Source organism: Emys orbicularis, chromosome 5 (assembly GCF_028017835.1).
Source record: "Emys orbicularis isolate rEmyOrb1 chromosome 5, rEmyOrb1.hap1, whole genome shotgun sequence".
NCBI lineage: Eukaryota > Metazoa > Chordata > Testudines > Emydidae > Emys > Emys orbicularis.
This window is the reverse complement of record NC_088687.1, coordinates 36,743,630-36,887,808: the sequence shown is the minus strand read 5'-3', so window position 1 is coordinate 36,887,808 and position 144,179 is coordinate 36,743,630. Positions and strand designations below refer to the sequence as shown.

At 42.7% G+C, this 144,179-nt stretch overlaps 3 protein-coding genes and 1 non-coding gene across 4 annotated transcripts; 2 read left to right on the top strand and 2 right to left on the bottom strand.

Moving 5' to 3' along the window:
- Positions 1 to 39,432: 39,432 nt before the first annotated feature.
- On the top strand, positions 39,433 to 66,381 carry C5H4orf17 (chromosome 5 C4orf17 homolog). The gene is made up of 8 exons (XM_065404588.1): positions 39,433 to 39,586; positions 57,835 to 58,047; positions 58,155 to 58,222; positions 59,358 to 59,525; positions 60,759 to 60,840; positions 63,731 to 63,887; positions 65,134 to 65,177; positions 66,218 to 66,381. The coding sequence occupies exons 1-8, from the start codon at positions 39,433 to 39,435 to the stop codon at positions 66,379 to 66,381; spliced, it is 1,050 nt and encodes a 349-aa protein (XP_065260660.1).
- TRNAG-UCC (transfer RNA glycine (anticodon UCC)) lies at positions 57,093 to 57,164 on the bottom strand. The gene has a single exon. It is a non-coding gene; the product is annotated as a tRNA-Gly (tRNA).
- A 3,950-nt stretch (positions 66,382 to 70,331) lies between the features above and the next one.
- Positions 70,332 to 84,895, bottom strand: TRMT10A (tRNA methyltransferase 10A). The gene is made up of 8 exons (XM_065404995.1): positions 84,876 to 84,895; positions 83,104 to 83,384; positions 81,844 to 82,006; positions 79,408 to 79,479; positions 78,835 to 78,909; positions 77,206 to 77,355; positions 76,391 to 76,496; positions 70,332 to 72,038 (listed from the first exon to the last, which is right to left on the bottom strand). Exons 2-8 carry the CDS (start codon positions 83,301 to 83,303, stop codon positions 71,869 to 71,871), a joined length of 936 nt encoding a protein of 311 aa, XP_065261067.1. The 5' UTR covers positions 83,304 to 83,384; positions 84,876 to 84,895; the 3' UTR covers positions 70,332 to 71,868.
- Positions 84,896 to 94,573: 9,678 nt separating this feature from the next.
- Positions 94,574 to 131,943, top strand: MTTP (microsomal triglyceride transfer protein). Its single transcript, XM_065405423.1, has 18 exons — positions 94,574 to 94,634; positions 100,370 to 100,557; positions 101,523 to 101,666; positions 104,496 to 104,603; positions 105,684 to 105,800; positions 107,547 to 107,686; positions 109,268 to 109,418; positions 113,047 to 113,204; positions 113,926 to 114,094; positions 115,965 to 116,072; positions 117,086 to 117,298; positions 118,446 to 118,657; positions 119,786 to 119,883; positions 119,983 to 120,104; positions 120,586 to 120,813; positions 128,285 to 128,409; positions 130,547 to 130,717; positions 131,775 to 131,943. Exons 1-18 carry the CDS (start codon positions 94,574 to 94,576, stop codon positions 131,941 to 131,943), a joined length of 2,682 nt encoding a protein of 893 aa, XP_065261495.1.
- Positions 131,944 to 144,179: the final 12,236 nt, after the last annotated feature.

The window sequence follows — 144,179 nt, the reverse complement described above, 5'->3', positions numbered from 1 at the left end:
CACACGCCCACCCATGAAGAAGAGATGGACACAAACACTTGTCCCATGAGTTTGAACTCAGGGAGAAAGATATAAAAATCCCTGACCAGAAGGAACTGCATCACTATGGTGCTTGGCATTCAGAGAGGGCAATATTTCTAAACATAAGCAAGGGATCCTCAAGCTGCTTAGCTTGGATTAGCTCTCAAGAACATAGAATGCTTGCATATCACAGCAGCGTCTATTGCCTTTTGGAACCTAAGATGGTAACTCATTTGTTCACCTGCTTTAACTTTGTAAATAACATTTCTTTTTTTAGTTAATAAACCTTTAGTTAGCTTATTATAGGATTGGCTACAAGTATTGTCTTTTGGTGTGAGGTCTAAGGTGCAATTGACCTGAGGTAAGTGACTGGTCCTTTGGGACTGGGAGTAACCTGACTATTGCTTGTGATTTTTTTAGTGTAAGGGACCATCTATCACAAAGGCAAGTTTGCCCAAGTGGCAATACAGACTATCTGTAACTCCATGGTTAGGTTGCTATAGCGCTTGGAGTTCACACTTCTTGGTTGGTGAAATCTAAGTGTAGAACTCCCACCCAATTTGGGGTTTGAGCCCTGCTTCCTCACAGTCTGCCCTGAGGTGGTCACTCATGCTCGTCAGCTACTCCAGACAGCTTGACAAATGCAAAAGGATTTTATCATCAGAGCAGTGAGAAAATACCAATTTTTGCTTAACAAAAATACAAAATAAGAAACATTTCCAATTAGTAATAAATCCTATTATCTTAACAAAAAAAATTAAGTTCTACAAAATAATAGCCAAGTGCAACAAAATAGTCCAGCCCCGGCACACTGACTCAAGATGGGAATGACTGTAATCCTTTATAGAGACAGACCTAATAAAAGTGCTCCATGAGGTCTGCAAGGTCACATGTCAGACAGAAGGATGTCCAACATCAATTTACAGCTGAGGTCAAAGATCACATTTTAAATAGAAATACAGGGCACAAGTGGGGAAAAAAAAAAAAAAAAAGCTTGCAGACTTTGGTCTTACATATTATTCCATTTACCATGTGGTGATATGGATTTCACAACCTGCAAAGGGCAAAGTTCCTGCACAGTTTATGAATAGAAGTGTAGCCAAAACCTCCAAACTATGAATTACAAATTCCTAACACAAACAAATATATTTGAACCCAATTCTTTCTGTACAAGTACATAAGGCTCCCTCTGAAGAAGTCCCACTGAGGTCAGTGGGAGTCCTAGGCAGGGGCGGCTCCAGGCACCAAGCGCGTGCCTGGGGCGGCAAGCCGGCCTGCCGGTCGCCGTGAGGGCGGCAGTCAGGGAGCCTTCGGCAGCAAGCCTGTGGGAAGTCCACCGGTCCCGCGGCTTCGGCGGCAATTCAGCGGCGGGTACGCCGAAGCCGCGGGACCAGCGGACCTCCCACAGGCATGCCGCTGAATCCGCGTTACCAGCCGGACCTCCCACAGGCGTGCCGCCGAAAGCCGCCTGACTGCCGTGCTTGGGGTGGCAAAATACGTAGAGCCGCCCCTGGCCGTAGGCATGCATTCACCCATTGGATTATTGTAGCAACCATTAGTGTCTCACAGCACAAATTGGGGTCACACAGTCAGAGGGTTCAGAACATCTCTGACTTTCTACAAGTCTTGGGGCTAAATTTCTGTTGCAATGTAGTAACCCTTCTCTATACACAATCTGGCCGGACGTACAAGTAACAACAAAATATAGTTTCAACAGAACTTTCTTAATGAGTCTTTCAGTGATGTATACTCTTCCTTTAGGTGTTCCATCTGGCAGGGCTCATGTTCATCTATCAAAATCCACTATTCTTATATCAAGGGTTTTTAGTACCTTTTATTAAATGTAGGAAACCAAATCCATCAATGCCATCTACAACAGCATGGAAACTACAGAGCCTAGTAGAGGTGTAAACACTCATTTTTATTTATCTTTGGTGAAATTATAAGTTTTACAAATTTAATATTGAACAGGAAAATATTCAATAAATGATTTTGATCAGTAGATAATATTTACACATTAAGTTTCCCAAACGAACCATAATTTAGCCCTATTTGGTATATGGTATATATTGCAGTAGTTGTTGTTCATTGTTTATTTAAGATACATATTCAACATGGTTAAGTTACAAGTGCTGTGCGAACTTTGGTTCTAAATCGACATTTCTACCGTTACATTAGCAAACTTAAGACTATATAAACTTAATTAAATACAAAAAAATCAAGACTATTTTTAAAGGAAGATAAAATAGAAAAACACTATCCTTATGCCCACAGCTTAAAGCGCGTTCTGATCTTTCAGGACAAAGGTGTTAAACTGCATAAATGTATCATTTAATAAGGGCTTAATAAAAAATGAACCTGAAATGTATTCAGCTAAACAATCAGATATGAAAATAAATGCACAAACAACAGGGTTTCATTTTGATTTTGCTGCTATGTCTTGATAGGGTGTGTTTGAAAAGCAAAGTTCTGCATTTAAACTTTGTTACTCATTCTCAGCATAGTGCTTATTTTCTTGGGCAGCGAAGCAAACACTCCATACCATGTTTATGCCAACCATTATTTAAGAGTTCTCTGAATTATTAAAATATTAAGAGTCACAAATTTAAAATCAACAATTCTGTACCGGTTTCTTTATCATCTGCAATGAGGAGAACTTTCTTAAATGAATTGCTTGCTTACTTTGCCTGAAGTGCTCATGCTGTCTGTCTGTCTCTGTCTCTTTCACAGCTTGCTAACTCTGGTTTCTTGCTTGCTCTGATTTCTCTTGCTGATAGTCTGTCCTGCTGGATAAATAGATTCGAAGTTGTTCCTGCAATTTGCTGCTATGAATACGTGACTTGGGGCCTTTTAACCAAGCCTATTTGTTCCCTAACCCCACCCCTCAAACATCCAAAGCACTGAACAGAAAAACTAAACCACTCCTCTAATGAAACCCTACTCTCCGCTGAACTTTTGTAACATTAAACAATTAGAATTGGGCTGGCCTGGTAGTCTACTGTATTATTACAGTGCCACAAACATACATGGCATTATACAATAAATAGGGCATGCCAGATAAAGAACAGTGTGCTTCTCCTTATGAGTGGGAGGCAGATGTAAGCCCAGTGAAGTACAAGGCATACAGCTCCACAGGGGAAATCAGATCTCTAGCACCTCTCACCCCCTGGTCTAGCAAAGGATTTGATGGGTGCCAACGAGGCAACACACTCATCACTCATCTCCTTACAGAGATGCAGTGACCTGGGAAAAGGAAAGCAGGGATTGCTCTGAGGCAACCCAGTTTGACTCCCAGGGTGGTACTGACAAGTACCAAAGGGATCATCACCAGGCCTTCTCAGCCAGGAGGGGGGGACACCAGTATTGCAAGTGGCTAATAAAGGGGATCAATTTGGGGAAGGCTTAGAATTCCTCCTCAGCAGCCTCAGAGAGGCACGTATCCTCCAGGCCAGGAGGTTTGTTTGCTCATTTTGTTTTGACGTGAGCTATTTTATTGTCGGGGTTCGGAAGTCAGGACCTGAGTGAGAGAAGATGCCTAGATGGAATTTCCTCAGAAAAAGAGCTGTCTGCAGGTAGGAATATCTTGCTGATGCTTATTAGATGGTAATTCAGTTTTGAGGAATTCTTCCTGGAGACATCTGTGCTGGAGGCAGATCCTGCCCTGTCGAAATTTTGCCATTTAGTAAAATTGTGTTGAGTCAGTTTTCCCGCACCACTTGCCTTGGGCTAGTTTGACTTGACCTGCAGAAGTCAAGCCCTGTGGAGAAAAGGGATGTCTACAAAACTCTCGATAATGGCTAAAGCAGCAGTCGTGGCACTCCGGCTGCCATTACAAAATATCATCTGATTGTTTCACTGTTATCTTGTTCTCCCTCTTGCTGTCTCATGTCATATGCAAATCCCATAAGATCTTTGGGGCAGGAACTGTCTTTATCACGTGTGTATGCTTCTTAACACAACGGGGCTCTGATCCCTGATTGGGGCCTGTAGGTACCATTGTGACACCAACAATAATAATCCTTCACTAGTGGTGGACCCCCTACCAGAGTAGACCTTTTAAATATCAACCCTTGCAGTACAGCCACCTACTCCCTGCTTTGTAAACCATAGTCGCTGTCGCTGTCCAGCAGCAAAGAGTGGACTTCTTAAAGTCCAAACTGAAAGTTATCAAATTACCCAGGGTTTAAAGTGTTCCTACCCCTAAAGGCTCCTGGCCAACCCACTAAGATGTCAGTTAGTTGTGATATTTGTCATAGATTGCTGTCTACCGTCTATGAAGAGAGTGCTGTGTATAAAGGATATGGGGGCAGAGTTAAGGTTGTTTGGAGTTCCTTAATAAAGCTGTGTGAACAACAGATTTTTTTGGTTCACTGACAATTTTTCAGGTGGAACAAATTCTGTTTGAATCAAAACAAACTGTTTTGTTTCAGTTTTGACCATTTTTAAAATAAAAGGAAATTTCAAAACAAAAAGTTATTTCAAGCCAAAATATTGAAATGTTTACATATTTGGATGTTTGTTTGGGTTATTTCATGTGAACAATTTGGCATTAATTTGTGAAATGTTTCAGTGTCACTAAATCTGCATTTTTCCCGGAAAAAAAAATCCGCCAAAAAATTTCACTCAGCACTACTCCTTAACTTTGCATTTACTGTATCATACACACCAGTAGCTACATAATCAGTACCTCCTCACCTGTTTTTGTGGGTGTCCCCCTTGGCATGAGTATACCCGTGTCCCCAGCTGCCATCGTCTCTTTCTTGTCTTGTTGTTTACTTCCTGTGTATTTCTGTCTATTTCTCTTTTGATTCCCCCTCACCATATTTTTCTTCTTCTTCCTTCTCCTCCCGCATTCATGGCGGATCTGAACTTCACAGAAAAAAAACTTTGGCTTTGGGAATATATAATCTGAGCCCTGCAACTATGTCCTTGTAAACTTGCTCATGGGACTTACATTATGGGGCCCAACAGAAGCCAGGAGGAAAGAAGGTTTCAAGAGACTAGCTGCTGCTTCAATCCACAGCAGTAGAGGCATGCTCAGGATAGGAGCAGGGTGGACCTGGGTTCATGCAACTTTTCCTGTCCTGAATGTGCCTTTTTCCTGCCCCGTTGCTTCATTCAGCTCTTCTGATGCCTCTTTGGGGTCCTATGCCGTAAGTTAGGATAGACTGGCTTATGGGTTACTTAATGCATACCTATTGTCAGCCTACTAAAGTCAAACCATGCCCTCTGCGGTCTCTCTGACATTCATTAACTTATGGAATGGCCTCTGAGTAAATAGCAGCAAAGTTCATTATCATGATGATAAACATAAATCAATGATTTAGCCAAAGGTGCCTTGAACTGGTAGGACTTTCTAACTACCCAAAAGTAATTCATAACGCTCAATAACTCTGTTCAGTAATCCCATCGTTTCTATCTTCACATTTCAGGAACAACTTTGTGATACAAGTGAACAAGTGGACAAGTTGGTTCCCTAATTTAAAATAATAATAATAATAATAATAATAATAATAATAATCTAATCACACCCCAATGAGTTTGTGACAGAAGTGGAGCTGCTTTGTAATATCTAAGAAGAACGAGCTGCAACAATTTTATCAACAACGCAACCTGATCAATGAAGGAAAGTAACTGTCTAATTATGACAGGTTTCAGAGTGGTAGCTGTGTTAGTCTGTATCAGCAAAAACAATGAGACTAACACATTTATTAATTTGTCCACAAGGACGCCTCATTGTTTTTGTCTAATTATGGTGGTTTATTAGCATTTCCTATACGACTACATCAGTCTAACTTAATAGTGGGCTATGGAAAGAGCAAACAAGAAAGCAACATAATAGGCCTAGATAAGAAGCGGCAGGCACAGACTTGAAAGACAATGGGGCAAGAAGTTAGCTTCAAAGATCCCTGCTCCAACATGTTGCAAGCCTTGTTTAGCCAGTGTTGGGAATGGAGAGATCAAAAGAACAGTTAAAAAACACTCCTCAAGAGAAGAAGGGGAATGTCACTGATCAGAAACTGCCTAGGGAAACAGGCTGACAGAGAGACTCTGTGGAAGAAGCTAAAGAAGTTTGGCTTTCCCAGATCTAGGCAATGGATTAGAGAAAAATCTAGATATGTGTATAGTCTGTTTTTATTGTTTTAAGATAAGTTCTCTTTTAAATATGTTTGTTCTAAATAAATAATACTTTGCTTTAAGGAGGCTGCTTAGTCACTGTATTGACCATTGTCATTGCTCCTGAGGAGAGCAGAACTTCAGGCAGCAAAGATAAATCAGGCCTGAGGAGCTAATCATGGATATAACTTAGATAATTTTTTCACATCTTAGCTCACAGAGCTGAGAAGCGATGGAATGCAACCCAGGCCTGGTCTCAGTGAGAGAATCATGCGATTCCATCCCAAGAGATGTGACAGCCCAAAACCTGGGCCTGAAGGGAAGAGATTTTAAAAGACCAGGAAGGGTGTGAGGGGCAGCAGTTAACCCAGCAGTGCTGTTAGTACAGGGGTTCTCAGACTTTTGTACTGGTGACCCCTTTCACACAGCAAGCCTCTGGGTGTGACCACCCCTTATACATTAAAAACACTTTTTAATATATATTTAACACATTCTAAATGCTGGAGGCAAAGCGGAGTTTGGGGTGGAGGCTGATAGCTTGCGGCCCCCCATGTAATAACCTCACGACCCCCTGAGGGGTCTCGACCCCCAGTTTGAGAACCCCTGTGTTAGCACATTGTCAAGTACCTTTTATCATGATGCAGTTTGGATTCATGCTGGCTCAGCAAATCTACCCATGCTGAGTGCAAAAGAAGAACAGAGGTGTTATTGTGTTTAACAGATCCTGTATTTATTTATTTTTTAGTTCTACATTTTTTAAAAAAAAGCGATATGGTCCTTTGGGGGCACTGATGAGGTGGAGGGGGCTCACACAAGCCCCTTGGTAACAGCTGGCATTTGGACCATGTGAAAAAGAATCTGACTGTAGGGAGGTTATTTAAATTAATGTATTTAACACGATTCCTTGCACAGCACCTTGAAAATGTGAATTGATACAAACGGGTTCCTAAGGAGGACTATACAGCTGCGCTCCATGTCCACAGCAGGAGGCTGGGGCTACTGCACATATTTATGTAAAATAAGTCAGCTTAGTTTGTGGTGCACCCCAATGCATTGTGTCAGTAGCCCTTCCTAGAGTCCTTAGGCCCGGCTCAGGCAGAGACATGCGAGACTCAGAGACAGAAGTTGTTTACATTTGGGTGCAAGCAATAAAAAGAGGGTTTGTAACCTGCCCCCAAATTCTAAGCTGGCTTTGCTTGTTAAAATATTCAGCTCTCTCTGCAGGCATATGCTGCAAGAGGTGTCCCCACCAGCACAGCTAGGTGCCCATGGCAGACACTCCACATTGTCTCCTCAATATATGTTTCACTCTATATGCATCCGAAGAAGTGGGTTGTAGCCCACGAAAGCTTATGCTCTAATAAATTTGTTAGTCTCTAAGGTGCCACAAGTACTCCTGTTCTTTTTGCACATTGTCCCTATGACTCTCACCAGCTGCTCCAGCATCACACCAGGGAAAGACTGGAGGAAACTGCCACTGTCTCCAGCTGAGCCCTATCCATTATAACCAACTCTCCTCCAGCTGCCTTTTCTCCCAGACCCAGCATGGAGTCTGAAGACACGTCCTGGGAGGAAGGCTTACAGTCCATTCCCCACTGGGGTAGACCCAATCCCATGTCCTCCACACACCAGGTGAGGGGGAGCTCCAGCAGTCAATCAGGTGTAAACTTGGTTTTTAAAATGTTCCCAATTAATACTAAACTGTTAAAGCTAAGACTGCAATAAACCAAACTTAGTTTTCAAGTTCAAACCTCTAGATCAGTTACAGACAGACAATTTATTTTAGTAGATGTCCCTGGACGACACTTTGAATGACAGAATCAAACTTTATTCAGAAGAAAAATAATTAGTTAAGCAAACAGGCTGACAATTACTATTTACACAGGTACTACATTAGTATTAGCATTCAAAGATGGAATGGCGTAATCAACGGATAATTAGTCCACTGACAACAGAATAACCCAGTAACCAGGCTAATAGTATCCTTCTGGTGTTAATTGTAGCTCTCTGCATTTTAGCAAGGCTACTCCTTTTAAAAACTATTATAATACTAATTAACATTAAACCTATCCATTACCATATTCACATTTCTGCCACCTCTTCACTAGCTCTTTACATTACACATTATTTTAATAAACATCTGAACCAATGGCCTTCCCATGCGATCAATATAAATAGCATTTTAATAAAACATTCAAAATTCTCAAAAATACTCTTTAAAAACCATGCTAAAACCAAAACATAGCTGCAACATCCTTGCTAACGTATTTTTCCATCGGATTGTCTCCATCATCTCTAACTTTTACTCATGCTAACAAACAATTCCCTACACTTAGCCTAACAACCTAATTTCTACTTAGGCCTGGTCTACAGCGTGGGGGTAAGTCGACCTAAGTTATGCAACTCCAGTTTTGTGAATAACATAGCTGGAGTCAGCATAGCTTGTGTCAACAGGAGAAACTCTCCCGTCGACTTACCTTACGCTTCTCGTTCCAGTGGAATACCGGAGTCGACAGGAGAGCGATCTGCGGTCGATTTAGCAGGTCTTCACTAGACCTGCTAAAATTGACCCCCGGTCCATCAATTGCCGTATCATCGATCCCCGATAAGTCTAGACATACCCTTAGTTCTTAACCTAACACGTTTTTTGCTACACAGGTAAGAGTTGTCTACCTCAAAAACCAAAGGAGAACATCATTCTGCAACAGATGACCCAGCCCATCACCAGATGGGAAACTGCTCCCCATGTGACCAACCTTCCTACAGCCAGCAATCGAAGGACATCCTGCCTGCCAGTAGAATGAGGGATGCAGAGATAAAGGGCTGGAGTGGAAGAACTAGGGGTCTTCAAAAGAAATTAATAGGCAGCAGGTTTAAAACAAAAAAAGAAGCATTTCTTCACATAACGCACTGTCAACCTGTGGAACTCTTTGCCAGAGAATGTTGTGAAGGCCAAGACTATAACAGGGTTTAAAAAAGAACTAGTTAAATTAATGGAGAACAGGTCCATCAATGGCTATTGGCCAGGATGGTCAGCGGTGATGTCCCTAGCCTCTGTTTGCCAGAAGCTGGGAATGGGTGACCGGGGATGGATCACTTGATGATCACCTGTTCATTCCCTCTGAAGCACCTGGCATTGGCTACTGTCAGAAGACAGGATACTGGGCTAGACAGACCTTTGGTCTGACCCAGTACAGCCATTCTTATATTCTTAAGGATTGACAGATTTGGAAGGGAGCAGGGAAGGGAACTGGCGTGTTTTGAGGAAGTGAAGGCAAGCTCAAATGAGAGAGAGAACACTTAGAGGGCGCTCCTTGTTAAAATATTAGCAGCACATCACAGGATGCTATGGCACACATCTTTAAATAAAACAAAAGCCTTAATGACTAAGAACTCCCCTTTCTGCCAGAACACCCACACCAACACACAAATTATCTATCATCTCCAATCCACACAATGACAGAATTTACATCCCTCTGAAAGCCTGGGAAAAAATCTTCACTAACGATTGTGAGAAGTTGCTTTGAGTCCTTGTAAAGCTTTAGAAACCTGACCAGGCACCATATCTAGGGGCTTGCGGTTTCTGGCAAACCCTGCAATGAGATGGAGAGCTTCTTGCTCTACAACAGCCTCTTTAAGGATACTGTATCATTTCCTTTGATGTTTCAAGACATAAGCAAGAGATCCCCAGCAGCTTAGCCTGGGTTAGCCCTACAGGACAATAGAGCTCGCTAATTGTAGAAGCCTATTTTACCTGTTGAAACCTAAGACTAACTTATTCACATGTCTATGTTTGCTTGCTTAAATCTTGTAAACAACGCTCTAATTTCCTTTTCCTATTTAATAAATCTTCATAGAGCTTACTATAGTGTGAAACCTAAAGCACAATTGACCTGGGGTAAGTGATTGATCCTTTGGAATTAGGAATAACCTGAATATTGCTGTGATTCTTGATGCCAGGGGCCATCTATCACAGAGATATGTTCACCTAGGTGAGAAAAGAGATTGGAGTATTGTGACTCTGTGTTAAGGTTGTTAAAATACCTGAAGAGTTTGCCCTTGGTTGATAAAATCTAAGTTTCAACTTCACAACCCATTTGGGATTTGTGCCCTTGTTTTTAATGATTGCTGGGATTTCCTCCAAGAGCTCTTTCCACTCGGCTTCCCAAGAACTCAGTTTGACTCCAGCCTTCCCTGACTTCGGTATTTTTATTTGGCATGCTACAACAAAATAATTAAACAAACAGGGGGAAAGAATGCAGGGGACATCACAGCTCCAAAGTTACACAGAATCCCTCTCCCTTTATATACATCTCATTGCATTTACTATGCATTGCACCACACATTTTTGGCTTGGCTTGGTGACTTTGCAGGAACCAATCCCTGTGCCGCATGCACTGTCCATAGTTTGACTTCCTCTCTACCTCATCTCTACATTCCTAACTTATTTTGTATCTAGTTCAGTAGTTTTCAACTTGTTGTCCGCAGACTATGGCTAAGATTTCCAAGAGCCCCTGCACCTCCATTTGAAATGAAAAAGAGGTTGAAAACCACTGGTCTAGTTCATAGTAAATAGTTCCTTAGGTCTTCTCCCTCTTTGTTGACATTCTGTCCCTTTAGCCTACTGACCTTAGCACAAACTTTCTGTTTACCTCCCTAATTCTATCTTCCAAGAAATGAGGCCTCCCTCCACTTAATTTTTCATGTCAGGCCAGGCCACAGCTACAACAGCGTGCCTTGAGGTTGGTACTTGTGCTCCAGCATCACCATTGGGAGCATCAATTATATTTATTTTACTTTAAGGGCTCCTAGCAACTTTCAGTGTCAGCCACAACATCCACAAGGAAGAAGAAAAGTCTAACTTACATTCTTTGAGATGAGAAGATGATGGAAAGGGATAGAAGTATGAGCTGGTATTTTTATTATTTGTTTCCAGTAGTGCCCACAATGTGCTAGGTGCTGTACTTTCAGAAGTTTCATTTTGCTACTATCCAGCTTCTTAGCAGAGATATGAAGTTTATGGCTTGACCCTAGCAGGATTGTTTGGGGGGGAGGGAAGGAGGATAGATTTGCTTAAAGCTTATCTCTACATTCCAATAGCTGTATAATCCCCCACAAAAACACATGTACTTAACTCTAATTTGTCTAAAGATTCCCCTGTGGACATAAGCTGAGAGTTTCTAGTAGTACAAGCCAACATCAACAAACTGAACAATAGAATCACATGATTTGCAGATTGGAGCTACAGCAAATCCCCAAGCGAAAATCTTTAGTCACCAGGAATTCAACAAGAACTTATCACTTCAGCCAAAAAATAAAATTAAGAGGATGTTATAATTTTCTGAACACCCCCACAAATATTAAAACATTTGGAAATTCCAAGGTAAGGTTGCACGTAACAAAAATCCCCAAATATGTAAAAGCACCTTTAAAGGTCACCCATATCATCTTAACTCAGTCGCCTATGTAGCACAAACCTGAGCACCAGAACCTCGGAGACAACCTTATGTACCATCATTCAGGTTTCTCTCTCTCTCGATTAGAAAAAAATGAGAATATTACATTTTTAATCATGATGAATGTATGTGATAGCTACCAGAAACCTAACTCTTTGTGCATCCGGTCATGCACTCAACTAATGATGTGTATGATATACTTAATACATTTTACAATATGTGCATAATCATCCATCTAATGATATTTGTCTAATAACACCTTTAAGTAATTGCTACCTGATCTTCCTCAAAACCAGTGAAAGACATTTCTATTTGTTAAGCACTACAGGAGAGGTGACAGTCATAGGCTAAAGCGCTTTCAAAGAGGTGACAATGCCAATAAGTATTAGGAAAGTCTTTGAAAAAGTGAACAGGGACCTTTCTAAACCCAATGTCTGAGGTTTTGTAAAATTCTGCACACATTTTCCAGGAAAAAACCCTACCCTGGAAAGAGATGCTAGATGGCTAGGGAAATTTGAGGTTAGTTAGTGTTTAGAGAAGTTAAAAAGCAAGAGGTTGAAAAACAGACTTATAACACTGCTCTACAGCCAAAATGCTTCTGAAATAAATGTAGTCAAACTTTACTAATTCTGGGTCACTGAGAACGAAAATGATGCTTAAAATTGTTGATTGGCTCTAGTTTTCAAGATATGCTATTGGGTCAGTATATACGACCCTTGACTTGGGAATGGCGGAGGATAAGTGAGTTATAAAGGGAAGGGATCTCAATTTAAACCAGAAATGACTAAAATACATCTTTGACTGGATCTATGAATAAATCTATGACTGGGTTTGGACAGTACTTGCTTTTTAGGCAAAACAATGAATGATGCAATCTGAAGCTGGTATACATGATATGAATTGCATCATGTTATTCCTAGAAGTCATGGATGATGCAATCATAACGAAGCTTACATCACTCTGCTGAACAAATTGCCCTATATCAGCTCTAGAAATCATACAGTGTCGTGCTCTCTTATTTGTCAGTGTTTGATTTTGCAAAGGGACACGTTTCTGTTTAGCCAAAGTGAGCAGAGATGCCTCGTACTTGTGTGAACAGTGCAGATAACTTCTGCTATGTTTGTGGTGAAGTGACTTTTGGATCACAAAAGCGCAGTATAACCACTATGGTTAAGAAAGCCTATCACCTTTATTTTGGCTGCAAAATTGGAGATCTGGACAAGAGGTAGGCCCCACACATATGCTGCAACACTTGTGCAACAAATCTTCACCAGTGGTTGAACAGGAAAAGGAAATCTATGTCTTTTGCAGTGCCAATGATTTGGAGAGAGCCAACAGATCATACCAGCAATTGTTACTTCTGCATGGTGCCTCCAGTTGGGAAAGGTGTGTCAAAGAAGAAAAAGTGGACTGTGCATTATCCAAACATTCCATCAGCTATATGCCCAGTACCCCACGGAGAAGGGCTGCCGGTTCCTGATGCACCAGAATCATTCTCACTTGAGTCAGACGAGGAAGAGGAAGAGGATGAAACTTCTGGTCCTGAACCATCAATGTCACAGGACCCACATTTCTCCCATCCTCCTCCTCTGAACCACACCTCATAACACAAGGTGAACTCAATGACCTTGTCAGGGATTTGGAACTACCCAAGAGTAAGGCAGAGCTGTTGGGCTCCAGACTACAGCAGTGGAATCTCCTGGCAGGTGATGTTAGGGTTTCCATGTTCCGTGACCGTCAAAAGGATCTTGTCCCATTCTTCTTCATGGAAGGTGATCTTGTAGAGTGTAACAACATCGATGGTGTGATGGCAGCCCTCAACATCGTTCATGATCCAGATGAGTGGAGACTGTTCACTGATTCATCGAAGACGAGTCTTAAAGCTGTTTTACTGCATAATGGCAATGTTTTGCCATCAATTCCAGTTGGTCATGCAGTCCATATGAAGGAAACCTATGACAACATGAAACAACTTTTGAGGTGCATAAACTATGACCAACATCAGTGGCAGCTTTGTGGTGATTTGAAGGTTGTTGCTCTCTTGCTTGGTCTGCAGACTGGATACACAAAGTACTGCTGTTTTCTCTGCGAGTGGGATAGTCGTGCAAGACATTCCCACTACATCAGGAAAGATTGGCCACTCCGACAGTCATTGGAGCCTGGGAGGAAAAGTGTTCAGCATCCACCACTTGTTGAATCAAGGAAGATTTTGTTACCACCCTTACACATCAAGCTGGGTCTGATGAAGAACTTTGTCAAGGCCATTGACAAAACACAAGCAGCTTTCAAGTACCTCCGTGGAAAATTTCCAAGGTTAAGTGAAGCTAAGATAAAGGAAGGTGTCTTTGTTGGTCCTCAAATTCGTGAACTTCGAGATGATGCATTTGATCATGCACTGCGTGGCAAGGAAAAGACGGCATGGAAAGCCTTCCAGTTAGTGGCAATAAATTTTCTTGGGAACAACAAGGCAGACAACAACAGGTTGTTGGTGGAAAACCTCCTCAAGGTATACAAAAGCCTTGGTTGCAACATGTCACTAAAGATACATTTTTTGCACTCTCATCTAGATTTTTTTCCACCGAACTGCGGAGCAGTGAGCGACGAGCACAGCGAGCGATTTCACCAGGACATTGCAACAATGAAGAAACGCTATCAGGGCAAATGGAACCCATCAATACTTGCAGACTATTGCTGGACAGTGAAGGGAGATGCTCCATTTAATGAATACAAGAGACAAGCCAAGAAGCACCGAGTAGACACTGAATAGGACTAAACTATGTACATAATAGTTTTTTGCCTTTTGTTTCATAATAAATTGTATTTATATAACCCTTTTGCTGATTTTTAAAGTGTTACATAAACAGGACAGGTGAAATATTATCATGTAAAGCAACCATAAACACATGAAAAGACCTAGGTTTACAATTTATGATAAAAACTCTAGTATCTACACAATATACATAGACATAAAATGTAAAAACTTAAACATCTTAGAAACAGTAGCCAATCAGTTGTTTTAATTGTCATATTTGAATTCAGCACATCAAAATACATAATAAATAGCACATTTTATCTCTGAAGCAGACGACTTCTCAAAAATTGTAGACCAGTGTAACAGAGAAATAGATTCAGCCTCCCTGTGCCAATACTTCCACCACTAAATCACCCAAAACATCTGTTGGTCTTCTAGTCAATTGGAATGACATAGGATGAATAGGAGACAGCACCTCCCAGGTTCACACTCAAGTTTTTTCTTGTTTCTCAGATTATAAACTTCAGGGGAAAGTTTATGTCTTCTTTTTCCTGTACAGCACAGAGCACACTGTCAGCACTCAGCAAATACATACATGCATATATAAAGAGCCTATCCTGTTGTGCTATATATTTTATGCAGTTTCTTGAATATATAAAAATGAAATTTAAAGAACCTTCTAGAAACTGCGCTGAGAACCGCGGTCAGCTCATGTTGTTGATTAACCTTTTAAACTTGTAACTCAGGAGAGATTCTCCTGTTTTGGCCAAACCAACCCCGACGCTTGCAAGGGGGGTGGGGTGGGGTGGGAGAATTTGAGGCTCTATTCTGTTATCAGTATGAACGTAAATTCCTGGTAAATATTACTGTGAGCATGCAGAGACTACCAGACAAAACCCAAATATGTAATATCTCACAGAAAAAATTAATACAGTAAAAAATGTCAGAAGAGTGAGCAAACTTATAGCACTTACCCTAGATAGCTTTTGGAACAGGTTACAGTATTGTACAAGCTGATTTATATAACCTTGCTAAAAACTAAGTGGGCAAGATCTTCATCCCCACTCCAGCTCTTTACACAGAGTAAAAAGGCTGGAGTGTTGTACAGGAGCCCTAAAAACACATTTCCAGTCCTCCGAGATGTCTAAATTATGCCAGGAACCTCTCCAGCTCCTGGAGCAGACCAGGATCAGAAGGGCTCAAAGTTGGCTTAAAGGTGGCTTAAAGCTAGGGTGACCAGACAGCAAATGTGAAAAATCAGGACAGGGGGTGGAAGGTAATAGGATCCTATATAAGAAAAAGAGGACTGTCCCTATAAAATCGGGACATCTGGTCAACCCTACTTAAAGCCTCCACCTTTTAAGCTAAGTCCCAAAAAGTTCAACACATTCAAACAAGGAAGGGTTATAGATTTTTCCTCAAATGGCTTTTACCTGTCATCTCTATTTGCTTTGTCATTGTGCGTACAGTGTACATATTTGTCAATTCAGTTTACATAACCATTTACGTACACATAACATGCTTTAAATCAGCAAACCATGAAAGTGATCCAGAAACCAGATATTTCCTTGAACGTGTAAAAGTAGTACAACTTTTGCTCCTTGGACTAGAGCCAGATGTTCTCTCCAACTCTCCTTATGCATCTTTGTTCATGAACAGCCTCTCTCTCTGCCTGAGGGGTAGGGAGCAGGCTGTGCAGGGCACTCTGTACTGTCGACATGGCATGGAGCTCTGCTCACTGTGCCTCTCTCTACCGCACTATCGACATAGGTCGGGGGTTATGGGGATCTTATGGACTCATCCATTTGTAGATCCAAAGGCCAATAGCCCCTGCACTGCATTCATGCGAGGGTTCTATTTAGCCCTATGATAATTCCATTTTTGTCCCTTTTTACCATGCTAACTTGGAACTGAAACAGTTTGCCTCCACCTATCATATCAGGCAAGAAACCTTTGGTCCCAACAGGTGGATAAGCAATATATATTTTATTGGACCAATTTCTGGTGGTGAAAGAGACAAGCTTTCAAGCTAACACTGAGCTCTTCTTCAGGTCCAGGACAGGTACTCAGAGATTATGTCAACACTGCAATTAAAAACCTACGACTAGCCTGTGGCAGCCAACTCGGGCTCCTGGGGCTCGGGGTAAGAGGCTATTTAATTGTGGTGTAGATGCTTGGGCTCTGGCTGGACCTGGAATGTCTACACTGCAATTAAACATCCCCTTCTCCCATGAGCCTGAGTTAGCTGATGTGTGCAAGCCGTGGGTTTTTAAATGCAGCGTAAGATGTTACCCGGCATGAGTTAAGTTATCAAAATGTGGCCTCAGAGAAATTAAAACCTTGGAAGTCAGTACTTCTATCCTTGAACCATCTCCATCTATTCTTCCTTTCTCTGTTTACACACCCTGGCAACTATTAAAAATTCAACATATGACACAATAATACAAATTGTTTTATTGCAGAACTCAGAGCAGAAACAAAACTGTGCAATAAACTCAAATATTGTGCATACTATATAAGCTTTTAGTGGTGGCCACTATAACCCTTTTGTAGATTCAACTTGGCTATGCTTAGTTTGCTGTATAGCTGCTATAGTAAATCATAGGTTATCAAGTGAAAAAACTGAACTCTATTTTTGTCACAACCACATTAATGGCAACACCCCCTGCCCCCCCCCCCCAAAAAAACCCCACCACCACCAAATCAGAACAGTTTGAAGCCTTTGAGCATTATTCTGATTCAGATAGCCAAGAGCTGGAGCAAGACTGCAGTAAGGTATTTTGTTGCAATTGTTTCCTTGAAGATTATATAGTATGTTGAAGAAATTTAAACTGAATAGTAATAAGGAATCATGCCACCTATTTGCCCAGCCCATTGAACTATACTTTAATTCCTAGAATTTTCAGCTGCATGTTACCTTTTACTTGTAATGAAGATGTACATTCCTTGAGCCTGCTCATTTATGTTCTCTCTCTCTCTCTCTCACACACACACATACACACACTTACACTTTATTTAGGTGTAAACCTACATTCTCATGCCAATGCTGAAGCCTTTACCAAAAAAAGATCAATAAAGTATACATCCATAACAAGCAGTACAAAAGATCTGCCTTTGAATCTCCTGGTGTAGTGACGATCTTAAGTCTCTAAGGGCAAGTCTACACTACAGCGCTACATTGGCGCAGCTGCATTGTGCTACAGGACAGAGAGCGCTCTCCCATTGGCATCATTACTCCACTTCTGCGAGAGGCAGAAACTACTAAGTCAGTGGGAGAGCGTCTCCCGCTGACATAGCACTGGTGTGGACAGCACTTAAGTTGATGTAACATGCATCATCCCGGGGGGGGGGGGTGTGTCTTTTTCACACCCCTGAGCAACATAAGTTGGCATCAACTTAAACCACAATTCAGCATCAGCCCATACTTCACATTCCTCCTTCCCTCCTCACAGCAGTCTCTTGCCTCAGACGGCTTTTTCTGTGTAGAGAGGAACCCAGTGGAGATGCTTCCAATTCCCACTGATTTCTCTGTGACCACATCTGCTCTCACTCATGATGGTTCACTTTCACATAGCTCTTGTTCTGTGGCACTGGTCACATATTAGTTCAGCTCTCCTCCTTCACATTTCTGAGGGGAGTTACTCAGCACTGTTGCTTCACACCGGACAGTCTGTTCCATTTAGCCAACCTGCATCTATATATGATGGGTTCTTCCTGAAAGAAGTGCTGTGATAAATGAAGGGGGGGGTGGGAGAGGGAGGGTAGCTCCCTTTTATGGACACCCAGCCAGCAGTTCGCTATAAAATCCCTGTTAGTAACTGTTCTCTACTTGCTTTACCTGTAAAGAGTTAAAAAGTCCAATCGGTAAAAGGAAGGGAGTGGGCACCTGACTAAAAGAGCCAATGGGAAGGCTAGAACTTTTTAAAATTGGGGAAAAACTTGCCCTTTGTCTGTCTGTGTTGTTCTCCCAGACAGCAGAGACGGGGTTGGAACTATGCTGTAAAAAGCTTTGGGACAGGTATGAAAAATCATCAGATCAGACGTAGAAACTACTCATTTAAAACCCCAGAGATGTAAGTAGACCAGGAAATGTCTAGGAAGACACAATTAGGTTTATTTCTTTATGGCTTGTGGATTCCTCTGTGCTAACCCCAAATGCTTTTGTTTTGCTTGTAACCTTTAAGCTGGACCTCAAGAAAACCATTCTTGATACTTAATTATTGTAGTTGCTCTTCTTAAAAAAAAAATAAAAAAAATCTAGCAACAGCCTAAGTTTTCAGATGTATTTTCTTTTTTTGTTTTTAATAAAATTTACCTTAAGAACAGGATTGGATTTTTGTATCCGAAGAGGTTTGTGCACATGTTTAATTAGCTGGTGGCAACAGCTGAGTTCCTTTGTTTTCTTTCTCAGCTCAGAGAGGGGGTGAAAGGGCTTGAGGGTACCCCACGGGAAGGAATACCCAAGTGTGCCTTCCTGTGTTCCCAAAGGGGTTTTTCCACTTGGGTAGTGGCAGCATTTACCCGTCCAAGGTCAGAGAGAAGCTGTAACCTTGAGAGTTTAATACAAGCCTGGAGTGGCCAGTATTAATTTTTAGAATCCTTGCAGGCCCCCACCTTCTGCACTCAAACTGCCAGAATCAGCCTAGACAAGTACTGTGGCTTATAACGGCCTTATAGGAAAATAGTAACAACAGGCACTTTCGGGTGGCAGCAGGATATCCTTGAGCTCTCTTGGACAGCAATAGCACCAGCTCTAGTAAGTTCTACCCAGCCCCTTTTCTTAGAGCTCATATCTCACTGACTGACAAAATCACACAGTCAAAAACCAGCATGGCTCTTGGTTTCTCCAGGAACAAGTCTTTAAAACAAAAAAAATCATTACGTCTTCTTTCCTTCTACTTGCCTCATTTCCTTCTCGGTTCTGGCATCCTTTACTATGTGTGTCGTATATAGGGTAACCAGACAGCAAGTGTGAAAAATGAGGACGGGGGTGGGGGGGGGCAATAGGCGCCTAGAGAAGAAAAAGCCCCAAATATCAGGACTGTCCCTATAAAATAGGGACATCTGGTCACCCTAGTAGTCTATTTCCAGGGTGGTGAGAGTACTTATTATTGTGGAGAAAGTATTGCAGAAAGATGAATTTCACTGCATTCAAGAATGAAAGAACCCATGTTGTTTAATCTCCCCTGGAGTTCTGCAGCTGTAAGCCAACTGCTGACAATCTGCCCTCAGGAGCCTCACTCTGTTTGCAGGCAATTCCACAAATCTATGTTCCTGATGAGCATAATTGTCACGGTCATAAGAAAAGACAAGAAGATACAGAGAGAGAAAAGGGTCTGTACAGGAGTTTGCTGGGGCTCGACCCGTTCGGGGGCGGCGGGGAGCCACACCGACTCACTACCCGTTGGGGCTTGGGTGCTTTGTCCGGCTGCAGGGTCTTGCCCGGCAGCCCTTGCAATCCTGAAAGATACAGGAGGCCCACCCTGGCTCAGGGCGGGCACCAACGTTATGTCAGGGCTCAGACCCTTAGTCAGGGTCGAGCAACAGTAAATAAAGTATTTAAGCCCAGGCCCTAGGTCAGGGCGGGGCAACAAACGCTGAGGCAAAGCTCAGGCCCTCAGGCAGGGCTGAGCACCAGTAATAGGCCTAAGCCTCAACAGGCCTGGGAGAGGGGGAGACTGCCACCCACAGGTTGGGTGGCAGGGGGGACGCAGGCCCTCCCACTCCACTGCGTCCCAGCCCGGGGCCCTAGCAGCGGCAGAAGACCCGCTGCATAGTCAGTGGGGATCCTGGCCGCAACACACTGACATCGGCTCTGGCAGTGCTGCAGCCAGACTGGGGTCGGCTGCCCCCGGGCTACTTCCACACTCCCCCTCAGGGCCTACCTGGGTGCTGGCGTCGGCCTCGGGGGGATCCTGGACCATGGGTTCATCCGGCCAGGGATCGTTTGGCAAGTCTGGGAGCTCCTCTGGATAGGAGGCGCAGGGCAGGCCCAGCGGCTCCTCTGGGTAGCGGGCGCAGGGCAGGCCCGGCGGCTCCTGGTGGCCACTCCGGGCTGTGGAGGTTTCCCAGCCCCGAGCTAGGCTGGAGATGTCTGGTCTCTCCGGCGGCTGGGGCCAGACAGAGCTGTGAGGGCGAGCTTTTAGACTTCCGGGTCGCCGCCTGACCCTCTGAGGGGCGGGCTCAGAACTCCCTAGCTCCGTCCACTCCGGCCTCCGGATGGGCTCTTCCCCTTCCGGGGCGGCGGGGAGCCACACTGACTCACTACAGGGTCCTTGAGAGAGACTGGATCCTTCCTGCTGAAGGCCTTGAAAATCAGTATAAGACCACTGAATCCAATCTAGTATTGGCTAGGGAGCCAATGCATTGGGCTGGTGTGTTCCTATCAAACTGAGTTCCCTAGGATGTGCAATGAACAATGATGAACCAGTTGGAGCTCCTTTAAAGGCTGCTTTGATCATTCATAGGTACAATGCATCACAACAGTTGAGCCTGGAGATCTCAAATGTATGTCATTGTGGTCAGTTCTATATCCAACAGAAGAGACATCTCTTGGCTCACCGTAGACTAATAAAGGTATTTCTGGCAGCCATTGCTATCTAGAAGTCTAGCAGCAACAAGGAGTCAAACTTGGAGGTTGAGAGGACTATGAAAACCTCTGGAACCAAAGGCCCCTGAGACATCACCTTCTCACTGAAGTTTAAGGAGATTTGGAGTCATACATTAGGTATAGTAGTCAAGGAAACAGAAGACTTGTATATTTTTTTATCAGCAAAGTATCTCTGGAGACAGCCCAGGTAACAATCAATCAATCACCACCTCCTAATTATATCAATGCATTTTCTAGACACTTCTGTTTGGTTGTAATTACTATATTCCAGATGCCAATCCCATTACTATATTTAAATGCCTAACTGGTCAATGCCCGGAAACATTTTATACCTATCCATTAATTTCCCCTGGTGTTTCTGTGACATTTTTATGTCTAACAATTTAGATTCTACAAACATAAACTTGTTGAAATTAACTGTGTAGCTATGTCACTTGTGCTGTCACAACTGTCACGAGGGCATCTCTTTGATTTTGTTTTACATAAAATTCACTTTGCATGCACATCATGAAATCACAGGGCTTTGAAAATCTAGCCCAAAGATATTGCTATGCATCATAACACGCTATGTTTCCAGTCTCTAAAGAAATCAGCTATTTCTGATTCAGTAGTTGGGTATGTCATTTTTCCCCCAATGGAAAAGCTATAGCATAATGCTATATAATAGAAAAAGGACTTCTGAGGCACAGTAGCTTTTATCTCTGCTAATGGAAGGTACAGAATAACCACCTGGTGTATTCCTTACTTAGGGGACATTACAGCTGTGTGCAACTAGAAGATGATGTCATAAAAGATGTACAGAACACTAGAGAGAAAAGATTCTAGAACTCAGACTTTCAGCAGGTCACAGGACACTTTTCTGCCTGTTACTAAGATGTTCAGTGTACCATAACCACCAAGGAGCCAGGAAGGATAAAAGAGCAAAAGGAATAAATGAAGTTTGAGAGAGTCAACTCAGATAAAAGGAACTATTTAAAAAAGATTATACTGTCCGTTCAATTAAAATATTTAACCTAGAAAGGCAAAAATATCTAATACAACAGAGGAAAGCTTCACCTGCTGTAGAATAAATAAAGGCTCTACTGACCTGGCATTCTGCTGAAAAAGCCATCCTCTTGCAAGATTTTGCTTGTCAGGTATTTTGAATTTCTTTAATTAAACCATTTTAGAAAATTTCAGATGTAGATAAGTGTTTATTTAAAATCACCTCTTTTTAAAAAAATATATAAATGTCATTGACAAGGTACAGACATCAGAAACTTGTCCATGAAAACCTGTTATTCTAAGAGAGGCATCCAGACAAAAAATTACTGTTGGAGTAAATATTATACATATGTACCCACTGTCACACCCAGTTCTCTCTCTAGACAAAGCTAGCATTAAACATTGCAAAATATAAGAAGTAAAAGAGTTTGCAAACACTTATGTAGCATAATTAATGCTGAGAAGATTTAAAATAATTTAAGATGTGACTTTAGGCTTATTTTTTTTGGGGGGGGGGTGTCTTCTGTTTGCCTCATCAAAAGAAAATATATATTAAATGGTATCAAAAAACCTCTACATTACCCAGGGGCGGCCATAGACTAGCTGCCAGCAACTGGCGCCCTAGGCGAACCATGCAATCGGTGCCCCCACCCCCAAACTCCAAGGGCAGATCTAGGCTGAGGTTTTGGGTAAACTGGGAAACATTCTGCCCCTTTTTTCCTTTTAATGTTTTTAAGTGTTTTTTTTTTTAAAAACAGAGGCTTAATTATTCGGTTTGTCAGTCCGTCCGTCCAACCAAAGTTTCTGGGATCAGATAAAATAGAGACACAAAAATTTCAGAATAGATTTGTACATGACAGCTAGAGGATATTTCAGTCCGATTTCAAATAAAAATGCATTAAAAATGTTAATTATAATTTTTATTATTACAAATCCAAAATCATCCATTACGCTATCCTGCTTTAACTGCCATTACCACCACATCCAATATAGAACGAAATAAGAAAACTCTTCAATGAACTTTAACCTGCATTTACAAAACACTCCAAATAAAAAAAAACCACTGTGCTCTTAAAACATGACTTTTCTTGCTTTAAGTTTTGAAAATTCAATCACTAGTTCTTTTAGATCCAGTTTTCCAGCTATTTCATGCTCTATTGACATTGTGGCAAGTCCAACAAGTCTCTCTTGCACCATTGTTGAACGCAGATATGTTTTTATCAATTTTAACTTTGAGAAGCTACGTTCTCCACTAGCTATGGAAACTGGCAAAGTTAAAAGAATGCGTAGAGCTATAAAAATGTTTGGAAAACTGTCTGAGTTTATTTTCACAAAACAAACTTCAATATTTCTTCAGGAGTGGAATGTTTCTTTACTGACATAGGGCTAGAGAAGTTAACAAAAAGCAAGATCCAAAAGTCCACTAGCTGAGGCATCAAGCCACTTTTCTAACAAGTTAAATATCCTTACTATAGAATAGGGTCTAAGAATGGTGCAGTTTGCTATGAGAGCAAAGAACTATTGGGCACCTGCCTGGTGTCTCCTGAAATATTTCTGTACAGAAGCTTGTAAAATCTTCCAGGAGCACATCCTTTATGTTGGCAGAACTGTCACAAGGATATTTATTAGGATAACTCAACTATACATACTCAATTGCTGGAAAGAGTCCCATGTGCATAGCATAGTACAAACCCTTATTCTCAAACATTACTTAAGCACTCTAAATGCAGACCCAAGATGACTTGTCTGCTGCTCTAAATCTCTAGGACTGGCCAAGTATGCTTCAAAATCTTAGGGCCCTTTGTCTACTTCAGTGCCAGGGAATGTAACTAGAATGTGTAATCACAAATATTAAACATACTTGATCCCTGGCAATTAGCCATATTCCTGACATCCTGCAAGATCACAACTAGTCTTGCTTTAACACTTACTGAAGTCAGTCAGAGAACGACTTGGTATTGTGGCTCACCACACTAGCTTATGTTCTGGCTCTGGAACACAACTGCTGCTGTCTTGTTGCTTCTCCACTAAATGGAGTGGATAATGGCAACAGCCAAAGCAAGGCAAGAATATGCCCATGCACGCCTCTGTAGGACTGTACCTGTCACATGCTTGCTTAAATCACAGATGGGGAGAAGCATCTACAGAGGATGTGGGAAAAGCTCATGTACTCAATGCTTTTTTGCCTCTGCCTTCACAAACAAGGTCAGCTCCCAGACTACTGCACTGGGCAGCACAGGATGGGGAGGAGGTGACCAGCCCTCTGTGGAGAAAAGTGGTTCAGGACTATTTAGAAAAGCTGGACGAGCACAAGTCCATGGGGCCGGATGCACTGCATCCGAGGGTGCTAAAGGAGTTGGCGGATGTGATTGCAGACCCATTGGCCATTATCTTTGAAAACTCATGGCGATCGGGGGAGGTCCCGGATGACTGGAAAAAGGCTAATGTAGTGCCCATCTTTAAGAAAGGAAGGAGGAGGACCCGGGGAACTACAGGCCAGTCAGCCTCACCTCAGTCCCTGGAAAAATCATGGAGCAGGTCCTCAAGGAATCAATTCTGAAGCATTTAAAGGAGAGGAAAGTGATCAGGAACAGTCAGCATGGATTCACCAAGGGCAAGTCATGCCTGACTAACCTAATTGCCTTCTATGAAGAGATAACTGGCTCTGTGGATGAGGGGAAAGCAGTGGACGTGTTACTCCTTGACTTTAGCAAAGCTTTTGATATGGTCTCGCACAGTATTCTTGCCAGCAAGTTAAAGAAGTACAGACTGGATGAATGGACTATAAGGTGCATAGAAAGCTGGCTAGATCGTCGGGCTCAATGGGTAGTGATCAACGGCTCCATGTCTAGCTGGCAGCCTGTATCAAGCGGAGTGCTGCAGGGTCGGTCCTGGGGCCAGTTTTGTTCAATATCTTCATTAATGATCTGGAGGATGGTGTGGATTGCACCCTCAGCAAGTTTTCAGATGACACTAAACTGGGAGGAGTGGTAGATACTCTGGAGGGTAGGGACAGGATACAGAGGGACCTAGATAAATTAGAGGATTGGGCCAAAAGAAATCTGACGTTCAACAAGGACAAGTGCAGAGTCCTGCACTTAGGACGGAAGAATCTCATGCACTGCTACAGACTAGGGACCGAATGGCTAGGCAGCGGTTCTGCAGAAAAGGACCTAGGAGTTACAGTGGACGAGAAGCTGGATATGAGTCAACAGTGTTCCCTTGTTGCCAAGAAGGCTAATGGCATTTTGGACTGTATAAGTAGGAGCATTGCCAGCAGATCGAGGGACGTGATCATTTCCCTCTATTCAGCATTGGTGAGGCCTCATCTGGAGTACTGTGTCCAGCTTTGGGCCCCACACTACAAGAAAGATGTGGAAAAATTGGAAAGAGTCCAGCGGAGGCCAACAAAAATGATTAGGGGGCTGGAGCACATGACTTGTGAGGAGAGGCTGAGGGAACTGGGATTATTTAGTCTACAGAAGAGAAGAATGAGGGGGGGATATGATAGCTGCTTGACACCTCTACCTCGATATAACGCTATCCTCGGGAGCCAAAAAATCTTACCACATTATAGGTGAAACCGCGTTATATTGAACTTGCTTTGATCCACTGGAGTGCGCAGCCCCAGCCCTCCGGAGCACTGCTTTACCGCATTATATCCGAATTCATGTTATATCGGGTAGCATTATATCGAGGTAGAGGTGTACCTGAAAGGGGGTTCCAAAGAGGATGGATCTAGACTGTTCTCAGTAGTAGCAGATGACAGAACAAGGAGTAATGGTCTCAAGTTGCCGTGGGGGAGGTTTAGGTTGGATATTAGGAAAAACTTTTTCACTAGGAGGGTGGTGAAGCACTGGAATGGGTTACCTAGGGAAGTGGTGGAATCTACTTCCTTAGAGGTTTTTAAGGTCAAGCTTGACAAAGCCCTGGCTGGGATGATTTAGTAGGGGATTGGACTAGATGACCTCCTGAGGTCCCTTCCAACCCTGATATTCTATGATTCTTAAGTCGTCTTGAAAAAGCCTGAAGCTCACTACACAAATCTGTAGCATCAATGTCTTTTGAATTTTCATGAGTCAATGCCAACTCCAGCTTTATACAAAATTCTCTTATCTGTTTTGCTGTTTTCTTTTGCAAGCTGTTGATATCCTATAGAAAGCCAAATACTGACTCTAGCTGCTGCATCTGTTGAAATCTTTCGTCAACCAAGTGACTAGCAGTATCAAGGACTGCAAAGTAGAAATTCACTTTGAACCTTTGTTTTGGGTTCTGAATGGGTGTGTCTCGTCCTTCATATGAAAACTGCTGTTTCCTTTGCCAAATTCTGTCGGAAAGTCTATTTCTTCAGCAAGCTCGAGAGACTCTACCAGTGTTCTTTCAAACCCTTCATCCCTTCTGAATTCCTCCAAAATATTTTTAGTTTGCTGCAGTTTTTGAATAGCAGAATGTTCAAGTTCTTTTCCTGAAGCTGCTTACTAGTGAGGTTAATCTCGAAAAAGGATATTATACCAAAAAATTAGTGAAGTCACAAATTTGAACTTGGAAAGGCCATTTGCAAGAGTTTCTGCATCTGAATGCGCCGTATTGCCAGATGATCCAGTAAAGGTAGTATCATCAGAAATTTCAATTAGGGCATCATAAACATTTCCAAGTTCATAGCAAAGAGGCTTCAAAGCGACTCTCCCATCTTGTCTGACTAAGTGGTTTCACAGTTAGAGAATTCACATGGCGAGTCAGAATCTCTGAACCACGTGTTGAGCCTGAGAAAAAACACAAACACGTTGCACCAGGTCAAAGAAACTGCTTGCCTCCAAACAGCATCTAGCAACATCATTGACAACCAAATTCAGAGAATGCGCACTGCAAGGAACGAAAGAGGCCCTAGGATTGATTTCCATCATTCTCCTTTGCACATGTCTTTATCCTTCATATTACTCCCATTATCATAGCCTTGGCCACGTAAGTTTTCAACAGATAATGACATTGTTTCAAGCTCTTGTAGAATAGTTTCAGTCATAAATGCTCCAGTCGTCTCCTTCAGTGGTACGAAACCCAAAATATGTTCCTTTATGAGCACTTCAACATTATCTTCATCTGCAGACTTTTCCATATCCACAAAACAAATGATAGTCATTTGTTCAACATGACTCACATCTGGTGTACCGTCCGGTATTATTGAAAAGTATTTTGCACAATGGGCAGCTTCTACAATTTTCTTTTTAAATGGCATTTGCTAGGATTTGAATCAGTTCATTCTGCATATTTTCCCCTAAGTAATGAACCTGTGTTTCATGATCAGTTATTTTATGTAGATACTCTTTCATGACTGGATCAAAAAGATAGGTATTCAACAAATTTTTAAAAGTTTCCATTACCTGGAGTGTATAGTTTTTCCATTTCTACTGCAGCCGCGGAATGCTAAATTTTGCCCACCAAGAACTCTCACTAAAGCAATCAGACACTCTAATATTTGTTGCCAATATTCTTCTTTTTCCTTGATCACACGTACATTTTCCTTCATCGATCGTTTTTCCTTTTTTTAATCGTAATTCAAGTTCTTTCCAATTTTGAAAATATTCCAAATGTTCTGTACTTCTTTCATGTGAAGAGAGAATTGAAGATATGTTTTTCCAGTCCTTCGAACCATTTTAAGTAAGTGATATACCAATTGCTTGATTTCTAAACAACTTGCAGCAAAAGCAAAACAGAGTCCTTCGACACTGAATATTGTAAGCAGTTTCGATGAATTTCTTCCCCATTAATGAGTTTCCTCTTGTAATGCTGAGCAGAGAATTTTCTTTTATTTCCATCCTTAGGGAAGGGAAATTCATGAACTTGTCGGGTCCATGTTCCATGAGAATTTGCCGCACACTGTCATCACATCTGGGCCACGAAGTTGGGTCCCCATATGGTAACTTGTTTGTAACTTCCTCATCCTTTCTTCCTTCTACTTCATTTACTGCATGTGTCTCTGAAGGTGAATAAACTTTCTCCACTTCCATATCAGTCTGATGCTGTGAGCTGCCTTCATCTAGAAGTAAGTTTCCATCATCTTGATGTTCTAAACTGCTTCCATGCAGATGTGAGCTAACCTCCTCTCCAAGTAAAATTCCTTCATCCGGATGCTGTGAACTGCTTCCATCTTTATTTGGATTGAAGAGAAGATATTTCAGGAAGGATCCCTGCTGTTTTGCTTTGTCCTTTTCCTTCTCAGACTTTCATTTATGATACTCAGCTCCTGAGGGTTTTCTTTTTCCTTTTTCTGCCATGGGGCATTTGAATATTGTTATGTACTAACTGTGCTCCTGACTGCAAGCATTATAGCGTTAAGGATGGCTGACACACCACATGGTTGGAGATTTAAACCACATTGCAGCCATCCCAACATGTCTTTTCACTGCTTAAAGGTTCAATGATTAGTAACCTACATTCACTTACCTATTAAAACAGTTAGTTTCAGCGTTTACACAGAAACAAAATGTCCGTTTTCAATGTTATAACCCAACACCGGTTGTTTGGAAAGTAATCCCCTTCCTTGTCGTTACCTGCTTGGAGTGTGACGTTGTCACTTTCGCAGCCTATTAAGCGTTAACGCTGTTACTTTTCTTTTATGGACCTTATTTACTACATGTGAACCAGTTATAACAGAGAAAAGTTCATAATTATACAGCCCGATAATAACGCTAAGGTTTAATAATGCTTAAAGATACTCACATTTTGGATTTATAATGCTGAAAGATGTTATTCTTTATTCTTTGGCACCAAGAAACACAATTTTCCACAGTATTCGCTTGATTCTTAACCATCTACCTGTGACGTGTGTTAAAATGACCGTTTGACATGTATCAACTTGCGATATCTCCGCTCTACATGAATTTCCAGCTATGCGACCTTGTGTGTCACTAGCATTGCAGCACTTGCCGCTGGTGGATGTGTTTCATTGTGGCTGAGTTATTGCTGATCAAAATTGCAGAGTGGGTCATCTTGACCCTACGTCGCAAATTGAAAATAAATTCACTAAAATATTTATTTTTGCAGTAAATAAAAGATTTGACATATTAATAAATTCTCAGAAATGTAGAGAAATGAATTATAATTCCTATTACCTCTGTACATGCAAGGGAATTGAAATATTGACATCTTCGTTATTTTATTTGTATTTTTTTTCCATCTTTTTCATTTTTTTCCTCAAATTTGGCTCCCCATTTAACTTGGCACCCTAAGTGACCGCCTAGTTTGCCTATATGGACGGGCCGCCCCTGACATTACCTTATTATATAGTTAGACAACATCGTTTGATCTATTTCCCTGGTAAGAAATAGACAAAACATTACCAAAAAACCATGCAAGAGAGACTATTAAAATAGACTTGCAAAAAGCGGGTATGTTTCATACAATGATTTTATAGATAAGTTTTGTAAAAAGGATTTGAAGCTAAAGATATGACAGATTGTATAATGACAAACATTATGCCCCTTGGAAAGCAATGATCTTATAAAGCTTTCGGATTAAAAAAAGAAAAGAAAGTCTAACCAGAAGTTACTAATTAATAAAACAACAATTCATTGACTAAAACAAAAGTACTCAACGCGTTACAGAAATAAGACATTTGCATGATTTAAACCAGGGGTTCTCAACCTTTTTCTTTCTGAGGTCCCCCCCCAAACATGCTATAAAAACTCCACAGCCCACATGTGCCACAACAACTAGTTTTCTGCATAGAAATGACAGGGCCAGTATTAGGGGGTAGCAAGCAGGGCAGTTGTCTGGGACCCCACGCTGCAGGTGTCTCCGCAAAACTACATTGATCAGGCTTCAGCACCTTCCGGGTAGCGGGGCTCAGGACCTCAGGTTTCAGCCCCATGCGGTGGGGCTTTGGCTTTCTACCCTGGGCCCCAGCGAGTGTAACGTTGGCCTTGCTTGGCATCCCCTCGAAAACTGCTCGCGGCCCTCCATGGGACTCCAGACCCCTGCCTGAGAATCACTGATTTAAGCTATGCTTCCCCTAGACTACTAAGAATTCATGATCCAAAATGATCAATCCACTCTACAAATCAAATCTTCAGGATTTTGAATAGATTACTTTATAATAAGAGAGAAAAGTCTTTTACACTCGAGGAGCAGAGGAGGAGGACTGTTGTAAACCCTGTACCAGAGCCACTGGACAGCATTCTTTATCTATACCGGTATACCTAGGCACTTCTGAAGTTCTAATGACTACTTTCCAATCTGGTCATGGTATCTAATGGTCTCATTTTTAAAGATGTAGAACAATTGACTTTTCTGCTGCCCTACTGTGTTACTTGATTGCATTTAAAGTCAAAGGAGTTGAAAGCTAGGATGACATGCTATTATGATGTAGCTATGTGAAAAAGCTTATTGGTATTTACAGTAGCCTTGTTCCCTTCTTGACAAAAGTTATTGGATAACAATATGCTTGGACAGATTACATTCCAGTTGAAAATGTCTTGTGTGGATTAGTATGCACTTAAGATAGAAAAATGCTCCATAGGGCATGCATGTTTGTATTTCTTTGTTCTTTTTGTGATTTACTTGAGCAAAGAATTCAGTCACTAAGCCCTCATCCTATTATGGGAAAAGGGAAAACTGGACTTGCTAACCATTTCTAGCTCTGGAAAAAATACATAGATTATGAACATGTGTAATCTTGTATGTGCATTATAGGATTCAGAGTAAAAAAAATAAATCTTTCTTGGAATATATAAATTAGTAAACCACTAGGCTGCTTTGAATTGGGGCTAGATGTGCCATCACACAATTTTTCTGCAACTGGATTGTGGTTTTTTTTTTTTTTAAGTCTTCACATGGACATTAGCATAAAATCATACACTTAGGCAAATATAGTAAGCTATTCATCAGAGATTGCACTATGCATCACAGTGCAACACAGAAGGCTGCAGCTTCATATTTTAAATAGTAAATTTGAGGAAAAGCATTTCTTTAAAACTAGTGTGCAAATTTATAATTTTTGCAAGAATAAAAATCATAGGGTCTACTTACCTCATTTAGATCAGGAGTAAATTGGTGGAATTACACCCGTGTGAAACTGCTGTAAAGGGAGATGAAAATCAGGCCCACAAAAGCTACATTAAAAGATTTCAGTGTTAATCTCAACTGTTGGAGAAGATCACCATGAATCAGATGCCTGTACAATCAAATCTAAAAGAGCACATTTTCAGTAATGCAATAATGAAGTTGATTTTAGCCCTGTGGATATGTGATAATCTGGATATGCGATTGAATGTTAATTCACTGATAAAGACAATACAAGATTTTATTCCATTATCACTGTCCTTTTCCCCTCCCCTTTCTGCTTTTCTGTTAGATCTCTCCTTCACTTATTAGTTGTGGTCTCTACTGAGGTATTTTAGATAATTTTAGACATTTTACTTGAATAAAAATGCTAAAGAACCATTCCACAAGATGGTTTCTGCCCTGCATAATTTTAAAGATTGCATCTTTCCTAGTGCACCAACCTGGTAGTTCAGATCAGCTGGGACACTCAAGCTAACAATCCCTAGATTTGTCTGTCTGGGGATAGGATGATCACCATAGAAGGCCTTCAACTCTGGAATTCACTTTCCCTTGTTATCAGACAGAACCCTGAGTTTGTTGACCCTCTCGGCACGTTGCAAAATCTATTTATTCACTCATGCTTTCCCCAAGGGGATAGGTAGAGTAGGAGAGCAACATTTCAACTGGGGTCTTCCTCAAAAGTGTTTTGCTTTAGTTGATAATACATGTGAAATCTCCTGGGAAAGTATTCTCTCCACCCACCCACACCAAAAATCAATCAAGTACATGTATTTTCCCCTCCCCACATAAAAATGTCCCATTAGTTCCATACTCTCCCTGTTCCTAAACAATCCACCATCCAGGCAGTAGCTCTTGACCCATCATACTCATTCCAGAATAAGAGTGTGTCCACACAGGGAGATATACTGGTATAAATTATAGTGGGATCATTTCCTTGTACAGGCAAGCAAAGGAGAACAAGAGTCTACAGAGCAACTCAGAAGCTTCATAAAATCTAAACTTAGCGCTGTGTAACTACTTAACAGTGGATTTGTAACACTATTTTAATGTTATATACAATACGTTGTCAGTCATCTTATAGCTGTGCCTGCAGAATATTTGATTAAGGTAGATCGCAAAAAAGATAGAAGCTTTTGCTTTGATGCAGTACAACACATCATGGGTTTGGAGGCTTTTTCTTGCAATCAAATCACAGTAATCAAATTAACTATGGTGAAGTTTAACAGGGAGACCTATTGAAATGAAACTGGCTAAGTTGCCTGCTAAGCAGGCAACTTAGGGCCCCGTCTAACTCCCATTTAAGTCAATGAGAGTTGGCTCAGGCACCCATTAAGACATAAGTATTAAGCAATAAGTAACCTTCTGCCCAGAGCATTCCCTGTATAGTTTTTTTTTTTTTTTTTAACCACATTAAATTCCTTTAGATTTAATGAAAAGAACGAGGAGCACTTGTGGCACCTTAGAGACTAAAATTTATTTGAGCATGAGCTTTCGTGGGCTAAAGCTTTGTTAGTCTCTAAGGTGCCACAAGTACGCCTCGTTCTTTTTAGATTTAATGTTGCTATTTGCCATGCAACTTTCTCCCTATGGAAGTTCCGTTTTAATCAATGGATTGTCAAGACGGACAATGCATCCTAGGCCATTATGTAAGTGAGGCATGCGTCTGTCCTGTGCAATCTTTTGGCTAGATGAAAGAGGCATAGTCTTTAGACATTTAAAGCACAGTTTTAATCAATTAAATACTGAAAAACCCTTGCTCTTGTGAATGTATGCAAGAGGCCAGCATTGCCAACATCGTACAGGAAGCGTATGAAACTGGAATCTGACTCTTGGTCACAGAAAGTGCTATTTATACCCACAGGACACCGATCAGATCACTGTGCAAGTGAACTGAGGTGAAATTTATTCAATTTCATCTTCTGTAATAATTTCTCCAGAAAATGGATGGTGGGGTACATAGGCACTGACTTTGTCATTTGCCAGGGGTGCTCGACCTCCGCTCTGCCCCTACTCCACCCCTTCCCCCAAGGTCCCCCCGCCTCTTCCTCTCCCTCCCCCAAGAGTACCCCACCCTCACTCCTATCCCTGCCTCCTGTGCGCTGAACAGCTGATCGTGGCAGGCAGGAGGTGCTGGGGGGGAAAGGGGAAGAGCTGATCGGCGGGGCTGCTGCTGGGTGCTGAGCACCCACTATGTTTTCCCCCACCCTGTCTCTCTCCACTGGGATCTGGCATCCAAACCCCCTGCTTAGCGACTGCAGGTCGGCTGAGGGTGACCAGTGCTTAATTTGTAATGAAAGAGGTGCTGGGGTTCTAGCAACTTTTTACTTTCATAACTGATGTGGCAAGCCCAGAAGTCCCGGGGCTATGAACTGCTAAGCCTAGGTGTGCCGGGGCTCAGCCCTGACAAGCCCTGGCACAAAAAAAGCAGTGAGGGTGACCCCCTCAATCAGGACAGGCTAAGTACAGTTCTGATGCCCTTTACTCATACAATGAGGATGACATTTCATTACCTCCAAAATAAATTTTATTACAGTTAATGTTTAAAATTAAATAGACACAAGTTAAGAGGGAAGGTACTGTACATCTGGGGTCAGGCTTGAGTTATGAGGAATTACAGGTATCGGTTGCAAGGGTGAAGAGATACATACATATCACATAACCGGCATAGACCCATACTAAAGTGCTTTGTAACCCAACACCAGCCAAAATTGATCATTTGGGTAACACATAGGGTTGCTAACCCTTCAGGAGTGTCCTGGCGTCTCCAGGAATTAAAGATTAATCTTTAATTAAACACTATGTTATGTGATGAAACCTCCAGGAATACAGCCAATCAAAATTGGCAACCCTAGCAACACAGTTCTGTTTGCTGAGGCAGAGTAGATGTGTTTATGAAAATACAGTCTGGTCCTAAAGCCTTCCCCTGCCCTCCAATCCTCCCAGCTGTCGGGGGAGAGCTCATTCAGATCTTGCTTACAAAACGGAATTTGAAATTATTAGGTTGGCCAACATCACGAAAATGAATGCGCAAACATTGTCATAAAAAAAAATAACAGCTGTGTGAGGAAGCTAGTCTTTGCTCATACTTCTTAAACCTATTATGCTTTTTCAGGTACAAGTATTTGATCATACACTGTATATGCTTTTAAAGTGTGTATTAATGTTTCAATTTCAATTCAAATTTTCAACTGACTAAATTTGCAACAATGTTTAAAAACTAGTTTAGTTGACCACTGGGGTCGGGGGGGTAATGGGGAAATTCAGGAGGGGGGTGTAAGTAAATCCCTGGCCAATTTGTTTTTCCCTTGCCTACCTCCCCTTCTCTGTGCTTAGTTTGTGAGCATTTTGTGGTGAGGACTGTCCCTTCTCATACATCTGGAAAATACTTACCACACTGTGGGTGCTACTAGAAACAAATAATAAAATAAATAAATTAATGGAGATATCCTATCTCCTAGAACTGGAAGGGACCTTGAAAGGTCATCGAGTCCAGCCCCCTGCCTTCACTAGCAGGACCAAGTACTGATTTTGCCCCAGATCCCTCAGTGGCCCCCTCAAGGATTGAACTCACAACCCTGGGTTTAGCAGGCCAATGCTCAAACCATTAAGCTATCCCTCCCCCCCATTGTTGAAAGCAATGGGATTCCTGTGCTCAGAGGAGACCCAAAGGTAAATAACCCATGCATTAGTATGTTTAAGTAAAAATGTTAACCCTTCCTTGAGGCAGTTTAATTAAAATGTAATTATTGTAAGTATCTTTCAGGGAACCCATCAAAAACCACCTTTCTACTGTACTAATCTAGATTAGCTATAAACTAGCCAACAGTTCATAATCCATAGATGGCAGCAGTGCTTTTTGTTTTACTTACTCAGTTAGCTGCTGACTAATTGCCAGATCATGCCAAATTCTAATTAGGAAAGTATTTTTGTGCAACTTACCAGAGAACAGGTTTGACTGGCAAAGCCCACTGTAAACTGCTGCCTGGCCTCCACAGCCCAGGAAAGAACCAGTGACACCCCTGGGATCTGCAGGCACTTTCTTCAGGGCATCACTTATTGGTGGCACCAAGAATCTCCAGTAACACCCCTCCCCACAAACAAAACGATTCAACATACATCCAACAACTGAACAACAACTCTGACCCAGGAGCTTCCTTGCTAAACCCTCCCTGCCCCTGGCAGCTCTTACCCAATCCTCCATAAGCAGTCAGCCTGTTTCCTCCAGCTCCCCTCTTCAACTGTGCTCTGTCAGCCTTGGTGGAAATCAGGTGCTCATCAGGCAATCATACAACCTACCTCAGCTGGGTCTGAAAACCCCCTCTACCAAGCCCAAGGGCCTGTTCTTAAAGGGGCTCTGCCTCAAAACAGGCCAGGTTTGCTCTAGGCTCCCTGCTATACCCACAACTGGCAGCATGTAGTGTTTACAAACAAGGATTTTCTGATGATACCTTGATTTCATTTCCTGGAAAGAGATTGAATTTGGTTTACTAATGATTAGAGTCCTCTGAACTAGAGTTCTCTCTTAAATCAGAATTGAGGAGGTGGAAAGTTACAACCACCAGCACACCATATGTACTCATCTAGATATTGAAATACAGACATGATGTGACATGCAGAATACCCACAACGGGTGTATGGCTTATTGATTGTCCCCTGTTATATGATTAACCCTGTAACATAAATGCCAGTTGTCATAACTATAAAGGGAAGGGTAACAGCCCTCCCGTGTACCATACTATAATCCAGGTGTCAAGGCTGTATCCCCACTTTGAACTTTAGGGTACAAGTGTGGGGGCCTGCATGAGGACTTCTAAGCTTAACTACCAGCTTAGTTCTGGTCCGCTGCCACCATTCCCTTCCCTGGGAAGCTTTGAGAAACCTTTCACCAATTCCCTGGTGAATACAGATCCAAATCCCTTGGATCTTAAAACAAGGAGAAATTGACCCTTCCCCCCCCTCCTTCCTTTCACCAACTCCTGGTGAATACAGATCCAACTCCCTTGGATCTAAAAACAAGGAAAAATCAATCAGGAGGGATTTTATAGTACTGTACACAGGAGAGCTGTTACCCTTCCCTTTATAGTTATGACACCAGGGGTCAGCAACGTTCGCACGCGGCTCGCCAGGGTAAGCACCCTAGCGGGCTCGGCCAGTTTATTTACCCGCTGACGCGGCAGGTTCGGCCGATCGCGGCCCCCACTGGCCGCGGTTCGCCGTCCCGGGCCAATGGGGGCGGCGGGAAGCCGCGGCCAGCACATCCCTCGCCCGTGCCACTTCCTGCCGCCCCCATTGGCCCGGGACAGCGAACCGCGGCCAGTGGGGGCCGTGATCGGCCGAACCTGCCATGTCAGCGGGTAAATAAACTGGCCCAGCCCGCTAGGGTGCTTACCCTGGCGAGCCGCGTGTGAACGTTGCTGACCCCTGCTATAATCCCTCCTGGCCAGAAACACCAAAATCCTTTTACCTGTAAAGGGTTAAGAAGCTCAGGTAACTTGGCTGACACCTGACCCAAAGGACCAATAAGGGAACAAGATACTTTCAAATCTTGGGGGGGGGGGAAGGCTTTTGTGTGTGCTCTTTGTTTAAGGGGTTGTTCGCTCTTGGGACTGAGAGGGACCAGACATCAATCCATGCTCTCCAAATCTTTCTGAACAAGTCTCTCATATTTCAGACTTGTAAGTAAACGGCCAGGCAAGGCGTGTTAGTTTTATCTTTGTTTTCTCAACTTGTAAATGTACCTTTTGCTAGAGTGTTTATCTCTGTTTGCTGTAACTTTGAACCTAAGGCTAGAGGGGGTTCCTCTGGGCTCTTTAAGTTTGATTACCCTGTAAAGTTATTTTCCATCCTGATTTTACAGAGATGATGTTTACCTTTCTTTCTTTAATTAAAAGCCTTCTTTTTAAGAACCTGATTGATTTTTCCTTGTTCTAAGATCCAAGGGGATTGATCTGGACTCACTAGGAATTGGACGGGAATGATTAATTCCTCCTTGTTTTAAGATCCAAGGGGTTTTGGATCAGTGTTCACCAGGGAATTGGTGGAAGGGTCTCTCAAGGCTACCCAGGGAAGGGACTTAGCACATTGGGAGTGGTGGCAGCAAAAGCAGATCTAAGCTGGTAGAGAAGCTTAGAGGTTTTCATGCAGGTCCCTACATCTGTACCCTAAAGTTCAGAGTGGGGAAGGAACTTTGACACCAGTAATAAAGGAAAATAATTAAATAGTCATGTTGGTTCCAGAGAAACCCCAAATCTGAAATCAGGTGGTGAGACTGTTACATCTGACTTCTGAAAGGGTACAAAAGCTTTCATCTTTTCTTATGAATTTTCAATGTCATGCAAAACGACTTGGAAATCTATAAAAGAAAAATTAGTAAAGGTCAGCCAAGCAAGTCTGGCTGAACAGAAAAACTCCCATGTTTTATTTCTCTGGCAACACACACACGGGAAAAATAATTACTTTTGATACATATTGAAAGAGGTATAAGTGAGAAAGGTTTTTATGATGTAAATATAGAGATGGCATACAACAATTCAAATATTCTTAGGATGCTGCATTAGAGCTGGTGGCCTCAAATATATCCTATCCAACGTGATAAATTCAGGGCTGAGACAGACAGTGTGAGATTATTATTATAAGGGGGGGGGGAAGAAACAAGTTGAAAGTAGTGAGTCATAAAGATATCTAAAGCTAGGTAGTGAGTCGTAAATATATCTACTACACTATCTGAGTTTTAGGCAACAGCAAGCTGTAGAATGGTATTTTACCATCCAATCAGAATACCATCTAGTATTAATAAATATATCAAAATCCTAAAGTGGCATTTCTGCCCCACCTCTTCCTCACCCATTACTGCCTGCCCTCTTCTTCCCACACAACTCAACAACAAATCCAATCTCCCCTTTCTGTCATTTCCTCCTACAAAGAGGTGTCCCTGTTTCTGCTCAGTTGTGTGCAGCAATGGATAGTGGACATGTGGGCAGAGACTTTGCATGTGTAGAAGAGCAGTTCAGGGCTGGCTGGCAGTAACTGACTGTACAAGAGTTTGCCGGGGCTCGACCCTCTCTGGGGCAGCGGGGAGCCACACCGGCTCACTACACACCGGTGCGCTGGGGAAACTTGTCCAGCCGTGCGTCTCCCTTGGCAGCTCTTGCTGTAGCTAGAAGAACACGGTAAGCCTCGCCCTGCTCAGGGCGGGCAATAAGACTGTGTCAGGAGCTCAGGCCCTCAGTCAGGGCTGAGTAGCAAGCAAGAGTGTTTAGCCCAGGCCCTAGGGCAGGGCAGGGCAACAAACGCTGAGTCAGGAGCTCAAGACCTCAGTCAGGGTTGAGCGACAATAGTACAAAGTATTTAAGCCCAGGCCCTAGGTCAGGGTGGGGCAACAAACACTGAGTCAGGAGCTCAAGCCCTCAGTCAGGGTTGAGCGACAATAGTACAAAGTATTTAAGCCCAGGCCCTAGGTCAGGGCGGGGCAACAAACGCTGAGTCAGGAGCTCAAGCCCTCAGTCAGGGCTGAGTAACAATAGTAGGCCCAAGCCTCAAAAGGCCTGGGAGAGGGGGAGACTGCCACCCACGGCAGGGGCAGGGGGTCGCAGGCCCTCCCACTCCACTGCGTCCCAGCCCGGGGCCCTAGCAGCGTCAGAAGGCCCGCTGCTTAGTCAGTGGGGATCCTGGCCGCAACACACTGACATCGGCTCTGGCAGTGCTGCAGCCAGACTGGGGTCGGCTGCCCCGGGCTACTTCCACACTCCCCCTCGGGGCCTACCTGGGTCCTGGTGTTGCCCTCTGGGGGATCCAAGACCATGGGTTCGTCAGGGCAGGGATTGATCGGCTGGTCCGGCGGTTCCTCCGGATAGCGGGCGCAGGGCAGGTCCGGCAGCTCCTCTGGATAGCGGGCGCAGGGCAGACCCGGCCAGTCCTGGCGCCTGCCTTGGGCCGTGGGGTCTTCCCAGTCACGAGCTATGCTGGAGATGTCTGGTCTCTCCGGCGGCTGGGGCCTGACTGAGCTGTGAGGGCGAGCTTTTAGACTTCCGGGTCGCCGCCTGACCCTCTGAGGAGCGGGCTCAGAGCTCCCTAGCTCCGCCCACTCCGGCCTCCGGATGGGCTCTTCCCCCTCCGGGGCGGCAGGGAGCCACACTGCCTCACTACACTGACCAAAGTGGTCCCAAGCCTATGCCATCCCCTAGAAGTGGAGCCTTAGAAAGTCTCCTACTGAGCCTGTGCCTGCTTAAGGCTGCCCCAGAAGGAATATTGAAGAGACAGTAACAAAATGTAAAACAGTCACAAGAAAAACAAGTAGCAATTCAAGTGTTCTGCTCCCTTCATGTCCATGACTATTGTTATTCTGTACTTCCAGCATTTGGCCGCTGCTGATGAGACACTGTCAGGACCCACTACCCCAAGAGTTGCTGTGGGGAGAATAGCAAAGTTACATCATGAATATCAATTTCAAACAACAGCCTGAGCCTGAGTTCAACTACAAAGTAATAACACAGAGAAGTCTGAGTGATTCCCCTTTTGGAAGAGCAAGTGGAACTTATTTTCTCTCCAGACACATCCCACATTCCAGGACAGTCTGCCATATTCAAGGTAAAGCATCCTCCTAGGGACACATAACCAGGTTGCACATCCAGCCTGATTCTCCTGAAAGGAAGTGTGTGTTTTAGGTCTTTCTTTAAAAAAAAAAAATTACTCATCAGCACACACGAAAAACCCTTCACATGTTTGTTTCCAGTTTCACAAGAAAAAACGTATCCAAAGTGTAACTCTAGGTACCAGAATGAGAGGAAAGGAGATGGAGAGCTAAGGAGATACTGAAAGACTGAAAGTCAGATAATCTAAAAAAGTCTCAGACTGGGTTTGCGGGCCTGGCATTTAGAATTTGGCCTTGCAGTTGGAACTTAATTATCAAATCTGTGGATAATGATTCATGAACCATATTGGAACCTAACTCATTCTTCTATAGTACTCGAGAAACAATACAACAAACACGAGTTAGCTTTTCTTTTGTTTTTTAAAATCCCTACAATCAAGAGGATGGTGTGGTGCGACTCTGAATTTGAGCTGGTCAGAAAATTTCAGCACAAATGAAATTTTTTTTTAAATGTTGTAATGCTCCCCCACATGATTTTCTGACCAGCTCCATTTTTGAACACACACCGGGAGCAACTGGTTGAGTAAAAAGGTGTCATTTTTACATAATCCGCTCTTCAAAGTTAGCCTTGTTTAGAGTGAGAGTCTGTCATTAATTAACAGGGTACTAAACTGCTGAGCCACAACTGACTTTCTAGGCACCTGCTTCCCATTTAGAAAGTTACCCACTTTAACAAGTTGTAAATTAAAGGTTAACTTAAGGGAGAGATTTTCAAAGGCACAAACGACAATTAGATGCCTATCTCCCATTGTCCCGATAAACGAAATTGCTTCATTTTAATAGGGCAAAACCATCTAGGCCCCACTACCCCCTGCTGGAGAGGAATGTACCACTGCATGTTCATAGCACAGGTAGAAAGGCATTGAAGTCTCCTACTGTGAAGTAATGAAGACCTGAGCCTTTTTGGGGTGCAGAATGCAATCTACCCTATCTTGTCATGTTCAAGACATGTTCAAAATCCTGTGATTCCTTCCTCCAGAAACCCTAATACATGGAAATGGCTAAGTCTTCATTGTAGAGTTAACCCTGGCTCTTACCTGGGTTTTAGCCCAAACCCCTCTACTGTCCACACAGAAAAACTTTTTACCCAGACTCTTAGGTGCTGTAATCCAGGGTTAGTTTACCCAGCGAGGCGGGATACAGATTAGAGCCCAGGATCCACTTTAACTGATGGAACCCACCAGTTTTGCAGTGAAGATGCAGGATAAATCACTGGAGAACTGACAGTACTCCAGTGCCTTCTCCCCCTCCCTCCCCCCAATCCCCGCAAGACAGACAAGTTCTCTCGCAACTGACTGGGAAACAATACTAGAGCATCTCAGTACAAAGAACCATGGGATTTGCCCCAGAAGTCCTAGTGACACACACATTGTGAGGGTGTGGGGGTGCAGCACCAGTGAGGATGCAGTAATTCAAGTATGGCTTACCAGTGGGGATGCTCAAACCCAGGCTGGGCTAACTGGCGTGACAGTCAGGGTATGTCTACACTGCAATAACAAAAGAACACCCTCTCCCCCAAAACACAGCAGTGAGTCTCATAGCCTGGGTCATCTTACTCAGGCTTGCGCAATGGGGCTAAAAATAACGGTGCAGATATTCCCGTTAGGCTGGACCATGGACTCCGAGACCCTCCCTCCTCGCCAGGTTTCAGAGCGTGGGCTCCAGCCGGAGCAGAAATGACTGTGTTGTTTTCTATTCAAGTAATCCGCTAGCCTTACTAATAATTCATAGCTAGTAATTTAACAAGTCTTTATTAGATACATAGTTAATATTTACACAGAGCATCTTAGCTCAGGTCAGCCTAATGTCTAACCTAAAACCCACAGCCTCCTCCCACACCTGTCAGCTCCCACACCTTGGAAATTCTAGTCACTCTCTTAAAACCACAGTAACACCACATCTCACTTCTTGTAATGATTTTTTTTAGCACAAATGTATTTGCATATTTTGTATATATAACAGAATTTTCTAAATAGCTTTCTATAAATCTTTGAAAAGGTCTCCTTTGGCTTTATCGCAGTCAATGATAGGAGATCATATTGTAATGGCTATAAACGTTATCAGTGTAAGAAAGAGACTGTTAGACGAGCCAGATCTAAATCTGGAAAAAGCAGTGAGAATTTGCCAGACCGCCTCCTCCAGCTGACAGCTCCCACACCCTGAAGATTCTATTCATTCCCTTAAAGCCACAGTAGCACCACAACATCTATACTGCTATTTTGAGCCCCATAGCACAAGCCCTGAGAGCCCATCAGTTGACCCAGGCTCTGCTGCTGTGGCTTTTTTTTTTTTTTTTTTTGCTGCATAGACATACCCTCACTGTGCAGTGAAGACCTACTCTGACTTTGAACAGTCGATGCTACAGCTCCATTCAGAGAACAAAAATTAAAAGGCATCTCCTGGAAATAGACCCGCATATACAGACTAAGGGCCAATTTCTGCTCTCTGTTATACATGTCTAAATCTGGAGTTAATTCCATTGTGTTCTGTACAAGGCAAATTTACAACATTGAAATTGACAGCAGAGTTTGGACCTATTTCTCCTTCCTATTCTGTTTTACTATTCTCTCTGAAGAAGAAAACATTACAAACTACTTCATTTTTTAAAAACCAGTTACCAAGCACAATTCAAATGTAAATGAGCAGGCAACAATAAATGATAGCTGCGAGCATCCACTAGCAATAGTCTGGATGTAACATGATTACTGTGGAACAAGGTGAGACATAGGCTCTGAGAAATCACACTTAGGCTATGTCTACACTACTGTGGTAAGTCGACATAGCTTAGGTCGACTTACTGCAGGGTCCACTATGCAGGGTCGACGGGAGGCACTTTCCCGTCGACTTACCTTACTGTTCTCGTTCGGGGTATAGTACTGGGGTCGACTGGGGAGTGATCTGCAGTCGATTTGGTGGACCCGCTAAATCAACCCTGGATCGTCAATCCGTAGGGTAGTGTATACATAGCCTTAGGAAGCCCATCTTCTCCCACCTTGTATTTGGCACAGCCCTGCACAGCATATTGAGAAAAAATCCCCTTATACAACTACCAACATGTCATAGCTACCTGCCATCACTTATATAACTCTCACCCTTCCCCAATAGCAGCCATACATTTCAATATAGTTTGTAATGCCAGCTCAATGGTCTAGAGATAGTGTGCTACACACTGCCACATGAGCCCTGGGTGTGATTATCATTCCTACTCCTTTCTTTCCTGAATCAGCAGATACAAGGAGGGAAGCCCCCAAAGGCCCTGAGAAAGGAAGGGCTCCATGTCACTTAGCAAATTAACAAAATGGCCCTGTGCTGCAAAACTTGGGTCCAGATACAAAACTTCCTTAAAGTTCAGGGGCAGCTGTTTCTGGGGTTTTTGTTTACAGTCCTTACCATTTGCTGGGATTCAATCCCCCTCCACCAGAAATATAGTGGTGGTCAAGGTGCAGGGTCCTGGGAAAGGTTGACTGTGACTGATGGAGCTATCTGGATATTCAGTTTAGAATTCAGTATCAAACTTCCCACCTGTCTGTAATTTCTGTATAAATACACTGTGTTGGTGGTATTGAGGCGGGAAATGGTCACACATGGCCAGGTGCTTTTTGCCAAAGATATATTGTGAGTAAGGGGAACAAAAACAGTCTCTAATTGGTTATTAGAGAAGCATTAAGATTAGTGGATGTAGGAGTGGAGGGAGTAATTATGGAGCACTTGGCTTATGTACCTTTTGCAATGAGGAATGAAGGGTAAAGCAGCTCCAAACTGGTTTTGAAAGATACAAGCAATAGTGTTACCTATTATGTATCTGGAATGGAGGCTTTTGAAAGAATAAAAGATTGCCTTTGGCCTGGTCTACACTACGAAGTTAGGTTGACATAAGTCACCTTGTGTTGACCTATTTGTGCATGCGTCTGTCCAGCGGTCCTGGGAGTGGCTTAAGAGCATGAGTATCAACCACAGGGCAGACTGTTAGGGAACAGGGCACAAACCCCAAATTGGTTGTGAGTTCCTTACTCAGATTTCACCAACCAATTATCAAGTGTGAACTCCTCAGGCACTATAACAGCCTTAACATGGAGTCACAGACAGTCCCCAGGGGTATTCCAATCTATTTTGACACCCTGGTGAGCGTACTTTGGTGAAAGTTCACAGCAATATTTAGGTTACCCCCAGGTAATAGAAGCTACTATAATAGGCAAGCACTATATGTCCTTTAGTGCTAACACAGGCCCAGCACTGGGGATCTTTTGCTTATGCTTCATCATTGTTGTTCCTCAGGGTCCAAGCAGCATGAAAGATACAGTTTCTCCTTGTTAGCACCTTTTATTCCTTTCCCCCTTCTGCTTCAAGTTGCAAGTTCAGCAGTTGGGAGGAATTCAGTTGCACATTTCCTCTTCAAGGAGGTTTCAGGAAGAGAAGCAATCAACAAAGTCTTTGGTCCTCTAATGTTCCGCAGTGGTTTATCCGGTGTTGATGGGCCTTCTTTCATTAGGCAGGAGATAACTTCTTCTGTGTCAAACTAGTATTTCACACTTTGTAAATCACCAGTCAGGAGAGAAGCTTTACCGATACAGAGCAAACACAAACTTTACCTTATAACATGGGATACAGACAGTGATGAGCTGCCAGAATGTTAATAACTGGTTCCCTACCGGGTCTTCGGCGGGGGGTCCTTCACTCGCTCCAGGTTTTCGGCGGCGGGTCCTTCAATGCCACCGAAGACCCGGAGCGAGTGAACGACCCACTGCCGAAGTGCCGCCGCCAACCCGGTAGGGAACCAGTTATTAAGCGCCGCCCAGTGAGTACAAGCCCGAGACCCCCAACCCTAACCGCCCCTCAGGGCCCCACCCCGTACCCAACTCGCCCCACTCCCTGTCCCGACTGCCCCAACCATATCCACCACCACCCCGACAGACCCCCGGATCTCCCACGCCTACCCAACCCCCCCCCGAACCTCCGCCCCCGCCAACCGCTCCCTGCCCCTTATCCAACCCCTCTTCCCAGCCCCGGCCCCCTTACCATGCTGCTCAGGGCAGCATGTATGGATGCCACGCGGCCCACTGGAGCTCGCAGCCCCACCCCCTTACCATGCTGTTCAAAGCGGCAGGAGCTGCAGAGCTGCCCAGGAGCGGTCCAGAGCGCTGGTGCCGGGCTCTGTGAGAGGGGGGAAGGCGGAGGAGAGGCTGGGGGAGCCTCCCCAGCTGGGAGCTCAGGCGGGCCGGACAGGACGGTCCCGTGGGCTGGATGTGGCCCGCAGGCCGGAGTTTGCCCAGCCCTTTAACAACGGGTTCTAAACTGGCTTCAAAATTTAACAACAGGTTCGCGCGAACCGGTGCAAACCAGCTCCAGCTCACCACTGGATACTGATATTATAAGTGATATTAGTGCATGCAGCAACTTATAAGCATTCCATAAAGTCCAACACAACACATTTTATAACTTCAATACCTATTTTAACAATACTACCACACAGGTGAGCCAAATTGGCTTCAGCAATGTATTTGTCAGCGTTCAGTTGAGGCCTAGGGGCCTTAGCATGGGCTGGTCTGCCATCATCAGTGTCCCCACACAAAATTTGTCTTTGGCTGACCTAAGCGCACCATTACGGTAACAAATTAAAACCACCTCCCCAAACGGCATGGAACCATGGTCAATGCACTGAGGTTAACACAGTGCAAAGGTAGACCTGTGTCTACCTTAAAAGTCCTCCAACAGCTGTCTCACAATGCCCCATTCCCTGTGACAGTGACCGCTCTGGTCACAATTGTAAACTCCACTGCCCAGGCGACATGAAACCCAGCAACCATAACCCCCTTTTTAGCCCCCCCATGTATTTTTGAAATATCTTTACCTACCTTGGTGAGTGCAACTAGCAGCTCTCCCTTGTGTGCAGCTGCCCAATGACTATGCTGGCTGCAGGCACTAGACACGCTCCTGCCTGGAGTAGACAGGAGATATTGGATCTCCTGGGCCTGTGGGGAGAAGAGGCTGTGCAAGCACAGCTATGAACCAGCCATAGAGACATGGACAGCTATGAAAAAATTGCACTGGGGATTAGGAGAAAGGGGTGTGACAGGGTTAAGTAGCAGTGCCACGTGAAAGCCAAGGACCTGTGGCAGGCATACCACAACGCCAGGGAGGGCAACAATTGATTTGGTGCTGAGCCACAGACCTGCCACTTTTATGAGCAGCATGCCATACTTAGCGGAGACCCCACCTGCACCCTGCAGACCACTCTGGATACCTCTCAGGTGCTTGAGACAGACACACCTGCCATGAACGGGAAGGAAGAGGGAGATGCGGTGGGAGGTTCCAGCCATGACCTATTTGAGACTCCACCACAATCTAGTCAATCCCACCAGCTGAGTACAGACGAGCCCGCTGAAGGGGAAGGGACCTCGGGTAAGCATCTGCATGGTTTTTTCCTTTTAATGTTTAAATTTAAAGATGGCGCTCAGCCCATCCCCAAGTGCTCAAGACACAGATATCAACTTTTCATAGCTCCATAATTATTACAGGGCACTCTCACATTAGTCACAACAGCATTCTTAAAATTCACACCAGGAGGAGGATTTCCCCCCGTATATGATGCACACATACCGCAAATTGTATTTTAAATATATTCTGAGGTTTGTTTGTTTGTTTTAAATCAGTATTTCTGAGTCTATTTGTGGTGCCTGCCATGGTTCCTTTGCTTTTGCGCAGCACTGCTGCTGATCCCTGTCATACTCCTTTCCCCTGTGCAATTTTTTCATAGACGTCATTGCAAAGTGCAATGGTGTTGCCAGCAGCACAGGCATCCAGTTTCTAGAAAATGAAACCTGTCCTGTTCTTCTCTTGTGCATTGTCAGCACCTAAAGGATTGGGGCGAATGAATAGTGCATGCTCCAATTCCTCCTGCAATTCACTGTGATCACTTCAATAAGTTTGAGTTTAGTACAGCAACAGCCATTCTGTTCTCACTCAGGGGCAATGACAGGGTTAACCAGGAACCATCCAGTCTTCGGAAAGCAAAGTATGTATTCAGAAGAAAAGGATGACACAGAAAACATACCATAAAACAATAAACGGTTTACATGTCCACTAACAAGTAACACCTATCAACCACACAGAACCCTGGTAGGTTTCCAAATCCTTTAAACCCTTTGGCCGGGTTTGTCCTTTTAGGTCACAGTGTCCTATTAGTTCTTGCATCAAGTGAGAGCGAAACCTCCTTTATATCAGGCTGGTCATTTTATACAATTCTCAGTTCTTTGTTTGCTAGGCCTCTTAAACCTGGTCAAATCAGTAGATGCAATTCCCCTCAGGGTGTGTTACTTCTCCAGACATTTTTTATCTGTCTAGAGATTTGCAATAAATTAACCTCAGTGATTTTAATTCCTGATAGTTCATTCATGCTAGATGATTTCCCCACAGTCATTTGTCCAGTTTTGTCTTTGCTTGTCTGGTTTCAAGAGAAAAAACAATAAACCAATCCATTCACACCTGGGAGGTAACCATACAAAGGCGGAAGTGGGGGGAAGAGAAACAGTCACACATTTTTCATAAGAAAATAAATCAGAAGTTTCCAGTTCTCCACAAAATAAATCCATTGTTTTTGCTGTAACCTTGATAAAAAGTGTGCTTACTTTTTTAATTTATTTTTTACTATGAAAAAATATTTTTCATTCTTTGATTATTAAAAACCTAGCTGAAGGGACTTGTGCCTACATTTACCTGACAATCACCTTCTGTCAGGGAACAAACGGAAAATTTCAGCCCAAAAGACACATTTTGGAATGTTGTAAGTTTAACACATGGAGTTATAATGGAACTGCTCTGAAGCCCTAAATTTATAAGGCTCCGATCCTGCAAATAATTACAGACTTGTTCAACTTTAATCACACGCATAATCCCAGTGAAGTCAACTTTGAAGCATGCATGTAAGTGTTTAAAAGCTTGGGGGATCAGCTGCATTAGGGACACACAGGAGGACGACAATAAGACTAGGGTGGTCTTGATCTCCCAGTTACCTTATGCAGCGGTGACCCCACATTCCCAGTCCCGAATTTCCCCCAAACTGTCTGACCTGAGGGGTCCAGCCTTCTTTTGAAACACTCAGAGAAGTAATAAGGTTTGTTTACTCCTTTAAAGAGACAAAAGCATATTGCAGCTTATTGGGGAGGAGGAATAGCTCAGTGGTTTGAGCATTGGCCTGCTAAACCCAAGGTTGAGAGTTCAATCGTTGAGGGGGCCATTTAGGGATCTGGGGCAAAAATCTGTCTGGGGATTGGTCCTGCTTTGAGCAGGGGGTTGGACTAGATGATCTCCAACCCTGATATTCTATGATTAATTTTACTGGGATAAATACACACTCAAGCACAGCACTGAGTTGGTTTATTGGAAAGATAAGACACATTTATTAACAAAAGGGCACAGGGTTAAGTGATACCAAGTAGAAGGAATGAAGTTAGAAAGGGTTACAAAGAAAAGTAAAAATACACATTCTAATGGCTGAGACCTAACTTAAGCTACAATCTTTGTTCAAGGTCCTTACCACTCTTCCATTCCCGGAGACACCCCATGGTTGAAGGACTCTCTTTCTCAGCTTGCAAAAGCTCTGGCCCCTTGTGTCTGTCCAATAATAGATGCCAAGATGACTTCTCCTCTCTCCATATATCTTCCCAAACTTACTGTTTTGTTCCAAGGCTCAGGATGACCTCATGCTGTTCTTCTCTTCCTGTGGACTTCCCATCACTCTGCTGAGTTGTATAAAATGAGGCTTCCCCTGTTATTGATCACACCTTGCTTAATTTCATTGGAGACAGGTAGATAGGATTTCTCCCAGACAGGAAGGAAGGCAGCTGTTTCTCCCTGTGTTTGGTCGTTAAAGCATGAGATCACTGAGTATCCATATTTCCTCATAGTGTTAATATATACATTTCAGAATATTAATCACCAGTATGTCATTAGCTTTCATCAGAGGTCTTACCTGATACACTTCTATAATACAGTATATTATATACAATCGGTTAATTCAATTACTTATTTGAGGTTCAGACCCAGGCCTGGTCTACACTAGGAGCTTATATCGAATTTAGCGCCGTTACATCGAATTAACCCTGCACCCGTCCACACCAGGAAGCTACTTAGTTCGAAATAGAGCTCTTTTAAATTCGACTTCTGTAATCCTCGAAAACGAGAGGAGTAGCGCTAAATTCGAAATGGCAATATCGAATTAGGCTAGGTGTGGATGGAAATCGACGGTAATAGCTCCGGGAGCTATCCCACAGTGCACCACTCTGTTGACGCTCTGGACAGCAGTCTGAGCTCGGATGCTCTGACCAGCCACACAGGAAAAGCCCCGGGAAAATTTGAATTCCTTTTCCTGTCTGGCCAGTTTGAATCTCATTTTCTGTTTGGACAGCGTGGAGAGCTCAGCAGCACTGGCAACGATGCAGAGCTCTCCAGCAGAGTTGGCCGTGCAATCTAATAGAAAGAGGGCCCCAGCATGGACTGATCGGGAGGTCTTGGATCTCATCGCTGTGTGGGGCGATGAGTCCGTGCTTTCAGAGCTGCGCTCCAAAAGAAGGAATGCAAAGATCTATGAGAAGATCTCTAAAGCCATGGCAGAGAGAGGATACAGCCGGGATGCAACACAGTGCCGCGTGAAAATCAAGGAGCTGAGACAAGGCTACCAAAAAACCAAAGAGGCAAACCGACGCTCCGGATCCCAGCCCCACACATCACGTTTCTACGAGGCACTGCATTCCATCCTAGGTGCGGCCGCCACCACTACCCCACCAGTGACCGTGGACTCCGAGGATGGGATATTGTCCACGGCCGGTTCCTCCTCGGAAATGTTAGGTGACGGGGAAGATGAGGAAGGAGATGAGGAGGACGAGGCAGTCGACAGCGCTTGCACCGCTGATTTCAACGACAGCCAGGAGCTCTTCATCACCCTTACCGAGATCCCCTACCAACCGTCCACAGCCCTTACCCCGGACACCGAATCAGGGGAAGGATCAAGCAGTGAGTGCTTTAAACATCTAAACATTTCATTTTAACATAAGTGGAATATTTATATTGTTAAGAATGGGCTTTTCAGTCACTCAGTTAAACATAGAAACTTTTATTAATAACAAAACAGGAATAATAACTATATCAGTAATTTGTTGTTCATGATTTAGTTGGCTTAGTAAACTTTTTTCTACTAACTATGTATAGAAAATCAAGTACTGTCCGGATATTCATGATTAGTCCACAACACGGCCCCTCCACTCTGTAGTCCGTTATGCTCTACTTAAAGGAAAAGGCGGTCAATGTGCCCGGGAATGGACAGACAGTCCTCCTGTGATAGCTCCGCATAGCTCTCCTGGAGGTACCGCTCCAGCATGCACACGAGGTTCAACGGCAGGGCAATCTTGTTTGGTCCCCCGTGGTAGCACACGTTCCCACGCCATGAGTCCATGAGGTAGTCGGGGATCAGTGCGCGGCACAGCATGGCGGCATATGGCCCAGGCCTCTGCATGCATTCACGCAGCATCCTTCCCCTCTCGGTCTCCGAGATCCTCATGAGGGTTATGTCACACATGACGCCCTGCTTTAAATTAGGGAGGGGAATGTTAGTATTTGGACTGCTTTACAGCCACGCGGTGGAGGCGGCAGAGGGGCAGCATACAGGGATCTTTCCCGGGGACAGCCGCGAGGTGGTGGGACAGGGGCAGAGCTCATGCTTCCCTGATTGCTGCCAGCAGAGAGTGGCCTTGCATTCAGTGCGAAAGGAGCCCAGTGCTACTATTACATGTTTAAGCTGCCACAAGTCTACGGCTTACCATGTTTTCCCGCAGCAGAAGTAGAGGTGTCCTGCAACGCTTCTCTGATCGCAACTGCAGGACCCCAGACACATAAGGCGAGGGCCGAAAATTCGACCTTGTCCTGAGTGCGCATGTGAAAGGTGCTGTGCATGGTGTTGTTCACAGAGAAAGACTATGCTCTTTGTTAGCAACTTCATTTATCTGTCTCAGGAATTTACTCCCTTTTTCCCATTCCAACAGACACATCTGCGACTGTCTCCCAACCCAGCCTGGCATCACACTCCCAGAGGCTAGCGCAGATTAGAAGAAGGAAGAGAAAAACTCGTGAAGACATGTTTTATGAACTTATGGAGTGCTCACGAGAGCAGGCAGCCCAGACGACACAGTGGAGGGAGAACTTGTCACAAATGCACAGAGCAGTCATGGAACGGGAGGAGAGGTGGCGCCAGGAGGACCAGCAGGCTACTCAAACCCTGCTTGGACTAATGAGGGAGCAAACGGAGACGCTCCGGCGCCTAGTGGATGTTCTGCAAGACCGGAGGCAGGAGGACAGAGCACTGCTGCTGTCTATCTCTAACCGCCCTCCCCCGCCACCAAGTCCCACACCCCCCTCACCAAAAGTACAAAGAAGGAGGGGCGGCAAGGGCCGTTAAAACTGTCAGTCGGCCACTGCACACTGCTGCAGCAATGGAAGGCTCTCGTTCCAAAGTTTGAAAAGTCCTTTCCTACCCATCTCACACTAGCCCATGTCCAAGTTTCCTTCCCCCCCCCCCCTTCTCATGTGCGGTTCGTAATAAAACATCGGTTTCTGTTAAGTACTGTTTCCGAGAGTGTCTTTTGGAGGGGATTCTGTCTGAAGGGGGGGAAGGGGTTTGTTACTTGGACAGGACAGTCACCTGTAGCAGGCTACAGAGGCGGGGGCAGGTCCAGCATCAGGACACATACACAGCACAGTCACCAGTTACCCTGGTCAGTCCGGGAGGCGGTTTTCTTGTTCTGGGGTGCGAGGGGGTTGATCTGTGACTTTGTGTCGGGGGAGGGCAGTTAGAGATCCTATGCCGCGGTCCTTATCCTGGATCACAGAGCCACGCAGCAGGGGATCTGTTACCCTCCGCCCCCTGCCAGAAAGTCACTTGGCCGGCACATACATCCAGTCCCGCCCAGGACTGCTGGCAGGCTGCGTTGAAACAACCAATGCAGCACTGCGGAGCCTGTCATTCCCGGACTTTAGAAGCATCATTTGCATCAAAACAGTAAGCCCGCCCCCCGCCACAGTCTGCGTCCCCGGTTTAAAACATTCCCGCGAAAACAGTAAAAAAGAGAACCTTGTTCATTAACAGAACAGAACAGATTTTATTTGTTGGGAAGGTGGGGAAGGGGGTATGTAACTTGGAAGGATAGTCAACAGTAACTGGGTAAAGAAACGGGGGCAGGTTCAGCATCTGTGTCCACAAAGTAAAAAGTCACTGGAGACCCTGTTCAGTCAGGAACCTGGCTTTCAAAGCCTCCCTGATGCACAGTGCATCCCGCTGTGATCTTCTAATCGCCCTGCTGTCTGGCTGGACGTAATCAGAAGCCAGGCTATTTGCCTCAAGCTCCCACCCCGCCATAAAGGTCTCCCCCTTGCTCTCACACAAATTGTGGAGCACACAGCAAGCAGCTATCACAATCGGGATATTGGTCTCGCTGAGATCACAGCGAGTGAGTAGGCTTCTCCATCTGCCCTTGAGACGGCCAAAAGCACACTCCACCACCATTCTGCACTTGCTGAGCCGGTAGTTGAATAGTTCTTTCCCTGAGTCCAGTGCGCCAGTGTAGGGCTTCATGAGCCAGGGCATTAGCGGGTATGCAGGGTCCCCGAGGATGACTGTAGGCATCTCCACATCCCCAACAGTTACTTTGTGGTCCGGGAAGTAAATACCTTCCTGCAGCCGTCTACACAGACCAGAGTTCCTGAACACCCTAGCGTCATGAACCTTGCCAGGCCATCCAACGTAGATATTGGTAAAACGTCCCCGATGGTCCACCAGTGCTTGCAGCACCATGGAAAAGTATCCCTTTCTGTTTATGTACTGGCTGGCCTGGTGGTCCGGTCCCAGGATAGGGATGTGAGTCCCATCTATAGCCCCACCGCAGTTTGGGAATCCCATCTCGGCAAAGCCATCTCTGATGAGCTCAACGTTTCCCAGGGTCACTACCTTAGATAGCAGTAGCTTGACGATTGCCCTGGCTACTTGCATAACAGCAACCCCCACGGTAGACTTGCCCACGCCAAACTGGTTAGCGACGGACCGGTAGCTGTCTGGCGTTGCGAGCTTCCAGAGGGCTATGGCCACTCGCTTCTGGACAGTCAGGGCTGCCCGCATCCGGGTGTCCTTTCGCTTCAGGGCAGGGGACAGCAACTCACACAGTTCGAGGAAAGTCCCCTTCCGCATGCGAAAGTTGCGCAGCCACTGGGATTCATCCCAGACCTGCAGCACTATGCGGTCCCACCATTCCGTGCTGGTTTCACGGGCCCAGAATCGCCGTTCAACAGTATCAACAAGACCCAGTGACAGCGAGATGTCCTGGGCGCTGGGTCTCATGTTCTCAGAGAGGTCAGAGCTAGTGTCCGACTTCATGCCGTCACGGTAGTGCCGTAGCCTCCTCTCATGATTGATCTGCAGCTGCCTCTGGTACAGGTGGAGGAGAAGCTGCGAGGCGTTGAGAACTGCCACAACTGCAACGATGGTCGCAGCGGGATCCATGCTCGCAATGCTGTGGCGTCCGCGCTGTCAGTAATCAGAAAAGCGCGCGAACTGATTTCCCGCCGGCGCTTTCAGGGAGGGAGGGAGGGAGGGCTTGAGTGACGGACGGATGACGACAGGCGCCCAAAAGCACCCTCGACACATTTTTTTACCCAGAAGGCATTTGGGGCTCGACCCAGAATTCCAATGGGCAGGGGGGACTGCGGGAACTGTGGGATAGCTGCCCACAGTGCACCGCTTCCAATGTCGACGCTTGCCCCGTTAGTGTGGACTCACAAAGTCTCACAAAGTCGAATTACTGTCCTTAGTGTGGACATACACGTTCGACTTAGTAATATCGATTCCACATAGTCGAATTAACTAAAATCGAAGTACTCTCGTAGTGTAGACAAGGCCCCAGACTTTATTGCCAAGAGAAAATTTGTCTCTCTTGCTGGGGAGTAAATGCCATGATGTCTTCTCTCTCACTGGATAGCTTTGTTTACCTTATATATGTAGATGGACTGTCATTGTCTCTGCCTGATGCCCAGGCTGGACAGACAGACAAATACACATTCCTTTGTCTAGGCCAGACTGGACTTACGGATGGCTTGCCAAACACATTTTAAGAACATAATTCTAGCACATATTCATAACTCTTTGTACACACCCTGTGCAGACATCTTGCAAGAATAATAATGATCAGTGAGTTATTAGTTTTCCATTGGTATCTTACATGCTACCTTTTAGATACAGATAATGACAACAGTGTGCTAAGTGTAGTGAGTATGTCAGGCCTGAGAAGAGCTGCTAACACAGAGTAGTAAACCACAAATGGGTCTCTATGTCACACCCACCAACTGCATTTTGTCCTCTTTTGCAACACATCCAGGGTCCAAATTCATGGGGCGGGGGGAGGCCCGAAATGATAGGCCAGTATCCTCCTCCTCCTTCATGGCCACTTCTTCCTCCTACCTGTGCTGAGGGGGCACTGACCCCTGCATAGCTGCGCCCTCTGCCCTAGCACCACAACCCCCGTCCAATACAGAGGGGAGGGAGGCCCTGAACTCACCTCACAGCGGGGCCCCTCTCCTGCAGGGCCAGGCCCAGCTCTCCCCAGGACAGAAGGCAAGGCTGAAGGGTAACTGTGGGATGGGCTTGCTCTCCAATCATTCCCACCTCCCGAGCCCTCCCCTTCAAACTGGTCCTATCTAGAACCCAGTGAGACACACCAGTGTAGGCCCATTACTAGATGGAGATGGTAAAATTGTTGTTAATTATGCAGAAAAAGTGGAAGTATTCAATAAACATTTCTGTTGTTTTTGGAAAGAAGCAGGACGATGTACTCACATGATGCTGATGATGAAGTGCTTTCCAGTCTAATAGCAAATGAAAAGGATGTTAGACAACAGCTACTAAGGATAAACATTTGAAAATCAGAAGGGCTGAATAACTTGGCCAAAAACATCCCAGTTGGCTGAGGAGGTAACTGGCCCACTGATGTTAATTTTTAATAAATATTGGAATACTGGGGAAATTCCAGAAGACTGGAAGAGTACTAACGTTGTGCCAATATTCAAAAAGGGCAAATGGGATGGCCGAAGTAACTATAGGATGGCTAACCTGACATCAATCCTGGGCATAATAATAGAAAACATGATATGGGAGTCAACCGATAAAGAATATAATTAATGCAAACCAACATGGTTTTATGGAAAATAGGCCTTGTCAAGCAAACCTTATTTCATTTGATGAGGTTACAAGTTTGGTTGATAACGGTAACTGCATAGATGTAAGATACATTGACTTTTGTAAGATATTTGACTTTAATCAGAACATTCTGATTAAAAAATTAGCACTATACAATATCAATAAAGCACATGTTAAATTGATTAAGGTCTGGCTAACCAACAGATCTCAAAAAGTAGTTGTCAATAGGGAAATCATAATTGAATGCAGGTGTTTCTAGCAGGGTTCTGTACTAGGACTGATACTACTCATCATTTTCATCAACGATCTGAAAGTAAATATAAAATCACTCCTGATAATATTTGTGGATGACACAAAGATTGGGGGAACAGTCAACAACCATGAGGATAGAGCAGCCATACAGTGATCTAGGTTGGTTGGGAAGCTGAGACCATTCAAACAAAATATGTTTTAATACAGCCAGATGCAAAGTTATACACCTAAGAACAAGGAATGCAGACCAGCCCTTCGGAATGGGGGCCCGTATCCTGGAAAACAGTGACTCTGAAAAGGATTTAGTGGTCACAGTGAACATGTAACTCACAATGAGCTCCCAGGGCAATGCTGTGGCAAGAAAGGCTAATGCAGTCCTGGGTTGTATAAACAGGGTAGTAGGGAGGTTATTATGGCATTGGCGAGACTGATATGAAATAATGCATACAGTTACGGTAACCATCTTTTAAAAAGGATGTTGAAAAATTGGAGCGGGTGAAGAAAAGAGCCACAAAAATGATTTGAAGGCCAAAGAAAATGCTTAAAGGGGAAAGGCTTAAAGAGCTCCATCTGTTTAGTTCATCAAAAAACAGTCTGCAAGGTGATTAGATTACAGTGTACAAGTACCTTCATAGGGAGAAAATACCAGGCACTAAAGAGCTCTTTAATTTAGCTGAGAAAGACATAACAAGAACCAATGACCAGAAGTTGATGCCAGACAAATTCAAACAACAAATTAGGCACAATTTTTTTTTAAGAGTGACAGTTATTAACCATTGGAACACACCTCCAAGGAAAGTGGCACTGTCTCCATCTCTTGTTATCTTCAGATCAAGACTGGATACCTTTCTAGAAGATATGATTTAGCCAAACAGAAGTTACTGAGTTTAATGCAGGGATAACCGGGTGAAATGTAATGGCCTGTGATATACAGGAGGCCAGACTAGATGATCTAATGGCCCTTCTGGCCCTGAACTCTCTGAATCTGCACAGAGATAAGCAGGACACACAAGTTATTAAAATAAGTTTATAAAAGCAAAACACATGTGCCCGATGGCATCTGAAAGACAAAAATTAGAAAGCCTTACGCTGTAACTGTTGCATCCCTTATCCAAGGAGAGGAGGCCTGCAGGCAGGCCCATGGTTAATACTTAGAAAATGTTAATAGACAGCTATCTATTAACCCGTTAGGTAAATTTGAATTGCTCTATCGGACAGCTGTCCCCGGGGAGGGGGGGGTGGGGGGGGAAGGAAAGCAGTTAGGACATTGTCATCACTTGATTACCAGGTGACTATTACCATTTGCTGTAATAAATAGGCCAGCATCTATGTTCCTCTGCCCTCTACTGGAACAGATCATATCTATTATTCAAATGTTTAATAGTTAGTTCCCTCTGCCAGCTGTGCTAGCAGTGGCTCCTTTAGCTACATAAGCAGAGACTTGGTATTTGTACCGTCACAAGCAGAACAGTGGAAAACCTGTTGATTTAATTTTGTCTGTTTTGGGGGAACTATAACAGGTGGTTTCTGTTTACCCAGGCATGGCCTCAAAGGGCTACACTTGGGGTTTTGGTTTCATACCAACTTAAAAACGTAAGGGAATCTAGAGCAAATCTCAGTGGGTTGTAAGGCCTTGTCTACATGAAGGAAAAAGTCTGCAGTAGCTAGTGTGGAATACCCAGTGCACACTAGCTCCCTGCACTAGCTCACAGTGTGGAGACACATTTCTCACCTTCATAAATAAATAAATAAAATAAATAAATTAATGGAGATATCCCATCTCTGAGAACTGGAAGGGACCTTGAAAGGTCATTGAGTCCAGCCCCCTGCCTTCACTAGCAGGACCAAGTATTGATTTTGCCCCAGATCCCTAAGTGGCCCCCTGAAGGATTGAACTCACAACCCTGGGTTTAGCAGGCCAATGCTCAAACCACTGAGCTATCCCTCCCCCAAAACACAGATGCGTTGGCCGGGAATCGAACCCGGGTCAACTGCTTGGAAGGCAGCTATGCTAACCACTATACCACCAACGCTCGTGCACAGTAGTGTAACGCTTTAGGAGTACATTAAGCTAAGCCACCCAAGAGCACTCTTTTAGTGTGCTTTAAATTCACACCCTAGCTTACTGTGCACTAACTTTCCCATGCAGACAAGCCCCAAGAGTGGCCTGCTAAGAGAAGCCCAGAGCAACACACTGAACTATTTGAGATGCAGAGGAAACTTGCACAGAACCTGCCAATCCTGCCAGCATTATCAAGCAATATAAATAAAAATACCTCCTTTCTCCACCTAGAAAGAGCTGGATGCAGAACTTGTCAAAGCATCTCTCTTCAAGCGTTAGCTAAAAGGGTCATTTCTCAAAGGACATGAGGTGTCCACTCCCCACAAGGGCTGTGCACACACCTTCTTGGTCTCTGCCAAAGCAGGTTGCGAGGGGCCAAGCTGAGGACCCAGAGTCATGATTAAGGCCTATTGGATTAGCATAAGAGTCACGGAGACGCTGGCATTCTCCTTTCTGTGCAGCACATATTCTGGTACTGTATACATTCTCCTTTTCACAGGCACTAAATTCACTCCACACAAAAATCAATGAGCTTTGATAGCTGCAGCCTCCACCCATCCAACAGAGGCCCTATCCCTGAGATGGTCTGCAGAGGATTGTTTATGTGATAAAGTTTGCATCTGTGTTCTCCTCTCCTCCAGGGTTAAATAATGCACCTGTCTGTGTTGTGAGAGATGCAGGGAGTTTTTCAAGACCATACCAGGCTGCCAGCAAAATCCTAATCCCACAGCGAGAATATGATCAGCAACAAGGGCTAACTGGGCAAGGCATGGGCACGCCATCTCCTAGCAGCACTACACTAAGCCTCCAGGCTTATCCACAGGTTGGGAAAGGTCCATCGCGACCAAGTTCACGTGAGTAGCCACGATTTTGCATAACCCCACAGACTGTTAAAATTAAATTTTATTGACTTGATTTCAACATAAACTAACTGAAAACACATTTCTGTATTAATTTCCAGAGCCTGGAAGAGAAGAAATGGCTGAGTTCTCTAAAAGGTCAAGAGACTCCCTTGCTTTACTGAGAAAGGTAAAGAGAGATTTGCAGTTATTCATAGCAGCCTTATGCCTCAGCACCTAGGTACTGTACATCCACTCATAGCTCTCATACTGCCAGGGAGAGCAACTGTGCAACACAGACTGTGGCCTTTAAAACATTACAAGGACCTAAAATGAGTGATCATAAACATCAAGCAAGTAGAGGAGGGAGCTTTGAAATGATGTGGTTTCATCTCTAATATATAAACATTGTCTAACGTTTCATTCTTCAGCATTTTATGTCAATAATTTAAACTAATTAAGAGTCTGAGCATGTGCTGCATTATATACAAGAGGTCAGTTTTTCTTTTATAGCCATGCTCAGTAATCTGCTATAGTTAACAATTCAATTAGTTATACTTTGCACTTAGAGCACCTTTCTTCTAACATCCTCAAAGCATTTTACAAACACAGCATCCTGTTAAGTGCAATATTATACCCATTTTTTTCACTGATTGGTAAACTGAGTTACAGAGAAATTAAGTGACTCACCCAACACTATATAGTGTCAGAGCTGGGAACAGAACCTAGGAGTCCTGATCCCCTCTGTCACCAGTTTGCATAAAGTGTTTTTCCAACTCCCTGCTTTTCCTGGAGTTTATAACCCCCATAACGGGTTTGAAGGCAAACCTTTGCCTACAATGACTCACATCCACAGAGATTTTCTTTTTTAATATGAAAAATCCAGATTTAAGGATTATGACCCAGATCCACAAAGCTCTTTAGGTGTCTAAACCACAGTTTTAGGCACCTAAGTCCCAATTTTATGTACCTTTGTGATCCACAAAATCCCTGCTTGGCTGCCTCCTAACCCTGTAGGTGCCTAAACTAACTCAACAAAGTCCCTCTGTGGATCTGGGTCTATGGCACCAACATCTGGGCATATTGGGGCACTGCACCTATTGTGACCAGTGATTGGAGACTAAATTATTAAGTGTATTTCTCCTTTTTTGTGGCCCTGTTGCATGGAGTCTCTAACAGTTTTAGTGATGGTTTCTACTCCCATTGAAGCCAATGGTAAAATAATCATTGGCTTCTAGGGACGCAAGATTGGGTACGTCTTCATTTAGCCTTTAATTGTGTAACTGGTATCTGCTGAATCCTTTCATACCTTACTTTCTACTTAGGAAGATCCTTTGAAAAAACAACCAGCTCGTCCTCTGACTGCAGTTGGCCATGAGATCTATTCTTCTTCTCTTACCCGTCCCTCTTCTCCAGCCCGTTTTATGCATTACAAGCCAGAAGTCAGAGAGAATATAAACTATGTTCCAAACTATCTGGATCAGGAAATAAAAGTAAGTGGTAACCTTTTGTATTATGTTTCCATTTCCCAGAAGGGGGCGCATAGAGGTTTCAGTTCTTGCAGCCTGTATCTAGCTGACCTGTTAATTTGTATTCAGAAGTTATTTTGGGAGTTCCTAGGGAGCTGCCCCTGCCAAACTGGAAGCCTCATACAGTATTCCTATTGGAAATGTTAGAAATGGACGGAGCAGAGTAGTAGTTACCTGAGCTGCAATCAGTGCTCTCTGCAATGCCGTGTACATGGCATATTCCCCAAAGCTCCAGTTCCCCTGCAGTGCTGCATACATGGTGCTCTCCTCATTGCACGGTATGAATGGCTGTTGTCTAGGGTGAAACAAAACTGATTTTTTTTTTAAAGGCAATTTCATTCTGGGCAGTTTGTACAACTGTAAAATTTTGCACACTCAATTTCACAAAATTGGGGCTGAACTGAAACAGGCAAAGATTGTAACAGTTTAGTGCTATAAAGTAGGGCTGTCAACTACTTGCAGTTAACACTTAACACACAATTAACTAGATTAAAAATAATTGTGATTAATCACAGTGTTAATCACACTTTTAAACAACAGAATACCAATTTAAATGTATTATAAATATTCTTGGATGCTTTTCTACATTTTCAAATATATTGATTTCAATTACAACACAGAATACAAAGCGTACAGCGCTCACTTTATATTATTTTGATTATAAATATTTGCACTGTAAAAAAAGAAAAAATAGTATTTTTCAGTTCACCTCATACAAGTACTGTAGTGCCATCGCTTTATTGTGAAAGTGCAACTTACAAACGTAGAATTATTTTTTTTTAAACATAACTGCATTCAAAAACAAAACAATGTAAAACTTTAGACCCTAGAATTCAAAGCATGAAGGGGCATACGAATGTTTAGCATATCAGGCACGTAAATACCTTGCAATGCCGGCTACAACAGTGCCATATGAACGCCTGTTCTCACTTTCAGGTGATACTATAAAGAAAGAATGGGCGGTATTATCTCCCGTACATGTAAACTTGTTTGTCTTAGCGATTTGCTGAAAAAAGTAGGACTGAGTGGACTTGTAAATTGGTATTCTATTAACAACAGTGTGATTAAAACTGCAATTAATGTAGACTTTTTTAAATCTCACAATTATTTTTTTTAATCATTTGACTGCCCTACTATAAATCTATCTGGCATATCTGCATCCCCTTTTTAGTCATTATTGTACTGCCCTTCTTTCAGGTCTTGGAAAAACTCCGTGACATTCTACAGACAGACTCCCTTGCAGAGATCCAAGAGTGGCTGTCAAGGGCAAGTATAAGAGGTAAAATGTGCATGTTTGTTAAAATAATAGTAGACCTGTCACAGTTACCTATCTAGCTGCACTACTATCCTTTCTCACAGTCTCACCAAATGCAACCCCACAGGTGTCAGGTCTTTACAGCTTGTGGATGGAACTCCACAATCCACACGCTCTCAGACCAGGACTTGCTGTTACAGCTCCCTGGTTTCTAACTGTGACTAATTCAGCAAGTCCAATTGGGGTTACACTCTGCAAGGATTTCTCTTTGGGAGCATAAAACAGCACACATTTGCAATGAGACAGACACAGCTTCTTCAAAACAGAGCATCATTTCTTTTGCCTAAAAGGTACACAGTGCTTAGAGAAACAGATTTAAAATAACAAAGACCTACATCCATTTTCCCTTCCTTAAGCTTAGCCACTCTATCCATAGTGGAGGTGTGTCTGGCTTACTTCCCATCTTTTACATGGGAGAAACACCCTAACCTGCTTGTGGCCTTCTCCCTATGGCTCTGAGTGGGTCCTCCCAGCTCTCAGCTTTTCCACTGATACATCCCAGCCAGCATCCATCAGCTCACCTCCCCAAAAAAACTTTTCTGCCAGGGGAACTTTAACCAGTGAGGGTCTTTTGATCTGAGGCTTAGCCTTGGGAAGAGTAAAACATCCTAGCCTGAACTGAGCCAGCCAGGCAAATTTTCCACCAACTGGTAGTCCAGTCGTTATTTTCACTCCCTTGAAGCTGGGTATGTGAGAGACTGTCTTATTTGTGTCATTGTTTCACTTCTCCTGTTCAGTTCTGCAACAACCCCTTTACAGCCTCATTTGATTTAGCTCTATACATTCAATAAGTAAGCAATACAAAATTGAACAGGGAAACTGAGTCACGCATATACATTTCCCCAGTTAATCACAAGGCCATTTTCTGCATTCCCTTACACTCATGTAATACCTTTGGAGTGCCCACTGAATTGAATTTGTGAGACTGCAAAGATGAAAATGAGGGCAGAATCTGGTCAAGTGTGGTTGGACTAGGAGTAGTAGTTTTGATTACTAGGGTATTGTGATCCTTGTCGGCTGGCCCACCGAGTCGCTAGGGGGCAGTGGGGAGCTACAGCGTCATTGGCCAGCCTGGGTCACGCCTCTGTCACCGGGGAATTAGCGGCAGGGAGAGCGCCGGCCAGAGTCGGTAGCGCGCCCCTCAGGCAGGGAAGCGCCGGCAAAAGTCGGTAGCGCCCCTCAGGCAGGGGGGGCGCCGGCAAAAGTCGGTAGCGCCCCTCAGGCAGGGGGGGCGCCGGCAAAAGGCTGTGGAGCGCCCCTCAGGCGGGGGTGGGGGGGGCGCCGGCAAAAGGCTGTAGCGCTGTCTGGGTTTTGGTCCCGAGGCGGGTCGGCCGGGTAGTCAGCTGCTGGCAGCTCCAGCTCTCCCTCTGGCTCAGGCTCCTCCAGTTCCTCGGGGTACTCGGCTGCTGGCAGTCCTGGTAGCCCGTCCTTCCTGCAGGTCACGTTTCCCCTGGTCCTGGGCCTCCCCTGGCATGGCAGCAGGGTTGGAAGGGAGCAGCCTGCGGTCTGCGTCTGTCTCCCTCCCTGGTGCTGCCCTGACTGAGCTAAGGGCCCCGCCCTTTGTACTTCTGTCCCACCCCTCCCCTTCCAGGGGGTGGAGTGAGCTTGGCCTGGCCCCGCCCACTCAGGCTGAGAGAGCGGTGCTTTACCCTCAGGTTCGGAGGGAAGCCACCCTGGCTCCCTACAGGTATCATTGACAGTATGCCCTTCCTACAGCAGCCTTGGTTGAATTATTCTTTTTGAAAGGTACATCTTTCATAAGAAGGATCATATCTCAATGATGGCAGTAGAAGTTGATCCGTAAATTGGAAAGGCCCCTGAAACACACTGCTCAAAGAAAAAAGCAAAGAAAAAAATCACCACAGGAAAGTGTGTATATTACACTGCTACAGTACCAATTCACAAGTGCTCAAAGCACTCATTCTTTGGCTTTAGCCTCAGCACCTGCTTAATGCACACTGTTATGCCAGCACAATGACTACCAGTCATGTGTTATTACCTACTTATGGGTAGTTACACTGCCCCTGGATGATCATACCACCCAACTTCTTTATTTAGCCAACCCTGCTATAAATTGATTTAATTCTGCTTTTAGGGACTTCTTACCTGGAAGTGTCCACTCAGGGAACTTGGCTAGGGCTGCTAGCTAGACATAGGCCTAAACCAGAGGTGCAAACTTTTTGGTAGAAAATTTAATTAATGAGCCTCCTCGGGCATTAGTTTACATTTCCAGATATATCCTGAGAAAGTTAGATCTCCAAAAGGCATGCTACACTCAGCTCATCAGAGTCAGTGATCCCTAGTGATGTTCCAAATTCAAGTTGAAGGAGCTAGATGCCCAAAGGCTATTGGGAGAGAAAGTGTGTGTCTCTCCCCACACCCACTTTGGAATATCACAGCCTACCTCTCACAGAAAGGGGATGTCAGTAAGCTATGGGTTTAAAGAAACAAAATCACAAGTGGTATAGTTTTTCAACTGTACTAAACATTTCTGCTCACTTCATGTTTTTGTAGAAAAATTTTACCTAACCAATTTGGAGGCAGATATGACTAACACTGTAGGGAGAAGAGGATGGGCAAAGTTGGCTATACAATAGAAGCCTGTGGTTAATATTGTTAGAGCAACTACTGTTATTGTTTAACTGGAAATTCCTTTCCAGCTTTTTTAAACTGAAAAATCCAACAATTATAGTTTGTTAATAAAAACAGTCTAGCACTCATGAGCTATACAAAAATGAAGCTGTGCATATTTACATACAATTCAGATTTAATGTAGCATTTTCCATTTTCCTCAATTTCTTTTTAAAGCAACCTCGTTCAAAGAAATTTTTTTTGACGGTTTTTGGTGTTTCAGAGAAAGAGTTTGTATCAAATTTGATTCGCTCAGAAATGACTAGCAGGGACTTGCTGAATTATCGGCAAAATACGCCAAAAGAAAGTGCAGTCCATGATACAATGAAGCCTTCCCATGCCCCTTGGACAGAAACAAGGGAAGAAGTGAACAAGTTCAGGTAAAGTCTGCTTTAATATTGGTAGGATCAGGAATTTGTCAAAAGGTTAGGAGTTCATGTTCATTGTAGGAGAAGGATTCAAGTTTTGAACGATTTTCTGAAACTTACCTAAAGCGCCGATGTCTGCAAACTTAAGCTGCAAATCTTGAGAGAACAATTTATTTCTCTTCCTCCTGATTTCAGGTGCTTCTCTACTTCTAGTCCTGGCAGAAATATTGCCAAGAACAGAAGTATTGAAATATTACCACAGAGGCTGATTCTGTATTAGAAACAAAAGCCCAGGCCTGCAAACACTTACGCAGGTGCTTAAAATTTATGCATTTGTGGGTAGCTCCATTGAAGGCAGACTGCTCACAGATGAAGTTACTTTTGTGCCCATTTGTGTACCTTTGCAGGATTGGGGCCTAAAATAGTACACAAAAAGAACTCACAATTAGTCAGGCTTTTCACAACTGCCCCAAAACATTCAGTTTGAATTTAGCTCACTCCACACTAATTAAGATGGAGAAAACACGTTTTCATATTGAGCAGAGTTTTTTGTTTTGTTTTTTAAAAAAGCTTAATAGGTTTTGCAACTTTTTCATGCTTTGGCAAGGTACTATATGAAACTCTGCAAGAGATATTTGAAATTGTACATGTTCCTATTTCAAAACTCCCCCAAATCCAGATCATTTACCTGGGGCAAAGGATTATTCTGCTTCTAAATCCTGAAAGTTGTTTTTTCTCATCGGTGCCCACAGTCATCAGTAACACATAAATGACGTGTTGGGGAAGAGATACGCCTTTTACTACCAGAGGTGAGCCTGGGCTACAAATCTTCAGTGTGTAATATGTTCTGTACATCTGTTGCTGACTATGCCTGTAGACCTAGGAGCTGTTTTGTTTGTATTATTCAATTGTTCTTTAAAGAAATTAACTCACCAAGTCAGACTGGTTTTTGGAAGGAAACTTTTCATGCAGAAAAGTCCGAGAATTTAGAATAGAAATTAAGAATGGAATTAAGTTTAAAAATGTCAGTGGTGAAAATGTTGGTTTTGTGATTGAAGCTTGTCAGCTAGAGCTTGAATTGAAAATGTTGCTAGGTTGGAGAGATTCCATGCTTGGGTACAAAGTTACACAAGTGGAGCTGTGCCAAGGTTTACAGGCACCAAAGAACCCTTTAAGCCATTGCTGCATATAGCAGCTCACACAAAATGCCTGCTGTTTCTTTTTTTATGGCTTTATAAGCTCTCCCTGTTCTATTCAGGCCTTCAAGTAAAGCATCAGAAGCAAGTAAAGGAATGGAACAAGGTAGGCGATGGAAATTCTAAGACACTATACAGCTAGAAATGTATTCAATGCCACAGTGCAGACGTATTGCACTTTGAGGTTTTGCATGTAAGATCCTTGAACATTTAAAACAGTTTAGAGTCTATTTTTACACTGGGATGAAGAGAATTCAATGGCAGTATGAAAAATACAGCAGTATGTCAAGTTAATTGGGAGTTTCCCCAGTGACTGCACCTCATTAACAAAGCAGTGCAAAGTATACTTATTTACAGCTGCTGACAATCTTACTTCAACCACCACGAGGTTTGATCTTTCTGTAAATTCTCCTGATTTCTTCCTCCACACAATCAAAACCTCCTGCTATTCCTCAGACATGTGCCCAAACTCTTCCTGTCAACTAACTTTTGGATTCCACCTTGCCTTGCACCATCAACCAGCACATCTCCCTCGTCCTCTAAATAAAACATGCTTTCCTAGTCAGTCTCCCTCAGCTACCGAAGACACATTTACAGCCCCTACCCAGTTTCACCTCCCTCAGATCACCACCTTCCAGGTGTCATAAGTCTGGAGTGCAGTAAAGGTTAACAAAGCAGCACAAGCCAAAAAAATCCCAACAGTCTCAATAAGGAGACTACCCCTTCTACAAAAAAGTTGCAGTCTGAGTTGTTTACATGATCATGAGACTGTGCTAGCAGTAACCTGTATTAGCACACCAGGATACAGTGAGTTTGACCCCCCCACACACAAAAAGGGGGGAGGGTCACTCTATTTACACTGGTTCAAAAGTACTATCATTCTATAGTGAGTGAAAATACATAGTTTATAATACCTGTGGGTGGAGACTACATGGGAAGGATGAGAAGGGAAACCAGGGAAGGAATTTTGTAATTTCTCAGAGACCAACAATTTTCTCTTCTCAAAGAGTCATCCAGTTGAAGATCCTCCATGCTACTATTTTCATAATACTACCAGAAACACATGTTAAAAGCCAAACAAACATTGAAAAACAAAGCCTAAGCTTAGTGTGGTATACAGTTTTATTGTTCAAAAATCTTTTCCAGAAAGGGAGAGAGATGGTCATTTGTCCACAAGAGGGGAGAGACTTACAATCCCAATTTCTGAAAATTTACACAGAGGAAGGTCCTCCAGCTCCCAGGGAACGAGCCACAGTCCTTCCTTAGCGCTCCGACAAAAGCCCCACCTCCGCTACAGAGTTACCCACTGATCAGAGACATCTTACTGCCAGAGAATAACTTCCTCTTTAAAGCTTCTGAAACAGCACAACTGTTCCCTTCAAGTATTACCATATGTACTATTAGCAACAATAATTAAAAACATACCTAAAGCTGGCTTCCCCTTTAAAAACAAACTTGTGTTAATTTCATTTAGTCCCTAAGTGTTTCATCAAAAATCACTGAAGAGTACATACAGAATGACTTCTCCAGAAACTTTTGGATATACTCTTCATTCAAAATGCCTATACAAGTAAAGTTAAGAGAACTGTAAATAAAAGATGTTTAATCTACCCTGCAAGACTCTTAACACACGCATTTCATCTTTAAGGAAACCTACATTTGCTATTAACTTGGAACATCAAGTGAAGAGAGAGTATCCACTGCTGTTATGCTTTCTAGCCTCTCTGAAATGATGCACTGTACAGCAACTGGGCAGTACTATATTACACCTTGATTACAACTTTAGCTGTGGGTGGAGTTGTAACCACAGAACTAATCTTTTTCTCTGCATTCTAGAGTATAGCACATGACACTGTAAGAGAGGGTAGCAACTTGATCAAAAAGCTCAGGCAACAAATTTAAAAGCTTGGCAGCTGACTTGCCCCCTAACAAGTATGTGCATGTATACACATATTTGTGCACAGGAGTCAGGCCCACAAATGGATACATTGTGTGTGGATACACCAACTGCTCATGTAATTAAAGAGATACGTGGGCACATGTATGTTTTGCAAGGTGCAAGTCACGCACCAGTTTTTGAAAAGCTGACCCTAAATTTTCAATCCTAGCTCACTAGAAAAAGCATGACTACAGGCAGAATGACATGCTCTCTGCAAAAAGAGTAAGCAATTATCTAGATCAATTCCTCTCATAATAGCTGAGAAGTGTCATGTATTTAATACTGGGGTGGGGTAGGGGGAAGGGGAATGAGGGGAAAGAAAGGGTGGACAAAAAGTCCCAACAAAACCAACTAAATAAACCCAAGATCACAGTAATGGTGGCAAGCACAGCCTATTTAAAACTGGAACCATTTATTGAAACCCTACCTTAACCCACCCTTTTGGGCATGTTTGGATAAGAGAGGTCACACCTCTGTTTTTGGTTCACTAAAAGATGTAGGCCAGGAGGTTCTCAAGCTTTGATCTGCAGCTCCCTGGTTAACAAAACAACAGAGTGGTCACATGATGCTATCACTCCTTGTTTGCACCTAAGTCACATTGAAAAGAAAGGAAACAATTTAAAATATTTTAAATTAATACTAATTTTCCATGTAAGCAATTGCTATTGTTGCTCCAGCAGTAAAGGCCAACAGGGCAAGTTAAGGATGCAGGGAAAACAACTGAAATCTCTTGGTTGAGTTGATATCTTATTTCACTACTTACCTTTGTTCTTTAAAGTAAATAACACAAAGTCAGTTTGAAGAACAGTAGAACAAGCCCAATCTAACAGAGTATGAGAGAGTCATTACTGAACAATTGATGGCAACAATGCTAATGTGTTCTTTCAACAGCATGCTTAACTTTCCTCTGAAGCTGCTTATGGTCCTGGTAGGTTATTGAGCAAATATATTAGAGTGGGAAGTGTGTTGGTTTACAAAGACAACTACAATCAACAACATTTTCTAAGTTTTTTCCCCAATACCATCTGTACTTATTTGCATAAGTACACAAAGCTAGTCTCCCCCCCAATCTTTCTCACTGAAGATAAGTTGCAAGATATGTACACTCACACATGTGGCGTAAGTGCATCAATAAATATATTTAACAGGTCAAATAGTCCTTTAACATATTAGTGACAACCCATTGTACTTAATCTAATTTTTGACTGAGCCTAATAAAAATGCTTCATAATGAAATTTTCTTAAGCTAAAGAAAGTGTGCATGTCCTCCAATTCCCCCTTTCACTCCATGCCCTTGAGAACCTACTCTTTTAGTTACTTGGCTTCCCTTCAAAAAGACAGTACGTAGCAATGATGGACACTCCCATAAGACTATTCTTGTGAGGTAATCACGTTTCATCCTACTATAACAAAATCAGATGGCCTATCTTCAAACTATCACTGTTCCTGACACTAACAGCTGAATCTGCAGGATCCTATCTGCTGTGATTGAAAAGGCTCAATTTTAATATTTTATTAAAGCTAATGTTAAAGAAATTATATAATACATAGGGTAAGAAAAGAGTGTCCATACATCTGGGTATAGTGCTTAGATTACCCACAAATACAAAGTTTCTTTTAAAAAGTCATATGATACATAGAGTACATAATCAGCAATAACTCAGCTTTAGGTGAATAGATTTAACAATACAGTTTAGATATTAGAATCCAAATACTCGGGTACATCACTCATGAAAAGTTGTACAGAGATTTGGTTGTGGAAAGCAAAATATATCAATGAGTTGGAGATTGTCCCTCAGTAATTGAGAATTTTGCTACACTAGTTTAAAACACTCCACGTCAAGCATTTTTAAACACTTCATGAAGTGCTCAGGTTGCAATCCAATATTCCTCAGAGTATTTATACTCCATTGCTCTTGGGAGCTATTCCCATGTTACTGGAGACTTGGCTGATTTATTAAGTGTACAATCTTTGCAATGCACAATAAACAAATAGCTATGAGTTATATCCCTTTACAATCCTTACAAAAGGACAAGTTTTCAAGAGCTTCACTCTTCATAAAAGTGAGCACAGAGCTCTCTGGCTGGGTAGAAGTTCAAAGTAATTTCAATAAACAGTTAAGAGGGAAGCAGATAAAAGAGTAACAAATAAGTAGGAATAATGTTGAATACTATTAAGTTGACTATAAACAGTGAATTAAAGTTAAACTTGATGTCAAAATGAATGCGGGAGATATAGTGTCTGTGATAAATAACACCTAAATATCTGGAGAAGAAGGGGGGGAAAAAAGTGATTACCTTTTGTCACCACTCTTGATATTGCCTCAGAGAGGCATCAGGATTGCACAACTCAATTGCTTATGGTTTATCAACAATATACTCAGCCTTGGAAAAGAAATAAAACAAAGATGTCCCGGCCCCAAAGTGCATGTTGTTTAAAATACTGAGAAAGGAGAAGACATGATGCATTGGGAGAGAGAGGAATGAGTCAAGTTAAACTGATCTGGCTCATGTATGGACCTTGGCGCCTTACAATTGCCAACTGAGCTGAAAAATGATGTTGCTGGTCTTAAAAAGTGCAAATTTGAAGTTGGTAGAAAGTTTTAAGTGAGTCACATCTTCCTCTCCAAAATGAATCACTTTGCCCACGACAGAAGTCCTGAATGTTTCATTTTGTGTTGCTCTATTTCATTGATCAAGAGTCTCCTACTTGCAAATGACTGATTTTCACATTATGCAACTCATTTTAAAAATGGTAATGATGAGCACTCGATAACCATTTTCAAATCATTATATTTGACACAGTAAGACATGGTGATATGTTAGTGCAAATTAAAAAAAAAGAGAAACCAAAAACTTGAGGCAGAAGCCAAATGAGAGAGGTAGTGGCTGACACACACTAGAGAGGAAAACGTAAGAAAGAAATTGTTTTAAATAGTGTGTAATATGTTGAAACAAAGACATGAATATATTTCAAAGTTATCTGCAGACGATGTTGTAAAGTGTCCATTTCAGAGCTTCTTTGGGTTAAAAAAAATGAATTCTTGCTTAATATGTAAATCACACCAGTGAAGAGACAAGAGAATATATTTTGTTGTTAAAAAACGTAACTTCCACCATACAAAAAAAAAAAAAAAAAAAAAAAAAATAGTTCTGGTCAATACAACAATGCAGAAGAACTACCTTTTAGAGTTGTGAAATTAATTCCACATGAATAAATTGTAGCATTTAATTTTAATGTGCTCAAATCTGAGAAGGAAACAAGACACGTGGTAGAATTAGAGAATCTTAACTGAAACTTCAAATGCTTCGATCAGATTTAATCAATACTCTGTGCAGCAGTAGGCAATACCTCAACTGTAAAATTACACTTTGTACCTTTGCTAGTTTATCCATTTGTTTATTAACAAAGGAAACTGGTACTGGCAAGTGCTTTACTTTGTTTATGCGATACATTTCTTCGGCTCTTCAAACAAAACAAGACAATGCTTTTGTCCAAAAGTTTCTCCAGGTTCAGAGACAAAAGGTAACATATTTCTCTGTGGCATATCTACACAATAAACCCACCACAGTATTTTATTTGAGCAACAAACTGTTGTCCACGACCTAAGGCAGATGAATCTTCACTGTAGTTTATCAGATGGCTGCCTAATGAGTTCTCAAAATTAATTTTTATTAAAAAAAGCATAAAAATGATCACACTGAACATGTCAAATCATAATTTGCTTGTTGCCAACCCTGTAAAACAATAGGCCACATGTACATCTACACATATTTCAGTTCAATTCCCAGTCTGAAAGTGGTGACAGTGGAGGGAGGACTGGAGCTGGATACAGAGCCAGTCATATCTATATCACCTGTTCAAAACCAGCCCACGTCACAAGTGACCAGAAGCTGCTATCATCCAAATGCTCTTTGGGAGTCTATTGATGATTGCAGACTTGCTCTCGGTAGGTACTTGTTTGTCCACATCCAATAAGCTACACTACAACTGGCTCCCTTCTGGATAGTCCCTGCAGAAAGGGATGAGAGAATGGCCTCACAGGTGTGAAAGGGCACCTTCTGCCTCCAAGGCTGGCTTTTGGCCTGCTTCAGGTGTACTGAAATGGCTATTTTAAAAATTTAGTTAGAACAGAGAGCTTCAGTTCAAGAGGCAAGAAGAGTAACTTTTTTTGAAATATTCACAACCCTGCCAGAGAAGTAGGATACTCATTCTATAGGCAGGTCTGCTGTGACAGATGATGTTTTTTAAAAAACTATGTTTTAAAGTGTCCAAAGCAGGCCCAAAGCAGAGTTCCTGGCTCCCAATGTTTTTTCAGAGACTATAAGACCATTCTTTGCTTAGCAAAAACCCCACTGATGGTGAGAGGTTATACACACTTTGCAACAGGCAATGCCGGAAGGAGCTTTCAGATTCACTAACCTTTGACACTCATTGTTTTTAAGACATAATACAAGATAGAGGTGGATAGGGAAGAATAATAAAATATCAAGGGTACATACACAAAACAGGGACAGTTACAAACACATTAATTATTAGGTTCCATCACAAGCTTCAGGAAAATAAAATAAAACCGTTCTGTGTGTATCAAATAAAATATTTAAAAGGAAAATAAATATTAGCTTCCATAACAAAATATGTTCTGCATTTGCCATTAATTTACTTTATAAAAAGCTCCAAAAATGAAGTATTTTCAAGGTAAAAATAACAATCTTTACCACTTCTTTCCAAGTGTAGCCACTTAAAACAAATACCGCTAGTGAGATAGATTGTTCTCAGAGGTTTCATCTAACTCATGTCTTATTTCTATCCTTTGTGCCACATGCACTTTTCATTCCTGCCCTCTTCCAGAGTTGCCTAGTCGCTGTCCGAGCTATTATCTTCACCAGCCTCTTTTTCATGCAGCTCACGTTTGGAGGAGTCATTGGCTTCGCCCAGAGGACTGGCCCCTTTCCGTGGTGGCAAGACACTGAAAAATGCTTCCTTCCAGTTTCTCTTCTCCAGATAAGAAAGGATTATCTCAAACACTGCAATCAAGAGAGACCACCAGCTCTTCAATAGTGAAGTAACTGAATTTCTGACAGGAACAGAGACTAATTCTTAAAGAACACACGTTTAAAAACATAAGCCAACTGTTGCAAGGATCTTACCTCTTCCCCCAACAATGCAAAATAAATAAAGCCCTTCGGATTAAACAGAAAATGCAGTACTGCTGCGCCAGTCAGTTCTTGTTCTTGTATGAGCTTTCCCTCTGCCCCCAAAATAAGTATGTTTTGAAAATTATTTAGAACAGCCAAAGTCATGGAGATGCACCCAACCCAGGCACAAAATGTACTTGCTTCCTTTTACTATGCTAAAGAATGGTGAAGAAAAGATAATTATCCAAACAAAAACAATCATCTCTTCCTCCTACCCACCGCACTCTGACATGTTACACTTGTGCCACACTGATTTAGTTGTATTTGTTTTTAAATAAAAGGACACAAGTTAATGTTTGCCCTAAATTTGACCTGCCTTGTTATACTATTTTGTAATTACTCTATGTGTAGTATGCTTAATCTTCTAAGTGCTTTATAAGCACTTAAATCCTCACAATGATCCTCCAAACAGACAAATATCTACATTTTACAGATAGGGAAATGGGGGAAAGTTGCTTAACCTCTCTGCCTAATGCTGAGAGGGACTCAGCATCCAAGCTAGCAGTTCCCAGCTCACAGTCTTGATAGAGAGAGTGGTCTCAATACAGCAGCCAGAACTAGAAAGGATGTTCAGAGGTGGAGAGAAATTTTAAACAACATTTTCCAATACAGTAACTCCTCATTTAACCTTGTCCCGCTTAATGTTGTTTCAATGTTACGTCCCTGTTCAATTAGGGAACATGCTCGTTTAAAGTTGTGCAATGCTCCCTTATAACATCGTTTGGCTGCCTGCTTGTAAGATACTGTGGAAGAGCAGCGACTTTACAAGGGAGCATTGCACAAGTTCCGCTTCTCCGCCTCCTCCCCCTCCCTCCCAGTGCTTCCCCCACTGCCAAACAGCTGTTTGGTGGCGCTTAGGACTTTATGGGAGGGAGAGGGAGAAGCAGGGAAGCGCCGCGTCTCCAGCTGTTTAGCGGAGCGTAGGATTTTCTGTGAGGAAGGGGGAGGAGTGGAGACACGGGGCTTCTCCGCTCCTCCCCCTCCCTCTCAGCACTTCGCGCTTAGGACTTTCTGGGAGGGAGGGGCAGGAGCAGGGAAGCGCTGCATCTCCGCTCCTCCCCCTCCCTCCCAGAAACTCCTAAGCGCCGCCAAACAGCTGTTTGGCGGCGCTTAGGACTTTTTTGGGGGGGAGGGGAAGGGATGTGGCGTGCTCTGGAGAGGAGGTGGAGTGAGAGTGGGAAGAGGTGGGCCTGGAGCATTCTCGGCAAAGTCCAAGCCTGTTCTTCTCCGGGGAAGCTGCCGCTGCTGCTGCAAAGGTGCTTCCTAGTGTCCTTGCCTGCAGCGGGCTGTGCCTGTGTGGGGTAAGCCAGGGGCACTTCCCAACTACATACAGTACAGTATATAATGCCTTTTGTCTGCCCCCCAAAAATTTCCTTGGAACCTAACCCCCCTGCATTTACATTAAATCTTATGGGAAAATTGGATTCGTTTAACGTTGTTTCACTTAAAGTTGCATTTTTCAGGAACATAACTACAACATTAAGTGAGGAGTTACTGTATTACAAAGTCCTAGTCTTAGAATGTTATGTTTAGCTGAAGGAAACAAAGTTTCTTATCCATATAATCATCTCTTGGCTATGCCTGATACGGTATTTTAGATCTCAACAGATGAGAATCTTTTAAATCCTAAACCAAGTACAGTAAAAGCTGTTTTATCTGGCACTTCACCAACCGGAAAGCTCTATAAACCAACATTTCTGATCTTCATTGAAATTCTGGTTTATAGTCCAATTGGCGTGGGGCTGGCAGGGGCTTGGGATGCGGGAGGGGGCGCCGGATCCAGGGGCCGCTCACCTTGGGAAGCTCCCCGCAAACAGCGACCTGTCCTGGCTGCTCCTAGGCGGAGGCACAGCAGGTGGCTCTGCGCGCTGCCCCTGCACCACCCCGAGCACTAGCAACGCAGCTCCCATTAGCTGGGAATCTGCACGCTGCCCCCCTCCCATGCCCCAAGCCGCTGCCCCAAACCTCCTCCCAAACTCCCTCCCAGAGCCCGTGCCCCGCACCCAAACTCCCTCCCTCTTTTTTCACTTACCAGCACCACCCATTCCCCCAACATGCCAGATAAAACAGCTTTTACTGTAAATGCAATTTCAGATGTTTAAGATTGAACTGGCCATGAAAATGTAGAAGCTAAAATCCTTGTGAGATCTAATTATATCCCAAATGTAAATTTAACAGTGTTCCTGTCCATCTTCCACCACCAGGGGGTTCTATTTAATTAAAACGCTTGAGAGAATGGCAACCCTACTAAAATGTTTATATTATGGACCTATCCCTCCTCATGCCCCTCTGAGACAGTAGCAAGAGTGCCCAGCCTGTGGGACCTGGTACTATACTTTTCGTTCCCAAGAATAGCAAAGTCAGAACCAAACAGCTGTTTCACTGGGCAATAGCATATAGTGAAATAAATGCAAATATATATTTATAGTTTAAAAAAAGAAAAAATACATGGAAATATCCCTTATATTACATATACAGATATATAATAGGGGTGGCCCAATTCTGCCATCCTTATTCATGTCAAGTTGTACTTCGCATGAAAGTATTCCTATTGAAATTGGGCCAAATAATATTAAGGTTACAATATGTGCAAGGGATTGAATTACAATAGTTAAAGGAACCCTACATTTTGAATTTCCTGTCTTGTGTCTAAAATCCTCAACAAGGATATTGCATTAACATGAGATTTTAATAGAAGTACTTTATATATTTAGTGCTTTTCAATTATCGTTCTCAAAATGCTTTACAATGGCAGATAACCATAAACAATCCCATTTTACAGATAGATTCAGAGAGGCTAAGAGATTTACCCAAAAACACACAGTGGATCAGCAGAAGAGTCAGGAATAGAACTGTGATCTGACTCCCAGCCTAGAAGTTAGCTCCCAGAAATGATACTAGAGGTCAGTTTACGACTGTTGCAAGAGAACTACAGGGGGGAGGGATAGCTCAGTGGTTTGAGCGTTGGCCTGCTAAACCCAGGGTTGTGAGTTCAATCCTTGAGGGGGCCATTTGGGGATTTAGTTGGGGATTGATCCTGCTTTGAGCAGGGGGTTGGACTAGATGATCTCCTGAGGTCCCTTCCAACCCTAATAATCTATGATTCTATGAAAATGGCCCCAGCTAATATCCTGCAGTTTTAAATGGATAATATGTGGAACCCTGTTCTCTACCTTGTGATATAATATTTAAAGCTACAGCTGTGTGTGTGTGTGTGAGTGAAATGCTTCCAATATATGGGTTTTGGTAATACTTAAGTCGCTAGTTAATGATTAAGCTTAAGATTCAAAGTTATAGCTGATTCTCTGCTACATTTATGATGGACATCCACTGGTAATTCTGAGACTGGACGAGCATGCCACTGCACACATCATCAACATTTGATAAGATTTAAGATAATAAATACTTTTAGCAACAACGATAAAACCAAACTTGGACATTTTCAATAAAATAAGAGACGGTAGAAGAAATTCAAATGGTGAAAAATAAAGACACATAAAATAGTAAAACCAAATTAAAAAAATAAATAAATAAAAAAAAAAGTTGAGCAGCAACCATATTGCATATGCTTATATTTAAATCTAACTAATCACTAAAAGGTCCCAGGTGTCAAAACTGAAAGACTAAGGGTTTTTTTAAAAAAAGAAAAAGATAAATTAGGTAGACTGTGGTTGTATACCTCAACCTATCAGACTTCGAAAACCAAGTACATGCATTCTGGGCTCTTGCTAAATGCCAATGCAAGGGAATCGGGGAGAGAAAACAGAATATTGCTAAAAGCAAGTTGAGTAAATTGTGCAACTATCCACCACATAATCAATGCACACCAAAACTGTGAAATAGGGCCAGTTTTTCATCTCTTTTAAAGGGAATAGAAATACAACGGTAAATCCTAATATTCTGGTCCTTCGACCGTTTTCAAGGAGGAAATTTAGCAACTGTGGGTAGGATTTTCCAGAGTGCCATGTTTTCCATACGACAACTCAATGGGACTTAAGTTCCTAAGTCACTCAGGCACAATTGGAAAAAATCTCACTTTTATAAAGATTAAAGGCACCCAGCCACTACTGAAATAAGAATTAGGTCTTTATGCTCTGATGTACTTTTGAAGATTCATATAATTTGATATTGCTGACAAATTCTGCACATTTTCATTTTTATTTTGCAAACTCATGACTTACCATGATTAACTGCCAATACTTTCCGGCTGTTCATTTTCACAAAATTTCCAAGTGGAAGCTGTGCATGACCAATTCCCTGTTCTAGTGCTTTTTTGTAAGTAATCCCCTGCAGCAAAGAAAAGCCCCCAAAAAGTTAACCAAGAATCACGATTTCTGATAAGACTGTACAATACAATGAGCTTTCTACCACTGGGAAAGAAAGACAAAATGAATAAGACAATTACTGTTTTCAGGCAGGGGTTTTGCAAGCAGTGTCATACTGTTGCAACTCAAGACAAAGTGCGAAGTGTAGTCTGTTTTAAGGTAGTATTTGTGTTGAACACTAAGAATTAATACAAATTATTCAGAGTTGTATCTTGTTTAGCAAACATTAAAACTCAAGTTTACCTGAGCTGTTTATTAATTATTATTATTATTGTTTTTTAAGAGAGCAGTGTTTTTGGTTTGTTATTTTAAATTCTAGTACTACTTTAACACTTACTTTTTCATAAGAAATTGGTACTGCAGTGACTACATTCTGCAGGCCAACAGAGCTCCATTTAGCTCTCAGGCTTTGACAGTAGTTCAACCTGCTTGGTTCTGAAGAATCATTTGCCAAGACAAAATTTATCCCCCAATTTTTTTAATGACACATGAACTACAAAAAGTCACTACATACAACCACCTCCACTTTTGGTTCTTAAGAGTTTTACTGCACAAAATAAACCAATATGTTTTTTAAATAAGTATCCGTTTTTGCTGATTTGCATGTGTTCAGTAATAACACTGAATTACATGCTGAAAGAGCAGCTTTAAAGAACGTAGTATCCGTCTACCTTGTGGTGATTGTGATCCACCAGACCTCCAATTACATAGGCTTTAGTCTCATCTAGTTCATTCAGCACATCAGGGGAGTCTGATGTAAGATACACAAGGTCTTCCTTCTTTATTAGCTCATTATAATGCTCTGATGAAATATGGATATCCTTTGAGATACAAAGAAGTTCAAAGGTTACTCATGCTATTGAATAATGCTTGGCCAGGCTAAACACCAGCAGAAGTACCAATGGAGCAGTGTGACCATGCTGTCTATGCCAAGTCAAGTACAGTTTTGTCCCATATCCACTATACTGCTTTCTAGGTACCTATCCCACAGTTCCCAACACAGCTCTCAGAAGCAGTGGCTTGTGAAAAGTTTAAGGCCTTCTGCAATTCCTCTGGACTCTCAGAAGAGGTCAAACCCTTGTGACTCCCTGTGGACCTAAATCACTTCCAAGACCTTTTTTCGAAAGGGAAGCCAGGATAAATGCTCAGCTATTGCTTGGCAAGAAAGATTTCTGCTACTGCTTTTTAAAAGCAGTCACCAGGACTTGTGTGATGGAACTGCTCTATAATTTATGAATACAGTTTGTTGACCAAGTTATTGTATGAATATATTGGTTTAGTTTAATAGGTGCTGTAAGAAAAATCAAGCAGGAAGGAAAGAATAGCTCAAGGTATGCCACTTCTCTACAAACACTCGAGTGTTGTTAGGAAAGAATGCCAGGATAGGAAAGACACTACGTACAGATCTATCACAGGGTTTAATAATGATCACTCTCAAGACAGGGAGTAGTTGTGTGGGCAAATCAGAACCAACAGACTAGACAGACACCCACTGGGGGTATCTGAAGTAGTTAGGGCCACCCAGGCTACCATCAGGGGATGGTAAGCCTCTAGATAAGAGACATACATATAGATCATATGTTATTTAAAATCATTTTATAGCCCCACACTAACAGGCCAGCCACGGGTGTTTTAGTGCAGCGTAGACATACCCAAAGAGATTTGCTCAAGGTCACATAACATTTGACAGAACTGCGTAAGGAACTCTGACCTCCTCCTAGGCAATGCTTCCTCATGCAAACAATTAAAATAACGTGGGAACATTATTAAAGAAAAGGAGTTACAAGAATAAGAAACCCAGTATGTCAGCAGTCTTACTGAACGTGCCATTCTTGACAGTACTGGTGTCATTTTCTGGAACCAGGTAAGAAAGTATGGGTCAGCTCATTAACACTTCACCTCTGGAAACCAGAATCTAGTCTAGATCAAGGCATAACAGATGTATTTAGCTTCATGGTTAGTCAATACAATCTGAGATAAAAAGCCATGAATAGCAAGAATCAAGAAGTGGGAACATTACAAGTCAGAACAGAGATGCATCAGTAATATTAACTGAAGAAATGCCTACTTATACAAAGCTAGTCTTAAGCCAGGGCAGTCACTCGTATGAACACTAAATTCACTCAAAACTGAAGTCATTAAGAGATAAACTACCACCACTTTTTTGATATCTTGATAAAATACAGTACATGGAAAAGATACAAGCCAAAGTAACTGTAGCAATCCTTGAATGAATATTAAGATAGAAATTTCCCAGGAAAAATACTGAGTCACAGAATTGCTTAATTATCTGTCATTACCTTCCAGTTGACCCATCCTTTGTCATTTTCATTCATGTTGTTCTTCAACTGGCCTCCATGGCTGGTCAAGTAAAACTTAGAGGGATACAAAAAAAAAAAAAAAAAAGTGTACAATATCCAAATTCAAGATGCTGATTTGTCTCCACACATGCTTTATCAGACAAGCTTTTTTTCTGAAGTGTTAACTAAAACTCACTTTCATTATTTACTAAAGGAATCTGGCACTAAGAACATTTTTAAACGGTCAGTACAAAGGGTTAAGGACTAAGCATTTTTTGCCTTATGTGCTGCAGAAAGAAAAGTGGACATCCAAAAGGTATTTTGGACTGGCAGCTTTTATATTGACATTCACATGCCTTTTTATCTATGTAGCTATTTTTATGGTGCTCACTATCAGGAAGGTAGTGTTAGCATTCCTTTAATACAGGAATGACATAAATATGATCAAACTAAGTTATTTTTTTCATTTTACTAAAACTGTACCCTCTTTTGGGCAAGGACTGCCTCTTCTACATGCTCTGTACATCACTAAGCATGGCCAGCGCTCAAATATAGACAGTTGTTGTAACATACCTGTACAGGATGTAATGCTTTACGGTTTTCTGCATAACATCTCTGAATTTGCTTGTGAAGCTTCTTGACATCCTGTATATAACACAATTTGTTTTTATACAGTCCTTCAGACAGATCACCACAAAATGCTTTACCAAGAGTCAGTCAGAAGCTAGAGAGAGAGAAAGGAAGCTTTTAACCAGCAAAATAGATTCCTGAGTGGGACAGCATTAGACCCTTCAAGAGAAAAGGAGAATGACAGCTGTGAGGGAATTATGTACACACACACAAATATATGCATCTCCCCTAGAGTACATATTTAACCACTATTATGCAAATTGTGACTCGATTCACATTGTTCTATGTAATTATAAGTCAATGAACGACTGAATAATACACAATCTGTGACTCAATAGTAGTATGTGTAACTACTTCCAGAAATAGAATAGATTCCTTTATCATCATGTATCGGGAGTAGCCGTGTTCGTCTGTATCCACAAAACAACAAAGAGTCCAGTGGTGCCACCGGACTCCTTGTTGTTTTTATCATCATGCATATTTTAATTATAAAAACACCCTTTCCCACCCACACAAAACACCCCATTCAAATTATACTATTTTTTTTTTATTTCAAACAAGTCATGGATATGAAGTTCATCAATACCATGTTTTTATTTCAGTTACATAAAAACAATGTTTAGATTATCCAGCAAAGGACAAATAAAAAACAAACAATGGCCATCCTCTAACCAACCGTACCATGAAACAATCAAAGTCTCCAGACCCTCCACCTCTAATCTCTCAACCTCCATAAATACCTGAGAAAAGCTATGGGCTTTGCACACAAAAGTGCATTCTAGAGTCAAGAAACTTTTATGGAAAATGCCCTACCAGCAGCTCCTTCTCATGTATCTCAAAGGAGCACCTCTGATCTCAGTTGTGACAGTATGGCATAAAGAGAAATGCCTCAGGTAACTGAGTTCCAACCCATTTAGGACTTAAAATAGATTCAATCACTTTGAACTCTACCCAGAAACCTACTGGACAACAGTGCCACTGAGTACTAGTGTTATATGCTTCCTGTATTACACTCTAGCTGCCAGTGTATTCTGTGCAGCCTCACACAGAGTGTAATACGGTGGTCTAGTCTTGAGGCATTAGTCAGACTTTAAAATCTTCAGAGCAGAGACCATCTTTGGGCTTTGTATTTGTACACCACCTACCACAATAGGATCCTGGTCCATGACAAGGGCTCCCAAGTGCTATAATAATAAAGACATAGATGATGGTAGAAAGGCTTGCATCAAAAAAGAAAAGGGTACACTCTTCTAGCCAGATGTAGGTGAAAAAAATGCCTTTTTGGCTACAGCTGTTGTTTAGTCAACAAGAAGTACAGTAAAACTAAGATGGCACCAGGGCCGTCCCTATAGGGGTGCAGGGCCAGGGACATAGAAACTTGGCGCCTATCTGCCAGGGGGGTGCTCCCCCCAGGCCCCACTCGCACTCCACCCCTTTCCCCACGGCCCCACCCTGTCCCACCTTTTCCCCACCCAGTTTTGCGCATGCTGCACCCTCGCTCCCCCCCCCCCCCCCCCCCGGCGCCTCCAGACGCTAAAACAGCGGTAGGCACTGGGAGGGTGGGGGAGGTGCTGATCAGCGGGGCCCACAGGTGAGCAGGAGGCGCTGGGGGGAGAGGGAGGCTGGTAGGTGGGCTCCTCCTCCCACTCCTGCCTCCTCACGAAGCGCAAGGTCTGCCAAAGTGCGGGTCCCGGGGCAGTTGCCCCGATTTGCCGTATCCTAGGGACGGCTCTGGATGGCACCTGGCTTACAAATGGTGAAAACACTTCCTTAGAGTACAGGGGGGGCCCTTTCTGATTCTCCCTATTCCGTACCCCTACCCACCAAAATCACTCCAATCTTTTATTACCCAGAAGCCAGTTCAACTTCATCCATCCTGAGATTTCATTAAAACTCTAAATTACTTGTTCTACTGGACCATCCTCTGTGACTGAAACAGAGCTGAGTATCACCATAATACTGAACACGCTGTAACCCATGTGTTCTCACTAACTCTGCTAGGGGCCTCAAACATACCTGGAACAGGAAAGGGGATGAGGGAGGGGAAAGACCTCTGCAATACCCCCCCAGCAGAGTGCTCTCGGAGCATGAGAAAATTTAATGGAGGATATCAGGGACAAGGTTCTACTGTCTATTCTGGAATCAAATCAATTTTCAAGAACAGATCTCTAGAAAGATGACTGCTATTTTTAGCAAGTTTACATAGAGGTAATCGTTTGAAATCTGACAAATTTAAGAAGCTAACATATAAGCTATCCCTCATGCACCAAGACAAAGAGATTGTTTCATTTTCATCTGCCCATAAATTCTTCCATTCTCAGATCACGCCACATTAGTATCAGAGAATCCATTTGCTTCCAATGGCAAAATTTCATTTACCTTTAATACCATCAAGTTGTCAAAACTGCAGTCTATAATAAGGCGAAGAGTACTAGGAACAACATCCCTACGTATACGCTTCCTGTCACTCCCTTCATTGTTAGATTCCAACTGATACTGACGCTCCAGTTTTCTTTTCTGGCGTTTCTCTTTTCGTCTCTGCCTAAAAAAATATAAAAAGTTAAAAAATAAGGATTGTCAGGTCTGTACAGTTGGTTAGATGTGCATGGTGCAGATGTTAGGAGATAAACATACGCTTTATTGAAAAGTTCAAATAAGAGATAGTGTGAGGCTGCCCCAGTTTCTTGGGTAGTTGTGTAGCAATGGAGGCAAGTTCAGAAACAACCCAAGGCTCATCTTTCTCTGTTTGTAGAATAGTGAGAAAACCTATAACACTGTGTGTCTGATCCAGAGCTAACTAACATCGCTGGAAAGAATCCCATCCATTTCAATGGGACTTGGATCAGGTCATATACTAGTAACAACCACTATGGACAAAAGGGCCAGTTAGGGGTCTCAGTGAAACAATATATTTTACATTCCAGATTCTAGCAGGTATCTTTTCAGTGGCTAAGGAAGTATGCTACAGTGTGAGAGATGGGAAGCATCAGCCCAAGATCAAGGCAGGAAACTGAGGCTCAAAAAGTTCATTCTGAATAGCCACTGTCTTGGGAAGGTACCAACTAGTGTGTTGCTAAGGTTCATATTGACCTAGAAGAGCCCATGCTTTGATACCCCTTTCCTTACCCCAAAATAAATTCCTACCATCATGTCATCCTAAAAGATAATGAGCCACTCTGATTGTGACAGCATCCCGTATTATCAAAAGGAGGAGACTCTCACTGATTCCTGGTTCTAGCCTCGCTCATCAGGCTACAGGGGCTGGCAGTGATACAGGGGCAGCACACTCAGCCAGTTCAGAAAGTAGACATAATACCTCTCGTTGCTCAGCAACAACCATTTTGACCAATTAGTGCAGAGTATTTGCAGGTTTGTCCTCCTGACATCCTCAATCTGCTGAGAAACAGTTGCTGAATCACAGATCATTGAGGAGGACGTTAATCTAAAATAAGTTCTCCCTGATGCTCTGACAGAGAAGCCCAGCAAGTTTCTCATACTCCACATTTGAACCAACACTGGCTTTAATTCTCTTTTTTGCTGTGCATCAAGTTTATGTACATATTCTGTTCACATACATAATCATTAAAATTAAATACTGGATTGGAATCAGCAACATAGGAGACATAATTCAAATCACACCTGCGTAAATCTCTTTGCTCTTCCCATTGTTTCTGCTTCATTAGCTTCTTCATTTGCCTCTTTGACATAACTCCAATGCTCTCTGCCTTGTCTGATCCTGGCTCTCCTTTCTTGACTTGATTGTCATTTGAATTAATCTTTTCTTCCACATCAGGAACGTCTGTGGGTAACGGATTTTCTACTGGCATTTCTGATGACATTTGCTTTCCGATGGCTTTAATGGATCTTGTCTAAAGAAGCTTGAATTTGTAGACTAAGTCTTTTTCCCCCCAAGACGGTTTCTGCAAGAAACAGAAGACAGAATAGTTCAGAAATACCACAAGAGGTCTAATTTAGATTAGTATCACTTTAAACCTACTGTAAATGGGGGGGGGGAGGAGAAACAAGAACTGTAGACAGGCTTTTCCCCCATTCTAAGCCGTGGTCTGTGCCTCAACAAGCAACTAATGCACAAGAGCAAGTATTAACAAATACACCTCTACCCCGATATAACGCTGTCCTTGGGAGCCAAAAAATCTTACTGCATTATAGGTGAAACCGTGTTATATTGAACTTGCTTTGATCCGCCGGAGTGCGCAGCCCCCCCCGGAGCACTGCTTTACCACGTTATATCCAAATTCATGTTATATCGGGTCGCGTTATATTGGGGTAGAGGTGTATAACTGTAGTATTCAATACTTTTCTAGAAAATCACCTCTTAGCTACAGATGGCATACCACCTATTTAATGGTTTATTTTAAACCCAGAAGGGAACAGCCTATGCTGTGTTATGACTAGACGCATTTAAATTCTGTGACCACCCAAGTCAAAATTGAGTTCAAAATTATCCCCAAATATATGTGGAGAAAGAAAGAATAGCAGGAGGACAGAATTCTGAAAGCATGGCTCAGATGTTTGTTTGATTTTAAATAAAGTTCTCTGCTGTTTAGACAGCTTGTTTACTGCAAATTACCCAAAGCTATCACTTTCAATAAACAAACAGTTTTACCACTTCATTTTTTTAAAGAATTATATGCAGTTGCATATAGTTCTTAGTTGGAAATCTCATCATTTGTTGGTTTTCCAATCACATTATCCTATTTTTAAGTGTTTTTCTTTTCCCCCTACCCTGTTGCTGTGTAAATGCTGCAGACAAATAGGGAGCTAGCCCAGACCATATAGGGAAAAGAGTTAAATTAACTACCATGCATACACAGTACCCTGAAAGGCACAAAGTAAAACAGAACAAAGTAGAGAACGTTTCTCTACCCTTTCAGTTATAGTAATGTCAGAGATTAATCATAACAGCAGCAGTTCAAATTAATTCAGACAGAAGTTTGATTTTAAGAGACCTGGGGGAGAGAGAGATTTTAAAAAGACAGAAAATCTCTGTTTGGCTCTGGGAAACGCCTTGTCTGCTCAATGAAGGGGCGAACCAGAGACAGACAGACGCTCCTGTCGCAGGACGTGGGGCACCAGCACCCCCAGCTGTTTCGGATTTAAGCCTGAGCCCTGGTGCCGGGGCAGCTGAGCCCCAGGAGCGCGCCACAGCGCCAGGGGAAAGGCGTCGCCGAGCTCCTGCAACCCGACTGGGGACAGTCGCTGTTCTTCCAACCGCGGGGGCCAGGGAGCCCCCGGGAGCCTCAGCACCCGGCTGCGGAGAGAGCGCGGCCCTGGCTCCTGTCGTCTCGTGAGGGGGGAGTCCCGTCCCGTCTCGTCCCCAGGCTCAACGCAGGCGGCTCGCGGCAGCGCTGACTCCGCGCACACGCTGGGGCCGGGCGCTCCGCACTTACAACGCGCGCGGCAGCTCCCACCCGCAACGGCCAGAACCACCACAAAGCTTCCCAAACCGCCCTCAGCGGCGGCCCCGGCAGCAACTGGAACCGCGGCGCCCATCTGACGTCATCGGCCCGCGCCACTGCCTTTGGGTCCTCGCAGCCGGGCTGGCTGGCTACGGAGGAGGCTCGGGACGGGCTGGCTGCGGAGTCAGAGGGGCGGGAACGTGCCGCCCAGCAGCCGAGCCAGTCCCCTCTTGTACACACTAGGGTTACCATATTTAAACATTTAAAAAAGAGGACACTCCACAGCCCCTTCCCCACCCCCATACCAACCCCTTCCCCAAAGGCCCTGCCCCAACTCTGCCCCCTCCTCTGAGCACCCCGCATTCCCCCTCCTCCCTCTCTGATCTTGGTTGGGGGTTGCTAAGTGCTTCCTTGCTCCCCACGCACCCTGCAGCCCCTGCACCCTCTATGCCCCTGCCTGCCCTGGAGTATTTGTGGCACCTTAGAGACTAACAAATTTATTAGAGCATAAGCTTTCATGGGCTACAGCCCACTTCTTCGGATGCATATGGAGTGAAACATATTGAGGAGATATCTATACACACATACAGAGAGCATGAACAGGTGGGAGTTGTCTTACCAACTCTGAGAGGCCAATTAAGTAAGAGAAAAAAAACTTTTGAAGTGATAATCAAGATAGCTCAGTACAGACAGTATCAGAGGGGTAGCCGTGTTAGTCTGAATCTGTAAAAAGCAACAGAGGGTCCTGTGGCACCTTTGAGACTAACAGAAGTATTGGAGCGTAAGCTTTCGTGGCATTCACCCACGAAAGCTTACGCTCCAATACTTCTGTTAGTCTCAAAGGTGCCACAGGACCCTCTGTTGCTCAGTACAGACAGTTTGATAAGAAGTGTGAGAATACTTACAAGGGGAGATAGATTCAATGTTTGTAATGGCTCAGCCATTCCCAGTCCTTATTCAATCCTGAGTTGATCGTATCTAGGGCTTTGTCTTCACTACCCGCCGATCCGGCGGGTAGCAATCGGTTTTTCGGGGATCGACTTACCGCGTCTAGTGAAGACGCGGTAAAATCGATCCCTGATCGCTCTGCCGTCGACTCCGGAAATCCACCTCGGCAGGAGGCGGCAGCGGAGTCGGCGGCAGCGCGGCAGCGGTCGACTTTCCCGCGTCCTCACCGCTAGGTAAGCCGACCTAAAATACGCAACTTCAGCTACGGTATTCACGTAGCTGAAGTTGCGTATCTTAGGTCGGAACCCCGCTGCAGTGTAGACCTAGCCTAGTTTGCATATCAATTCCAGCTCAGCAGTCTCTCGTTGGAGTCTGTTTTTGAAGTTTTTCTGTTGTAAGATAGCCACCCGCAGGTCTGTCATTGAATGGCCAGACAGGTTAAAGTGTTCTCCCACTGGTTTTTGAGTATTATGATTCCTGATGTCAGATTTGTGTCCATTAATTCTTTTGCGTAGAGACTGTCCGGTTTGGCCAATGTACATGGCAGAGGGGCACTGCTGGCACATGATGGCATATATCACATTGGTAGATGTGCAGGTGAACGAGCCCCTGATGGTATGGCTGATGTGATTAGGCCCTGTGATGATGTCACTTGAATAGATATGTGGACAGAGTTGGCATCGGGCTTTGTTACAAGGATAGGTTCCTGGGTCAGTGTTTTTGTTCAGTGATGTGTGGTTGCTGGTGAGTATTTGCTTTAGGTTGGGGGGTTGTCTGTAAGCGAGGACAGGTCTGTCACCCAAGATCTGTGAGAGTAAAGGATCATCTTTTTGATAGGTTGTAGATCTTTGATGATGCGCTGGAGAGGTTTGCACATCTACCAATGTGATATATGCCATCATGTGCCAGCAATGCCCCTCTGCCATGTACATTGGCCAAACCGGACAGTCTCTACGCAAAAGAATTAATGGACACAAATCTGACATCAGGAATCATAATACTCAAAAACCAGTGGGAGAACACTTTAACCTGTCTGGTCATTCAATGACAGACCTGCGGGTGGCTATCTTACAACAGAAAAACTTCAAAAACAGACTCCAACGAGAGACTGCTGAGCTGGAATTGATATGCAAACTAGATACGATCAACTCAGGATTGAATAAGGACTGGGAATGGCTGAGCCATTACAAACATTGAATCTATCTCCCCTTGTAAGTATTCTCACACTTCTTATCAAACTGTCTGTACCGAGCTATCTTGATTATCACTTCAAAAGTTTTTTTCTCTTACTTAATTGGCCTCTCAGAGTTGGTAAGACAACTCCCACCTGTTCATGCTCTCTGTATGTGTGTATATATATCTCCTCAATATGTTTCACTCTATATGCATCCGAAGAAGTGGGCTGTAGCCCATGAAAGCTTATGCTCTAATAAATGTGTTAGGGTACGTCTACACTTACCGGAGGGTCCGGCGGCAGGCAATCGATGTTCTGGGATCGATTTATCGCGTCTGGTTTAGACGCAATAAATCGATCCCGGATCGATCCCGGAAGTGCTCGCCGTCGATGCCGGTACTCCAGCTCGGCGAGAGGAGTACGCGGCATCGACGGGGGAGCCTGCCTGCCGCGTCTGGACCCGCGGTAAGTTCGGACTAAGGTACTTCGAATTCAGCTACGTTATTAACGTAGCTGAATTTGCGTACCTTAGTCCGAAGTGGGGGCTTAGTGGGGACCAGGCCTAAGTCTCTAAGGTGCCACAAGTACTCCTGTTCTTTTTGCGGATACAGACTAACGCAGCTGCTACTCTGAAACCTGCCTGCCCTGCTCCTCCTCGCCCTGCAGCCTGTGCACCCCCCCCGCCTGCCTGCCCCTGCAGCCTCTGCACCGCCCCCCGCCTGCCCTGCCCCTGCCCCCCCCTGCCCCTGCTCCTCCTCCCCCTGCAGCCTCTGCACCCCCTGCCTGCCTGCCCTGCTCACCAGGCAGAGGGAGAGCTGCGGGCTCCACGTGGAGCCAAACACTACCCTGCTCTGCAGGGGAGGAGGGGGAGGGACTCTGGTTGTTAGAGTCCCCCGTGGCTGCGAGCGGCTTTCAATCAGGCCCAGCCGTCCAATCAGCCGCGCCGCACTCTGCATGAGGGGAAGGGGAAAATCCCTGACATTTCTACTGTATTAGAAATTCCCCCCGGACGGCCATTTAGAGCTGAAAAAGCGGGACATGTCCGGGGAAACCCGGACGGATGGTAACCCTAGTACACACACTCGAGCAACCCCGGAGGTGCAGCCCGGGGGAGGGGTTGCGCAGACCTAGCCGGGGTGAATCTCCCCTAGGGTGACCAGATGTCCCGATTTTTGGGTCTTTTTCTTATATAGGCTCCTATTACCCCCCACCTCCTGTCCTGATTTTTCACACTTGCTGTCTGGTCACCCTAATCTCCCCCGAATGTCTAGTTTGCCGCAGATGCCCAGTGCCCCTCCCCAGACACAACAGACAGGGCCACCATGAGAAGAACCACAGCTTTCGGGGCTTGTGAAGTAAACTTCTCCCCCTTCCTCCCCACAGCCAGGTGCCTCAGAGGGCAGTGACCCTGCTCTGCCAGACCCCTGCCAACAGCACACATGTAGCCTACCTCAGGTGCAAGAGTCAGGACTAAGGCACGTATGTAGCCTACCTACGGCAGGCAGCCTGTGCAGGGTGGAGGCCCAACAACTGTAGCTGTTCCTGGCTGACACCAGTACAAACCAGCTGATCAATCTACATCAAAACAATCCCGATATTTATCCACAGTGTCCCGCCTGTACTCACAAAAAGCTCCCAAATACAGTTAAGGAGGATGTGAGGAACATGGCCTAAAGCATTAGGGTATTCCTAGATAATAGTACAGCTACAGGACAAAATTTCTGTACGCTGTTATGATCGAGGTTGTGTTTGATATACCTAATTTTTATTTATGTTCATGCATCCAGCTATTTTTAGACTTCACTTTTCCTTGGGTTAATTTCCCTTGGTCTCACAGAATAAGTTATCTTGACCAGAGTGTTTCTGAAACTCATGTCTCTCATGACTACGCTACATGGGGGGAGAAAAGTCTAAGAATATCATGCCATTGTTATTGGCAAAATTTGAAAAAATATATATTTAAAATGACAGTTGGCAGCATAAGAAGAGATACAGTATGTATTCATCATTCAGTTTGTTATGTACACTGGGACTATTACATAAATTAACATGTTTTACAATACCACTCTTCCTAATGTTGAAAAAGCCTTTATCATCTTTCCTCAAAAGCAGTGGGGTCTCTTGATTCAGGGACTTAGTAACTGGACAGGAAGCCTTTCACATTTACTATATAGGTCGCCATTTTAATCTGGTATAAAAATAGCAAACAACAACTATTACCTTCTAATGGTTGGTGGGTGGTTTAAGTGTAATACAGCCTTGGGGAAGTTGATCCTGCCACTGTCTAGCCTGTAACGGTTTTGTGGATTGTTGGAGGTTTTCAACTGGCAGTTTTGTCACTGACATTTCCTGCATGCTAGTCATTTGAAATGTGCTTCTTCTCCAAGAAGTAAACTGTTCCGTATGCCCCCCCTGCCTAACTCTAGAGGAGAATGAAAAGATATAACAGAGAGAGTTGCTACCACTACCACTAACAAATTACTGAAAAGTCAAAAGCCGTGTCCTGCTATTTTGAGGATCTCATCCCAGTAATGGAAAATGTATCTACACACTTACCCGAAGTTCCTTCCCCTGCATCTGGTTCACCAGTGTTTGACTGGCAGGACTGACTGGACTGCGGTGGAGTCAAAAACAGGTCCTGTCTTGCTGCACAGCTGGATCCCCCAGTTGCCTGTCCCCCATCTTCCTCCTCCTCTTCCTCACTGTTCATGGCAAGGGCCTGGGACTCAGGCTCCTCGGAGGTATCCACAGTGATGTGTGGGATGGTAGTGGGGTCTCCGCCAAGATGGCATGCAGCTTGTTTTAAGAGCAGTAGATCTGCAGCTTGGCACTGGATCAATTGTTGGCATCCCTGGGTCGCCCTTCTGGTATGCCTGCCGCTACTTCTTGGCTTTCATTCAGCGCTGCTGTTGGTCCCTGTTGCACCCCTTCTTGTGCAGCACCCAAGCAATCTGCTCATAGATGTCCACATTTCTACAGCTTGTTCGGAGCTGTACTTGCATAGCGTCTTCTCCCCATGCACCCAGGAGATCCACCTTCTCTTGTGTACTTCAGGCATGAGTGCGTCATTGGGCAGTTGCATTCAACAATGGAGAGCCGTTAGGTGTGCTTGCCAAGCTGGGCAATCAGGAAAAGGAATTTTAAAAATTCATATTTAAGGAGGCGGGGAGGGTGAGTTTCCAGTCTTTGTGGCCTCTGGGCAGTGGAGTTCAAAATGGTGACCACAGCAGTCAGTTTGGGGTATTGTGGGACAGCTGCTAGAGGACTGTTAGGATTGACATAGGTAACAGTGTCTATACTCGTGCTGTGTTGACCGTAGTACATCGACCATGGCTCGATGTCATTCAGGGAGGTGGCGTTACTATATTGGCATAACAGGGCACTTACATTGTTGGGAGACAAATTTAAGTCTAGACACATGCACGACTAGATCAACGCAAGGCACTCTTATGTCAACATAACTTTGTAGTGTAGACCAGGCCTAAGGCCAGAACTGGGCCCTGCAATTGCAACTTAGGCTCCACTCCTGCAAACATTTATGCAAATGAGTAGTCCCATTGAAGTCGAGGGGACTACTCACAAGCATAAGTGTTTGGAGGAGGTAAGTTAACAATTCTGTTGAGAATGGGCAAGAAATAATAGAATTCAGTTTATTCTCTCTTAGCTGGGTTGGCTCTACAGGCTCAAGAGGAGTGAAAAGTAAGAAAACTTTATTTTTATCTGCTGGTTTTAGTGACGTGACTGAGTGAACACAGGGGGTAAGAACATATTCTATTTACAGTGTCACATTCTTCAGAGAAGAACCATGGTTTAAAAAAATCAATTCCATATCCATTTCACCCCTTTAAAAAGTGTTACAGTATTCACATTTCACATTCAACTGGCACTATCATTTAGTTCTGAAGACTGCAGTGCCATTACCTAATTGGAGTTGAAGTACACAATGCACTTATCTTTCCCAACCAGACAATCGGCTGGAAGAATGCTGCAATAGAACTGGAGTTTATTCTGGAGTTCAGAGTGTGTGAAATGTGACAAACACACTTTCATGACAGTATAGGTGAGTGGTTTTTAACCTTTACTGCAGCCTTCACCCCTTTGGTTCTCAAAAATATGTTCTCGTACCCCTTATCAAAAATTGTTGAAGTAGGTCAGTTCTTTAAACCTAGAGATATCATGACTATAGAATGAAAGAGAGAGAGAATTATATATTTATTTTAATTTCACAGTTAAAATTTAACGCAGTAATCGTTAAAAAATGTATAATGGTTTGATGAAAAAGTAGTTGTACTTACATGCCTGTGCTTAATTTGTTTTCGATGATTTACCTTCTAAAAAAATCTGGCATGTCTCACACCCCCAGAAAGGGCATCTCACACCCCAGGTTAAGAACAACTGGTATAGATGGTGATACTTTCCTAGCTCCGTTACTGAGCCACGTGAAGGCAGCAAACACATCAGTTTGTGGAACCAATATCTTTTTCATGTATATTAATACTTAGCTCAGGTTTCATTGGTTCCAGATATACACTGCTTTTCAGTCACAGTGTTGGTTTCAGATTTACTTCTGCTATATTAGAAGTCACAATACAGTATGGTATCTCCATGGTAAGACATTTACCTTTAACTGGTACACAAATTCCTCCATATGTAGAAATTTTAATATTTGATTTTCTCAGGGGCCCCATATATCCTGGGTTACTTAAAAAAACCTGGATTTACATTTGCTTATACTAGTGTCTATTTTAAATCTCATCATGTTTCTATTTACATACTAGAATCACACAAGTTCAATTGCATCACAGTCCCAATAAAGAATCCTTCATTTTCACTTGGTCATTAGAGGGCTGCAGTTTGGTTGCTGACCAAAGCCCATTTGTTTTTGTTTGGTTCTCTTTCTTTTCGTGTTTTGTTTAAAAAAAGGAAGCAGCATTCAAATCTGTTTTTTCTTAGGAGTGTGAAGATCCTCAAACATTTTGATTAGCATAACATTCCCTTCCCCCTCCCCCCCACACTTTCCAATTTTCCAGGATGGCAGCATTGCGAATCCAAACCTATGTTTCTTTAAATAGCAGTAGTGGAGCAATGCAACTGTTCTGGTCTAAGATCTGTCACAATGCCAAGTGGTGATAGGGTAAATTGATGACCCAAACAGTTGCATATAGCTCAAAAACAGTGCTAGACTAAGTATTCTGATAGAGTCCACTGTGAACCTTGAAGATGTTCATTTAAAAAGTGAGTTTGCATGAACAAAAGTACACTGAATACAAAAAGTATCAACAAAATCAAAAAACAAATTAAGCAAAAATGTAAGAGGCAAAGTAAACAAACACAGGAGCAGCTAAAAATCAGCAGCCTAATGATATTATTTAATAATAAGAACATCTATAGGGAAGGTGATGTTGCAGGGCAAGTTGCAGAATAATGAGAGAGAAACAAGATTAATTGGGGGCTCAGGTTTGTACACAGAAATCAGTCTCTGGGTAAGGTTTGATTGCAGAGGTTCTTCTGGGTTATCTCACACTGAGAACAACAAAACAGAAAAGTACAAACCATACAGAGTGAGTAGCCATATTTTCCCAGAGCTTCCTGCCCTAGATTCTGTTTGACAACCTCCTACTTCCACTCCTCTGAAGCATTGTCTACACTATAAAATTACCCACTGTAACACCCTTTGCCATCAAGGTGTATAGCTAAATCAGTGTGGTTGTTCTTGGCTACCCTAGCAACTACATGTTCAGTCAAACTAGTTCATTATTATGACCAATAAGTAATTTACCTAATGCAGACAAGATTTTAGAATGACCCCTTTCTTTTAAGATTTTGATTGGGATAGATTAGGGAAAAATTAAAATTTCACTCCATCTTTTGTGAAGAACAGCAAGACTATTTTATTGAATTCAAATGAACAAAAGGAGTGTAATTAGTTTTATTAGGTAGTAATGATACGTTTATTGTCTGGACTCTGGAATATAGGTGACAACGGTAGTACTTTAACCCTGGAACACATGCCAGCAGGGCTTAACTGAGGTGTACATTAAGTGGCCAGTCCTGCACCCACTGAATTCAATTGTAAATACTTCCACTGATATCAGTGGGTGCAGGATTCACCCCTAAAAGTCAGTTCTGATGTAAATTCCCTTGACCTCAGTGGATTTACTCCTGATTTGTACCCAGTATAATTGAGATTAGAATTAAGCCCTCTGTTTTTGAGTAGAACACCAGCTGAGGATTTGGCTCCTAATGTTTTAAGTGTTTAAAAGAATACTCTTCTTGACTTTATTGGATGGACAAGATGTATGAAATATTTTTCTGGATTAAATTCCAAAGACGTAAAATATATGCAAAATGCTGATAAGGCATTTCCCCAGACAAAAACAGACATAACTCTCCTTTGGAGACAAAATTCCATACCTCAACATTTCCTGCCCAGAATCTACATCTCCATGCTCTCACCTGTGCAAGGTGACAGATTATTCAGTTTTCAAAGAGTACAGCAGTTTGCAAAGTTCTATGCTTCCCAGCAATAGAGAACACAGTGCGAGTATCAGCTGCAAGCCAGAAATAGGCATACATATATTATGCAACTCTTGTAATGTGAGGGTATATCACATAGAAGGTATAATATAAATTAAAATTACCACAGGAAACATGTAACCAGCTGGCAGCCTTGCACCAGACTTGCAAAGAAAGCTCCATTCAAACCTATTTCAAATTTGTACCCTAAGACAATTTCTGCCTTCAGTTACATATATGAAATATTGTTGACTGCGCTGGATTTGCTCAGGCATAACTAAAGGCAGAATTTGACCCTAAACATCAAAATAAAAGGTTATATTTCCTTCAAGGGAAAAGCCCATGTAGGTGCTAGGAAACATTATAAACTGAAAATCAATTTCCACCTATCTTCTAAGCTGAGGTGAGCAGTTGTCCTCTTGCAGAATGTGAACTGGACTTGACCCTCCAAAGCCACTGGTGTACTGAGATCTTGGGAAATCCATCGAACATTAGGGCTCTTGTAAGGAGAACCAGTCCTACTCTCTGGCCCCACATTCCTTAAGGAAATGTGTTGCTATGGTCTCCACATAAACCTCTCTGCCTCAGTCTTCCCACCCTTGCATTGGGGTTGGGGAGTGTTTCACGCCACAGATGTGGAAGCAGCATAAGGCCATCATTATCTTGGTTTAAGTCTTGTGGTTTAAGGGAGGCAATGGCCATCTGTCAGGCTCATTCCACTCACCCTCTCCAAAATAGAGCATTGACTGTGCCGACTTGGGGAAGAGGACCTTGTACAGGCTGAATCTGATTAGTATTCAAAAATGAAAACTGAGGTGAACAATAAAATAGGTAAAAGCCCCAATTACCTCAGTTGTTAATGATTAACTGGAAGACCATCAATGAACTTAGTACCTGAGTGTGGAATTTGGAATCTGACCTTTACTACATCTAGATAAACACGGTTGCAGATTCAGAGGCTCTCTTTGCAAACTTCACTCCAATCTGAAGAGTTCACTTCGTGGTAGCTTTAACATTTAATGCTGTAGTCAAGAGCTCAGAAGAGTCAAACATGATTCTTCTTACTGTGCTTTTCCTCTGCATCTTTTCCACATACTCTGCCTCTGTTAAAGGTAGGTCTACGCTGTGTTTGATTAATCTTTTGGTGGTAGCAGTGGTGAATGTACAATGGTATATTTTTTACATAAGAAAGGAAGATCTTGTGCTAAATAATGGGCTCTCGAGGAGCAGAATTTTTAAATGGATTTACTAAATGAAAATAAATACGCAGCACACGCACTTGTAATGTTAGTTTCACCCTAGTTTATAGAAAAAGCAAAGGGGTCAAGTGCATGTGGCACTGGCCTAGAAGTCAGAAGACCTGGCTTCTAGTGTTGGCATTACCAGTGACCTGGGGCAAGTCACTTCACCTCTCTGCTTCCCAATTATTAAATGGGGCTAATGCTATTTTGACTTCAAAGGCGCTACTCACATGCTTAAAGTTAAGCACTTGTTTAAGAGCTTTGATGGATCAGAGCCAGAGCGCTCAGCTCTGCATAACTGAGTCCTATGTGCTTGTTCCAGCTCCCACTAAAATCAATAAAAAGACTCCCATTAACTTGAATGGGAGTTGGAGCTGGATCTGCTCTCAGGGTGAAATTCTGGATGCCCACATAAAGTGGCTTTATGCAGGTCTCCTGCACAAGAGTCAGGGGTACAAAATCCACACACAGGACTCCCCTGCAACCCCTCTGCACACTTCAGTGTCACCAGCCTATGGAATAGTAGAAGTTGTCCTCACACAATGCCTATGTGGGGATATTCTGCCACTGTTTGTAAATGACAGAGTAAATTTCCAAGACTTTTAGGCCAAACCAATCAACATTTTGGGTGAAAATGATGTAAGAGCATTCTGTTCTATGAGTCTGTACTTCAAGGGCCACATTCTTAAAGCTCAAATAAATGGTAATTAATATAGTTTTATACAGGTACCCTGCATCCATAATTAACCAACCCTCCAATATTAGGCCAGGCGGTAGGGCAGCCTGTGGGATGGGCTAGTTGTTACTGCCCCTCCTTGTCCCTCATGTAGAGAATCCAGGTCATTGGATCTGTGTAAGCAGCTCACTGCCACTTGGGCCCCATTGCTCTCTTCCATACCAGTATATGTGGAACCAGCACAGAGCCCACACCTCCTCAGTTTGCAATGGGTGCAGAGGCTCCCTGTGCATCTTCTCTGCTCACCTTTTCCCTCACAGGAGCAGCAAAGCACAGGGCTCATCATACAATCCCTCTATCAGTAGGTGAATTTCACCATGCTGCCATAACGATCTTATTATATAACTACTCAGTAACATGCTGTACCTCTAGTATTTGCTATTCTCAGCTTCTGAGATAATGTTATTTTAGCCAAACTACTCCCTGATGTAAAGTAATATGGAATAAAAATACTTAGCACTTTACATCTCCAACGTGCTGTACAAACATTAACTCATTCAGTAATTCTCAAAACAGCCCTGTGAGAAATCATTATTTCCATTGCACAGATGGGGAAGCTGAAACTCAAAGAGGTTAAGTGATTTGTCCAAGGCCAGAGGGTGAATCAATGGCAGAGCTGGGATTAGAATTCAGTTCTTGGCTCTCAGTCCACCAGACTGTGCTGCCTTTTTAAAATACTTACGGAGTATTCTTTACATTCAAGTCAGTCGGATAATTGCACATGATACTTTTCTAGCTTTGGTTACATTATAAAATGTTTTCAAATAAATAGATGGCTTTCGTTTTTTTAAAGGTATCCAATATCATAAGAACTGGCAAATGTAATTTATGGTCTTAGAGCCAGTTAGTGGTTAGAGATGCATATGTTGTGCATGCCAAATGTATTAATAAAAGGCACAGGATTTGACAGCTGTCTCTGCTCATGCAGTGTAACCTTCTGTATTATACACTATCATAATTTAATTATAGAATTGGCATGTTACCCTTAATGACAGACACTTAACATTACTAGTCAAACTATGTGTTATGCACTCCACCTTGAAAGCGACATAGTCCATGCAGGCATTTTTGACCCCAACACAGTATAGCAGAATGCTGTCTCTGGGTCCAGTCCTGGTCCCCTTTAAGCCAGTGAGGGTTTTGCCATTGACTGCAATGGAAATAGGATCAAAGGAATAAACATCACAACATTATGTAGGACTGACAGTACAGATCTCTGAAAGGCAGCATAACACTAAGTCTCTGATTTTTGGGAGAGGTTTCTATTGGCTAGGAACAGAAATTCAGTGTAACCTTCTATATTATACACTATCATGATTTTTACATAAACGGTACTGCTATTTTTCTTATGATGGAAATAGTATGTGTATTTTATAAAGCTATCTTGGGTATTGGTTTTGTGCATACCACCACCCAGTCCACATAAAACATAGCTGCTAATATCTTCTTTGCCTGTTAATCTAGCCACGTTACCCTACTGCCTCTTTAATCTCCACTGACTTCCCCTTTTCTATTGCAGTAAGTTCATACTTCTCATGATTGCCCCCTTCCCTACCTGCCCTCCCTAATCTCTTATCACGTCTTCCCACCACAAACCCTCTTCAGCCTTGTGACCTGTGTGTCTGCTTCTCCAACACCTGTCTGTACTTTCTTCCATGCTGCCTCCTATGCATGGAATGCCCTTGCTGAGCTGGTGCATAAAGCCACTATCCTCCCCACATTTCAATCCCTCCCAGACACTCATTGCTTCCATGACAACCACGAGAAACTAGCTGGTGAAGTCATTTGCGCATCTGTTTCCTGCATGAGTGAACTGCTCCTCTGTGTGTGGAGGGGATCCAGTGTTGGACGGGTAGAGCACAAAGGGAATATTAAATGAGAACTACTGTAGAAAAATCCACATGGGCTGAATTGTGGAGGAAGGGCGAGAAAAGGGGAATGTAGGGAGCTTAAATTTAAGAAAAATGTAAAAAGAGAACAAAATCCTACTCTGTAACTAACAAGACCTGTCTATCATCGCCCTGATCATTTTACTCACATGTCCTTTCCCCCACCCTTCATTTGCCTTTGCCTTTTTAGATTGAATGCTCTCAGGGGTAAGGGCAGCATCATCTTCTGTGGTTAGAAAGCACCTAGCACAGTGCACTACATCAATCGCAATAAATATTAAATACTCAACAGTGTAATTGGTACTAAGTTACAGTACACTTAAAACAAGCCTTGGGACTTCAGCAAAGATTTATTTCCAGGAATTGGGGTCTGATAGTGTTGACATGCTTTTATGAGGTGCTGAGCACCTACCACTGAAGCTGATAGGAGCAGAGGGTGCTGAGCACTTCACAGGAAGCACTCGCAGACCCTTACAGGAGCAGGCCCTTTATTTTTAAAGCTCTGATTTTTAAAGAAAACCCTCTTGCCCACAAGGAAGTGCTTCCCAGCATCATTACTGTAGCAAGGAAACAGCCCCAACTTTCAGCTTTAGGGTAGTAGTTCTCAATATCAGGGCCTGCAAAATCTCAGGGCCAGATCCTCAGCTGGTGCAAATCAGTGTTGTTCTATTGAACTTCTATGGTGCTAAGCCAATTTACAGTGGCTGAAGATCTGGCTCTTTGCGGGTACAGCCTCCCTTAGAGAAGTATGTTTTGGTTCCCTTCGACTCTACCTTAGCATGCTATTGACTATCACATCTGAAAACATTTGACCAAAAAATGGGAGTGTAAAGTGCCTTGAGAGATTTTTTTTTAAATTTCTGAACACTTGATTTTTTAAAAAAGAAATCCATCCTGTCATGGTGGATCTCCAACATGTATCTAATCAAAGGAAGAATTTAAACTTTTACCTTCCATTTGAACAAACATTTTTTCTTGATTAGATGTATTGAAACTTTTATTTAGCCAAGTCATATCAAATGGTGCAAGACATTATACAAATTAGGAAACCCTGGTACTGTCAATTCTCTGACAGGAACATAGAACACACTGACTGAGTTCCAGTTGGTTTGCGAATCTGTCTGAGGTGGTGTGGTAGATTTTTCTTTTCTGTGTTTGCCAAGAGACTTACTCATCCCTCCTGTAGAAAACAATACTACCTTTTCCGGTTTAACTCTGTTGCAGAGGTTTGAATGCAGTTTCTTCAGTTTAAGGGTCTGATCCTGCACCCACTGAAGTCCATGGCAAGGCTCCCATTGGTGTAGGATTGGAGCCTAGTAGGACTCAGCGCTTTAGTTACAAATAGAATGTCAAATCATTATAACGGAAAGTAATTTGGAGGGCAAGGGGGAGGAGGGAATCTCATTTTTGTCCAGTTAGTTTACTTTGTGCCTTTGGCAGCCAGAGGTGCTGAAACTGGGGGTGCTGCCCCACCCCCTGGCTTAAAGTGGTTTCTATTATATCCAGGGTTTACAGTTTGGTTCAGTGGCTCTCAGCACCCCCACAATACAAATGGTTCCAGCGCCCTGTTGGCAGCACTTTGTATGTAGTCAGTCAGTTTCACATCCCATCTCCAGCTCCAGCCTCTATATGATGAGTGAATTAGTCAATACTCCCTTGCACAGAAGAGACCTTTATAACTATCAACAAGAGAGGAGAAAAACCCTTGTAAACATTTATTTAAAGGGAATTTTATACATTTATTTCACGGCATACCATTTAAAGGATGAGCAACCAGAAACTTTTTTTTAAAAAAAGGTCAGTTAAAAAATTCCAATTGATAGCATCCTTTTAAAAATAAACACTCTACTCAAGACACTTTATGGATCAAATGGGGTAACCGTCCCATGTGCTGCAATTAACGTGAGTGAAACCTCCATGCAGTGTGAGTCTCATATCAGGCCTGTAGAGGCAAAGCTAGCTCCCACTTCTGAGGCTGGGGAGGGATCCTTGACAGTGGAACCGGGGTGTGATGTGTCCCCCTGCCGTAGCCGTGCAGAGGAGAAGGGGGAAGGGAGAGGGCATTGGGCACTCTGGGCAGGGTTAGCTGAGATGGTGGAAAAAACCCTTGAGCCTTGTCTCCACACTCCAGCTTCGACCCACATTAGCAATAGCAGAGCTGAACCACTGGGGAACAATATGTGCCATTTTTGCTGGTGCAGAAGCGCTAGAAGTATCAATAGGAGCATACCTATGGCAGGGGGTGCCTTAAATTAGATGCCTAATTTGAAAGCTGGGTCTGTGATTTCATTTTATTTATTTATTGGGGGGATGTGTCTTTTAAAATACATTGTGTGGTCTAAGTGTAAGAAAATCAAGTGATAACTCCCAGAGACATGTATTTTATTTGAAGAAAATGGGTTTACTGCGCTGAGTGAAAAAAACAACCCCACTGTTTTCTACTGATCTTCATTACTTTCATTTGTGTCATCCCTTGGATGGAGTCTCAATACAGTGACTACAGGCAAGGTCCTGAAAGATGAGGAGTGATTCCTAATATAGGCTGAGTGCCTTCAACTTCCATTAACTCCCATGGGAGATCAAGGCACTCAGCACTTCTCAGGTTGCCAAACAGATTGCTTTCTAGTGATAAGAAATTCTTTATATTCTGAGCTCACTCTGAATTCATTTTTTTAAAAAATCTATCCAAAGGGAAGAATTGGAACTTAAGCCAAATCTTCTATCATCTCTGTGTAAAGTTACAAAGGTTTTTATGGACATTCTGTTCTAATTGCCTAACTCTCAAAAGCAGTCCCATTAAAGTCAATGTAACTCAGTAAAGGTTGCAGGATCAGATATTGAATCCTTTGTTAGAGAAAAGGTCTTTAGTTCTTCTAAAGCTGATTCTACACGTTTGAGAGAGAAAATGACAGACAATTTGGGTCTGTGGTGATTGCTAAAATGATGCCATGTGCATTTTTTGCCTCACTTTTTCCACACAGGGCACACTACAGGACCAAGAATAAATAATGACAAGCTATACAAATTCACCTATTCAACAGAAGTGCTTATCGATAGGGTTAAAGGATTACCAGAGGATAGCGCGGGCTACCGGATTTCATCCGGTGTGGATGTCAACCTAGTATGGAGAAACCCCAACAATGATGATGACCAGTTGATCAAAATTATGGTAGGAGTTTTCAAAAGCATATAAAAGCAGACAAATTACTTAAAGACCCCACCTTTTTCAGTAGTCTATTCCATTGTGTGCTGCTTTGTGACATGTATAATAAATTAGAGTGTTTATCAAAATTAGGATGAATTACTCAAACAAAGAGATCGTTACACATCTACAAGCCAGAAATCTGTTACCTATTGAAACAAGATATCTGAGGCAAAGGCCAGGCACTGCAAGGTTCTGAGCACCTCCTGTTGCTATAGGAGACATCCACGTGAGGACAAGATCATCTAATAGGTCCTTTCCATCCTAAGTTTTGACTCTATGACAAGTCCTCCATTATGTCTATGTAACATATGTAATATTTTGGCACCACGTAATGTTTTGTTTACTGGAGTGGTTATACTTTGCCGGAGTGATGCTCAGATTCTAAACCAATCGCCATCCAAACTAAAAATAAAGTTTTCCAAGATCTGTCTATACAAAAAAAGATCTAACTGCCTTATCGAAAGTCATTATGTATGACCATGTTGTAAACATTATTAGGACTCACAGATATTCTAGTAGGTTCTGTTTAACTGACAATATAGGCAGATAGATCTTGAAGAAATGTTTCCTGTTGGGGTACAATTCTTTTTTAGAAGATGAGCATATCACCATGCCATCCTATCTGAGTCTCGCCAACTAAAATTAGTTTTGTAAGTTCAGTAGCTGCCTACAGAATATAAAATCACTCTGTGGTACCAAAACATTATAGGCCAGATTAACATAACAGCTCTGCATCCAACAGCTTCCATTTAGGCACCAACATGAGTTGGCCAGATTGTCAGACATGCTCAGCATCCAGCAGCTCTTGTTGAGAACAATGAGATTTGCTAGGTACTTTTGAAAAATCTAGCCATTTCAGGTAGGTGCCTTCCTCCTGCCAATGCATGATTGCTCCCTATGTTGGGTTTTTTTTTCCTTTAATTTTTTAGATAAAAGATGTTAAGATTGAAAATGTGAATGAACGTCCAGCAGCAAAAAACATCTTTAAAGGGAAACACTCAGAAAATATAATTGGAAAAGAATATCTGTCAGCTTTACAAAGGCCTGTAGTTCTCCAATGGACCCGTGGAAAGGTAAGTCCCTGCCTTTTAAAGTTCATGCATATTCCTTGGGGAAGCCCTGAACAAGTAATTTCTTGTTGGCGTGAAAAGATTCAGTAATTTGTCGTCTCTTTAGAGTTACTAATACACCATCCTGTCTTATTTTTGTACATCAAATATATTCATTTTGGGCTAGATTGTGACTTGCCCTTATTTGGATGCATTGTGGGGAAGACATAAGGAACCTCGTCAGCTCTTGGATTCTTGTGTTATGAGAGTGCTCTATGTTTGTATATATGTAAATTGTTCAGGGGAAGGTGCCAGGAGATGTCATTCAAGAATATGTAGCATAGTTCCTAGGTAGGATCAATAAAACTGGCTTTTTTTGCATTGCAGATAGCTGCTTCTGTGCAGCTCTTTACACCAGCTCTTAATACCTTGCATAGGAGCCAGCCAAAACTAGTCCCTGCTTTCTCTGTGCACATCTGGGGGCACGCAGTTATGCAAAGAGGGCCAGGAAAAAGCAAAGCCATGGCTGCACCCCCTCCAGCCCATAGACTTGCTGGGAATAGCACAGCAGAGAGAGCAGGCCACAGCATCCCAGAGGAACAGAGAGGAGGAGGTAGACTGGGGAGTTATCGGTATACAGGCAATAACTGAAGCTGCAAAACTGAATGATATCACCCAATGATAAGGGATAAAATCCTTGTTCTATTGAAATTAATGGGAGTTTTGTCACTGATTTCACTGGGGACAGGATTTCACCCAAGAGGTAGAGGGAGAAGAGGAGATATTATTTACCATGAAGGTAGACAATACTGAGTCTAGTCTAAAGCAATGTTAATCACTCAGGTGAGTACTTGAGTATATCTGTCTTACTGTCTACAGCAGTTAGGGTGACCAGACAACAAGTGTGAAAAATCGGGACAGGGGGTGGGGGGATAATAGGATCCTATATAAGAAAAAGACCCAAAAATCGGGACATCTGGTCACCCTAACAGCAGTGTTAGTGCAAATTATTGTAGTCAGATAAGTTAATTAGGCAGGATATTCAAAACCCTGAATCTTCAATTATTTCAATGAGATGTAGGTTCCTGACTGCCTAATTCACTTTTGAAAACGTGGCGTAGGCTGTAAATCACGTGTTTATGAAAACTTTATCTGAGATCACCATCCAACACAGCACTCACGTCAGATCATCATGTAGAGCCTCCACTGGTTACAAAATAATTAGATAAAATATCCTGAGATTGAAAATCTGAAATCTTCTGTGTTGTGTCTGTACTGTGAGATTTTCATCAAGAATCAGAAAAAAAAAAGTATTTCCTCTCCCACTGGCAAGGGGCTGGATTGTCATTTTACAACCTGTCCCGAGTAAAGGGCAGCACATAGCTCCGATGCCACAGGCACAGCTCAGAGAACCAGTGGTGACTCAGAGAGAGCTCCCATTTACTCGGGGGAAGGAATAAGTTACTTCACCCGGTCCCTCTTTCATGGAGCAGCATAGTTTCCTCATTGTGTCCAGTCAGCTACTCTGGCCAATGGATGGGGAGGGTAGAGCCAAGATTACTCCCACTTCCTCTCTATTCCCTTCCCACCCACTGGCTCACAGCAGAGTGTATCAGGGGAGCAGCCCCTGCTCTCCCAACCGCAGCCAGTGACAAACCTGCGTTGTGCTGAGCAGGGAAGTGTGTGGGGTTAGGGGGAGGTGGAGCGGAGGGGATCACTCCTTTTCAGCCCTCTGCAAAGTTGATTAAGGGTTGTGACAATCTAACTCCCAAAGATCTTCACCTACTGCTGTAAACAGGTTCTGAGCACATACACTGGCTGTCAGTTTGGCCTGCCCCATTGCAGATGCCACCAGGCCTGCTCAGTAAGTTTCAAACTTAGCCTTGTCATCAGTTTTACAAAACATAAAAAGGAACAGAATGGCACTGACTCTCCACTGTACGCATCTCTAAACCAGGATTAAAGTATCAGAGTAACACAACCTGAATACATCTGCTCCCAATACACTGCAAATATGTTGGCAGATGCAGCTCTTGTACTAGAGGCTGAGATGTAGTTTTCCATATAACTCTTTCTATAAACAATTTTTCTTGCCAACTAGTATGTTACTCTACCCCCTGTCACAATGACAAGATCTCCTCTTCCATGCCGGTTCCCTCTAATGCTGCAACCCTAACACAGATAACATATTGATTACATTTACAGTTTCTAGGAAGAAGGGCAGTATAAAAGCTCCTTAAATGCAGATTGAAGGTGCAAAGTCTTTTGTTACTAGAGAAAAAGCTCAGACAGGACAGTCTTCCCTTGTGGTTCAAAGGTTGGCGCATGCTTGACACGTCATTTAAGTCTCTCCAACTCTGATTTAGTTATGATTCATTCTGACTTATTGTAAACTTGTGGTTAAAGTGCAATGGGTACTAGATGTATGTGGGGAGGGAATGGGGTGTGAAGGGAGGGATTACTATGGGATGTGATGGTTTTGGCCACATCTTTGAGAGAATAATGCTGTAGGGGACCCATTTCAACCTGCATGTAAGAGTGAACCACTTGTGATCTTATATTTAGTTTTCCATTTCCTTTCTAAATTCTCTCTCATTAGCACACAGGAAGTCCTCTCAGGTGAGGCCTTATTTAGTTTTTGCCAGAGGCTTGAAACATCATCACCCCTTCAGTTATGGGTTGGATCCTGCAGTCAGTGGGGTTTTGCTTAAGAAAGAACTACAGGATAAGGTCCAATAAGCTCAATTTCCTGAGCTGAACTCTGGAAACTGGAAAGAAGTTTGCAGGGGATCACGTGGTGTTTCTCTGATTTAATCAGATGTACAGATTTACTGTTTGTTTTTGTTTCCACAGGTTAAAAACTTCTACTCCTACAAAAATGAACCTGCAGTTATTCAAAATCTCAAGAGAGGTCTGGCTAGTCTATTTCAGATACAGCTGCACTCTGGTGCTGCCAGGGAGGTACTGTACTGCATCAGCAATATAGAGATAATCAGATTGATAGAGTCCAATTTGATAGAGTCCTGAATGCACGTACGTGGCTCCCACTGATTTCACAAGTATTTAAAGGCCAGGACAGAATTTGGCCTTTTGTTTAAACTTGAACTTGTGATTGAAAAGTTCATCGGGGGAGTCTTTGGTACACTGTGTTTGGCTATATTCAAAGTTGCAGACGTTTAACTTTATAAGGTTTAAAAACTAATTTAGTGAAACCGGAGCTACCCCTGTCTGGACACACTTAATTTGATTTAAAAGTCCCTTGTTTCAATTTAGTTTAGTTCACTAAAGAATCAGCTTAAACTAAATCAACCTAAATGAGGTTTAAATAGAATTAAGAGTGTCCATGCAGGATTAGCAATGGTTTAAGTACATCGGTTTAAAATAATACATTGAGCTAAGCTCATGAAACTTTTGGCACCTTAGAGACTAACAAAGGTGCCACAAGTACTCCTGTTCTTTTTGCGGATACAGACTAACACGGCTGCTACTCTGAAACTTTGAACATGGACAAGGCCAGAGTCTTGCCAAAATTCACTCCAGCACAGGCAAATGCAGTGCCATCGTCAACTGTTTATAATTTAACATTTGTTTAATTAATGTTTACTTCGCTTCACATGCCGCTAATAAAAAAAATCAGCTCTGCCCATCCAAGAGAAAGTACTTTTTGCATAAGTTAAAAACAATCATACAAACAAAAATAAAACCAACAGCCTCTCTTACCCCCCCTTCCAAACTAGAAAATAATGAACCCAAAATTAAAATCAACCTCAGACAGTACACCACCTCTCACACCAGTACCCAAGAGTTAAGAAAACAGATAATCTTTGGAGTGCACCCTATAGCACAACAGATTGATTCAAGTAATTGCCCCTGGACATGTTGTTAAGACTCCTGCCGGTGCCTACCCAGCTGCCAACACTACAAGCCTGCCATTCAGCATAGACTGTGTATGTGTATGAGAGGGGAAAAACAAACATCAAAAACATGACAACAAATGAGAAATGGGTGACTGAAAATAATTTTTCTTTTTCCTTTTTCAAGGTGGATGTCTCTGGGAAATGCAATGTTACTTACCATGCTCGAGAAAGTCAAGTGACTAAAATTAAAGCCCTGGGCACCTGTGAAATCAAAAAGACAGGATTTACTAGCCATAATGAGGTACAATGTGGTTCATGTTTGAAAAAATAAATACAAGAATCAGCATGTCAGATAAATGTCTAAAATTAAAATAGCCAGTTCTGAGTGATAGTTTATTTGATGTTTGCCCATACGCAGTGGTAGATATATGTGACCAATGGAAGTCATTTTAATGTACAAAGCAACAAAGAGTCCTGTGGCACCTTAAAGACTAACAGATATATTGGAGCATAAGCTTTCGTGGGTGAATACAGGACGAAGTGGGCATTCACCCACAAAAGCTTATGCTCCAATACATCTGTTAGTCTTTAAGGTGCCATAGGACTCTTTGTTGCTTTGTACAGATCCAGACTAACACGGCTACCCCGCTGATATTTTAATGTACATTATTTGTTTTACCTTAAAATACATTCTGCTTATACTCTCTTTACTTTCTCTCATTATTCCCTTCCTTGCATTGTAGAGCGCATGCTACAGCTGCATGTTTCATGTAGGACACTTCCTAGTATATGCTTTATCCCCAAATACTATGTGCATTACCAGCAAATGAAAACATGGGGGTAGATCCTCAACCAACGTAAAATGCCACAGTTCAACTGAAGTCAATGGAATTATAACATGTATACCTGCTGGTGATCTGATCCAGCACTATCTATGGAGACTTCCAGGATGTCCTGTCTTCTTTGTGGTTTTAATTAATATGTGTTTCTTTCTATGTGGGTAAAGCTTCTATATATGTTTGCAGTGCTAGTAATAACTGTAAACCCTTCCCCAGCTATTATATGTGTTTAGTACATACTGCAGATGTAGGACCAGATCCCGACCCCTGGTATGGCACTTTGGTGGCATAGGGAAGTAGTAAATTTGGTCTAACTGCACAGCTGGTTCCCCTGGCATGACAAAGGAGGTATGGTGTATAATGGATGTGGCCACAAAGCGGCTGTGCCCTAGCGATCCATGCCTAGCATAAATGCCCCTTTTAGGTTGTTACTAACAAGTGCAAATTAGAACCATGCTAAGGATACTCGAGCTAACCCAAGAGGCCAAACTAGTCCTTGTCCGCTGTAGAGATCCATAAAGCACAAAGGTGGTATACAGACATCTTTGCCCTGCTCCTTCTTGGCTTCTGCACCGAGGGCAGTCCGGCCGAATCTAAGCATTGAGTGGCTAGTATTTCAAGCTTACCCCAAAGAATTCAAGTTGTTTATGAACAGGTCATTAGAGTAGATAGCTAGTTTGCTTTCCACAATATGTTCTAGATATGGGAGGCCTACAATGTTGGGCCAGATCCTGCAACACCAACTCACATGAGGAAATCTGACTCTTAGGAGTTGTCTCACTGATTTTCTTGAGAATCTTCTTTTCTGATGGTTGCCTTTAAAAAAAAACAGAAAGAAAAAAAAGAAAAAACCTTGATCTACGAATTATTGGGTGTCTTTTCAGCAATATTCAATTCCCTAGCCCCCTTTTTCTCTCCCCACCACCCTCTGAGAGGTAGGGAAGCATTATTGCAATTTGCCAATGAAAAATTTGAGACACATAATGGGCAAGTGATTGGCTCATGGTCACAGATAAGGTGATCATGTCAGAAATGAAATGAGAACTCTGGAGATCTTGGCTCCCAATCCTGGGCTTAGATCCCTTTCCTATACTGGGGGATAGGCCCAGTCCCAGATTCCTCAACAGGGCCTTAGTTCAGTTAGAGATTTGCCTTGGGTTTGGACTGTAGGATCTGGCCCTATTGTCTTGTTTGTTATTATTTTTCAGCTTTTAGATGTCAGTACAAAAGTCACATCTGCTACAATTTATGTCCTAGAAGACAGCTTTATTAAATCCGTGAGAGCAGAAGAGAATCATGTTTTATCTTTGAATTTCCGGCAAACAACAAATGCCAAAATAGTTTCCAAGTAAGGTGGCTAATTTGATTTTTTTTAATGTTTAACTGTTAAATCCAACTAATAATGGCTGGGTAGGAATAATTAATTATATGTATTTTAGATGTTTACTTAACCTTATAATTAAAAATAGAAAACCACTGACTAGTGTATATATTTAGTGTATGTAACTATACTTTGCAGTCACTTCTGTCATCATTCTCCCTCCCTCCCTCCCTCACTATTTCCTATTGTTTGTTATACACACTTGTGGTGTCTTGTCTTAAATTAGGGCTCATGTCTGCAAACACATGTATTTTATTCATGCAAGCAGTGCCATTGACTGCAATGAGACTGCTAGCGAGAGTAAAATGTCTGCACGATCATGGCCTAAGACCATAAACTCTTCAGAAAGGATTTCTGTCTAACCTATATGTTTTGTGGAGTACCTAGTTCAATGGGGCGCAAATGTACTATCATGCTGCAAGTAAATAATGAAATAATAATAGTTGGAGCTGGTCAGACCATTTAGAAAAATTCAGAATGTCCATGAAATTTTTTTTTAAAAGAGTGCTGATTTTTCGGTTAATGAGTCTTTTTTCCAGTTTTTGATCACTTTCTTAATGGAGGTATTAAGCCATAACAACATTCTAGTTCTGTAGTCATTCCATTTCTGCATCCTCTCATTTCTTTAGTAGAATTTTAAACAGAGATTGACCCAAGCTGCAAGATGCAGCTCCACATCTAGACTTCCAGCATCTGAAAGCTCAGAGGTGTTTGGATCATGGCCTGTTATATAGATCGGGATCAACTGCAAAATTTGGAACAATGTCTGAGTCCAGACTCCAAAATCCCCACCAAAGTTTGGAGGCATTCCTATCCAGGGAATTGGTGCAGGAACATTCTTAGGGTTTGTCTACTAAGACTTAGTGTGCAGCAAACCAGGGTGCAAATGTACAGCTCACTAGCCTGTGGCACACAAAGTCACCATGTGGCCCCTGCTGCTGCACACTGAAAGATCCACAGTGAGCACTGACATACTGCTGTTTGGGTGGTAGGGTCCACATGGACAGTTAGTGCACAACAAGCTCGTGTGCTGTGGATTTACACCCCAGCTTGCAGTGCACTAAGTCTCCATGTAGACAAGCCCCTAACATTATGGTATAAGCATAACGTTTCAAGAAAGCAGGGCATTTGCCATTTCAGTAGTCAGAAGTTTCTTATACAGAAGCACATGAAATATTTCAGACTAAAGACCCCGCTTTAAATTATCTGGCAGTAAGGTATATTTACACCTACAAGTTCTGGAAGGCTGTTTCCCATAGGTTATGGAGTTGAATCCTAGATAGCCTAATACTTGGGTACCTTATTAATTAGACAGATTGATTTCCTCCATTTCCCTCCAGCAACAACTCCGCTAGTATTAAATCCTCCTGATAGTTTAAAATGGAAAAAAAGATTTACAGTGTTTTCCTATAACTTCTCAAATGAGAAATTCATTGATTCTATGATTCACATCAATGGGATAATATATTTCTTTCTCCACATAATTCATTTACTTCTTCAAAACACATTCCAATTTAACAGTGTTTTTTTCAATGTATGGCTGTGCAGGCAGAAACTGGAACTGAAGTCCATGGAAGCTGGCCCTAGAGTGATTGCTGGGAAGCAGGTTGCCAGCGTTATCAATACTTTGGACTCTAATTATATAGCAGTTCCACTAGTGGCAGAGCCAGTGAAGACTGAATGCAAAAACTGTCCCTCAGTAAGTAACCACACTGTTAGAGACTTAAATTCAAGGAGGTGAGCAGAACAGGTTTGAAAAAGAAATTTCTATCCAACAAATATGCCAAAGAAAGACGTGGAATATATCATTATAAATGCCACAGGAATTCCCCAAAACGTCTGAACATTATGGTAGTGCTGTAATGAGTCAACAACCAAGGCTGAGTTGAGTTTTGCACTTAGTGGAATTAAACCCTTTTGTTTTCTATGAATAATATCATGTATCTCCCTCTAAACTTACAGCACATATTCTTAAGAACAGAGAATGGAGTTTCTGAGAATTTACAAATAAAGTCATAAATGTATTAATTATAATCACTTTCAAATAAAATGGGCCTTTATATATATATATTTTGAAAGTCTAACCTTTCTTCCCACTCCCTCTAGCAAAACAATCTTGATTTTTGATATTTGACTTACACACTAGCAAAATCTAAGGTAAAAGCTACTTAAAAAAAAAAGTAGTGATATTGTCAACAAATATTTTAACTGATATTACGATAATTGAATGGGTTTCTTTCAGTGAACAGATACCCTAGAATTTAGAAGTTATGATTCTAAAAACTTTTTGATGTGGAAGGTACGGCTCCAATTCAGCAAGATACTGAAGTATGTGCATAATTTGAAGCCTTTAGTAGGTCTATTCATGCACTTAAAATACCTTGCTGGTTTGGAGCCCGTGTAAATTATTTGGCAGTACAATCATGCTGTAATGTTGTGTTTTTTTCCTAGAGTTTGTATAGCTGAACAGAAGGGATATTGCATGAGTAGTAAAGAAGTTCCGAAGGGGAGGGTACATCAATGGGAGGCAAACAGCATGGAGTTGTGCTTCTGAATGTTTACACTGAACAGTTTCTCACTTCTTATTGTGAGAGCTGAGGTCAAATCATTTGGAACTGAATTTGTCATAATAGTTGTAGAGAGAATTTCCAGGCCAAATTAAAAATCATGGGGTATATTTACAGAGCACCGCATGAGGAATGAGGCATGGCATTCTCACTGTAAACCTAGTGGAACGGTGACAATGGAGTCCTACTTTCCTACCGTATTTTACTGTAACTGCTATACAAAGACTGGGTCTATAAATAGACCACTATATCCAGAACAGCAACATCATAATATTTAGTACTTCCATATCATAATATATATTAATGCCACACTGATATAGTATGCCACACACCTTTACATTGTCAAAGGCCTTCACAAACATTACCTAGTTCACTTAGGTGTGGTTAGGATTAGTAAAAGTAACCATTATCCCCATTTTACAAGTAGGAAACCTAGATACAGAGAAAGGAAGGCCAACATTTTTAAACTTGGAAGCTTAAAGTTAGGCATGTAAATTCATACTTAGGCACCCCACATAAGTCACTTGATTTTCAGAAGTGCTGAGCAATCATTGTTCTTACTTAAATGGGTGCTCAACATTTCTGGGAATCAAGCCACCTATTAAGATGGCTACTTTAGTCATGCACATTTGAAAATTTTGGCTTAAGGAACTTTCCCCAGGCTAAAGAGTAAATCAGCTTCACAGCTGAAATTTGAAGCTGCTTCTCATGTAGTTTAACTATTAACTTGTCAACATATAAAAATAGTAACTGCATTATAATTTTTCTTTATCCATTTTACATGATTTCTAACCGCAACGGGTGAAGCATTTCCTGGCAATTAATGACGAGATGAATTCGAGACTCCAAGCTTCTTCCTGGGGTCTAGCCTCCTCAAACTGGTCAGCTGCCGGAAAATGCGAAAGAATCATTATAGCTGAATGAATGTTAACAGATGATTTAGAGTAATCTAAAGTAATGCAAGAGACATTGATTGTCTAGAGCACACCAACCGAAGGGCATCACTCACCACAAAAATTCATTTCTCTACGCTGTATATTTATTCATTTTCAGATTACAATAGCGATATTGACCTTGATGCTGGGCATCAGTGACCAGCTGAGATTAACAGCCCCCATCTGTGCCCCAGGCCATCAATTCCTCCCAGATGGTCATTAATCCCCAGGAAATACCTAGTGCCTCTGTCATTGTTGCCTAATTACTGTCTGTTACAGTTCATGGAAATTACACTCTGTACCACTGAAGTGATATTTCTGTTTGCAGGCAGGTTCAAGTGCTATAGCTTAATACAAACTCTATGAAGGTAGAATATTTTAGCAAAGATTGAACTGGTATTGATGTGATTTCCCACTTCGGAGAACTGCAATAAACACTGCTGCAAAGAACAGATGAGTTTTCACCAAGGAATGTCCTAGATAATACTAGATAACAGAAGTGGAGGCAGGTGATAGAATAGAGAAAAGGTCAAAATATCTGTACAGATTTCTTACCAAAGGGTGTCTGAAAGTAACCCTCTCAATCTTTAGATTTCTTAACGTTGAACATGGGCTTCTAAAACACTGCAATGGGAAGTCTGGAAATGTATAAAATAGATGCTGAGAGTTTAGCTGGATTGAAAAAAAGGGACTGGACATTTATATCACTAACAGGAACATCCAGAGGTACAATAGTAAGGATTTAAAAAAAAAAAAAAAAAAAAAAAAAGAAGAGAGAGGTTGACAACAATTGGATGGGATATAAATCCTCACAATTCAGGACATAAACTAATCTCTAACCACAGACAGAAGGAAGAAACTTTTATTTTGGACATATTGTCCCATAACTGCCCACTGCAGGGTTTCTTGCCCCTCCCTCTCAAGTATCTTGTACTTCCCACCTTGACTTGGGTAGTCAAGTATCCAACAGGATACTTGACTAGACGAACCAGTGGTCTGATTTAGTATGGCAATTCTTGTGTTCCTCTAGTGCTGGTACATCATTTTTGACCGACTCTTTATTGTGACCTAAATTTCACCCTCTTTCCCTTCCACAACTGTTGTTCAGCAGTCTGTGCCGCACTTGATTGCTCTCCACCACAGCAGAGGTAGTTGTATTTCAATGGTATATGGGTATAGTTTGTGGAGCACTTTAAAGATACTTTGGGATGACATGTGCTATATACATGTAACATATTATTAATGATTCAACAACTGAAAGCATGCAAAAGCATCCTGTTTCCAATACTCTAACTACCATTTTATAAAGCAGCCACAAATTGCTACCCCTCTTCACCATACATAATTGTAGAAGACAGAAATGGGAAAGTTGTATGGGGGCATCTGCAAAGGCTTCTTACAAAAGTGCCATCTTCTAAAAAAAAAATGTCAATGTGGCATTTCACATTTCTTTCAATAGTGAAGTTTCAAGAAAACTAGAGCCACATCATGAGAACACTATATTTACAGAGGCTGGGCAACCATGTTTTGGACCAAAATATATCACATTTCAGATATTATGTAGTACTCAAGTGATACTGTAGACTTCAATGAGATGCTCAATTTTGGTTTCGCTGCAGTAATGTAATTGCTGGGACCTGGAAAAGGTTTAAGAAACACATGGTACCATAGCAGAGGCATATTAAATGATATCTATCTAAGGAATCTCCAGTATATGAGATTTCAACTAGAATAAACTATACTCAACATATCTATCATGAGACTGATTTCTGAGAATTGAAACCAGTGCACAAGGTTTGACACAATTTTTTAAATTATTTTGCAGATTTCTGAGCACTGGCAGGCTATCAGGAAACAACTGGAACCTGAAAACCTTTCCAAAGCTGAAGCAACAAGAAGTTTTTTGTCCTTCATTCAGAACCTCAGGGAAGCTACGAAAGAGGAGATACTTCAAATTCTTAGAAGTGAAAGAAATGAAGTACTGTAAGTCACCAAGAGCAACTTTTATGCTGTAATAAAGGATTTACAAAACACAAAAAATGTGGGGTGGGTGCATGGGAGAGAGTAACTCATCCACATACATGTGTAATCATATTAGTGATATGCTGGATCTGTAATAGTTAACACTTTTCTATCTACAGGGAAGGGGAAGTTTTTGTATGATAGTGCTTGCTTCTGCAATAATATGTTCTTGCAGTTTATTATTCAGCCCCTAGATGCCTTTAGCAACTGTATAGCATCCCAGATAGTCTGGTCTCTGGTAAACAACAGAGTCAAAGTTGGAACTCAAGCTGAGTGGAAACTCCTTCATCTGCAGTTATAGCTCTTTTCTTTTTACAGACACACTTTTCCTTTTTCAGATTTAATCCTGTGGACTTTAAAACACTAAGAACACTTCTAAGCCTTTTATCAGACTCTTCCTCTGTATTGGCATAAAACAAAATATCATCTACATGTATGGATACCCCTTGCTGTCCTTCACCTATCTTGTCCTAGAAGATTTCAGGAGCACTGGTTTTGCTAAAAATGTAAATGCTGAAAGCAGTAGCGGCCAAAAAGAGTAATAAATTCTACCTATGATTTACTTTCCATGATCAAACCTGTCAATAGCTCAACCTCTTTGTTTCTGTGAGTAGCCGTGTCTTTTCAATACATTGCCTAACACACTTCAATAACTTATTAATTTCCACTCCTCACTTTACAGTCCTCAGCTGGTGGATGCTGTAACCTCTGCTCAGACCCCAGCCTCACTGGAGGCCATGCTGGAGTTCCTGGACTTTAAGAATGGAAGCAGCTCTGTCCTGCAGGAGCGGTTCCTATATGCCTGTGGATTTGCTTCCCACCCCAATGAGTTGCTACTGAAATCTTTAATTGTAAGTCAAAATGGCAGAAAAACACAAGCTCATTTATTACTCAAAGAGCCTAAGCCATGCTGAGAGGGGAAGGAAGGGGTGTTGTCCAAGCACCTCATAACTTTGAGGTGTGCATATTCTGCTGCAGGTTGTGGCTCATACAGTACCCACAATGCATAGGATTTCGATGCAGAACCTATATCTACTTTGTAAAATGTCATTTCTGCTTACACCATAGAAAACCTATTACATAACAATATGTAGGTACGTCCCCAGTTCTCCTAGAACGGGGTGGGCAAACTTTTTGGCCCAAGGGCCACATCTGGGTATAGAAATTGTATGGCGGGCCATGAATGCTCACAAAATTGGGGTTGGGGTGCGCATGGGGGTGAGGGCTCTGTCTGGGGGTGCAGGCTCTGGGGTGGGGCCAGAAACAAGGAGTTCAGGGTGTGGGAGGGGGGTCCGGGCTGGGGTAGGGAGGGTGGGGTGCGAGGGGGGGTAAGGGCTCCAGCTGGGGTGCGGGCTCTGGGGATGAGGGGTTTGGGGGGTAGGAGGGTGCTCCAGGCTGGGACCAAGGGGTTCGGCGGGTGGGAGGGGGATCAGGGCTGGGGCAAGGGGTTGAGGTACTGGGGGGTGGCTCAGGGGTGCAGGGCAGCGCTTACCTCAAGTGGCTCCCAGAAGCAGCAGCATGTCCCCCCTCCAACTCCTACGCAGAGGCACAGCCAGGTAGCTCTGCTGCATGCTGCCCCGTCCACAGGTGCTGCCCCTACAGCTCCCATTGGCCATGGTTCCCAGCCAATGGGAGCTGCGGGGGGCAGTGCTTGGGGTGGGGGCAGCGTGTGGAACGGAGCCCCCTGGCTGCCCCTACGCGTAGGAGCCGCAGAGGGGACATGCTGCTGCTTCTGGGAGTCGCGCGGAGTGGCCCCTGACCCTGCTCCCTGGCTGGAGCGGGGAAAGCCCCAGACCTTGCTCCCCGCCGGGATCTCAAGGGCCGGATTAAAACAGCTGGCAGGCTGTAGTTTGCCCACCCCTGTCCTAGAGACTACCAGATCAAGCAACATTTTACAAATTATTCTTGTTAGTATACCAATTCAGAGATGAAATATATAGGAGCTAAGTATTTCTATTATCTGTTGACATCAGGCTTTAAACATCAGCTTCATAAGGAACTGCTGTGTCAGATATTCTGAATGAAACTTAAAAGGAAAAAAAACTACATTTGCAAGGCCGGCTCTGGCTTTCTGGCCGCCCCAAGCAAAAAAAAAAAAAAAACAGAAACCAAAAAAACCGCGGCGGCCAGAACAGCAAAGCAAAAAAAAAAACAACCTGCGGCGCGGCCGGAGCCAGGGGGACCCCCTGCCCTGCAGATGTGCCCCGGCTAGCGGGGGGAGGGGGAGGGAGCGGGGGGAGAGAGAGAAGGGGGGTGGCCGGGGCGCTGCCACGTGGTCCCTCCCGCCGTACCCCCTGCCGGGAGGGCTCTGCACCGCTCCGGTCGGCTGGGAGGGAAGGACGCAGGCTGCCCTGCCGGGCTTGCTGCAGGGTGCTCCTGTCCTCCACGCCGCTGCCCTCTACAGGGCGGCTGGAGCAGAACAACAAACAACAACAACAAAAGCGGCCGTGCCGCCCTAGGATTGGGCAGAATGCCGCCTTCTACAAGCTGCCGCCCCAAGCACCAGCTTGCTCGGCTGGTGCCTGGAGCCGGCCCTGTACATTTGGTTATTACACCCAACGGCAGAACAGTACTCTGCTGAGTACAAGTGCGATCCTGTAAGGTGATGAGCACCCTCCTCTCCCAGGGAAGTCAACAGGAGTGGAGGGCGCTCAACACATTGCAGGATTTGTACCATTCTATTTAGATGTGAAGGCTAACAGTGCTCCCTTTCAATACCAGAACAGACTCCAGGGCCAGATTGGAAATAGTGAAATCAGAGAAACTGTTACCATCATCGTTGGTGCACTCGTCAAAAAGCTGTGTGACAAGGGAGGCTGCAAGCTGCCAGTAAGTATTTGCTGTTTTTCTACTGGCCAAATTCTGCCATTGGATGCACATGCACAACCCCTGCTGAAAGTATTGGGAGACTCATGCAAGCATCCCTCAGAATTTGCCCTCATGTTTTAAACGACACCTACCTTTAACATGATGGACAGACTTTCTTTAGAACAGGTTTTATTTTGTGCCCTGGGGGCCGGATTCTGATCTCAGTTATATCTGTTGTGCATGCAGATAACTCTTAACAACTCCTGATTTACACTAGGGTAACTAACATCAGACCTCTCTCTAATCCCAAATGCCTGTATGTTCCCAGCCTGGCAGTAGACATGGTACTTTTGTCTGGTTTTACAGAAGTTTTTGGCATCCCCTGAGAACTTTGTGCAGTCAGGGTCTACCTAAAACATGGAAACAACTTAGATTACAGATTCACTGGAGCAGGAATACTGGTCCAAGTGGTGGACTGTGTCTAATCTGTGCTCAGCGCAGGGCCATTCTATGGGTCATGACAAGAAGTATAGCAACCTGAGGGACAAGGAATCCTCAACTGGTCAGATCTGCTGGATGTATGACTCCTTTGCACGGCTGAAGAGTCTCAAGCATCCCGCCAGCACCCAAGGATTTACACCTTCTATTTTTCTGTTAAGTGCCATGCGTTCCTATACCGCTGTGTGAATAGGCACGAAGGAACATTTCCCGTGTCATTTCTTTCTGTCACAATTATTGGCCTCAGCAGTGGAGTCAGTATACTCCTTGAATCAACAGGTGCATGCTGAGTGAGTGGCATGTTTAGGAATCATGCATCAGGGCATGCCTGTAGATTTAAGGAAGTTTTCAGTATGCAGTTGAAAAGTCAGATCTTTGCTAAATGTGACCAATTATGTTTTAAACCAGCCAAAGGTATCCGGACCCAATCCGGCAGCTCCTACTCACGTGGGCGTTGAGCAAGCTTAGCACCTTGCAGGAAGCGCTCAGCACCTTGGAGGATCACGTCTTAAATGTGGCGTCTATTTTCTTTTCAGGCTGTTGTGCGAGCTAAGAAGCTGATCCTAGGAGGATTAGACAGGGCGAAGAAAGAGGATGATGTGAAGATGTACCTGCTGGCAATGAAGAACGCTCTTCTGCCTGAAGCAATTCCGCTGCTACTAAAATACGCTGAAGCAGGAGAAGGGCCCATCAGTAATCTTGCTGCCACAGCTCTGCAGAGATATGGCATCTCTTTCATCACCAGTGAGGTGAGAAGATTTACTGCAAGGGAAAAAGGACACGAGAGGACATTTAAAATCAAATGTAAATTAAGTGGAGCCCCTTCTTCATGTCCCACCCCATTTCAATTTACACTAGATATTTTTTCTTTCAATAAATGGTCTTTTATACCCTTTCACGGTGTAGCCAGAAAACTGTTCATGGCAGTTTTGATCTCTACACATCTCTCTCTTCCCACAGAACAGTATCTAGAATTAATCTGTGGCTCTAGAGTCACATGCAACAATTATGGTACAGCATGTGGAGCTCCCGGCTCTGATCTGAACTCCATTCACAGATGTGCTCACTTTGCTGTGTGGCACACGAGACATTAGCGGGAATGCTGAACATGTGAATCAGAGTGAACAGGATCCTTCCTTGCCCCCCAAGTAGCAAAGGAAAATGGGTGGAAAGGAGGAGAGAGGTACCTCTGTCTTCCTTCCCAGCAGCCAGGAAAGGGATTGGTCAAGAGGAATACTGAGAGATTATGGCAAATGGAACTACAGAAGATTACCCCAGAGCGAGGTCCTGACATCATTGCATTGCACTGTGTACTTCTGTTGCTGTTCTGCACCAACCACTGCTGACCTTGCGTTGTCATGATGCAATTTCACAACACAACCATCTCAGTCCATCAGCAGGCCATGACTGCTTCACTCTGTCACTCCATTAGTTAGGAAGTAGCTCTGCAGCCCTTCATGGTAAGATACCTCAGTAGCAGACAATCCTTAGCTTGTGGAAAATGTACGGTTATTTTTAAAGATACCTGTTCTCTTAACCATTTAAAAAAAATCTCCTTAGCCATTGTCAGCATTGTATTAATTCTCCTCCACTATGCGCTGGCCAACAATCTTGCTGTCAGTGCTAATGTGTAAGGCTGCATGTGAGCTATGGTTGAAAACATAACGGCTGCTCCATTTCCTCACACAATTACTGTACTACTAGTGTTTAACGTGTAAAGTGACACTGGGAGCATAAAAAGCACTATATTAAAACATACTCGAATATATTAGCTATGGACCTAGACTAGGCAGGAGTCAGGCTATGTGTTTGCATCTCTGACATCATAAATTAGTATGATTCCATTTTCTATGGATACCTGTGACTTATTAGGTGAATATTCTGTTTTCTGATTAGGTGAAGGAAACCATGAACCGGATTTATCACCAGAATCATAAAATTTATGAAAAGACCCTCAGAACCACTGCAGCTGCCATCATCTTCAGCAATAACCCATCCTACATGGAAGTGAAAAACCTCTTGCTTTCTATTGGAGAACTGCCATTGGAAATGAACAAGTACATGCTCTCATTAGTCCAAGATATACTTCATTTTGAAATGCCTGCAAGGTACATTATGTTTAATATATGTATTATACATTTTATATATATATATATATACACACATACACACACACACACAAATGTACAGGCATACACAGATACAAACAAACTTATCGCTCTCTGTACTAATGTGACACGGGATAAAAACAAAGGGTATTCAGTTAATAGCTAAAAAACATGTAGTTTTTAAGAGGTCATAAGTGGGCACATGCTCATCTTTCTATTTTTGGGTACTGCCATTTTAAAATAAATCCATATATTCCAGTGGCAGACACTGAACACTTGACAGGAGATTTTCAAAGGCACAAATGGCAGTGAGGCGCCAAGCTCCCTGCTGATTTTCGATTAGTTAGGTGCTTCCCTGCCATTTGTGCCTTTGAAAATCTTCCCACCTGGTCTTCATTCTTGATGTTCGATGGAACTTATGTCTTATGTTTCCAAAAGTGAAGCTCTTTGAAAAGTTGCAGCATTAAAAGAAAATCATTGAAATATCTTTCATTCTAGACTATGTAGTTTTCAAATAAAACCATTTTAATTGGTAACCTTCCTACAACCAAACCCAGATCTGTGGCCAAGACCTTATAAAAGTATCTCAATAATTAAGGCAGGTACTTAAAAAATCTTTCAGTAGTAATCTTTTACATTTCTGTTATTGAAATATCAATGTATATAGACAGATTAAAAATCTTACATTCAAAAGAACATTAAAGGTGCAAAGTGAAGCACCAAAAAGTCAGATAATACCTGTTCTGTGGATAGGAACTTTACTCCCCAGCGGTTTGTCCATCTACAATCTAAAAATTCTTTCAAGAAAGAAAGGAAATAATCAACATTGGGTGGAATTTTCAAAAGTGCATAAGTGATTCAATGGGACTTGTGCTCCTAAATCTCTTAGGTGGTTTCTGAAATACCATCTATTATCCCTTATCTATTTATCTTCAGTTTTAGGAACTGATGATCCAAAGCCCAGTGAAGTCAATGAGAAGACTCCCATTGACTTCAGTAGGCTCTGAGTCAGGCATAGAGTAGTGTGAGCAAAGTTAAATCTTCTCTTTCCCAATAGGCTGACATTCTTAATGTTCTCATGGAAGACAGTACAGTAGCAAACTAGTTTTTTATTTTTTAATACTGCAGCAAAATGATTCGTAAAGTTCTGAAGGACATGGTTGTGCATAATTATGATCGCTTCTCCAAGACTGGGTCGTCTTCTGCCTATTCTGGCTACGTGACACGTATGTAACCAGAAAAATAACTTTTTAAGCCTGTTTATATTGCTGGTCACTTGACTTAGTTGCAGGCATGATTAATATCTGGTGTCTTTGTCGATTAAGGTGGTCCTGATGCATCATCCACATACAGCCTTGACATCCTCTACTCAGGCTCTGGGATTTTAAGAAGTAGTAACATGAACATCCTTCTTTTCAATAAAAATGCTCGACTTCATGCCAGCCAGGTAACTGTCATGCACTATGTCAACACTGAGCTAGCATATGGGCCTGTTCCTGCAGACTTTAAGCTAACGTATCTCCTGTTGAAAACAGGGGGGGGCATTTAAGGACTATTGGGTCAGGCAGAGAATATGCCAACAACAGAAAAAACTGCTGACAATGAGATACAAAAGAAAGGCAGTTCCTTATATAACAGGTCCAAAGTTTCACTTCTAGGGAAAGACTATATAGTCTACTGCTAGGCGCAAATTTCACCCACAACTAATTAATAGCAATAGCTGCTATGAGACTATTTTACTGTCTGTTTCTCCTACTGCTTTTAAACACTGTTATATTTTGATCAGATGCTTTTTTCATCTACAGAAAATTAAAAAAAAAATTAAGTTAGCTTTAAAGTTCAACTACTGTGTACTAGAAATACTTGTAGTGTTTAAAATTCCAGATCAGGCACTTTGTCATGGATAGTGTCTCACTTTTGCCTTTTAGGTTGTGATTGAAGCTCAAGGCCTAGAATCCATAATAGCTGCATCTGCTGATGAAGGCGAGGAAAACCTGGAGTCCTTTGCTGGCATGTCAGCAGTCTTGTTGGATGTTCAGCTCAGGCCCGTTACCTTTTTCCAGGGGTACGGAGATTTAATGTCTAAAATGTTCTCGGCAACTGGAGACCCTATGAATGTGGTGAAAGGACTTATCCTTCTGACAGATTACTCACAGGTACTAATATCTCATTCTAAACTTTTTCTGTCTCTCAGGCACACACTCTCTCTCTTCTAGTCCTGCCCCTCCAGACACATTATAGTAATCTGATGGTTTGCTCCACTTATTTTATACTGGAGAGTCTATAGGACTTTACTTACTTTTCTATCAAAAGGGAAATTATATATTGCATGAAATCAGAAGACAGGAAATCAGCCTGGATAGAAGAGAGTTAAAATAAAGGCTGCAAATACATATCACTCTAAAAAAACCACATTAATACTATAAAAAAACAAACCAGTTCCCTGTGGAAAAACCCTGCTGATTCCCAACATATTACTAGTAGATACAGCCTCCTCTTTACCCAGTTATTTTGTAATGTACAGTTCCTATTAAAGTGGTGGGGTCACCAATAGCCATCTGTTTTTATAGCTCAGAAGTTATCCAGTGATCTGACACCCATCTTCTTCATCTTGTCAAATGCTCAGCTAAGTTACCCAGGCTTGCATGCACCGTGTGATCTTCCTTAACTGCTCACTTTACAAGCTTAGTGCTAGCATTATTCAGAATTTACTGTGAATGCACAGAGTGCAATTTGCAAGGGCTCATAAGTCAGTGACCTCAAAATGATCTGTCATCGAAAGTTTAAAAGGCTCTTCTAAGTAAACATTCTTCCCTCGACCAAATTGGCACCAGACAGGGGCGGCTCCAGGCACCAGCGCAGCAAGCGCGTGCCTGGGGCGGGAAGCCGTGGGGGCGCAGCGTGCCGGTTGCCGTGAGAGCGGCAGTCAGGCTGCCTTCGGCGGCATGCTTGCGGGAGGTCCGCCGGTCCCGCGGTTTCGGCGGCAAGTACGCTGAATGCGTGGGACCAGCGCACCTCCCGCAGGCATGCCGCCGAATCCGCGTTACCAGCGGACCTCCCGCAGGCATGCCGCCAAAAGCCGCCTGACTGCCGTGCTTGGGGCAGCAAAATACATAGAGCCGCCCCTGGCACCAGAGATGCTAAAAAAAAAAAAAGTAAAAGATATTTTCTTTTTGTGTGATGGGACAAGTGTTTTTCACTGTCCTTGTATTGCTAAGCCACTGAATTATATTTGGTCAAACTTTCCCAAACAATTCCTCTTCAGGTGGAAATCACCAAAGGTGAAGGGTTCAGACAGTTATAACCATCTGAAAACAAGGATTTAAAATGTAAACATTATTATACAACTTTAGATGTAGTTGTCACTCCTGTGCCAACTATAGCACTGCAGATAATCTTTTCATCTTTAACCAACACCATATGAAGATATGGTTCAATATGTTATATGTTTTTCTACTTACTTCATATGTATATCTAGCTTCAGATATGGAACATCCATGCATCTGAGTAGCACAAATCTAGGACACTTAACCTAGAGCAAAGAGGCAGCATTTGGATTGATTTTTCTGTTCTGCTCAAATACAGGTGTGTGGAACTGGGAGATCTAATGGTAGAAATCAACCTATAAAGAACTGTAGGCTCGTTTTATCCCAAAGTAGTACTGTATTGGATTACTGGGCAAGCATGGTGCAAACTGCTCCCACTGAAAAATTTCAGAGAGGCTCCAGTAGTGGAACTTCTCACTTCATAGAATCTCCCCTACTTTTTGGTGGAGGAGAATGTCAAACTGTTCAAAGACAGTCTGACTAACATTGTACCCTTGACAATACCAACCAGAAATGATCCTGAGTACCAAGTCTTCTGCACCAGAGGATTGGCATTTGCATTTGAAATCAAGCACAGCCACTTTTAAATGGTTCTGTCAGCTAAGAGTTTCACATCCAGTACACAAACTGTGAACTAAAGTTCACTGAGAAAACGGGTTGGGTTCTAACAAGATTACATGCCAGAGGTCCAGCTAACAGACAGTGTGTCAGTGACTTATTTTACAAACCTGGCAGGTGGGAAACATGATCAGACCTTTATGTTCTCAAGCTCAGATCACATAAGGGCGGTGTTTCCAGAACTAAATCTTTCCAACTGCCGTGCATGCCCAAAGCTCCCTAAATATTCTGGCAGAATCACTTGGCTAGGCACCCCGAGAACTCTGCCAGCCAGTGGATTCTGGACTCCTTAACTTCAGATAACCTAGTAAGAGTGCAGGGCACACCAGTGTTGGAACTGCATGCCATCCCTCACAACAGCAGGGCATATCATTTTAGGTCAGTCACTGAAATTCAGGAAGATTTGGCAGTAGAAGCTCTGTAACAGCACAGTGAGCAGATGGGATCACTCTCTGCTTTCTCTTCTGTGTCACTGACAGCACAGTTGCTGTGCAAGCAAGCTGGGTTCCAGGTAGCAGATACCTCAATTGATCCTTCCTAGCCAGGAAACCACTGGCTCCTTTTAAGCCCCATCCACACAGGGTCCTCAACTGGTTTACAAGACTGTTAATAAAAAAAAAAAAAAAGCTTCAGGCTAAACTGTTTTTTCCCCACAGTACAGCTGGTCAGTGTGTATGGTGCTGACTGAGACTATTTTTAACAATCATGTTTAAGATTAGAAACAGCCTTAACATTGGTTTGCCACTTCCATATAAGCCCACAACACTGCGTTAGAAATATTTTCACCCGAAGTGCCTTTAAACTGTGCTTAGAACTAGAACTGTATCAGGAAACCATGTAAAAAGAAGTGTAGATGGAGCCTTAATTGAATGGTAAAACTGGCATTTAAGAATCTAGATCTGAGAGAGGAAAAGTGTCACTCTCTGCACTTGTGGTGAAGCCATTTCACCAATAGCCATGATTCACGTAGCGTCTTACCCATGGTTTTTGCTACCAAGGTACTAACTCTGTTTCCTTGGCCAGCATGGAGAGTGGCACACAACCCCTGTAAACCATACTGGCCAACGGTATGGCTTTATAAAAGAGTTTATAACATTGTTCATCCTTCTCTATAGTGCCCAGTGGTCAGCTACCTTCTAGCCTGATCCACAGAGTCATGGCTTGGGGCAATATGGTTTCAAACACAGACAGGAACAAATGTGTAACAGTAAAGGATGTAGATAGCACAGTTGCTATCTTATTTATAGGAGAATGACTTGAAAGCTGAAAGGAGGAATTTAAAACTGGCCAATTGAACTTTTGAAAACTAATTTCAGAATATTCTATTTTATAGGGTCTCTTAAAACAGCATAGTCTGATTTTTTTTAAAAAGTCCTTTAGAACTGTTATAAAGGGTTTTCTACTCTTTTGTTAATCTTTATATGGATCACTTCAGGCAGTAGTTGCTCCACTGCTGACTAAACAGGTGAAAAGTGAAATTGACTATACACAAAGTGTTGTCAAATATACAACATAAAAATACCTGGAAAAATAGTTTTCTTTCACTAGTTCCTTTCAGCGTAGTAGTCATTACTATAGTAGACAGCATTCTCAGACAGATGTGAATTCTAAGTTGATGATGTCCCTTTAAACTCCTGCTCCTGCCCACTACCCATGATGCAGTGTTTTTGTGAGAGAGGATATTCCAAAAATCTACAAACAAAAATCCTCAGGGTGCACTATGCATCTATTACTACCTTTCCCGACTCGGTTCAAGGGTTAAGAGTGACAGCGTGGCAAATCATAGTCCCCTTCATAAAAGAAACCGCTCTCACAGAATTATTTTTGAGCCCCCGAAGACACCTGCATTAATGCTCCTGGGTGTAGGAACAATATTTCTTCTCGGTATCACACCTGCCAGAAGAGCAGAGAAACCAAATATTTTATGAGTAGGTCAAAGCAGCCATTTGAAAACCAGACCCCCCCAAATAAGTGCCTTTTTCAGCCCTGCCGTTTGCATTCCATTCCAGTAGTACAGTAGTGGGGTTTTTGTTGAAATGTGGTCTACTTCAGCATTTTGAATCAGTACCAAGACATTGATCCCAGTTTTTCATATCATGTCTTCTGTTACAAAGGACGCTGTTAAGCTTTAAATAGAAAGGCAAAGGAAAGGAGCGCCTCTAAAAGGCCAACTCCCATTGGCTTTACTGGGATTTGCACATGTTTAACTGAGGATAGAATTCAGCCCTGGAGTAAGTAATGGATGATCAGGCCAACCTTGTTGTCAAATCTCATAAAAACATTAAACAAAGAGACAGATTTTCTTTGAGTTTTAATGGCAAATTTAATTTAACTATTGCAGGCTTTGAAGTCCTAAATAATCATATTCACAGTAACTGTTAAATTTAATAATACAGCCTTTGCAAATTGATCCCTCACTCAAATACTTACATGCAATTTGACATGCATCTCAAAAAATCTGCTGCCCTGTTTGTGCACAAATGACTGTCAGAATGCATGCTATTACACACTCACATACATTCAGTTATAGCCCAGTCCGGTTCTAATTTTTAAAAGAGAGGCATGTAATGTCTCCAGATCCAAATAAGTCAGGCATTTTTAATTAGCTACCATGGGTGAAATCCTGGGACCATTAAAATCAATGGCAAAATTCCCTTTCATTTCAGTTGGGCCAGGATTTCAGCCAATGACTTTAACTAGATAACAAGAAAACAGGACAATAATATGTGATCAGGCTAGTGAGGGGCATCCTTGTTTATAAGCTACATCCAAGCCCACTGCATTCTTAGGTTCAATCTCCAGCCCACTCCAGTAGCAACTGACTGCCAAGTGACAAGCCTATTGAACTCTGCAATACAGAACGATTCAGACCTTAAAAGGTGAAGTAACCAGATACAGTCACCACCTTTCTCCAGGCTCCATACACTGTGAGTGGAAGGTTTTAAGACCCTCCCCCCAACCACCCTCTTTAAGCACCAGCCCCTGCTGATTGAGTTGGGAGGGAACCTAGGTCTTTCTCATGGCAGGGTGTTCCGCAGGAGACAGCAGGGCTGCTGAGCAGCTAGCAAGGGAAGGACATAGAGAGACCCCTTTGTCCAGCCTAGGCGTGCAAGGGAGGCAGAAGCATCAAGCACTCCTGCATGCTGCAGACACCTGCAGTAGTACAGGGAACAACATAGGAGCAGAGAAACTGGCAGACGGAGGGACCCAGGTGGGGCAGAAGGAGGATAAGTATCCCCATCCCAAAGAGCTGTGGTCACAGGGGAAAAGGAGAAAGAGAGCAGCAGATTTCACTGGGCGTAGACACTGGCAGCTTGTGTGTACATCCTCCACTGGCCAGCCCCTCTCACACGGCTAGCCCTGCTCAGTGTGGGGGAATTCATCTCCCTAGGACAACAGGGGTGAAAGATGGGCTGGCCAGCCACAGGCCCCTCTTCCCTCAACAGTGAGGGGAGACAGGCCCTCTGCCTGAATGGAGGGGAATGAGAAGCCAGCTTCCATTGTATTGAAAGTGGCTGCTCCCATTCTCATTTCTCCTGTGCCTGTTCTCCGGGCAGAGTGCCCGCTGCCTACGCCCCACACCTGCTATTTCCTTCAGGCGCAAAGGGGACAGAGGCTCCTGCCCCCACCATTACTGCTGGTGTTTTTGGAGATGGGTGTAACTTGATCCTGCTTCTTCAAGCCCCAGAAGGAATGGAGGAGCCAATAGTCTTTATACCCAGTGGCTTCTCAAAGTATGTCTACACTGCAATAAAACACCCGTGGCTAGCCCGTGTTAGCTGACTAAAGCTCATGGGGCTTGGGCTGTGGGGCTATAAAATTGCAGTGTAGACATTCGGGCTACAATTTTATAGCTCCACAGCCTGAGCCAGCTGATGTGGGCCAGCCACAGGTGTGTTATTGTAATGTAGACGTACCCTCAGATGCCTGGCTGCCTCCTGCTGCTGCCACAAGGGAGGGCTAGGCTGCCTGTCAGACATCAATAACCGGGGAGAGGTGCTCCGAGGGCCCATACATCCACCCAGTTTTTAAAAGTTGAAAATGTACTGGGCAATCACTATCTTCTCCCAAGTGAGGCTCAGAGTGCTGATTTAATTCACTAATTCTACATCAGGTAGAAAAATCATCATTTTTAGAGTTAGTCAGACCAACAAAACCATTTTATGCTGGAAAATGCAGGTCCCTCAAAATCAGAATGCTTTGCAAAATCCCTGTTGATTTCACCCAGATTTTGTTTTGGAGAAAACAAAAACATTTGACAATATCAAAATGTCCCATTTTGACATTTTCAGAATAAACCTTTTGGGGTTTTTTTGTTGTGAAATATTGTAATGTATTTTTTTTAAAGTATAAAATGAAACAAAACATTTTGATTGATCCAACACTCCCACCTTCCCCCCGAATTTACCTTATTGGAGAATTTTGAAATGTTCGTGTTTCATGCCAATTAAAAATGAAGCCAAATTTAAAAATCCTTCATGAAATGTAATTATCCTCTGCATAGCTCTAATCATCTTAACTGTACAGAAGGTGAACTGAGGCAGAGAGATAAAAAACCTTATCCAAAGCCCATTGAAGTCAATTGGAGTCTTTTTATTGACTTCAGTGGGCTCTGGATCAGGCCCTAAGGGACTTGACCAAGGCCATAAAGGGAGTCAGTGTCGGAGCCAGGATTAGAAATGGGGAGTTCCTGTCTCCCTGGTCTGTGCTCAGTGCACTATGCTGTACCTCTCTCTCCACCAATGGTGTTCCATGGACCTTAGCAATGAGTTTGATTTACTGATTAGTGCCAGCCATTGACACTGCAAAGTTAGGTGGTGGGGGGTTATGGCCTAAATCACCCTTTTTCAAAATGAAATGTACTTTTAAAAAAAATGAATTAGACTATCTAGTTTTAAGGTGAGTGGGGTAGTTATATAAGGCAAATCAGATTACCAAGTGGTGTGAACTTTAAAAACTTGGCTGACTGTCAAAATTCAAATGTAACGAGCTGCTGTGAGGCTGAGCTATTATCACTTCCGAAACTGACTCCAGGCAATGCATTTCCAGTCCAGCTGTAAAGGTTTCAAGCAGCCATAGCATGCTCAATGCTGGCAAAAAGTGCACGGATAGCAAAATATCACAGGCAAGTTGTATTTGTTGTAGCCACCTGATTGATCAGATCAGATCCTTCCATTATAGTTCTGTGTCATTCTAGATGGTCCTGCTGGCAACAGTGGGTATTTTATTGCCATTATGGGGCAAGATTCTACACTGGGTGCTCCCTGCTAGCAGGCTCCTCCAATACGAACTAAAAGTAAGCCAGAATGCCACAGTGGTTTTCCTGGGAGGTGCAGACCTGTGTGGTAGCTGAGCTCTGTCACACTTTGTGAGAAGGGGACAGGATGCTCCCTGTTCTGCACCTGACCAGTAATGCTGTATGGTGGGTGAGGTGGGAGGAAGGACACGCTCGTGGTCCCAATCTCATCCCCTCCTTTTCATAAGGTGCTGGGCAAGAGCAGAGGCTATGTATGCTCCCCAGTGAAGTTCTGTTCATCCCCTCCACAAGGATGGAAGAGGATAGAGGGGAGCTCCCTGTGCTTTCTCCCCACTTGAACAGTCCTCAAAGAAAAAAGAAAATGAGCACCGTTTTGATCTGTATTTAGCAAAATGGAGTGTGATCTCTGCTCTTGTATGCTTTCAGGTCATTCAGTTACAGTCTGGGCTGAAGGCCAGTACAGAGTTCCAGGGTGGTCTGGCCATTGACATTTCAGGTGGAATGGAGTTCAGTCTTTGGTACAGAGAATCCAAAACCAGTGTTAAGAACCGGTGAGATACTTACAGTACATGCTGTAACCTTATACTCTGAAATACGAAAAATGTAAAATGAGCTGGTCTATTTTAAGGCTTTCAAAACAGAAGCAACCTTGCATTTTCATTAAAATTAAGGGACAGTTGTATTAAATGCCTTTTAAAATTAGATTCACATTTCAGGGGGAAAATAATGTGGCAATAAGTATGTTGTCTGTATGCAAATGCCAGTAAAAGAAAAGATATAAAAATGAATCACCTTTAACCTGTTATAGAAAATCTGAATGAACGTTATTGCTTCAAAGGCTACATTCTGCCCTCTTTTAGACTGAGACAGCTCCACCAGTCTCTGTGAAATTATCTCAGTGGATGTGAGAACTGAACTTGACCCCAGGTCTTCAAAGGGCTATAAATACGCTGGGTAAATTTTTCCAAAGTGCCTACGTGATTTAGGAACCTAGATCCCATTTTCAAAAATGACAGGTACTTAAGTCTCATTGAAAGTCAGTGGGAGTTAGGCCCCTAGGTGCCTAAATCACTTTTGAAAATGTTACCTCCCTAATTAGTTAATCCTCACCTGTGAAATAATTACCATCACTTTAAAGTGGGGGAAAGAGAGGCAAAAAGATCAATTTACCCAATATACAGCAAATCAGTGTCAGAATACGGATTAAAATACAGGAGTTCCTTGCTTCCAAACTCATGTCTAACCTGATAGATTATGCTGCCTCTTTAGAATTTGAGAATGGATTTGATATTACTGGATCTGTAGCTTGAAGCAGTACTGCAGAAGTTTACTCACTCAATCCTGACCAGAAGTAAGGATGTGGCCTCCCTTGGGAGAATTACATCTTTAGCCCTCTGAATGGAAACTGGAGTTATGAGATGCTAGTCTCCAAAGGGAGCGGAAAAGGTGTCTGCCTGTGCAAGGTGCCGAGCATCTCCTGTAGGATGTTGAGCACCCTCAAGTTGTTTTGGGCATTTTGGATGTGTGAGAAAAGCATGATGAAGTCCAGAAGGGTTGGTGTTTGAGAGAAGAGGGAAAATGGGTAAGGTTGTTAACGTTAACTTATGATTTCTTGAACAAGATCTAAACACAACTTGCTTTACGGTAGTGTGTTTTACATTAATGATGACTGTCATCAATAATAGATTTAGGCTCTTGCTGGCTTTTACCAGCTTTGAATGGCAAGGATCTCTCTCCTAGATAGTGAGTGAAGCTTACCCATCCATATGGGTGTTCTTGACTGCTGACCAATAAAGCAATTACAAATCGGATGCCATTGCTCAAAGATAACCCTGAAACAGAGACATCCTAGTGTAAGTGGATGCATCTCCACTGGTCCCATTTCCACCAGGTCTGAGTTTCACTCCCCGACAATGACGTTTTGTAAGTTCTGCAAGCCCTGGACAGCTTTGTCAAAAATGCCAGTGAGCAAAGATTTTGGGTCTGATTTGCCAGAGACCAGGGCCAGCTCCAGGCACTAGCGAAGAAAACAGTTGCCTGGGGCGGCCAATAGAAAGGGGCGGCACGTTCGGGTCTCCGGCGGCAATTCGGCGGTGGGTCCTTCAGTCACTCGCTTCCTCTTCAGTGGCAACTCAATCCTTCCGCATCAGTCTTCGGCGGCAATTTGGTGGCAACTCAATCGGGCTTTTTTTTCCCTTCGCCGCTTGGGGTGGCAAAAAAGCTGGAGCCGGCCCTGCCAGAGACACCTGGTGTGGTCATGTGCACCAGTACAAAATGAGTATAAAATACTACCAAATCAACCGGGTAGTATTTTACCTCTCTTTTCCTCATGTAGATAACTAAAGGAGGCCCTTTGAGGAATCAACCCTGGACATCACAACAGCCTACACACCATGCTTTTGCAGCAAGCTCCAGTCATAAACGATGCATGTTCCAAAAAGTGTATTTTTCACCCAACATTAATGGTTCTTTTCTCCTCTCTGCATCTGCGTGTGTGTGTGTGCACGCATGTGCGCACAATCCCCAGTGGTGTCAACTGAAGTTCTCTAGCTACACTTACATAAGAACAAACTCCAAGAGAACAGTCAATATTATACTGTTCAAGTGTTAGGACTATTTGCAGTTTAACTTCCTGTTTGTTTCTGAGCCCTGTTAATAATAAATTCTAATATCTGAATTTACTTGTAGGGGAGCCATGGTGGTAGTTGGTAACATCTTTGTGGATTCCTTCTTTGTGAAGGCTGGTATGGAAACCAGTTTTGAAACAGAGGCAACACTAAACTTCATCTCCACAGTGCAGTTTTCAGAATATCCATTTTTAGTTTGCATGCAGATGGACAAAATTGAATCTCCATTCAGGTAAGAAATAAAAACATTATCTGAGATTTCCAATTAACCATTTGGGAACTCCAGATCTTTTTTCCCTCCATGTGTTTGATGTTCACAAACATGAGGGATTAAAAACAGACTAGATTTAAGCGTAGTACAAGCAAGTGCTGTGCAAGATCACTCCCACACACAAATGTCTCTGCTAATGCCATTCATCCCTGACCTACAACATGCCAGAAATATGGATAAATGTTTATTAGAGACTTTGACAACCACCACTGCACTTGCTTTGATTTCTCATTTTTGTTAGATTTTCCACCCAGCTTTTAGAAGTAAAAACCAAGTGAAATAACCCCACTAAATTACCCTAACATATCATTATAGATGGTGAAAAAACCTGAGTGTCAAACAAAGCACCACCACCAGCAATGTCTATCCTCTGTTCATTAGGCCAATGATGGTGCAAGTGCTTAGCTGTAAAGCACTTGAGCCTGCAAGGTTGTCTTTATGACATACTGCTTCCTGATGCTTGTGAAATTAGCCAGAATTTTTAGTGCTCAGCTCAATTATCATACTCTGTAATAGATACAGTACTTCAATATGTTTGGAAATATTTTTTTTTACTACAGTCAGTTTTCCACCTTGAAATTTAAAATAACTATACAATACAGTAAAAGTTGTTTTCCAATGAGCAAGTGGTAGCATTGCATTGCCATGTAAGAGGCCTAGGTTTGCTTTTCTGTCTTGGTCCATATCTGCTAAGAATTGAGAATGGTCTGGTGACACCATTCTCTGTCCCTTTGAGAAAGGCTTCCATCCAGTGCTTCTTGGCCAGAGGACAATGTTTACAATGATTGGCCCAATAGATGGGAATTTCCTAAAGCTCTCCCAGAAATCCCATCTCTCTGAAAATATGGTATTAGTTGTACTGATAGATATGTACGCTGATTATATATACAAACCACTAGTCCCATTGAAACCAATCAATCAGGCATAGATGTGGTATGCCCTTACCTAGATTCACATGTATGGGTGCAGATTTTATATCACTTTTGCTATACTAGATAACAATGTTGTGTCTTTGCAGGCAATATGTGACTAAATACGAAAGCCTGCCATCTGGCAAACGGTACACTTCTCGGAAAGGAAAAGTCAAACTGCTGGCAGGTTCTGAATACCCGCTCCATCAAGAGAACTCCAACATGTGCAGGAAGGTTTTCAGCACTCAGTCTGACTCCTCCGACAGCTGGTTTTGAAATGGGCACCTGTTCTTTCATTTTACTGAATCCATGGCCCCCTAAGTGACTTAGGCGTCTATGTACTGTACTAGCTCAGTGCCTGATCCTGCACTGTTGAAATCAATGGGAAGTTTGTCATTGACTTCCAACAGGCCCAGGATCAAACTCTTATTATGTGCATAGTGTTTACATATTTACATATATTTAAGACTTTTGTAAAAAGCTAAGAAAAAAACAAAAACAAAACAGTTTGGAGGCAATCCATTCACTCCCCCTTGGGAGGTATGATTTTCAATTTTTTTTTCAATAGCAGAAAGACATTCATATTTTTCTCAAAGTGGAAATATAGAAGCCCATGGTTCTGATTTTCAGTAAGAACAATTATGCTGTAAAAAGAATGATTATTTATAAATACATTTAGAGACAGTCATTTGTTAAAAAACTAACCAGTTCTCATTTAAATACACAGCAGCATCGTTCTAAGAAGGACCATTAATTCTTGGTTGCTCACTGCTGTCTGTTTGTTTAATCAAAAGCAGGGTGTATTTTTACAATTTTTTTAGAGCCTTAGTCTCATAAGTATTATCTTTTTTTTTTTTATGAAGTGCTATGGTTAGACATGTTTGGTTAAAAATTTAGGATGAAATTTTCAAGAGTGCTCTGCGTTGGCCTAACTCTTCTCCCACTGACATAAACTGAAGAATGCCTATTGACTTCAATGGAAGCAAAGTTAAGCCAATGCTGATCGTGTTTGAAGATCACACTCTGAAACTTCATGTAACTACGAGGCATCAAAGCAGGCACATTTCTAGAGATGAGCACTCACTGTAGCAACAGTATGAAATATGATTAGTTTTAAAGTCTTGAAAATGAGTTGTGACTGCACCATCTAGCAGGTCCAGTAAGGAGAGAGAAAATTCTAGTATTCTGCTCTATGGGAGATTACTTATTTAGACTAAAAGAGGAGCCTAAGTTATCATTACTCACACAAGTAGTTCTACTGAAATCAATAGTACTACTCAGGGCAATAAGGATTATTTGTGAGAGTAAGGGTTTTACAGGACCAGGACCAACCTTGGCTGAAAAAAAATACTGTATTTGTTAATCATTTTGCAGTTATTACAATGTAATAAATAAACAAATATTTCCCATCACAGAACACCCTACTTTCCCATTCTCTTGATCCCCCAAGTGATCCGCATTATTTATCATTCCACAGGACAGGGTGTCTAGTGTAAATGTTGGGCTCAAATAGCCTAGGACAAGTTGCATTTCAGAAAATGAAATCAGGCAGAAAAAGCTTTTGGATTGTCTCACATACGCACACCCCCACCCCCAAAATCCTTATCCTGATATAAAGCACAAAACTGCCAGTCTGTTCAATGCAAACAGCTAATCTGTTTGTTTTAGAACTATAAACAGGAACTTACGGGCTGATTACTGTATTTCCCAAATACACCGTTGATGCTATAGCACATTTTTTGCCAGAGCCTAAAAATAAAATGGGGCAAAATAAAATAAACAAAAATCCTTCTTTCACTCTTGGTTTTTGTTTGTTATTTTTGTGTTTTGGGTAGTTTTATTCTCTAGGGGGGTGGTAATTGGGGGACGCTCACCTCTTGAGTTCCTTCTGCTGCTGCACATGGTACTGCAGGCCCTTTCCTGCTCCTGGCACCCCTTGTAGATTGTCAACCTTGCTTGGTGGGTCTTAGTCACTCAGTCCTCCAGCCGGGTGTCACAACAAAATGCACCCCTTCCAGGGTAGCAAAGAGTCCAACAAAACTGTCTATCAACTCTCGTGAGGGTCTTCAGCCCCAGATCTTGGGCCTTCAAATTCAGCCCTTCGCTCGGGCTTCCAAACAAGCCTTGTTCTCTTCTTGGGGTTTATACCACTTTGCCCCAGTGGTGGAAGCCGGGCCTGCCCACTACTCCTGATTCCAACCCTGGGACCCTATAAATAGCAGCCATGTACTACTCACTTAAATTCTTTATTGCTACTTTCCTGGGACTCTCACCCCTCACCTCAGGATTAAAGTTCTTAGATCCTCTCTCCCAGCTTAAGCAAACACAACCAGAACTAAATTCTGATTATTTTTCAAGCTCTTTTGGCCAGAGAGGAGCACTGTTCCCCACCCCTCTGACCCCAGCCAGGATCTGATGGTCCTGCATCTCCTTTTATCTCAGCCTGTGGGTGCTGATTGGTTGCTTCCATGAGGCCTCTCTAGACAGGCCTGGAGGACCCACCTTTGCTGCTCCTTTCCTGGGTTGGGGTGTAGTAGGACCATCAGGCCTCCAGCAGGGGTTCACAAAGGCCAGGTGCATCCCATCACAGGGATAAATGCTGCCCTTTTGTCCATAGCCAAGTAGTCTCTCCCTGAAGTGGAACTGGTGAGGTTCTGTGATGCAAAGGAGGAGCAGGATTGGAGAAGGAAGGGCAGACAAAGAATGTACACTCTATGCATGGAACTCAACTCTGCACCTAACAGATAATCAAGCCAAAATCCTGTTTCACCCACCACAGAATCCATTTGGGCCTCTTACACAGCCACAGAATCCATTATGCCCTACAAGATCCACTACACCCTATTCTGAAGGTGGGGAATCATACCTCTCTAGCAATGCAAAATGCTGAAAGCCTGTCTTCATTCCTTACCGGCAAAGACATTATAAAGCTTCCGTTGTGATGTCACAGTTGTTATAGCAATAATGTCACACTGGAAACACAGAGATATAACTTCATTCAGGATTCAAATAGAAAGATAAATTAATTTGTAAATGGGAACAATCTTTAACACCAGCAGGAGAAATCTTGAAAAATACTAGCAAAATCAATTACAATTGGTACGAATGTTCTTTTCCCAGTATGCTAATGTCAATTGGAACTTGACTTGAGCTGAATTCAATCTGAACGGATGCAAATCACATTCCTGTGCTACATACTGAATATCTGATGATAACTTTTTAAAAGTTGTAAGTAAAGTCAAATTAGAAAAAAAAAAATCACCAACCCACAGGTATTCATAATAAGGGTTGTGAGCAGCTTCCATTATATAGCCCTGTTTTAGTTCCATTACATCTTTGGCTTGGAAAATTGGTTTGGTCTGAAAATTGACCTGGTTACTCTGAAGGTCAAGAAGATGGAGTCTGGACAGTTTAAAGAAATGTTGTCCAACTATTTTACATTGTAAGTTTGTGGCAGTGCTGGAAACAGAGACCTTATCTCTGGAGTAGCAGCCCGATCCCTAATCCACTAGATCACAGTACCTTTTATACCAGTCATTTTCAACCTCTCTCATTTGCAGACCCCTACAAATTTTCAAATATAGGTGAGGACCCCTTTGGAAATCTTAGACATAGTCTGTGGACCCCCAGGGGTCTGCAGATCACAGGTTGAAAACCACAGCTTTATACAAATTGCTTCAACTAGTTGTGTAATTGGGATATTAAGATGTACTCACCTTTGTAAAGTGGTTAGCGGTTCAGAGATGAAAATGCACTATGTGGCCAGTAGAGTAATTTTGCCAGCAAAGCTGGGGAGAGACAGATCCTTGCTGTACCATGAGACCCCTCAGAGGTCCCCAGTGATACACATTCCCTCTTTCTTTCCTGCAACTCCCTACCAATAAGGCTCTGAACACCTCCTTCTCACCAAACATTCCTTCTCTCTCCCACCAAAACCCCACTCCCAAACCGGCTGCTACCCACATAGCCAAGACTCCCCCAAGCTGTCCCCCTGCTCAGCTTCCCTTCTCAAGGCTCTCTCTGAGTCTGTGCCCTCCTCCCAGCTCTTCTGCCTCCAGTGTCTCATCTGAGGCTCTGTCCCACCCACAGCTCCCCTCCCACAAGATACCCCTTTAAGCCTGGGTCTTTTTCCTAAGACCACTATTAGGGTTGTGTTTCCCCACAAGTCCCCTCCCCAAGGGCTCCCCTCAACTCTTGGTCCCTCAACTCAAAACATCCCTTGAGGCTGGGTCCTTTCCCCAGCTCCCCTCCCAAGAGCACGGATTCCTGCTCCCAAACACCCTCAGCTATATAAGAGCTAGGTATTAATTATGAATATTGTGACTCCCCAAGATCCTCCCCCTAATACTGTGTACAGTCCAGTGCCCCATTGGCTACAGTGCCAATTCCCCTATCACACCTGAACCTCCTTCACAGAGGAAGAGCTGCTGTTAAGGCTCAGTGTCTTCTCCAGAACCAGCAGGGACAGAATGACCCCTGAGGGCAAGAGGCTGTAGCTGCCTCTTTACCCAGCTGATCAGCTGGTAAGGTGCAGTGAAAGTTCTGAGCTGCACTAAGCTACAGCCTCTGATTGCTCCCTCCTCTTCCACCTGCTCTCCCCTCCAACTAGGGCTGAACATTGGTTGTAAGTAGTATAATGTTATTTCCTCCCCAAGCTCAAAGTTGAGATGGAAACGCCCCTTGTCACTTCCTTAAAATTACACCCATGACTATGACCTAGTACAGGCGTTCTCAGTCTGGGTATCACAACCCTTCCTGCCCTTCCCATATTGCTAAGAGGGAGGAGGAGCTCAGGTAGATCACAGGAGGACCTCATGAAGTTTCGGAATGTCCAAAGGGAGTCACACTAGGTCCTCAACCTTTTCCATACTGAATTAGGCATTAGTGGCAGCACCACATAGCAACTTAAGTATCAGACCTACCTCATAATTTTTAGCACTTTTACCCAGGAATCAGAATGTAGTTTGGCTGTGCTGCGTATGCATAGCTAACTTAGCTACCCTGTGAAACAGCATATCTTGGCAGGTGTGACTGAATGAGACAGGGCTCTGCAAGAGCTAATATTTGTGTGGCCAGTGTTGCTCACTCCTTGAACTTAATTATCTGGTGAACTATCCATTCCATTTATTTAAAATTTTCTACACTCGGTCTTTATGTCCTACCAAAAAAAAAAAGAAGATATTAAAGAAACTCAGTAAATTCCCAAACACAAAACTTCAGCATAATGACTTGTTTAGGTTGCTAAATGATTATACAAAGTTACCTATCAAGTCATTTATAAAACCCAAGCAATTAAATGCAAATAAATGAATAATACATATACACATTAATGATGCAGCTTAAGCAGCCTCAAATGCAAATCCACACAGGACATCTCTCATAAATCACTGACATTATTATTATTATTATTATACACTTTTCCTGTTAAATCATCTCTCCAGCATTTCTCAAGAAACAATCATTATAAATGTTAATTGCAAAGAAATTGTTCTGTCAATTGATAAATATCTTAACTGATAAAGTTCCATAATTTACAATAGCCCGTAAAGGAAAATATTTAGATACCAATATCAAGATAAAAATAATATATTAAAATCCCAATAATCCAGGGGGCAGAGTTAAGGCTTTTGTGTTGTGATGAGAAATGCTTTTCTTTTATAAGAATAATGCATTTATTACGTGGACAGTGTAAGTTTTAGGTTGTGCTTAACTACTCATTTCCCTGGTTTTAAGTGCTTCAATTTTGTAAATGATGGGTCAGGTAACTATACTGCTGTATTAGCAATCTTAATTGTTTTTAAATAACTTTTTTATTTCAATGTCTTATTATTACTATTTATTATTTATATGCAGTGTTGTAGCCATGGTGGTCCCAGACCTGAAGAAGAGCTCTGTGTAAGCTCGAAAACTTGTCTCTAAACAACAGAAGTTAGTCCAATAAAAGCTATTACCTCACCCACCTTGTCTCTCTATTATTTGTATATTGCAGCACCTACAGATCAAATATGAGATCAGAGTGCTGTTGTGCTATGTATTCACACAAAGACACACACACACACACACACAAACACACACGTACTGTGATCAGCACAGGCAGACACCACTACCCACTTAGTGCACTACTGACTTCTCAATGCAGGATAGGAGCCTTAAGTGCTCCAGTGCATCCATGCAGGATGTCTGTGGCAGGTGTCCCAGACCAACACCTAAACTACATGACCAGCCTCCCTCTCAAATTTATAATATACAACTGTTAAGAACTTTTCCCATGCCCAGAGTTGAGGCACATGCTTGTAGGATTGGGCCCTTTGTATGGAAATGTACCATAACACGTGCCCCTTTTTCAAAAAAATAGTAACACTTATAAAATGTTTTACAATTGTACAGGATCGCCTCATTATTGCCACACAGTTGGAGAGCAAGGTACCCCAAAATACAATAATGCTAAGTTTTTCTATCTTTTCTAAGAACATGCACAAGTTTGTTTACCATGAGTAAGTCAGTCCCCCTAAGACACTCATATGATTGGGCTTTTTAAAAAAAATTACTCATCTGGCACTAGCATAGACTGAGAAAATCTATGTAGCTGCATTATTAAAAATAAGTCCTTTCAGATGGAACAACTGTCTCACTAGGTCAAGTTTTAGACTTCGACAACTTTGAGAGTGTCCCTTGAAATTAAATCAAATGGAGCTGTCAGCAAAAGAAAGTCTCTGAGGCCAGTGTTACTCCAGAAGTGATAAATGTCCTAATGGATACTACATGGTATCATTCCAGTGCACTTGTTTCTGAAGATATTTTACCCTAACAGCTGGACATAATGGGAATTCCTAAAGGGTTTTAGCCCAACAGCTGGGTAATAGAAGGTAATGGCTTACTTACACTGACTCCATAGTTACGGAAACAACAAAACTGACAATCTTCTAAAAATAAGGTGAACATAATACACCGCCTACGCCCGCATTTGAAATAAAAACATACTTAGTTACAATCAAAGCAAATATTTTCTACGCTTATCAAATAATTTGGGGCTAGAAGAAGATTTTTTTAATGTGTTTATATTTATTAAGCCTTTGAAATAGTTACAAATCATCATTTTTCCAAATGACAAAATGTGGAAGTTAAATAATACATTATTTCCTCTACACAGAATTGTATGCATGAAGTATCAATTCCTATTAAGGAAAGTTCACAAAAGAGACCACTATAAACACAGCTAGTCAGGAAAAAACCACACCAAACCATGATTAAATAATAGATTTTTTTAAACCATCTCCTTATAATTCTAGTCTATTTTTAAAAGCTATTTCTCATATAAAAACAAACACCCCGATAAAGGCTTTTCACCCCAGGCCGGATAGTACCTTCATGCACACATGGCGGAATACAAAAAAAAAAAAAAACAATTAGTTTGGCAGGCACAGTTTCTCTAGAGGGAAACTCTACATTGCACGAAATGAACATTTTAAAGGCCATGTGAACTGCTAAAAAGAATCAAGTGATCTACTACTTTTTTGGTGTATGTCACATCAAGGTATCATATATATAAAACAAATGTATATATTATTCTAGATAAATAAAAATGTTTTTCCAGGAAAGTTCTCTGTTGAGGCAATAGGGTAACTCTGCATTTAGGACTCTGCTTGGTGTGACCAGATTCTCCACTGATATAAATTAGCATAGCTCCATTGAGCGGATTTCACTGGGCCAGATCTTAAAGTGGTATAAAATTGCATAGCTCTACTGATGTCAATAAGCTATGCCAATGAACCCTAGCCGAGCGTCTGGCCCAGGAGTAGAAATCCTAGAATTTCCCTGGCATTGTCAGGTGGAAATGTCACGCTATGCAAGCTTATTTGAAACAAGAGAGCGTGCAAGTGATGGGTACAGCCTGAGGTCAGGGGTCAAGACTTGTGGGGTCTATTCCTGGCTCTGCCATTGATTCACTGTGTGGCTGACATAAATGTAAAAAGTGTCCCTTCGTTTTCAAAACTGCCAACTAATTACAGACGGCCAACTTGAAATTTGAGACATGTAGGGTCTGATTTTCAGTGATGCTGAGAGGCCACAGCTCCCATGGAAATCAGTTGAAATTGCAGATGATCAATACCTCTGGGGGGAAAAATCAGGGCTTAGCTGTATCAAGTTGGCCACCAAAGAGTAGTGGACTAAAAAAAAAAAAAAATAGGTCCAATTAGCCCAATAAAGACCAAATAATGCCATTATTTGCATCCCTGCAACCCCAAAGACGTTAGTTTTCAGAGGGGAGGTGAATTAAGTGAGATTGAACAGATGTAAATGAAGGCAGAATTTAAACATCAGTTTCTCAGAAGTCTCGTGCACCCCTCTCAGGGTCTCTTTTTTTCTTTATATTCTTAAATCCCTCTCCTTTTAATGGACAGTTGGCATCGCTGTTGCTCGTTCTACAGTTAGCAAGATTACTGAGCTGCCTTTTCAAAGACCAGCCCCATGTTTTCTATGCAAATCAGCTAACCAGAAGCACCCAAAGTACACTGCCATCACCTCCCCTGGCAAAGCCCCTCACTCCTCCATGGCTTCACTTCTGTTGTTTTACTTCTCACAATTCGAAATGAAACATCTTTCATTTCAAGGTGAAAACTCTGAAGTTACTTGCAAGTAAATGAATTTAAGCAGCTCAAGAATTGTGTAATTTACTTCAAGTGCAATTTTGAAAAATACACAGGCGATTCACACTGAGATCTCTTTCTTTTTTCAAATAAACTTTTCTTTCTAATAGATCTTTTTATGGATCAGCCCTAAAGGCACCACTCTTTCACCAACACTACATTCACTTTAATAAGATGATAGATAGATAGATAGATAGATAGATAGATAGATAGATAGATAGATAGATAGATAGATAATTTTGTAAAATGTTTGCTTATTTCTCCATCTAGTAATGTTGTTTAGAGTAGTCATTGGAGTCCTCATTCACTGATCATTTGAAATTAATCAGTGACAGAAATTCATTATGACTGACTCATTACGACTGATGGGAATGGGGCTAAACATTATTACTTTTATAATTATTGTGTTTGCAATGCCAAAATGGTGCACAGTGCAATACAGACAAGTAAATGATAAATGTCCCTGTCACAAAGAGCTGACAGTATAAATTCTGTCCTCACTGACATGAGTGTAAAAACAGGAGTTACACAGTGTAAGTCAATAGACTTACATAGGTGTAAAAATAGCATGAGCACAGAATAGCCTTCAGTTAAAAGTTCTCAATCTGGGGGTCAGCAAGAGGTCCAGATGGTGTTACAACCACACCCCTTTCCTTTATGGTTAGCTAGGAGCAGGATCACAATCCCTTTTCCTCTTATACATGTTTTTTTTAAATCTAAGTGAATTTAGTATCGGTGACAGATGCTGGATTAACACACCTATAGCAATGCAAAAAAACCCTATTAAAAACACTTAGCCAAATTTTCCAAGGAACACATTATTACCTACAAAGTCAACTGTAACTTGCTGTAAGCATCTGATATATTGTGTTCAAATCTGCTTTCACTAATCCCTCGACACACAATGCTTTTCAGGATCCATAAACACTTATTATAACATGCGTATTGCAAGATCTATGTATCTTAGAAGACAGGAGGATTCGCACAGATTGTAAAAATAAAAGCAATAAGGCTGTTTTAGGCCCCAGTTCAGCTAGTTACTTAAGCATGTGCCAAACTTTAACCACGAGTTGCCCCATTGATGTCAATGGGGATCTGAATGAACACAGGGATTAGCCCATGCATAACATATTGTAGGATCAAGTCCTACTTTGGTAATTAGGTGATAGATGCCTTAGAAATACTAGAGCTAGATTAATTAGATACATATGGATTAGGTCTTGCCAGACAAATTATTTACTCATTTATGATAATCCAATTTTTTGGCAGTTATAAAATATATTGCTTCCAAAAACATACCATTCTTGCTTACATTATGCCCTGATTGTTTGCTTGGAACAGACATCAGGCAGTTACCTCCTATTTCTAGTTTCATTTTTACCCTTTTGACAGACAGGTACAACATCTCTATGTTTTCAGTCGTTCAGTACCTCTGTCACTATCTTCATTTGTTAAGAGATTTTTCTACTAGTCCCTCAAAAATCACAGATACATTTAATCAGAGCCTGTAATTTGTATAAATCTGTTTTTAATTTTGCCAGAAATTCTTGAATTTTTGTTCCATCACATTCTATGGGTATAAGATTCCATGATCTACAATCTCATTTGGCTGGAAGATTGTGCTCTTTGGGAATGACTGGAAGATCAGTCAAGTGCAACCTATATTTCTGACCTTTCTTTAGTAGAGACTTCAATTTAAAAGAGTTTAGAGTGTAGAGTACTAAAGCACTGTACAGTTTTCATTGAAATTGCTCTAAGATCTCCAGTATCTTTCTCCTGGAGAAATCTCAGGGCTTCTTCTCCATCCTAAACATCCCTGAATAGTCTGTGCCTTTGTACAGCTACACACTTGCTCCTTCTGAGCAGAGTCTGTGGCTTTAATCTCTCCTGGTTCTTCTCCTACAGCTCAGGCCATTCTGTCTCCCCTATGGTGGCTCTTCTTGTAACCCCTCTCAGAATCCCTCAGGACTTAGGCCTGGAACCACAAAGGGACTTTGGCATTACAACACTCAGGGCACGTCTTCACTACCCGCCGGATCGGCGGGTAGCGATCGATCTATCGGGGATCAATTTATCGCATCTAGTGTAGACGCGATAAAATCGATCCCCGATCGCTCTGCCGTCGACTCCGGAACTCCACCGCGGTGAGAGGCGGATGCGGAGTCGACGGGGGAGCGGCAGCGGTCGACTTGCCGCTGTCCTCACAGCCAGGTAAGTCGACCTAAGATACGCAACTTCAGCTACGCGAACAGCGTAGCTGAAGTTGCGTATCTTAGGTCGACCCCCCCCCGTAGTGTAGACCTAGCTTCAGCATCATGATGCCTAGAAAAATGCCAGGAACAACACTGTGATCCACAAAGCCTGAGTTAGGTGCCTAGGGTGCCTGTACAATTAATGGAAATAGATAGGCCCTTGGAATGGGATCCACAAAAGTTAGTATGCTAAGTGGGGAACCACCTACGCTAGCCACTGGGAGATCCCGATGAAAGGGGTGTGAGCTAAGCCCTCTCACGGAGATAGCTCCCCAAGTCCAGGCTACGGGAAGGCACCTTTCTCTGTTTAGTGATCCACAAATGCAAGCCTTCTCCAGGAGTCAGGCAGCTTAGGGGCCTAAGCTATTCTTGTGGGAATGAGTTAGACACCTGTCTCACTCCACACAAAAACGGCTGCAGCAGATGGTGTTGCCCACCATATAACAGTAGCCCAGTGGTTAGGGGACTCACCTCACATGTGTGACACCCAGGTTTAGCTCCCCTTTCTACCTGAAAGGGAAAAAGAATCTGAATAAGGGTCTCACACTTAACATAAGAATGGCCATACTGGGTCAGACAAAAGGTCCATCTAGCCCAGTATCCTGTCTTCCAACAGTGGCCAATGCCAGGTGCCCCAGAGGGAACAAACAGAGCAGTAATCATCGAGTGATGCATCCTCTGTTGCCAATGCCCAGCTTCTGGCAAACAGAGGCTAGGGACACTATCCCTGCCCATCCTGGCTAATAGCCATTGATGGACTATCCTCCATGAACTTATCTAGTTCTTTTTTGAACCCTGTTATACTTCTCAGAGAGGTGCTCAAACCATTGACCTATGGGATATTCTTATGTGGGGCTTCCTCCATCTCTCCTGCTAAAGCAGTCCCACCACCGATAATGAAAGAGTGATTTGAGCAGGAGGACTAGCCCAGGGGTCTCCCACTCTCCATATAGGAGCCCTAACCACTGGAGTATAAAGTCATTCTCTCTCTCTCTAGTCCAATGACTGCTCCACTGTGATAAATATTAAATACTCATTGGGCCAGAGAGGGAGTGAGAATGCCTATCAGATCAGGCTGTGAACTCAAGATCATGGGGGAGCACCCATCTTCTGTCGAGTCATGGATTACTCTGGGGCTTAGGCAGGAAATAGGCATCCAGACACCTAGAGCAAGGCAGCAATGTATGTGCCCAGAGGCAAAAACTTAGGTGCCTACAGGGTTCGGCAGGAGGTTTGTGGATCACAGTGGTGCCTAAAACTGGGACTTGGGTTTAGATGCTAAGTCCTCTCTTCCCCCCCACCCCCCACTATATTATCATCCTTGGGCAACCCAGTCCATGGCTCACAAGGCTACAGTTATTTCTGTACCAAAGATTCACAAATCTCTCGGTCCATCCTGACCTTCCCCCTTCAATCCAGTCACATTTCTGTTTTTCTTAAGTATCATGTGAGATATCTCGCACAAGCTGACTAATACTGAACTAACTTTTCTTCCCAGGTCCTCTCCCTGCCATCTCCATTACTTTTCTATTCTATACAAGTTGTTATACAAGTTCATCACCAGAGTATCTGAGCACCAGTGCAGTGTCACATCTGGTTTCTTCTTGCTCTA

Bases quoted from the DNA above. Each gene is read 5' to 3' on its own strand.
- C5H4orf17 (XM_065404588.1), top strand. From the start codon at position 39,433: ATGAATATCAATTTCAAACAACAGCCTGAGCCTGAGTTCAACTACAAA. The intron at 60,841-63,730 runs GTAAAATGTGCA...TTGGTGTTTCAG, and splicing joins GTCAAGGGCAAGTATAAGAG to AGAAAGAGTTTGTATCAAAT. The intron at 63,888-65,133 runs GTAAAGTCTGCT...TGTTCTATTCAG, and splicing joins GAAGAAGTGAACAAGTTCAG to GCCTTCAAGTAAAGCATCAG.
- TRMT10A (XM_065404995.1), bottom strand. From the start codon at position 83,303: ATGTCATCAGAAATGCCAGTAGAAAATCCGTTACCCACAGACGTTCCT. The intron at 79,480-81,843 runs GTAAATGAAATT...TGTTATATACAG, and splicing joins ACAACTTGATGGTATTAAAG to GATGTCAAGAAGCTTCACAA. The intron at 76,497-77,205 runs GTAGACGGATAC...TCTTTGCTGCAG, and splicing joins TGGATCACAATCACCACAAG to GGGATTACTTACAAAAAAGC.
- MTTP (XM_065405423.1), top strand. From the start codon at position 94,574: ATGATTCTTCTTACTGTGCTTTTCCTCTGCATCTTTTCCACATACTCT. The intron at 113,205-113,925 runs GTAAGTCACCAA...CTCACTTTACAG, and splicing joins AGTGAAAGAAATGAAGTACT to TCCTCAGCTGGTGGATGCTG. The intron at 117,299-118,445 runs GTGAGAAGATTT...TTTTCTGATTAG, and splicing joins TCTCTTTCATCACCAGTGAG to GTGAAGGAAACCATGAACCG.